At 36.3% G+C, this 144,179-nt stretch overlaps 1 protein-coding gene and 1 pseudogene across 1 annotated transcript; both read right to left on the bottom strand.

Annotated features, from left to right (window-relative positions):
* Positions 1–60,431: 60,431 nt before the first annotated feature.
* Cog6 (component of oligomeric golgi complex 6) lies at positions 60,432–142,533 on the bottom strand. Its single transcript, XM_047554159.1, has 19 exons — positions 142,330–142,533; positions 139,650–139,793; positions 134,561–134,632; positions 131,654–131,712; positions 123,135–123,246; positions 119,682–119,764; positions 119,244–119,314; positions 116,679–116,772; positions 111,278–111,406; positions 111,104–111,195; positions 109,522–109,586; positions 104,726–104,817; positions 100,380–100,497; positions 82,161–82,292; positions 81,688–81,855; positions 78,470–78,577; positions 77,593–77,646; positions 74,788–74,867; positions 60,432–61,868 (listed from the first exon to the last, which is right to left on the bottom strand). The coding sequence occupies exons 1-19, from the start codon at positions 142,480–142,482 to the stop codon at positions 61,721–61,723; spliced, it is 1,974 nt and encodes a 657-aa protein (XP_047410115.1). The 5' UTR covers positions 142,483–142,533; the 3' UTR covers positions 60,432–61,720.
* On the bottom strand, positions 125,912–127,618 carry LOC124985449 (40S ribosomal protein S23-like; annotated as a pseudogene).
* Positions 142,534–144,179: the final 1,646 nt, after the last annotated feature.

The following is a 144,179-nucleotide window of genomic DNA, read 5'->3' as shown; positions in this document are numbered from 1 at the left end:
GAACTTCTAGAACTATACAGTAATAAATGTGTATTATGCAAGCTGCTAAGTTTGTGGTAATTTATTAAAGCAGCCAAAGGAAATAGATACATTATGAAACCTTTTGGGATACTGACTTTTTCCCCTCAGGATAATTCCTTTGAGAGTCATCCAAGTTGTGTGAATCTATAAAGCATTTCTGGTTTTTGCTAAATGGTATTTCATGGTATGGATGCACCACAAAAGATTTTAACCATTTGCCTACTGAGAATGTGTGGGTTGTTCCCACATGTAGATTATTATGACTAAAGCTACTCTAAACATTCATATACAGATTTTGATGCAAACATAAATTTTCATTTCTCTGGGATAATGCCAAGGACTGCAATTACTGGGTCTTACAGAAATTGAATGTTTCATTTTATAAGAAATTGCCAAACTATTTTCCAGAACAGTTACATATTCTTTCCAAAAATATATGATTGATCCCATCATTTGATGCTGTCACTTATTTTTTTAGACTTTCTCATAGAAGTGCAGTGATATCTCATTTAAGTTTTAATTTTCATTTCCATAATAGCTAATGATACCATACATCTTTTTATACGTGTATTTGACTATAAATCCCCTCCGGTGAAATGTTTGTTTATATCTTTTACCTATTGTGTATTTGGATTATTTGGGGTCTTTACCTTTAAGTTTTGAGAGTATTTTGGACTTTCCACATACTATTCAGTTTTTCAAATTTGTGGTTTACAAAACTTTTTTCTTAGTTTGTAGTTTGCATGTTCATCCTATTAACAGGGTCTTTTGCAGAGCAAGATAGTTGGTGGTAGCATTACCATTTTATTTTAAGTTTTCCTTCTATGTATCACTCTTTTGGCACCAAGTCTAAAAACTCTGTCAACCCTCAATTCCTAATGCTTTTTTTCTAAAACTTTTATAATTTTACATTTTATTTTTAAGTCAGTTATCCATTCTGAGTTAATCTTTGCATAAGGTGTGAGATTCAAGTTGAGGTTCAATTTTTTACCTATTGGTGTCCAATTGTTCCAGTATCATTTGTTGAAAAAAGATATCCTCCATTGACCAGCTTTCTCACTTTTCTCAAAAATCAAAGGAGCCTATTTGTGTGGATCTGTTTCTAAACTTTTTGGTCTGTTATATTGATGTATGTCTATCCTTTGGTCGATACCACATTGTCTTGCTTACTGTAAGTTTTAATCAGCCTTTTCACTGCTGTGACCAAAAGACCTGATAAGAACAATTTTAGAAAGAAAAGTTTATTTTGAGACTCACAGTTTCATAGGTCTCAGTCCATAGATAGCCAGCTCCATCCCCCAGAGCTGAAAGGGAAGCAGATCATCACAGTGGAATAGTGTGGCAGAGGAAAGCAGGTCAGGACATGGTCACCAAGAAGCAGAGAGAGAGAGCTCCTCTCAACAAGGACCAAAGGCATGCTCCCTGGGGGACACCCCAAAGTCATGGCCCCTGGGACCCACCTCCTCCAATCACTCCCTACCTGCCTACGGTTCCCACCCAGTTAATCCTTTCAGTGAATTCGCACACTGATTAGGTTAAGACTCATAACTCAATCATTCTACCTCTAAGCTTTCTTGCAATTGCCTCACACATGAGTTTTTGGGGGACACCTCACATCTAACCCATAACACTGGACCTCTACAGTAAGCCTTAATTTGGAGTAGAATGATCCTTCTCTCTTCATTTTTTTTTTTTCCAGATCATTTTGGCTATTCTAGGGTTTATATCTCTTCATACAAAATTTAAAATTAGGTTGTCCATGTCGACGACAAAGCTTTGCTGGTATTTTGAAAGGAATTACATTAAGCTATAGATTAATTTAGGACAGATATCTTTACTATTTTAAAATTTCAAATCTATGAATACACTGTGTCTCTCCACTTACCTAGATCTTCTCTGATTTATTTCCTTTTGCAGGGACAGGAAGCAGTATTCTTTTATTTTTTTCACAGCATTTGGTGACTTTCAGCAGACTCATTCTGAACACATTTTATTTAATATTTACCTGAATATTTCAGTGCGGGGAGGATTCTCTCCACAGACAATCATGTCATCTGTAAGTAGGAGTGCCCATGATTCTTTGAGCCAATCTGAACATCCTAAAGAGAAGCACAGAGGAGTTTGGACTAAAGGGTGCCACCAACTCACAGGTCTAGAAGACAAGTGAGCCCTTTGTGGAAGCAGAAAGATGGAGAAAGTACAGCAGTTGTCTCCATCCAAAGGCCCAGACAAAACTGTCAGCCCCACCACTCCTTCTTCTGTGTTGTTTTCTCCTGTATTGAGCTGGTAACTACATCCCAGGATAAAACATAGGTGACCTTTGAAACAAGTCCTGTCAAGCCTGACTTCACACATTGATCTCGATTTTTTAGACAAAGAAGTACAGACCAACTCTGAAATTAGCCTTTCCTTCTATGTGAGCTTATGACTTCTCCACTTAAGAACATCTACCATCAGACAGAACCCAGGATTTAAGAAGCTATGTTCATCTGAATAGTTGTCTGATCTAGCCTCTTGAGCTTTAGGGGTGATAACAGAAAGCCAAAGACCAAGCGAGTCCCCAGAACTGGTGGCCATATCAAAAGGAGAAAAGAAGCTCCTGACATTTTTCAGTCTGCCACTCTAACCACCAGACCGCATTTCCTCTCTTTAATTTCCACTCTGTCCTCCACATGATTACATCAGTGCTTCACTGTGTTTATGACACATGGCATCAATTAAGGAGCTGAGGGTAAAATGCTGTGCCTGAGAAGGCCGTTGCTTTGAATAACTGTTTCAGTCGGACTGAAAGGTAATCTGAAGCACATTGATTCTGGGTTCAGGGCTGCATCCCAGAACCCAAGGGCAAGGATACCACGAGGACTCTGGAACTAGGATTAAGAAATCTGTAAGACAGCTGCTGGTTCTCTCTTCTCCCAAGACTCTACTTCAACTACTTCAGATACCTCACACATCTCTCTCTCTTTCTCTCTCTCTCTCCTTTCTTCTCTCCTTCCCTGTCCTCATTTCTCTCTCTCTCTCTCTCTCACAGAGTCTTCTGCTCTGGATTTCATGTGATAAGATCCATAGCCCTAGAAATGCATACATTACAGGACCAGTCCATGGAAAAGACTGAATCTGCCCTTTGTCCATGACACCCAGGGAAGACATTCTGACTGGTCACTGATGATTGATGAGGGGTCTACCATGGGACCAAATCTTGAGGCTAGAGGAGTAATAATATATTCTACAAAAAGTCTCTGAGGAACTACTAAAGAGTAACCTGGGGGAAAAAAATTCAGTAAGGTCTGTACAGACTAAACACTTAAATATTAATACTTCTTTCCATTATAAATTTGGAAATAGAAACTCCCTACCTATTGAGTCAGCTTGTTTATAAGGTAGCAATCCAACAGACTGGTCACGTCTTACTTCTACATTAAAATTTCAATACTTTTAAAACAGAATATTAAGATTCTCAGCAACCTGATTCAGGAAGTACAGACAAATTTACGGCTCTGATAAAAGTGGCACATAAGAGAAGTGAAAGACTTTTGAGAATTATCCTAAATGATGGCTCTTAAGTCCTCTTTCCACAATTGTGTGACCTAAAATAAATCATTTTGGTTCTTCATTACTTTAGTTATGAAATGGAAACATCTATCTGGTTTGTGTTTTAGCATTTTTGAAAATACTAAAAAAGTTAGTATAAAAATGTTAGTATAAAGCATATAAAAATGCTTCATAAACAGTACTATGTATGGCCGTCTTGGGGCTCATTACTGAAAATAAAAGTAAAAATCTTATTAAGTGTCTTACATTTATTTCATTTAACACAAGAAGAAAAATAATTTATATAAATGATTGTAGTTACATTTATAATACCCTTTTGAGATTATTTAGGGCAGAAAATATGGTCATCTCCTTACTGGAGGCAAAAATAAGGACCAAATAAAATAACTTGCCAAGTGTCACATAAAAAGTCATGGAATAAGACCTTCTGCAAAGAGGTGATGTTAAAGAAACAAGTTTCAAAACCATAGTCTGAGCTCCCATCCTATTTATGTTATAGGAGAGAGCTGTTTCTTCCTACATAAAATTCCCGGGAAATAACCCCCCTGCCAGCGCTTCCAGAAGGTGGAAGCATGGGCTTGAGCGTAGCCCTTGAGTTTCTTCACTGACCTTGTCCTGTTCCATGCTAACAAATGGAAAGCACCACTGTGCCAAGTCATCTGTGCCTAGTGAGCACTCCGCGTACTGATTCCAATATCCTTACTGCTCTCCACCCCTCTGGGAATTTAAATAGAAAACAACAACAACAACAACAACAAAAAAAAAAAACCCCTGCAACTCCTCGGATGTAATTAAGTGCTCCGAAGTCAAAATGCTCTCTTCAGTGCATTCCATTCCCCTCTCAATTGATTCAGATATTCCCAAGAGGCAGGAACCCACAATGTTCCTCCCTAATGCCTAAATGTTATGGAGTGAGGAATTTGATTTCTGAAAGCACAAAAAGTCATTAGGTAAGAAAATGTTTTTGCCCATATTCTTTGTAAAACGATGAGCAGACTCATACAACAATTTTACAAATATTCTCTCAAAGGGATCCAAACCTGCTTCTTTAATACTAGCTTCAACTCGCTGCTTCTGGCCGCATGGCTGAAACTGAAAGAGAATTTTCTGTAGATTGGTTCCATCATTTTTGTCCTCAATCATGGTAAGCAGCCCTTGTTTATTTTTCCTCTCCTAATAACTGAAATAGCTCTGAGAAGGTCTGAAACTGGAAAAACCAAGCCATTTTACAGAGATGTCATCATTAAAAGCATCTGTCCATTAGAATGCATCCTATAAAGAAAAGGCCCAAAGAATCAGTCTATGTCCATTTATTATCAACACAGATATCCCAGATTTATTCTGCTGTATTAGTGTAATTGGAACAATATTGCGAAATACAGGTTTCCAATGAAAAAGAATGAAAGTCTAGATAAATCACCCCAAATAACATATGGCCTTTTGCTATGAAGATCAGAGAAAATTTGTATGCTGTTTGTTTTCCAGGGACCAGGGTTTTTTGGTATTAAACTGAAATCTAAAGTAAGGTACATTGATTTACAGGAAATTGTTCCTTTATACACAAATTCATCATTTACAAATGCCGTTTTCAGGACCCTAGATTGAAGGAAGGCTTGTTTTTTTAAGTCAAGAATGCCATCGACTGTGTCCGTATCTGTATATAAACAGTTTTTCCCAATTCAAACATTCAAAATTCACAAAAAAAAAAAAAAAATTTAAATCATTTCAAATAAGCAACATAAAATTCAGTCTTAGGCTCACTTCCAGGGAAACCTGTATTCACATAAATTTCACAGAAAAAGAAGGCGGCAGGTCAGGGCAGAAGGGACATATAGGATGTAGCCAACTGGGAGGTTAGTGCCATTTTCCTAGAAAATGGTATTGGTTCTTTCTTTCTCAAGCAAATGAACAAACAAAAAAGTAGATTATCTGTTCCCATCCCCTTGAATGGAAGGGCTTTGAAAACCCCCCAGAATTTTCCACTTGCCAACCTGAGCTTACAAACAGTCCTTTGATTGCCTGGAGTATTTACTTGCAGATCTTAAAATATCCATATGTCATGGAAGAGATGAGCTTTGGGTGACAGGTAGTAAGATGTGTCCAAAAACCACTTTTCCAGGGCTCTCTGCCTGAGTTCTTGATGGAAGGGGGATGCCTCCCCTGCGGAGGACACGGGAGCACTGCCAGGCAAGACAGGGCTCCCTGCAGCCGCCTCCACCTACCCAGCTCCCCCCACTTCCTTTCCCTTTCAGCTGAGATGAGATTGCAAACGAGCAGGGACCGTTTTCCATTTCTGATTCTTCTAATCCAAGGCCTCTTTGCTAAGAAAGTTTTCTTCTTTCTGGAAAGGGCTCCAAGAACGAGAATGTGTCGAGCACACAAAGATGTGGGAGTATTTGTCCATCTGCACAGGATGTGCCTACCTGCTGTGCCGACTGAGGAACGCGGAATTATCAGTGAGGGAGAGGCAAGGTGGCAGGAAGTGGGGGCAGGGGCTATTTTACTTTCTGCTGTGTCTTTCCTCTCGGGTTTCAAATAAAAATATTCAATAAGCAATGTATGTGTGCTTCAGACAAGCCCCATGCCTTCCTCGAAGCCACAAGTTCCTCCTGGGTGGCTGAGTGAGAAGCACTAGTTTTGAAACTCCACATGAGACGGTGGTGGCAGGGATGGCATTTCCTGATAGATGGTGCTGGTGACTTGGGTTTCATTTGCCTTTGCCTTGACTCTCTAATCATATGCTGAAATACACAGAATGCCTGCATCCATCTTCGGCCTCGATTCTGAAGGCATATTTTTCATTCCTACTGCCCTAGAAATAAGGTTTGATCTTGCTTGGTTTCCAAATCGGTAATTTATTATGCTTTACTCCCCTGGGCCACCTTCAGCATTGGGGAATTAAGGTACTATCAGAGGCAGAGGAAGGCAGTATCAGTTCCTTTGCTTCATTTAGAATATGAAGAACACTGCCAACTCTACCAGACAGCGGCAGAACAGGGGAGGCATCTGCTCCCCCACCCACCCTGCTGACTTCCCAATATAACATCAGGCCTTATGCCAATGGCTTCGGCAGCCTGAGAGAGCACCTCCTTTGCAAGCGAGTTGGATGGTTCTGATCCATGACTCATTCTGTTTTACTTGGTCCTCCCCAGAATCTCAGCCTATGTATTCTAAGACCAAGTGAAAAACTGCTAATTAAGATAGTGTCTGCAAGAAGCCACCGGCTAACCATTTTAGCTTAACTATCTGTGTAATGCAAACAATCTATTGGGTTGGGGAGTTGGGGGTGAGAGGAGGCGTTCCTTTTTGTTTTAGTTTAGCTTTTATTGTTTTCACTCTCACAAGGCAGTTTTTTTAAAATAGAATTTGCGTATATTCTACATATTCTACTTCTTTACCCTTATTTTCACTTCTCCTTTCCCCTTCTGTTTGTATCATTTTCCTTTCCCAGGCAGAAAACACATTTCTTTTCTAGATGGTAACCTACTGCTACCCCTGAAGTCCTCAGTGCACACTGACCTTGATCTAGAGAGATTTTTTTCAGATTTCCGCTTTGACCATATCATAATTTCAAGGTATTTCCTACTCTTGGGCTCTTCTTCCAGTTTTCAGTTTATTTGCTTTCTTATATTTTCTTCCCTTCTTCCAGGGTGGAGCATTACAATTTAGGGATTTGCATTCTTTCATTTCAGGCCTCATATACTTTAATTCTCCACCTAACTGAGCTTAACTCTGGCCCAGAATGTCCTCAGATTGCTCCATTTGTCCCTTCCAAACCTTTTTATCCATTATGCTATAAAGACACCCTAGGAGGTAAATTAGTTTCTATTTCTTTCATTTCACAGATGGGGAGGTTGAAAGCAGAGAGAGATTAAGCGCAGAGTACCAAGCTAGAGGTAAGCAGTGATTCGAACTCTCAGTCATTTATTCTAGCTGTGTCTCAGCACAGGGAGTCTGCCCTGTGTTCCCTCTCCAAAATCACCACCGAGCACTGCTAGCAATGTCTGACTTTCATATTCCCAGAGGGATCCCTGCCTTTGTAGGCCAGGTGCTTCCACCTTGCTCACCTGAAGATGCTGTTTTCCAAAGCCCTGGGCATCCTTGGCCTCTCCTTCAATGCACACTAATATTCCAGGATCCCATTTGGCTCAAATAAAAACTGATCTTGAGTGGTTACAGCTTCATGATCCCTGATCTCCTGCCTCCCATCCCAGATTCCCAAGAGCCCCGAAAGAATATGATCACCTCACTTCTGTATGCTGTTTCTTCCTTTAACCTTCCTGCCAATCAAACACATATAATCCATTTCAAGTAATGACAGAAAATTCTAACTGTGGCGTTTAACCACAGCTCATCAACAGTTTCAGGAACCTGCTGGAATTTTCCTCAGAAATCAATGCACTCAACTGTGATGTGCTGATTGAGATAATGAGCTGCTAGATGAAAATTAAGGAATAATAGAATGGATATCCTTTCTTCTTCTTCCACTAAGAGAAAAAAAAAAAAAAAGCAAAAGGAAAAAGAGAAGGGGAAGTAGCTCAAAACTCAAGTTTATTGTCTTACACAATTCACCCTTCATTTTTCCTACCTAAATCTGATTAAATTTACTACTGTCCAGAACTTTTTGCAAATTTCCACCAGTTGTAGTTTTCAGGCCAAAGAATATCATCAGAATAATGGAACTTGAATTTGTCCCTGGTTTTTTGAGACTTAAATGCCACAGTGCCAACAGCTTTTTTCTGAATCCCTTTCCCTCTTACCCCTCCTCTTTCAAAGGATCAACTTTAATATTGACTTTCATTTGAAACTGGTACCCTGGATTGAGTGTCTGAGCTCTACTCTCTGGCATGCAGACACAAACCACAATGTCTACTTGCCATTGTTCCCCTGGAATTCCAGAGGCATCTGGCCACCTGGCCCTGCAGCCCCCCTGAGTAGCCACTCGTCTTTCTATGCATAGCATCCAGCATCTGGAAACCAGTTCCCACAGCCCCACATCCTCGCCCACGCCCCTCCCTTTTACTCCCAGGGTAGGATGGAGCTGTGATGAGAGACAAATGCTGACCTGGAGATTTGATTCTTTGAAATAACAGCCCATCTCTTAAGGAGAGCAACTTAAGTGCAAATCTTGATGTTTTTTGCTTTTTCAGTCACATAATGAACTTCAATTATGAGATTATAAGATTGAAAAGGAGGCTTTGGAAAAGGGTGTGTACACTTTGTGTGTGTGTGTGTGTGTGTGTGTGTGTGTGTGTGTGTGTTGGTGAGATGGATGTGAATGAGGAAGAAATAATTCTGGTGTATATCTGAGAACAGTTCTTTTGCAATCCAGATTGTTCACATTCAAGACACTTTAAAGGCAGACATGACAACACTCACCTAATCTAGTTAACCCTGCATCTTATTTCCTGAATTGCCTTTCATCTTAATGAGCAACTTTATGTATAGGTCTACATTAAACTTTTATGGTGTTTATTGCACAGAGATAACTATACCACTCAAATATAAAATGCCTGTGTATATTCATACATAATCAACAGCTTGAATTTATATATATGTCATATATATATATATATCCATCAACAGCTTGAAACTAATTAAAAAAGCAGGCATAACTTGATTAAATTTCACATGAAAAAATATTGCTTTCCAAATGTCATTTAAAAATTATATTTTCGATTACATATATATCAATATATTGAAAAACTGTAAAAGAAAACATTCACATTTTTAGGCACATTTCCCTTTTCTAATTTTTGGTCATTTTTTTCCTTTCTTTATGATTGATCCTCTTTCCCCAGACAAGACCCAGCTGAAGGGATAAGGCAGCCAGGTGTGGGGAATGGATTAGGTGCAATGCCCGGGCTCCTGGATTCAAATCCACCCCCATACACTCTACCCCAGTGAGGTGAATAATCTTAACACGTTTCTTTAACCTCTGGGCCTCATTTCAATTAACAAAATAGCCTTTATGAAATTATGTATTGTGAAGATAATGCTAGCTAGCTCATACCATTGTTAAGACCTCCCTATTAAGATCCACAATCCCATCAATACTAAGATCTTTAACAATTTGTCACATTTTAATGTCTCTGAATTTGCAGTTTATCTTGCAATGGATGATGTATCATCTTTAATTTTCTTTCTTAATGGTACATGAAACAAAGGTGTTTCTTACAATCGATGATATCTAAATTTGATGCAATACATTTTTTGTGTTAAAAGCATTTAGCTGGTTTATGGTAGCATTCAAAATTCATGTCTTCTTGTTAATACAAGATGAACCCTAGCCTGTTCTGACCAACTAAGACATTTGCAGAGTCAACAAGAACCAGGAGGGACTCAATAAGTAGGAAAAAATGCCTCTCTTATCCTTAAAGAGCCCTTCCTTGGTTTAATGATTTTCTGTCACTGTCCCAAAATTCTCAATAATTTTTGAACAAGGGGTTCTGCATGTTCATTTTACACAGGCCTGGGAAAATTGTGTACCACAGCCTGGTGGAAATGTACTTGGTAAAAAAAAAAAAAAAAAAAAAAAAAAAAAAAAAAAAAATTAAAGTCTGTTGATTCTTCTTACAATCACCTTCTGGTCCCAGTCATGGAAGACCTTGAATATCTCAAAAAGAGTTCTGAACTTTGTGAGCACTTGAATCACAATTTCAAACACATAGTGTTCTGTTTTCAGAGTTTGTATTGTCTCAATCCTGTGTCAGAGAGCAGTTAACACTAACCTTCAGATTTTGAAGGTTAAAAAGGGATAACATATTTCAAAATCTTTATCTTTTAAAATAAAGGTTCTTAAGGAAAGTCCTGTACTTTTTTTATAATTTAAGGGAGAAACTCCCTGAAACTTCAAGACATCTTTTCATATTCCATGTTCTATAAGACACCATGAGATTGGTTTTTTAAAATAATATTATTTAATATAGAGTTCTGGTAAGAATTGATTCTGTTTACATCTTTTATTTCCACTCTATATCTTCATTTGTTGTTTTCATTGGTGACTAATATGGTCCAAGCCTTTGGGTAATTTTCTGTGCTAAAACCAAAGTATACAAAAAACTAAAACCTCTTCTTTAAAATTTATCACCTACGGTCAGATTTGATCCAGTAATAAATTGTGAATGGGATTCTATAAAGTACATACCTTAGACCCACAATTTCTGGGTGACTCACATGAACATGTTGGTGGAGCGAAATAAACAGACTTACTTAAAACAACACATTGGATTGGTAAAGTCTTCATAGGTGTGGACAGACTGTCTCTTTTCAAGCCTGCTTCAAAATCTAACATTTCTAAAAGCTTCCCAGGTGTGATTGGCCTGTCTGAGGCCTTAAGGAAGCAAGAAGATGCATAAAGACTCTGGTAAAAGTCTCTTGCTAGTATCAGAACAAGGAAGATTGAATGAATAAACAAGACAAAAGTAGTAGTGTTTAAAAGGGAAATAGTAGGTGGAATTAAAAAGGGATCAATGCACAGGAGGTAAGAACACCCAAACCCGGACACTTCTTTTACCCATGGCCCTAGGGAAATGCATGCATGAAGGACAGTGGTCAAAGGGCACTTCAAACCATGATGTAAAAACTGAAATGAGTTAGGCTGGGGTATTCATTTTGAAGATTTCCAAAGTCAAATCTATCTTATCCCCCAAATCTAGCATAGTATATATGCTATCAAGTGTTTAAATTCAGTGCTCTTAATGAATCATAAAAACAATATAGAAGGCTAAGGAGGATGTTGTAAGATAAAGAGGAATTTAAAATCAGGGTTTTTGGATTCCAGTTATTCAGAAATTTCACATTGATTCTTTGGATGGCTCTTATTGCTCACAGGGTATCATCTACGGTTATGTATACTTGAGAAATTTCTCTCCCCCTCATCACATTTCTTATGGGGATCACTATAACTCCATGTATCTCTAAAATTGTGGGTGTCCACTTAAGCAGTGCAAAGTCCACCACGTGTTCTTTCTTCTCCAGGATAGGTATAAGAGGACGTGGTCAACTTTTCCAAAAATGTCTAATATCACTGTTTGGGATAGACCTCCAACTGTTTTTCTTCTTTCCAAGTTAGAATTCAGCCTAAACTCTCCTAAACGCAGTATCACGGCTTCAGTCCTACAGGGACAACAACCACCTACATCCCTTTTTCTGACTGTGGAGGTTCTGGAAAAATCGGGGTAAAGGGTAACAAGTTCAACAGAAAAATATTGAGAACAAGAATCCTACAAGAATTCATAAACAGATCCTTGAAAAAATAGTTGTCTTTAAAATGTGGCCACTATAGTTATATAAAAACACCTGGATAGTTTTAAAATGCAATAAATTTTAGAGAAATTTACCACTTTCACTTTTAAGGCAAGAGGAAAAATATGTTTGGGAGCCAATGATTTAGAAAAACTCTGATTAAATGGATCAAGCAACTTTTTGTTTCGATGGTTCTCCTCCAGGAGTAATATTGCCCCCCCATCCCACACCAGGTAACCTTTGGGTGTCTGGAGACATTTTTATCTGTCACAACTAGAGGTATTACTGACATCTACTGGGTAGAGGCCATGGATGCTAAACATCTATAAAACTCAGGAAAACAATGAAGTCTGACCCCGAATGTCAGTTGCACCATCTTTGAAAACCCCTGTTTTGTTTTATTCATGGAAAACAAAGAGGACAGACTGACTGCTTCAGGAATTACTTTCATAATTCCCTAAATGGGTCGCTTTGACTCCAGAGCAGTCACTTGTTCAGTGTCTCATCTCGCGAAGACCGACACCCAGGTCCTGCCTTCTCGATCCATCTCTTCACTCACTGTCTTTTAAACTGCGCCGACTCCTGTAGGCTCAGTCTCCTCTGGTAATTGGACCAATTCTGCCCCCTGCCTACGATTTAAACAGCTGGAAGCTTGACTTTGACACGCAGAAATCAGGAGTCTTGAAGCTCGAGGAAGCAAGATTCTGTGCAGATGCTTAAAAATAGCCTGACTCAGAGAGCGTCAAGAGGTAGACACTCTAATCATAAACATTAGGGAGTGTTCTAAAAATGTTCCAAGTATAATCTGAAAATCTGACAGCAAGTCCTCGGTCGGTTTGATTTTACATGGAAATCAGAGTTGGAGGCCTTCAAGGTTATACTATTAATTTGTGGGAACTCTCAAGAACACTATCTCACCTTCCCATTTGACTTTGAGCTGCCACCCCCAAGCTGTTTTGGTTCTTGTATCAATTTACTTTTATCATACTCTACTTCTGTTTTTTTTTTTTCTTCAATATAATGTGGGGAAATGACTTTAGTGGACATTCCTACTGTGAGTATTTGCATTTTTGAACATTATCTGAATGGCACCATGAATTCAAACGATTTGAAATCACAGAGTCTTGCAGGTAGCAATCAGAATAATTTCATATACAGACAGAAATTATTATGCTGAGCAGGAAACCATAGCAGTGCACTCTAAAACATAAAAGCAATCAGTCACAGAAGTGCAATAAGAAGGAAACATTTGCTTACAACACAAAAAGAGAAGGATTTACTTTAGAATTATATCATTCCTATGGAACCATCTGCATTTTTTGTATGCAAATGTGATTGTTTCTAAATGCATTATATAGATATATGTGTCTGCATACATCTACCCTCATATATATATATTCTTCTTGAAACATTTCAGAGTTTAGCTAATATTTATTTCTTATCAATAATTTTAAAATGTGCATTAGCGGCATTATAGAATAACTATCAAAGAAATAGTCTTATAATCACCACACAGCTGAAAAGGCTGAGTCCTTTTCAGAACACATTATATATTTCCACACTAAAATATTGTCTTTAAAAAATATTTTTTTCTGTCATCCAAAAGCCCAAAGAGGATAATATAAGGAATCAGTTCTTCAATTACTGCTAAATCTTCTATAATCAATGTTAATAATAAATGAGAGAACTCTGTCTGCTCAAAGCAGAAGAAAATAATAAGTTGAAAAGAAGTAGCTGTGACAAAGGAGCCATGTCTACCAGGACCCAAAACAAAAGACCACAATATCATAGGGTAAAATTTTTCAGTATAGATTTACCAATATCTGTATTCTCTATTGGCTCCATTTTGACTTGCCAGGTGGGCGGGGCAAGTTCCTTGGAGTCTCAAGTTCCTCACCTACAATATAGGATAAGAAAATACATGTGAAAAGGCCAAAAAGTTAATATTTGATATTACAGCAGATAAAAGGAAACTTTTTGGGGGCTGTGACATCTTCATGTTAAAAAGACAACAGAACAGACCTGTGTCAAAGTTCATCCTCTTGGACCCATGAGTCAAAACTGTGGTCGGTTTCCTGAGAATTCATGCCACAGGATGGATTCCTCCCTCCTCTCTCCCCTCAGGATTCCAAGGCCATCAGTCCATCAGCTAGAGACGAAGAAGGCCACCTAGACTGCTGAGCTCTGTCGACTCGCAGCTGCTGATGGTGCATACTGCTGGAGGCACGCGGTCCCTGAATCATGGGAAGGAGAGCTGTTGTCATTATAGCATATCAATGGCCAAAGCAAGAGATGAGGATGGCAATTAATACTAATTCTAACATACAAACGACAGCCAATATAATTGACCATTTACCAAATATCAGAACAAGGCTAGATTCTTTGCATTGACCTTCTCATTTAATGCTCACAATAGATTTATAAGAAAACTTTTATTATTACTCCCATTTTACATATGGAAAAACTGAGGTGCAGCAAAATTAAGGAACTTGGTCAAGTTCATAGAGTGAGCTAACCTCAGAGACAACATGAGAGAGGGGTTTTGTTTTGTTTTGTTTTGTTTTTTGCCAAGTGTGAAAATACCTACATCATGCCCTGAGATGGCATTCAGGGAGAGCAGAGAGACAGAAGAAACGAAACGAGAAGGGAGAGAAGTTTGCAGAGTACTGTTTTGAGCTTGGGGAACGTGTCAATGCTTGACTGATTGCTTGTCTGCCGACCGTGTTTTCTGGGAAGTTAAACTTTGCCCTGGTGGTGAATGCAGTGTTTACACCTCCAACCCCGCTTTCCTCTCACAGTGGATGCTTTTCGACCCCAGAACATGAGGGGTGTTTCGGCAGCCCCTGGAGAGGCGGGCGTGTCCTTGAGATAACAAAATTTAGTCTACGAGGTGGCAGAGTCTGGTGGAAAAGTTAGTGTGAATAATAAAAGGGAAGCGGGGGAGTCACCCTGCTGCTACAGCTGAGGACCGGCATCCCCGCTCTCAGGGTAGCCAGATTGAAACACATCTCCTGTCTCCTCCAGATGTGCACACGGGCGTCCCTGGGGCGCCTTTATCCCCCCACCCCCGCATTCCTTCTGTCCCCTCCGTGAGTCAGATGCTCAGTAGTTGTGTTTTCGTCCCCCGCTGAGCCCTCTATAGGACCGTCCACCGTTTCAGCCTTAATTCCCCCAGGCTGCTCAAGCTTCTCCTCTGCCTCGGGTACCCTCCCTGGACAGTTTCCCACCCTGTCTCCAGGGCCACTGCTGTCATCACCAGCACCCATCACTGTCTTTGCCAGGCCCTGCGGAGCCTCTTGCAACACCACCCCACCTGCTATGCAGAATGTGTGTCCCCCAGAATTCATGTGCTGAACCCTAACTTCCGTTGCATGGTACTCAGATGGCACATCCTACTCACGGAGGAGGCATCTCTCTCCTGGCAAGGTTGTATGTGCGCCCTTGATGACGACAACTGCAATTTATCTCCTCAAAGAATGAAAGGCACTTCCTTTTTGGTGGCTGTCTCTGGGCAGCAGAGCTGTGCTGAGTAAGAATGGAAAGCAAAGTTGGGGGGAATAGAGGACTCAGGGCTTCGGTTAGGAGCCAGAAACTGCTAACCTTGGAACTTTGTTAGACTCTGACTCAGGCCCGCCCGAGGGAGATGGTGCAGTGTAAAGAACCTGGGCTTTGAAACGAGCTGGAGAAAATTCTCTAACAACCAAGAGAAAAGAATGCTTTCCTGGAACAGTGATTGAGAAGGATGAAATGGGACAGTGGACATACAGGCCCTGTGGCCACCCTGTGGCTGGCTTGTGGGTCTTCACAAGCCTCCTTTGTACACTAAACTTGTCTTAAAAGGACCTGCCTTGAGGGCTCTCTCTGATAGGTGGATGCTAATCCACAGCAAGGGAGGGGAAGAGTAGAAGTTCATTGGACTAGAAAGGGGAATGTAGGGAAGGGAGGAGGAATGGGAACAGGAAAGACAGTAGAACGAATCGGACGTATCTTTCCCATCCACGAATCGGACGTATCTTTCCCATCCTTATATCTGAATACACGACCAATGTAACTCCACGGCATGTACAACCACAATAATGGGATCCTATCTGGAACAAGTTCTATGTTTGTATAATATGTCAAAATACACTCTACTGTCAAGTATATCTGGAAAGAACAACAACAAAAAAAAGGACCTGCCTTTGGGAGTAGCAAAAAACAGTGCTGAAATATTGAGCCCATTCACTGCTGAGGTATGAGGAGGGCAAGGAGAAGGTAGAAAATATCCTAAATGAGGAGAGTGGAGGGGACAACTCCACAAAGATGAAGACAGTCTGAGATGGCTGAGGAGGAGGAGCTGACTTGTGCTGGGAAGAGCCCTGGTCCCCAGGACTTGCCCTGGGCCTCCCCCTGGTTATCTGCTTTCTGGGGCCTGTGTTGTTTCCTGCTCCTTCCTCTGCCTTACCAAGTAGACTTCCTGTGCTGTCAAAGGATAGGTTAGAAACAGGAAAAAAAAAAAAAAAAAAGAAAAAAAAACACCTCGAGAATCTCAAACTGACCTACTGGTCTATTGGCTAACTGCTCTGCTAGGAGAGTTTACTAAATCAGGAAGATGGAGTGTTGGCCATTTTTGAAAAGCTATTTATAAACTTCTTTTATCAATGTTCTCCTCAACTCCATCTTTACATGAAAAAAAAAAAAAAAGAGTTCAGTTAATTTTATTCCTTTGCACACAAAGCAAGATTTTAAATGACAGATTCACACTGTGCAGGGGTGATAGGGGGTGGGGGACTCTCCAGAATGTGTAGCTTTTATGGATCAAACTTACTGAAGTTGAAGCATGTGAAATGTTAGAAACATAAAAATCGACAGCATTAAAAAAATAATAATAAGGCTAGGGCTCATGCTATCTGTGCTTATTTGTGGTGTGATATAATTTATTGTACTTTTTGCAAATGTGCTGGCCTTGTGGATTGTCTTGATTTCACTACAGAAGCTACACTGAGTCATTTGCTACCTTGGTGCAGGATTTTCTTTTCTGTTTTCATATTTATGAATTTGTCCTCCCGGAAAATATCAAGGTCAATTTCTGCCATTTGTGGCAAAATGCAGAAGGTTTAACTGAAGGTGATGTTGATTATGCATGCATCCAAATATAGATCTGGGTCTTCAATATTTATTTAAAAACCAGAAACACTTAGATGGGAACACATACAAAGGCATAAAGTAAGCAAAACAAAGCAAAATAAGAAAAAATGAAATGAAATCTGAAATATGTTTTCTTAACCCTCAGTGTCATACTGTATGAGAACACAGAACCTGGACTCTGTGACCACTAGTTCTGGGTTAATTATAAGAATCTAAAATGAAAATATGAAAGTTACAAGAAATAGCCAACATATTAAGTTTTCAATCAAACTGGGATTTTTATTTAATTGCGGTTTGGTCTTCTGGGGATGTATTTTTTTATTTAAAAGAAAACAGTGACTCCAACTCCATATCTATTTTGAAATGAAACCAAAAAATCAGAGAAAACTTAAGATTATAGATAATTTACTGAGCTCCTTTTTATGCAGTCAAGTTATAACTCTGGAGTATCAACAATTTTCTCAAACAGCAAGGAAAAAAGGATCAAGGACAGTAAGTAAAAATGGAGAGAAAATATCAGTGGATGGTATCCACCAATTGTCCTGTTAATTTTACAGAAGCATGTAGAGAGAGAATATTCATGTTAAAAATCAGATTTAGTAAAACCCAAAAGACAGTGGTCATCCACAGAGACTGAGGTATCCTAACACACATGTCACAGAACAACTGAAAAAAAGGAGAACTTTGAGAATTTAAAGGAGAACTGAACTGCAATTTCATGGTATGCAAAATAAAGACATTCGGAACATGCAGGAATTCAGAAGATTTAATACCCATGCATCCTTTCATAGAGAATATGATCCACCAAAACAAGGATACAAATCAAGAAATAGATTAAGGAAGCAGCAGCTCCAACAATAGAGCTGGGAAGGGAAATCCCTGGATGACCACACGGGTCCCTGGAGATCAACATATCCAGATTAGGAAAGGGGGAAGAGGATCCTGGGTGGGAAGCTTCCAGGAAAAAAGGAAACCGATAGGTCATCTGACCCAATAAAAGCATTTTTTAGATGTGATTTATATAATGTGTGTGTCATTCTTTTCTTTTTCCTTTGTATTATTTTTATTGTGACAAAATATACAGAGGATAAAATGTACAGTTCAGTGGCAATAAGTACATGGATACTGGTAGGTAACCGTCAATGCTATCCATCTCCAGAAACTTCTCATCTTCTGCAACTGAAACATTCTACTCATTGAACATGGACTCCCCATTTCCTACCCCAAACCCAAGGCAATCACTGTTCTGTTTTCTGTTTCAATTGTTATGAAAAATCTAGGTATGACATAAGAGTGAAATCATAAGTTTGTCTATTGTGACTGGCTTATTTCACTGAGCACAGCTGAGGATCACGAGATTCATAAATGTAGCAGCACACAGCAGTGTTTCCTTCCTTTTTAAGGCTGAATAATATTTTATTGTATGTGTATACCAAATTGTGTTTATTCATTCATCCATGAGTGAACATCTGGCTTGTTCAGTCACTGTGAATTATATTGCCATGAAACAGGTGTACAAATAACTGTCTGAGTCCCTGAATTCAATTCTTTGGGGTATACACCAGAAATGAAATTGCCAGATCATTTGATAATTCCATGTTTAATGTTTTGAGAAGATACTATTACTGTTTTCTACAACTTTCAACCATTCCACATTCCCATGAGCAAAGTATAAGGGTTCCCATTTGTTCACATAATTGCCAACACTTGTTATGTTCTGCTTTCTAGACAATAGCCAATCGAATGAATGTCAAGGGGTATTTCATTGTGCTTTTGATTTGCATTTCTTAATGATGGTGATGATCTTTTCATGTGCTTATTGGCCATTTGTATCTCTTCTTTGTACAAATGCCTTCTTTGTCCTGTGCCCATTTTTTTTTTTTTCATTGAGTCATCCTTTATTGTTGAGTTGTATAAGTTCTACTAAAGTTTTAGGAAACAACCCCTTATCAGATACACTAATTACAAGTATTTCCTCCCATTCTGTGGGCTACCTTTTCACTCTATTTGTAGTCTTTCGATGCACAAATATCTTTAATTTCAAATGAAATCCTGCTTATCTATTTTTTCCTTTATTGACTCTGCTTTTGGTTTGATATTCAAGAAATCATTACCATATCTGTTATGGTTTAGATGTGTTCCCCAAAACTCACGTATGATACAATGCAAGAAGGTTTGGAGGAGAAATGACTGGGCCATAGCCTTAACCTAATCAGTGAATTAATCCCTGATGGGATTAACTGAGTGGTGACTGGAAGCAGGTGGGGTGTGACTGGAGGAAGTGGTTCATTGCGGGCGTGGCTATGGGGTAAATATTTCCTGTCTGGGGAGTGAAGTCTTTCTCTCTGCTTCCTGTTCACCATGTGAGCTGCTTCCCTCTGCCACACTCTTCCACCATAATGCTCAGCCTCACCTCAAGCCCCAAGGAATGGAGCCCACCTTCTATGGACTAAGGCCTCTAAAATCATTAGCCCTCAAATAAACTTTTCCTCCTCTAAAATTGTTCTGGCTGGGTCCTTTTAGTCACAGCAGCAAAATAGCTGACTGAGACAATATTCAAAGTCATAAAACTTATCCTCTAAGACTTTTTTTTTCCCATAGAAAAATATGGTTTAGGTTTATGTTTGAGTTTTTAATCCATTTTGAGTTGGTTTCTATATATAAGGTAAGAGTCCAACTTTACTGTTTTGTCGGTAAATATTCAGTTGTCAAAAATAATTGGATCATATATGTGAAGGTTTACTCTTGTGCTTTCCACTGTATTACTCTGGTCTAAATGCCTGTCTTTATGTCAGTAACACTGTTTTGTTTTGTTTTGTTTTTGGTTACTGATATTCTTTTTATTTCTTTCTTATTAGTTCTTTTTAGATATACATGACTGTTGTATATTTTGACATTTTATACATACATACATGGAGTATGTATAAGATTATTCTAATTATGCTAATTAGGATCCCATTCTTTTTTTTAGCTTTTAATTATTTACAGGCTGCATTTTGATTCATTATATACAAATGGGGTACATAATTTCGTTTCTATGGTTGTGCACTGTGTAGATTCATAATACCATTCATGTAATGTGTAATCATACATGTACATAGGGCAATGATGTCTGTCTCATTCCACAATTTTCCATACCTCCCTCCCTCTCATTTCCTTCTACATATTCTAAAGTTCCCCATTATTCTCTCATTCCCCACCCCCACTCCCATTATATATCATTCTCCACTTATCACAGAAAACATGCAGCCTTTGTTTTTTTGGGCTTGGCTTCTTTCACTTAGCATGATATTCTCCAATTCCATCCATTTATTTGCAAATGCCATAATATTATTCTTCTTTATGGTTGAATAGTATTCCATTGTGTTTATATACCAGAGATTCTTTATCCATTCATCTGTTGAAGGACATTTAGGTTGGTTCCACAATCTAGCTCTTGTGAACTGAGCTGCTACAAACATTGATGTGGCGGTGTTACTGTAGTTTGCAGATTTTAGGTCCTTTGGGCATAAACCGAGGAGTGGGATAACTGGGTCAAAAGGTGGGTCCATTCCAAGTTTTCAGAGGATTCTCCACACTACTTTCCAGAGTGGCTGCACCAATTTGCAACTCCACCAGCAATGTAAAAGTGTGCCTTTTTCCCCACATCCACACCAACATCTATTAATGTTTGTGTTCTTGATAAAAGCCATTCTAATTGGAGTAAGATGAAATCTTAGAGTTGTTTTAATTTGCATTTCTCTAATTACTAGAGATGTTGAACACCTTTTCATATATTTATTAATTGCCTGTGTGTCTTCTTCTGTAAAGTGTCTGTCCAGTTCCGTGGCCCATTTATTGATTGGGTTCTTTGTATTTTTGTTGTAAAGTTTTGTAAGTTCTTTATAAATTTTGGAGATAAGTGCTCTATCTGAAGTGCGTGTGGAAAAGATTTTCTCCCACTCTGTAGGCTTTCTCTTCACATTCTTGATTGTATCCTTTGCTGAGAAAAAGCTTTTTAGTTTGAGTCCATCCCATTTATTGATTCTTGCTTTGATTTCTTGTGCTTTGGGAGTCTTATTGAGGAAGTCTTATCCTAAGCCAACATGATGAAGATTCAGGCCTACTTTGTCTTCTATTAGGTGCAGGGTCTCTGGTCTAAATCCTATATCTTTGATCCATTTTGAGTTAAGTTTTGTGCAGAGTGAGAGATAGAGGTTTAATTTCATTTTACTGCATATGGATTTCCAGTTTTGCCAGCACCATTTGTTGAACAGGCTATCTTTTCTCCATTGTATGTTTTTGGCTCCTTTGTCTAGTATGAGGTGACTGTATTTATGTGGTTTTGTCTCTGTGTCTTCTATTCTATACCATTGGTCTGCCTGTCTATTTTGGTGCCAATACCACGTTGTTTTTGTTACTATTGCTCTGTAGTATAGTTTAATGTCTGGTATTGTGATACCTCCTGTTTCACTTTTTCTCCTCAGGATTGTTTTGGCTATTTGAAGTCTCTTGTTCTTCCAGATGAAATTCATGATTGCTGTCTCTATTTCTATGAGGAATGTCATTGGGATTTTAATTGGAATTGCATTGAAGCTGTATAGTGCCTTTGGTAGAATGGCCATTTTGACAATGTTAATTCTGCCTATCCAAGAACGTGGGAGATCTTTCCATCTTCTAAGGTTTTCTTCAATTTCTTTCTTTAGTAGTTCTGTAGTTTTCATTGTAGAGGTCTTTCACCTCTTTTGTTAGATTAAGTCCCAAGTCTTTTTTTTTTTTTGAGTGGTTTTCCTAATTTCTCTTTCAGAGGATTCATCACTTATGAATAGAAATGCATTAGATTTACGTGTATTGATTTTATATCCTGCTACTTTGCTGAATTCATTTATTAGTTCTAAAAGTTTTCTAATGGAGTTTTTTTGGAAGTAACACTGTTTTGATGGCTATAGCTTTGTAGTAAATTTTGAAACAAGAAGTGTGAGACTTCCAACTTTGTTCTTCTTTTTGAGAATTTCTTTGACTCTTATGATTTCCTTCATATTCAATACAAATGTTAGGATATATTTTTCTATTTTTGCAAAAAAAAAATTAAAAACCTGCCAGGATTGATATGGATTGCATTGAATCTGTAGATTACTTTGTGCATTTTTTAATATTTTAACAATAGTAAGTCTTCCAACCTACGAACATGGATGTCTTTCCATTTATTCATGTCTTCTTTAATTTCTGTCAGCAATGTTTTGTAATTTTTGGTGTATAAGTCTTTTGTCTCCTTGGCTAAATTTATTTTAGTGTTTTGTTTTTGATATTATCATAAATGGAATTATTTTTAAAATTCCTATTTGGATTTTTTATTGTCAGGGCATAAAAATGAGACTAATTTTGTGTTGTCTTTGTATATTGCAACTTTGCTGAATTTATAAGGTTTTTGTGGGCTCTTTAGAGTTTTCAACATATAAGACCATATTAGCTATGAATAGAGATAATTTTACTTCTTATTTTTCAATTAGGAAAGGAATTCTTTTTTTTTTTTTTTTTTTCTTGCCTACCTTCTCTGGGCTAACTTCCAATATTATGTTGAATAGAAATGATGAAAGGACATGTTAGCCTTTTTCCTAAGCTTAGAAAACAAGGTTTCATCTATTTCACAATTGAATGTGTTGTTAGTTGTAGGGTTTTCATATTCTTTATTTTGATGCCATAGTTTCCTTCTATTTCTTGTTTGTTGAGCATTTTTATCATGAAAGAATATTGAATTTTTTCAAATGCATTTTCTGCTTTAACTGAGATGATTATATATTCTCTTCATTCTACTTGCATGGTGCTTAACATTGGTTGATTTTTTTTCTTTTCTTTTTTTTTTTTTTGGTACTGGGTATTGAACTCAGGGTCACTCAACCACTGAGCCACATTCCCAGACCTATTTTGTATTTTATGTAGAGACAGGGTCTCACTGAGTTGCTTAGTGCCTCATGTTGCTGAGGCTGACTTTGAATCGAGATCCTCCTGCCTCAGGCTCCTGAGCTGCTGGGATTACAGGTGTGTACCACTATGCAAGGTCACATTGGTTGGTTTTTGTATGTTGAACCACCCTTGTATTTTAAGAATAAATTACAATTGGCTATGACATATGATTCTTTTCACATGTTATTGAATTAAGTTTGCTAGTATTAAATATCCATTGGGGATGCTGTTCTATAGAATTTTTTTTTTTTTTGGTAGGATCTCTGCCTGGTTTTGGATTCGGGTCAATGCTAGATTCAGAATAAATTATGAAGTGTTCCCTTCTCTTCAATTTTTTTGGAAGAATCTGCAAAGGAATAGTACTAATTCTTCTTTATAAGTTTAGTGGAATTTGCCAGGGAACCCATCTCCCAGTTTGCATTGTCAGGAGGTTTTTGATTACTGATTTAACCTTCTTTACTAATTTAGGTCAATTACATTTCTTCATGATTTAGTTTTGGTGGGTTATGTGGTTCTTGAGATTTGTTCATTTCATTGATTTATCTAATTTTTTAACATACAATTATTAGTACTATTCTCTTATAATTCTTTTTGTTCTTATAAAGTCAGTGATAATGTCTCCTTTTACATTTTTTATTTCATTATTTGAGTCTTATCTCCTTTTTAGTAAATCTGGCTAAAGCTTTATCAATTTGGCTGATGTTTTCAAAGAGTCGACTCTTGTTTTCATTTATCTTCTCTTTTATTTTTCTATTGTTTACATTATTGCCCTCTGCTTTAATCATTATGACTTCTTTCCTTCTGCTAACTTGGGACTTCAGTTTCTTTTTCTATGCATTTGTTATGGACCGAATGTTCACGGCCCCTCAAATTCACACGTTGAAACCCTAAACACTAAAGTGATTGTATTTGGAGATAGGCCTTATGAAGAGAATTAGGTTTAGATAATATCATGAGGATAGGGGCCCAGGATGGGTTTAGTGCCCTTACAGGAAGAGACAATAGGTTCCCTATTGTCCCTTACCTGATGTGTAAGGACACAGAAGTCTACAAGCCGGGAAATAAGCCCTCACCAGAACTTAACCTGGCTGGCACTTTGAGCTGAGACTTCAAGCCTCCAGGACTGTGAGAAAATAAATCTCTGTTGTTGAAGCCACCTAGTACATGTTATTTTGTTATGACTGCCTGTGATGATTAAGACAGCATTTATAGAGCACTGTCTATGTGTTCAGCACTGGGGTAAATGCTGAGAATGAAGAAAAAAAATAAGACACAGTCCTTCATCTTAAGAATCACAGATTCTAGCTAGGGCAACTAATACATAAATCCATAATTTCAATTCAAAATGATCAGTGCTTCAGTGGACCAAATCATTGAACACCACGTGAGCACGGAGTCTTTAAATATACTATCATCAAGTGGATAGTTTCATGTTTGGAGATGTACTTAGGCCCATTATAATTTCAAATTTCTGGGTTCCATGTAAGAGTGAATTGTGGGTTTGGGACTGTATTCTGTCCTTCATTGGGAGATGAATCAGTTCGTGAATCAGCTGCTCTGTAATTTCTTACCAGTTTGCCATTGAACTATGGATCAGTCAAACTTTTTCAGCCTTTTATTTGTAAGTTTCTCCATCTATAAGTTGAGATGCTAACACTTTTTCATGAACTTTGCTACAAGTCTGGCTTAAACAATGGCATAATGCTCCAAATGAAATGAGAAAAAACAAGCAGAAAGATTTGTGTTTCATTAAAAAAAAATTACATGGGATCAATGACTAACATATAGGATCAAGAAGGCTACTTCTCTAACTCAGTGCTTCTCAAAATGTCAGGGATGTAGAATTCATGTGGCATCTTGTTGGAATGCAGGTCTAGATTCAGAAAGTTCTGAAGCCACCCCCAACGTGATCCTTTCTAACAAGCTCCCAGGCATACTGACACTCCTGTTTGTTGGACTATATGATGAGTAGCAAGACTTGTAGTGATTTGAAACCCTACTATAAGTTTAGATACAATTTTCTTTTTTTCTAAAAGTGTATTTACTCACAAGCTTTTTTTTTTTTTTTTTGGTGCTGCTGGGGATTTGAACCCAGGGCCTTGTGCTTACGAGGTAAAGCACTCTACCAACTGAGCTATATTCCCCTAAAAGTGTATTTACTTACCAAAGTCACCAAAGAGTCACTTAAGATGGTAGTTCTCACGTTGTTTTTTGTTTTGTTTTTTTTTGTTTTTTTTGGTCTCAGAACTCTTTTTATAATCTTTAAAAGTTATTTCAGAACCCAAAGAGCATATATTTAACTGTACTACTGCATTTGAAATTAAAACCAAGAAATTTGAAAATACAAGATATCAGACCTACATCTGATGATCTGTCAGAATGATTTAGCCTCAGGAAAACTGTGCTGTACAGTCAGAAGAGGCTAAGAAGAAAAAAGCTAGTAGTGTCTTTACTATGATAAAAATTATTTTGACCTCTGAGTCCTCCTAAATGAAACTGCTTGTTTAAGATATATTCTTTCAGGGCACACGACTATACCACAAATTCTACGTAAATCAGTTAACTACTCATTATTTAACTGACTTAAAAATGACTGTATTTGAAATCTAATATATACAAACCAGCATGTTAGGTCCCCAAGCCCTTACATTAAAAGTATATGGTTAAATCTGTTGCTCTCAACTCTGGGAACTTCTGAAAAATGCCAATTTGAACTTCATCCAAACCAATTAAATCAGTACATCTGGAAATTAATATTATTTTTAAAATGCAACTGGTGATTCCAGTGTGCAGCCAGGATCAAAAACCACTGGGTTAAGGAAGAAGGATATAAAGTAGAGAAGCCCAGAATAGAAGAAAGTGTGCATATAGGGTCAGCACTGCTTAGTGGCTTGATGAACCAGGTTAGAGTCTTGGTACAACACTAGTCCTAACTAGTACTAACACTACCATACAATACAGTAGTATCCTCATTCTCTCTCACCTTCAATTTCTTTAGCTATAAATTGTAGTAGTAATGGTCCATCTTAATAGAGTTGTTCTGAGGATTCAGGGAGGTCAGGCATGGAAATCACATGGTAAATATTCATCAAATATTAACATCATTAATAGAGACATTAAGCCCTACAGAATCTTACCAGGCAAGATATGAATTAAGGACATCTTCAGGGATGGGAGGTATGTGGAAATGTTTTATATGGACTTGAAGAAAGATAGAATTAATTTGAAGGCAATTGCAACTCTTAGTATCACCCCAGCAGTAATTGGCTTAACACAGTTCAGGGTGTGATTGAATAGGTTGTTTCTGTTTTTGTGTTTGTTTCTTTAATCCCTGATGGAGAAAAGGACCCAAACTGGTAGATTTGGCTGGACAGAAAGGATTTTTGGCTACTGTCGATGAGTTCTGAAAGGGTTTCTTGATCTCCAACACTAGAGCTTTCAGGTCTTGAGAAAAGAGCTTCCCTGAATCCATGACAGACCAGCCTGGCTATACTGCATAAACAGTCCCATTTACTGCTAGTACGCAAACATTATTTTGGCATTAACATAGAAAATGTGAATCAGAAGGTGCTATTCATAAATAAAATATTTGGGAAAGAAGAAAAGCCACCACAGAGTTAATCTGTCTGTAAAGTCAAAGAGGTATGAATAGAAAAGATGGTGTTGGCTTTAAGTAATAGCTTGAATATATGGAAATAACCTGGGTGATTTGACCCAGTATAGAAATATTCAAGCATTCTTCCAAATTGGTTATCCCCACTGACCAAAGTATTTAAATAATTAACAAATCTTTTAGCTTTGTGTTGAATAGATAATGCCCAAAATGTGTAACAAAAAGGTAAGGAATAACAGAAATGGTAAGGGGCAGAAATTAACAGAGTGCATACTTTGCTCTGTCAGATCCAGTGTCAGCAATAAACATGGTTCCTCTGGGTTCATATGTACACACTGGCCAACAGCTCTGGGGTAAGCATCATCTCTTCTCCCTTTTTTCTTACCACTCTTTTATGAAAATGAACTTTTCAAAATGTCTCACCTAAAATTTCAATGATCCCAATTTTTGTTGCAGAAATATCTGAGAGAAAAAGAAAAAAATTTTAAAGTTATTAATGTCAATGCTCTGGTGTTTTGAAATGATCATTTAGAATACTCCTGGCATGGTAGAAAGATAAGAGTAAAACAACAAGGAGAAGACGTAATAATGCAAGCTCCATCTAGGGCAAAAATAGGAGGTATATGGTTTTTGGTTTTGGATTTTCAGAAGACTTGAAAAGACCAATGAAGATCAAGGTATAAGGGAGAAGGCTCACAGCTTCAGATTTCAGAGAAACAGCAGAATATAGTTTTCCAACATTTGATAAAACCCACAATCTCTTGTGTGAAACAATAAGCATGGGTGCCCTTGGTAGATTCAGGAGTCATGGATTTAGGATTGAATAAGGAGTCAGTGTTGCGACACACACATGTAATCCCAGCAACTCAGGCACCTGAGGCAGGAGGATTGCAAGTTTGAGGCCAGTCTGGGTAACTAAGCAAGACCATGTCTAAAAATAGAATAAAATTTTAAAAATAAATAAAAAGGGCTTGGGATGTAGCTCAGTGGTAGACAGTAGTAGAGCACCCCTGGATTCAATTTCCAGTATCACAGGGGAAAAGAAAAGAATTGAGGAATCATAGAGACAAGTCACCTCTGCAAAGAAGAGTTTTTCAGGAGATAAAATACTGAGGTTAGCTAGAAAGAGAGATATAAGGTTTTGGTATCTCATCACATACACACAAGCTTAAATATTAAGAATATTTGCCATCCTGAAACATGGCACTCATACCTCATCCACACAGACCTCTTATAAATGACCGTTCCAGAAATAATTCATTTCCTTCAGAAATATCACAAGGAAGCAAGGAAGGATGGAAGCACTTGCATAGAAGGGAAAAAAATTTGCAATTAACGAATGGACATTTTAAACAAATATATATTTATATAATTAATTTCAATTATAAATTTTAAATCTTTAACTATCAACCACTTTCCTAAATTAAGAACATATAGCAGAAATGTAAGAGCTCAGAAAAATTATGATAGGATAATAAGGAGATGAAATATATATATAAACATATGTATAGAATTTCCTTGTGTTTCCTCTAATTTAAGAAGTTTTCAGTCATTATTTCTTCAAACAATATCTCTCCCCCCTCCTATTTCTAGTTCTGTAATTCTTATGTTATGAGTCTGCTAGATGGTGTTCCTTAAGTCCCATAGGTTCTGCTCACTTTTCTTTATTTTTTCCTTTTCCTCCTCAAAATAGATAATCTCAAGTGACTTGGTTTCACTGCCGATCCTCTTGCATCTTTTGAATATTTAACACATGTTACGACGTGTACATATTATTAGCTATGTATAAATAATGCATTTTCAAACCAACAACTAAAAGTGTGGACATTTTAATGATCCTCAGGGTAATGCCATCTCTGCCAAATTAAGTGAGCAACTTTTATGAAAACACAAAGGAGAATGGTAGAGTGTAAGAGAAATGGAAAGAGTGGCAGAAGAAAGAGTTGTTCCATAAAATGGATATTTAGTGCACAATTTCCTTTAAGTCATCTCATCCTTTAATAATCCACAAAACTTCAAGTCATTGAGAAACAAACAAGCATTTAAGACGAGAATATCAATAACAACAGTGACAGCTAACACTTAATGGGTGCTTATAATTTGCCAGACTCGGTTTTCAGTGTTTTATATACATTTATAGTTACTTAACCCTCACAGCGATTCTACATACCATATGTGTATATTAGAATTTGCAATATTCTGGAGTTTCCATTTGCTCATACCTCACAGCATTTCCATCAAACGAAGAGCTATAGACAGGGGCAGATGACAAAGCCATCTGGCCACATTTCTATAAGCCAGACCTCTGGGCAGATTTCCAAGACATCATCACCTCCCACCCCTGGAATGACTCCAGCAGCACAAGGTCCTGCACAGGTCACAAGATGATGATGATGGTCCATGGGGTAAGCCAACTGGAAGGAGCAAATACCAGCATTCAAAGACAATGTGCTGATGGTGCAATTTCCGGCTTGGAGTGTTTCACATTCCTGAGCATTCACAGTAAGGACTGAAGTGAAGATTTAGCCCTGACTGTAGACTGATTACCCTCTGGTAGGGGGTGTGCGGAGGGCAATTAGGCTATCAGTGGTTGTCACCAATTATTCTACAGTGGTGACAGTTGTGACATGGGGACACTTTAAGCATGGCACTTTGAGAAGATTCCACACCAAAAAATTCTTTATTCACACTTCTCTCCTAAGTGCCTGAAATTCCACAGAAAGCACTGTTATATATTATTATATATTATAAACATAATATTTATTATTCTACAGAAAGTCTGACTATATTTATATATACATATGCATATATACATATACATATATATGCCTCTTTTTTTCAAGTCTTGTGCATTAGTCCTAATAATAAATAGAGATCATATCTGTTCCATAGAAAAGTGAACATTTTAACCTTGCTGATGGTACACAATGTTAACTAACCATAGCAGTGTTTCTTTCCTTTTTTTTTAAAAAGTCTTCGTGTGGACATGTGCTTTTGATTTCATTTTTTTAAATTGTTTTAAATTTGTTCTATTTAGTTATACCTGACCACAGCAGAATGCATTTTGATTCATTGTACACAAATGGAGTACAGCTTTTCATTTCTCTGGTCGTACACGATGTAGAGTCACACCGTTCGTGTAATCTTACATGTACATCGGTGATGACGTCTGTCTCAGTCCACCACCATTCCCCCTCCCCGCCTCATGTCCCTCTACACAATCCAACGTTCCTCCATTCTTCCCTTACCACCACCCCCCATTATGTATCAGCATCTACTTATCAGAGAAAACATTTGGCCTTTGGTTTTTGGGATTGGCTTATTTCACTTAGCATATATATGCCTCTTAATAACTCTGTTCCCCCACGCAAGGTTACTTAATCTGAGGTTTCCCATTTGTAAAACTGGGCTACTAACTCTTCATTTCAGAAGCTTGTTGTGAGATATGAACATGTGTGTGCACATACACTCACACCCCCCACTGGATACAGAATCCAGTTAAGCACTGAAGCATTCAGTTAAATGTTGTTCCACTAACATCAGTTCCTCCCACACCTTCCTACCTAATTAACCCAGTCCTCTTGGCAAGCAATGCAAGAGTACTTTGCTGAGACCAAACTTGACCACCTTGCCTGGAAGTGGCCCTTTGTGCAGTGGCCACCCACACTCTTTTGTTCGCTTCACTCCCCTGACCCTTGACCCAGTTCACTCACTCCAGTTCACAATGTGGTGAGCCAATTTCACAGTGAAAAGGGACATTTCCTACCTTTGAAAAAAAATGGGCAGAGAACCAACAGACTTGTGGTGCCTTCCATTTCCCATCTGTAAATGTCTCAAAATACTTTCCAGTAAGCAATCACTTAGGGCTCATAATGTGATTAATAATATTAAGTGTCTCCGCCATCTTGAACATTCCAGATAGAATGGTTTCTTAAGAAAATGCGGTCACTGAATTATGAATGGGAGATGGTTCCATCAATCTTTTTGTCCACGTGTGCTAGAATCTCGAGGGGTTACAGGAACCAATCAATCAATCAACAATGAAAACTGTCACCTCCAGAACCTGGAGACCCCAAGTCAGCAAGGCTGACTACAACTGACGTCACAGAATGGCTCTTTCCTTTCCAGAGCACTTTAGAAAACAATTCTCACTTTCATGTTCCTCTCAAATGCCACTGTCATTGTATTTTACAAGTACAAGTTCGAGTGAACACTGTGCTCTCTCTCTGCAAAACTTGCTTCAATATCACATTACTGTGGTGGTCACTTTGTAGAAATGTCCAGTCTGACCACTGTGCCTGCCCCCTGCACTCCCCGCCCACTCACAGGGAGCGCTGCAGGATCCCACCATCACCCAGAGCCACACACCCACTGCTCTTCCATTCCATGTCACTAGCTGCGCCAGTGTTGCAGCCACCCTCTTTATCTGCCTCCGCATTCCTTCCTCTGCCTATTCATGCTGCTGTGAAGGTCTGGAGCAGCTTCCTGTAATCTCATGGGGGGTGGGATTTTCTCCCTTGGTGTGGCCTCTCAACCTCGTTGTTTTGGGCAACTCATTTCCTCCTCTCTTCTCACTTGAGTTCTATAGCTTCCTTTGCTCAGTCTGCTACCTCCCCTCCACCAGTGACAGGTCTCTTCTAAGCACTAGAATTTCAATGTGCTCCTAGGTTTCCTGCTGTCAGAGCGCAGGATTTCCTGAGACAGAGATGTATAGGTTGGGGCACTTCTGAGCTCTATCCTGACCACACCTTGGAGGTACCGTCCTGCTCTGTACAATACATCATATTTATATCCCAGGGCATTGAGTCTGTCTCTCTGTCCTTACTTTGATATATCATTTCCTTCATTCCCCAAAGCTGAGCAAAGCGGAAAATGCTTCCTCCTCCATGTACCCTAACCCCTGCTCTCACCCTGGCTCTGTTTTGGAAATGCTCTTTCTGCTTTAATCCATAACCTGAAGGGTTTAATTAAAATAAAGGTTAAATAAATAGCTAGAAAAGTAAAGTGTTGCATGAAATATGATCATTCACTGAAATTTCCTCTGAGTATCCGAACTCTTAACAACATTGAATAATTTAAAAATAAAGGATTGCTAGAAATATCCCAACTAGGGTAAATTCTCTGATCCTTTTCTGTTTCTTTTGGAGAAGTGTGAACAGACCTGTTAACAATTTTAAATGCATATGATATATAGGAGAGAACTCCTTAAGAGTCACTAGAAAATGACCACAGTGGTAAGTCTATTTTAAATCTGGGAGGGTTACATTTACCAGTGGAGACTCAAGGTAAAATAGTAAATTTCTCACAAGGTCTTGATACTGCCATTTACCGGTGACGAGTTCTGCACCCTCTAATGTTGAAGTTTGAACACTAGAGAAGCACGCCAATGTAAGCAAATTAAGCAGGTTTTATTTAAAGGTAATAATACAGACTTCTCCCTGGAGGGAGAAGGGGGCCATGGCTGATGTTCTAAAGTCCAAAGAAGTGAGCACGCCCTACATCTTTTATAGGTTAAGGTCTCTTTCGTTCAGTTCTCTCCCCTCTTATCTCTCCTTCCTGCCTCTGTGACTAGGCCCGGTTTTGCAGGTGAGATGGGCAGGGGGAGGGCCAAAGTGATTCAGCCAGGCAAGGGCCCAGGGAGCATTAATTAGCAGCTCCTTGCCTGCAGTCCTTGAGAAGGGCAGGTAAATTTGGTAATCAGTGGGCTCTGGAGATCCTTGACATTCCATTCTCCCAGGGGCAGTCTCCAACTTCCAGAGTCAGGTGGTTTTCATGGCCTCTATTTCCTTGATTTGACCCGATCCCCTATTTCTACACTAACTGCCTGTCCCCAATTCTGGCTTCAGTCAGATAGCAGGAAATTGGATCCCTTCGATTCCTTCCTTCCAATGTCCAGTTTTCCCATGTTGCCACTATATATCCTGTTACAACAGAATTCTGGGTTGTAATCTGAAGGCGGTTCCCAGTCTTCCAGCATTACTTCTGGAGCAGAGTCTCACAGGAACCCTTTGTAACAGCCTTCATTGCTGCTGCAAATGCAGCAACCCGGGGTGGAGCCAGTAGAATCAGACCATTCGGAGGTCCTCTGATGCCCATACCATCGCCACAAGGCTGGAGCATATTGCAGTTGGTCATGATCAGGACTAAGGGAGGGCCTGACACTGGGCCTTCTTGCCAGTTCCTGCTCACTCCATGGAGATTCAATTCCTCTTCCTTTTCTTAGGCACTTTCACAGGCCACTATGTTGTCCCCAAGTGGGTTCTTCTCCAGAACCCATAAACCGGAGGCTTCCAAACCCCCAACCAGTCTCCTTCAACAGCCACCTCAGGGTAGGCGCCAACCCAGAGGTTTCTCTCTATCCTCTTGGGGAATTCATTTGGAGAATTTCTTTTCCGTTGTCCCTGGGCCTTAGGAAAAGACACCATTTTCATTCAAATACGAAAAATTGAATAATCAAGTCTCAGAGAACAGGCGTTGGAAATCTTGCAGGCATCTGGACGCTTGCCATATGAATTATTTATTTCCTCATCATAAACTAAAACTTCTGATTATTTACAGTTCCAACTAATTCCACCTAGTGAACAGCCTACTGTATTATGAATTCCCTGTGAACATCTTGTGACTTCTGTGTCCTATGCTTATTGCCCCCAGTGAAGAATAAATGTTCAGAGCAAACCTAGTTGCGCAGGTGCTGGTACCCTGGGGCTATCTTTTCTTCCCAGTGATGATGGATTCCCTCAATTCTCTGTTGGAGTTTCCCAATGAATTCTAGTCTCCACTCTAACTTGTACCACTCACGCTCATAGCTTTTCCAGGCAGTGCCACTACTTTGTTACTTTCTGGCACTGTGACCAATACCTGAGATAAATAAACTTATAATGAAGAAGGGGTTATCTTGGCTCAAGTTTCAGAGGTTTCAGTCTATGGTCACTTGGTCCAGTTGCTTTGGGCTTCTGGAAACAGTGTGTACCATGGTGGAAGAATGAGGTCGAGAAGCTTCTTATCTCATGACAGTCAGGAAGCTAAGAGAGAGAAAAAGTTCAAGGTCCGAATATCTCCTTCGAGGGCACACCCCTAATGACTTAACTTCTTTCCACTAGGACCCACTGCTTAAAGGTCCCGCCATATCCCAATAGCGCCACAGGCTAGGGACTGAGCCTTCAACACATGGGCCTTTGGTGGTGGGGGGCTCTGAAGCGCCAATCATAGCATTCTGTCCCAGGCCCCCAAAGGTTCATGTCCATCCCACAAAACCAAATGCATTCAGTTCGTCTCCAGGGTCTCCAAATTCGTAACAGTTCTAGCATTGCTTAAAAGTCCAAATTCAAAGTCTCCTTTGAGACTCAAGACCAACTTTTAGCTGTAGACCTGTATGAAAACCAAAAGAACAGATTAAAACTCCCAAGATACAATGTCACAGGGAAAACATCCTCAGTCCAAAATGGAGAAATAGGGGCTTAGTGGGGAAGGATGAGATCAATGCAAGACCAGAACCCAGCAGGGTAAACGTTAATTCCCATGATGCATGTGCAGCATCCAGGCACACAGTGGCATAATATAAGCTCCAAAGGACTCGGGCGGTTCAAGCCTGTGACCTTGCTGACTGCAGCTCATGGTTTCAAATGTCTCAGTTCACGGTCAGTTTGCTTCCCTGCTCTCAGACTGTAGCAAGGCAGCATATCGTGGTGAGGAGTGTGTGATAGAGCAATCTGCTCCCCTACTGCAGCCGGGGAGTGAAGAAAAGAGGTACAGGAAGGGCCTGCACCCATTGGCCTACCTTTTTTTCGCAAGGCCCTGTGTCTTAAAGGTTCAACCACCTTCCAGTAGCGCCATCAGGAACAGGGGCCTGGTGACAACCAAGTCTTCAACACATGAACACTTGGGGGACATTCAAGATCCAAACTATTGCAGTTACTCTCAAGAGATGCTCCCCTGGAGATCTTGAACCGGAGTCACTCTGCAGGTGATGTCAGGTGGGCTGGGTTCAGACCTAGTCAGCCTGCTGCTTACACACATCTCCTGAGTTTCAAGAGCAGAAGCTCTTGGCTCGCTGCAAAGGTAATGGCAACTTCTTATGCCCTCTTAAATGTCTGATATTCTGCCTGGAGTGGACCCTAAAACAACCAGTGACCTGGTCCCATGTCAAGCCATGCTGCAGCCTGTCTGCTTTCCTGCTCATCACTTTCTTGTCCCAGAATCCAAACAGTTTGGAGCCACTTCCAATCCAGCTTCCACTTCTTCTAAGTGAGAATGAAAAATTATCTCACTTTGGTTGGGATTCCTTTTTTTTCTTTTCTTTCCCCAGAAGATCTTCAACAAAAGGGGAATGAAAAAAACCTCTCAGTAAACTCAGAAGTTAGACTTCCATATGAGAATTGTGTTAGAATTGTATATGGCCATTCCTAGACTAAGGACGGATGTTCTGGATTAAATTGAGACAGATTCTGGGTCATCTGCTGGTGTGGAGTCAGAGTCTGAATTGGAGACTATATTTCATGATATAGACTATTTGGTTCCTAAAGGTTAGTTTGGATAGGTATCTAGTCTCAGAAGACCTCAGGGAAGTACTGTCCTTTTCAATCTCAAAATCACATGAGTAACTCTGCCAACTATAACACCATTTTAAAATAGAAGACGCAGTTCCTGACTATGAAAATTTAACATGAAACAGAAGAGAGTAAGTCAATTTTAAATAAGGTATTGTGTTCACTTACAACATTAAGAACAGAAAAAAGAAAAAAATGAACAATCACATATTAGTTATTTAAAATTCCAGGCCTTTGTGTTGCTGAGCATCAGCAAATTTCTAAATAATAACCCACTAGCCCCATGACCGCTATGCTCTTGTCAAGGACAATAACTTATTTCTATCTGAGAAGTAAAGATTCCCTAACAAAGGGCTTAGAATTGAATGATACGGCTTTGTCTCCACCTGCAGGAATGAAAAGAATGAATTCTTATTTGTTAGCTGAAAATATGTACAGCTTCTAAGATCATCGCCATTAGACATATGAGGCCTGATCAGAGCTTAAGCTTCACTATTGTATTCTTCTATTCAAAGTAATAACTAGTTCAAAACAGGATCCATGAAAAAAAAAAAAAAAGACTAAGTCAATGCAAACCATCAGGCTTATTTTTATAGCTTTTTATTGAATTGTACTATAAACATAGAAAAGTTCAGAGTGAAATAGAAACTAGGCCAGTGGAGAGGAGGAGGGAAGCCAGGAAGAAGGAGGAGGGGAGGGAAAGGATAGATACTGGGGGAAAAGTTGGCCAAATTATGTTATATGCATGTTTGAATAAATAACAATGAATCTCACTATGTATAATTATAATGCATTAATTTTTAAAAAGTGCACAGTCATGAATGCACGGTTTGATGGATAATCTCAGGTGAATAGTTAGCATCCTGGAGGCCCTTTCCCAAATCACACTCACTTATAAATCCTGGATTCGAAATCTTAGGTTTGAACCTATCCATCAGGAGAAAGAGGCTCTGGGACGAGAAGCAAAAGACTGTCCCCGGAGCATCATGGCCCAGGAGCTGTTCCCAAGGGGAACATCACCAACCCCTGTTGTAATGGGGGAGGCAGCAGCCTCTGATGTCTGTGGGTCCTGTCTTCAACATGATTGGTTCTTGCTCATGGTCAAAGGCAGGTTTAGCCTACCTTTCTGTTTAGCTAAGTTTCTGTCATAAGACTCAGTCCCGCTGAAAATGAAACAGAGACCGGGGTTTATTTCCTCTCCCAAATCCACTTCTCATGGACTCCTTGCAGAACCACAGCACACAGTGTTTAGGGAGGACTTCAGTCTGACCCACATGGAATCCACAGGGCCCTATAACCAGCACCTGAACATCCACATCCTCACCAAAGAAGGATTAAACCCTGTTGCTGAGACCCCTAACTAATACTTCTAACTAAAATAATTCTGCATCTGTTTTAGGTTATCTATTGTCCAGTATCTTGAAACTATTATTTCGAATAGGTTTTTATTTTATTTTATTTTATTTTTTCAGATATTTGGTTGTTTCAGGCAGTCCTGTCACTCTGTGTGGGCTGGAGGCAGAATTCTGGAGATCGACTGACAGCCTGCCGCCTCTTGAGAAGAAAGAGGTTTTAGAAACACACAGCATCTTATTCTTACGCATTTCTATATATTGGGTAATGTGTTTTCCTTTACCCAATATGTGTGGTTGCTACTTTAGTGACCACAAAATCTGCAGACGCTTTCAGGCTTAGATTTAAAATCAGTTAAAAATCCATCTCCTACTGGTTCATGTGGGAAAGAACATGTTCATGCTAGGAACACATGGGGAAAGGGTATAAGCTGAGAGGGAGAGTAGAAAGACACAAAATGGGAGAGTCTTCATTTTCTTTCCACTCCTTAAAGTATTATTAAAACCATTTGTTAGGATATTTCAAATGCAGAAATGCATGTGTTAAAACTATCAGAAAAATAGATATATATTTGGATGTTTTGAATTAAACCAGTCTCCATGGGGGGACTCAGGAGGCTGGTGACCTCGACAGGTGCTTTTGGTAGCAAAACGTCTAGTACATACATATTGTGGGCGCACTTCAGCTATTCAAACCCAGACAGAGGAAATGGGGGAATGGACGGGGGGAGGGATGGGGCTTAGAAATGAATAAAAAGAGAAAATGGTCCAAAACCTTTAGCTGTGGCTCTTCATGGGATGAAAGCCTGCATTGTGTGAAGATGTGAGTCAAAATAAGAAGGTTATTCAGCTATCACAGACTGCATCGAAATATAAAATCATTCTTTTCTAGCCAGTTAGTTTCTGAAACTAAAAAAAAAAAAAAAAAAAAAAAAAATTAAAAAAAAACTCATTTCCTTATTAGTTTTTTTTTTTTTCTTTTCTGTGGCCCACAGTCATTTCATATTTGCAGGGGAAAAATTAATTTTTAAGAATCTAAAATCTCTCCTCTAACCTGTCAGCTGGTTTTGCATGTTCCTGTGAACTGGATGAATGCTCACATCAAATTTGATGTTTGCACAAAAAAAAAAAAAAATAGTTTTAAGTCCTGCAGCCCTCTTGTAAGTGTTTGTGGGAGCAACCCTCCCCTCCCCTTCTCTTTGCTGAAACAGCTCCCCTCCGCGTCCCTGTCCCCACCCTGGGGCCCTTCACCTCCCTCTATTTTCCTTGGATGAGAGCCTCACAGTGAATAGGAAACATTTTTAAGAGAGGGGAGGAGGGGTTGAGAAAGAGAATTTGAGGCCAAATGGGGTCCTTGGAGGAAAAAGAATTCAGAATTGCTGATATAACTCAATGGCATTCACTGTTGCAGAGTAATGAACTTTTTACTTAGTTAGCAGCAGTTCACCTACTGTCCTAGGCTCATTTGAGACCATTTTCCAAGAAGAAAAGAAAGCCATGTGGTTCACAGTCGTGCATCTGCACGCGGTGCTGAGAGCCATGTGCCTTTTCTTGTGCAGACTTTTGTGCAAGGGAAAGACAAGCTCTTATCTTTGTCTCTCTGCCTGGTTCCTTGTGTGGCATTCTTTCCAATGAACAAACACAAGGGGAAATTAGATGGCTTTTCATCCATTTTGAAAAGGTAAACTTTGCCTGAAAATTTATGGGTTATAACTTGATTATTATCTTCCATGTCCACTGTCCTCAGACCTCCCTAAATAATAGAGGGTCTAGAAAATATCCGAACATGAATCCTAAAGCTGTCTTCTGTTAGGTTGGCTGAGAGGGTGATGCATTAAGAAATCACAGAATCTCTTTTCTCATTTCTTCTATATTAATATGGGTCCCTGAACAAAAGTAGTAATTTTCATTTGTTGTATTAATATCTGTGAATTACTTCACCTCAGATAGAAGGGACATTTCTTTCAGAGCAGGGTCAACAATCATGCTGGAGAGTGACATTTATGCTTCCTCATGATCTTGGCTTTTATCACCTCGTTTTATATATTCAAAAGCAAGGGAAGGTACTGGGGAGTAAGATGGATCAAATTATGTGTGTGCATGCACAAATATGGCATACTGAATCCCTCTATCTTGTATAATTATAATGCGCCAATAAAAAATAAAATTAAGATTAAAAAAAGCAAAGTTCTGAACATTTAAATCTAACTTGATTAGATCAGGAGATGGGATATGCTGACACTCAAGTATTTCTTCTTCTTTTTGAAAGTAAGCCTGCTGGTGTGAGAGCTATACCAGGGAGGAGGTACAGCAACCTCATTTTAGTTTCCAATTAGAACTCATGGCATTTGCAGTTCAAATATTTGAAACTCTATTTGACTTAATGATACATATTCTTGGGTTATCACTGTGGATTTTGACTACAGCAGATAGTAGTAGTTAATCTAAGATCCTACATGAGTTATAAACTTACTGCTTGGTCAATAGAATGTTTCTTCCAAATTAGCAGATGCTGTGACTTGCTTATAATACTTTCTTTATAAATATTTGTTAATTTGATTAAGCTAGGATGATAGCTCTATGGATTACTTGTTAGCCAAATTTCTTGAACATTCTTTCAACATTTGTCCCTGATGATTCAGTTCTCAGAGGTGAAATGGAGGTGGAGGAAACTGAAGTGGTTTCCGGCTCTGGTCCCTTTCCTAAGATGTCACAGACATAGCTTTCTGAGGTGACTTCAGGTCAGAGCCCTGGAGAGGTCCTTGTTCAATGAAGTCACACAAAGAATCTGAAAGGCTCTCTTCAGGGCCCCCTGCATGACTCCTGAAGTCTGCAGCTGAGCTTTCTACTTCTGACTTCAGCAGGACCCCTGGGCGCCATTTTGTCCTCTTCTCCTCCATGCTCTTGAACATGAGAAATGAGGCAGTCTGGCTGGCACCTTTCCAGACCACTTCCTCTGGTAAGAAAAGAATAACAAGGCTTTGTAACATAGAAGAATGCATACTGCCTGTCCTGGATCCACAGCCCAGGCAAGACCAGGATCCAAGTTCACAGAAGTCCATCAGAAGGGCATGGAAACAGTGCTGCTCACAGGAATTTAAGGCCACCCTCCCACCCATGATGCCAGCTTCTATTATTTTTGCTTCCAAATTAGCTCTGTCATAGGCCAGAGGGGTTCAGAATAAAATTAGCAATTAGCATAATCACCATGGTACTTACTGAGTACTTAACCACATGCCCTGCATTGTTCTGAGGTCTTTATAGGACATCATTTTATTCTTATTCTATAGGGCAGAAACTCGTGTTATTTCCATCTTACTGATGAAGAAACTAGAGCACAGAGAAATCGCCCAAGGTCACAGTGTGATGATTCAAGTGTGTGTGAAATTCTTTGAAATTCCTTCAAAAGGTGGAGTAAAATTCTCCTCCTCCCTTGATGTGAACCAGATTGAGGGATGATTCTAATGAGTCCGACATGGTGGAAGTGATGGTACGTGCTGCCTGGGCTAGGATGTAGGACGTGATCTTCCAATAATTCTCATGTTTTTCAACTAAATAATATGGAACACCGTGTAGTTTCCTGAGCAACTATTCTTCCCAGCATCGCAGTCCCCTTTGGACCAAGTTAACTCTTACTATTTTAAGAATTCATCCTAGGCAGCATCTCGTCTGGGTTATATACCTCTCACTCCACCTGGCGTCTGCTCTTGCTCCCTAATCTGGAGAACCACACCCGACCCCATGCTCCAGTATGACTGAATGTAGCCTTGTGCAGAGTGTGCTGTGTTGACATTATCTGTTTAAATGCTTCTCTTCCTAGTACGTTGGAAGCTCCTAGACAACAATTGTAGAACACTGATCTTTGTACTTAGTGTCTGGCAAATAGTAGTTGCTTAAGAAATGAGATAATACATGCCAAGTACTTAGCCTAACACTTCCTATAGTAAGTAGGTGCTCAATTCATGCTGATGCTGCTATTCCTAATTTATCAATGCAACAATGGTTACTGTTCACTTACTCCTGGCAACAAGTAAAGAAAGGAAGGCTGAAGGAGAAGAAAGGACATGGAGGAAGCAATGAAGAATCTAAAGACACGGAAGATAAGCAATTAAATAAATTGAGACTAACGAGAAAATCCAACAAAGCAAGGGGAATTTGACAAACATTCCTAGAAGTGAGACCATCTCCACTAGAAAAGTGGCAAAGTCCCTGTAACTTAAGTCACTGAAAACCGGGCCAAACCACTTGAAAGTATGCCACGCTAGACATCAGAATATGGGCCGAGTGAGTGAACTTTTCTTATTTTCAATTTCTCAGACTCATTCATAAAATAATTATAAAAGGGACACAAAACCATTGTTATATCTTTTCCCATGTGCTGTCTTTATTTCTTCAAGGGAAAATGTACTGAGTTCACACTCCCTTAGTGAACATCTCCATGCAAGGGACTGAGCAGGACAAGTGGCTAATAGTTAACAATGGCACTGGGAAAGACAGAGACTCAGCCATTTTACTGGAAATTTTTTCAATACAACCTGAATATTTTGATTAGGCCTATAATGGGAATAAAGAAAAAACTTGGGCAGATTGTTTCTGGGTGTTTGTTGATTTATTCTGTGAACAAAATCGGTCAGAATAAATTTCCTTAAAATAACAACCACATGTAACATGCAAGTTGTATTTAATTTCTCTGGCTCCCCTTCTGCCTCTTCCTCCTCCCCTCCCCTCATCTGCTCCCCTTTTCATCTGATAGTTCCTAGAAACAAAGCCAAACACTAAAATAAAAGAGCTGATATTACTATTCTCTTACAGTGGTTTTCTTTAGCTTTTTAAATATAGTCATATTTTTTCCAACTCTGTCACTCAGAATTTTGACTAGAAAACTTCTTTCAGAAGTGTCCCTGAAAAGATGATTTTTTAGAATATTTCTAGCATTCACTCTAGTTGACTTCTGGATGCTTTGTCTTTGTCTTGTATTAAAATATAATACCATATTAAAAAATAACCAAGTTAGGGCTGGGCTTATAGCTCAGTGGTGAAGGGCTTGCCTAGCATGTGTGAGGCACTGGGTTTGATCCACAGCACCACATAAAAATAAATAAATAAAATAAAGGTGTTGTGTTCATCTATAACTAAAAAATGTTGTGGACTGGGGAGATAGCTTAGCTGGTAGAGTGCTTGCCTTGCAAGCACAAGGCCCTGAGTTCGATCCCCAGTACAGCAAAAAAAAAAAAAAAAAAAAAAAGTTTAAAAAAATAACTAAGTTATTAGGGTTTTGTCAAATACTTGGGTGAAGTCAAAGGATGTGAGAGGTGAATGGGAGAAGGGAGTCTCCTGAACAAACCCCTCATTGTAGTGACAAGGAAACCAAGTCCCAGGTGCACAGTAGGGTCACAGAGCTAGTGGGAGTCAGAGTTAGGACTGGATCCCATGCTTCCCTGGAACTCCTCCATTATACTCAGGACTAAGTGAGCAGAGAAAAGAGTTGTATTTTTTTCTTTTTAAAAATTTTTCTCCAACCTCATTCCAGCAACATAAACAGAATGAAAACATGAACGACTAACATCCAATAAATGCTTATTTTGGGAACCGCACTTTTCTACACTTTTGTGTTTCTCAGTTTGAGTCACATCATTCTCTCCACCTTTCCAATGAGGAACTAAGGCCCAATATGTTACTCTGCCAGAGCAACTTACCTGAGGTGACAGGTGACAGACATGGGATGGGACTCCAAGGTCTAGCTCCAAGCACCCCACAACCCCCCACCATTACAAGGGACAAAGCAGACCTTCCTCTGGGGCAGGGAAAATGATGGAGGAGCCCACTGACTTGCCTGAGTGTTGGTTTCACTGATACTTCAATGTTGTCGCTACAGCTCTGCTGTTCGATAGCCTCTCTCTCTTCTATGCAATCTCTCAGTGAGTTTGCAGTCTCACTCCTGTGGAATTTTCTGAATATAATCACAATGATTTTGCAATGATGTGAAAATGTGAACTTCACCACTTTTTTCCCACCTTTGTAAATACCCAGTTATAAGTATATTAAAAAGTCTGACCAAATAACTGATAAAAGGTAATTATAATCAAGAACACCTACCAAAAGAAAAGCATAAAAGTTTATGTCTATTTCTATGATTTCTCACTATTGATGTGTAGAAATGCTGTAAAGTATTGTACAGACCTAATGTTCAACATCTTTGATGAATCTTATTTATCAGTTATTAAGTGTTAAAAATACCATAAAAAATTAAAAAATAAAATTAAAAATAAAAGGGGAAAAAAAAGCATAAATCTACAGAAGTGAAATTTCCTAATATTGAAAACCACAGATCAAACAGAAGAGCTTTTGAGCATAAGTTGTATCAAATACTAAACATAGTTCTCAATTTTTTCAAAACCACATTTAATGCATATCTTATATTTACATACTTAATTCCAAAAACAATTGGCCTAACAATTTTAGAAAATGAATTTCCACTGGCAAAATGAAGCCCTCCAATATACATTCCATTTATAAATTTTGAAATTATATTCAAAACAGATAATGTGTAAGATTTCAAGAGTTGTGACTAAGGGTTCCTTTGGCAGATATGAACGTGGATCTGCTTATTGGTGAGCATTCTATAAATAGCAAGCTCTGATTTGCCCGCCCCCGAAATAGGCAGGGAAGCAGTAGAATTCTCTACAATTCCACAATTGTGCTCTAGAACAGCAAGGTGGCTTTGAGTCTGTGAGCTCAGCACACAACACAGTCATGTGCATTTCCAATCAAACTTCATGGTCTCTTGTGGGATTGATTTTTAGGTTCAGTCCAGTCAATATTTAAACATGGTAGGGTAAAAAATAAAAATGCAAATTAAAGAACAATGATAGATTTACAATTCCCATTTCCATCTATAACAATCAGAGTTCAGCATGATGGGTTTTCTGTAGGCTCACCACAGCTTTCCTTCTTCTAAGGAACTCGTGGACTGTAAGTAGTAAGGCGTCAACATCACAACGTGGAAGGACTGACGTCATATAAGAGAATTGACCTATATCCAAAAAACCACAGCCTTAACAGAATCCAAAAAGAAGTCAGGCTGGGGCTGAGTCATCCGAGGACAGGTGAGAGTTGGTTCAGCTTTTTTTTTTTACCAGAGGAGCACGGCCAATCTGAAACCATACAACCCAAAGCTCGGGACTCTTATTTTGTTTTTTCTTTTGTTCTAATAGAAGCAGAGGTAGAAGCACACAATAAACTAATAATTGAAAATTATTCACTAATAATTGAAAATTATGGTATCCTGGCCTCTTTGGTCATTAGTGAGAAAATGCACAAATAACATAAGATCTCATTCCCTGTGTTTGCCAGAAGTCACAGAAATAGACAATGCCCGTGTTTAAGACAGTCACTGTTAGGGAACTTCAAATCATAAGAAGACCTTTCTCTGCCAACTGCCAGGAAGTGAATTTGGAAAGTATTCCTTGTTGCTTCCATCCTGACTCAGGGCTCTTCACAAGAAACAAGTGTATGTAAATATCCCAAATGATCTGCACCCTGCTATTTTTCCCTTCCGGGCATTAGGAAGGAGGGCAAGCTTAGAGGTAGGAGAACATAAAATGGATAGAAATAGCTTTGGCCCCGCTGAGCCACTGCAGCAAGTCCCTCCACCTCTCAGACCTTCCTGGTTCTTCTCTGAAAAATAGCAAAACCCATTGTCTACCTTGCGGGGCTGATATTAGGATGAGCCAGAAAATATACAAATGCCTAGCCCCAAATTGTTGACCCAAATGGCAGGTGTACAGAAAGAAGAGAGTCTCTAGGGAGAGTGAAAGGGGTGCAGGCCATCAACAGCTAGTAACTGCACTGTCAGGGTCGCCAGGCACAGTTGGTTGCTTGGTAAGACCTACCAGTTCCTCAATGGGAGCAAGAAAGCCTGAGGACATTGGAAGAGGGGTGTCTTTCTTTTTCTAAAGAGACCACAAGGTGAATCAAGTACTCCGTTACTTGAGTTGAGAATGGAGCCCTGAGGTCAGAAAGGGGAGTCTGAGCAGAGCTCAGATAAGTGACACGTCACCATGGTGCCAGAGATAACTTGAGGAAAGTGTGTTTCAGCTGTTTTTTGAGAATTCCTCTGACTTTTGACAACTAAGCCAGTTCAACTACTATATAGCAGCTGGTGCCCCTGCAAAGGACACAAAGATGAGTAAGATCCAGCTCCAGATCTCAAACAGAAAGAATGGAGGAAATAAAGACGGCAAGCTACCAGAGGGCAGAAGCCACGTCTGTTTTGTTTAAAACTGAATGCTCGGCACAATACCAAATGCCTGCACATAAGAGGACTCAGGAAATGTGTGTCGAATCAAGTATGTAAATGATTATTATGCTGGGGTTGCCAGCACCCCGGGTAGGACAGATTCCTGCTCCGAGGTGCTAGAGGCCTGAGAAAATAAAAAGTCTGAAATAATCAGTAAGAAATAAAGACAAAGCCAGAAATTAGATTTAAAGGGGGTGGGGGAGCTGATGGGTGTTCCAGGCTTGATAGGAACTGGAAGTGAACAAATGAAAAAGGCCCCCCTCCTTTATTTAAGGGGAAGTATATCAAAGCTCTCAGTGTGGCAGGGATAAGGTTTTGGTGTGGCAGGGGTCTGGAAATAAACAGGTTATTCAGTGCTTGGCAGGTTACGTCCATCTCCAGGCAACTGTGTTAGATCCTAAGGCTCTGAGCTAAGGCAGGTCACCAGCGTGATCTGGGCTTTTCTCGAACCAGGGAATTTCACCCAAGAGTTCCCAGAAAAGCAGCTTCCCTGGCCTTAAAGGCTCAAGCGAACCCATAATTTATACACGGCTCTCAAGCAGGTAGAATATGTTCTGGAGGTTGAGGGGTGGGGGGCATACCAGCGGGTTATTAGAATACATCAAGAAAAGTCTGATGGAATATTGTAAGATTTTAAGTAAAAAAAGGCAAAGGGAGACGTTCCAGGAAACAGCAGGAGCAGGGGTGAATCATGGACGTGCTGAGAGCACATGTCTTCAGACACAGGCTCTGGGGTCTACTGAGATCGCTGCAGGAGCAGCACCCAAACTGGAGTGGCAGGACAGGGCCTTGCTGGGGACGCCTGGGGAGAAGGCCGGGGCTTGGTACTTAACTTCAGAGATGGTGTTACAGGGGAAGCTGGAAGCTTGGTTCCTCCTGGTGCCAGGCTTCAGCCGCCTTGCTTCTAGAGCCCTTATGGCTTTTCCCCAGCACTAAATAGATACTCAGGATGTAGGCATCAGAAATGTGTTGGATGGAAAAATGAGAGAGAAAACTTGGGAGGGAGGTGGATGGGATAAGGAGGACCCACATCCATTTTAATAACTTTTAAAAAATGCTTTTCAGTTACTATATAAAAATAAGGCTTTAGGACGTTGTTTTCAAAACAGCTTATTGAGGTGTGTAGACTGTCTGCATTATCTTCCCGGTCACGAAAGCAAAGGGCAGAGGGTGTTAAATGTACTCCACCAAATAATGAGGCAGTTAATCATCACTGTGTCCTGCCCAGGACCATGTCCTGGACCAAACCACTTCCTAGGGCGCAGGGCAAGATAACCAAGAGCACCACATGACAGGCCCGAGCAGCAGGGCAGGGGCTCCCTGGAGAATGCTGGGGACAAGTTGAGGTGCTGGTCACCCACTCTGCAACTCCTCTGGGACGCATACCTGGCTGATCTTGTCCCCAACATGAAGACGGTATACAACACAACGCTTGGAGATCTTGCAGTATGATTTGGTCCAAGTACTTTTCAGTACCTGGAAGAAAAAATCCAGCAGCCTGGGTGTGGAGGCACACACCTGTAATCCCAGTGACCTGGGAGGTTTGAGGCTAGCTTGAGCAACTTAGCAAGACCCTGTCTCAAAACAAAAAAATTCAAATTGCTCGGGATGTAGCTCAGTGGTAGAGTGTCCCTGGGCTTGATTCCCAGTATTAGGAAAAAAAGAAAAGAAAAGAAATGAGGCAGCAGGATGGTTGGGTGGATCTGTTACCTGCTGAGAGGACATACAGAGGAAGGGCCCCAAGTTTTGGGAATCCAGTGGTTCTGCCCATCAGCCTCCTCTGACACTGGGTGGTGGCAGGCTTCCTTCCTATTGGCGTGGTGGTACTCAGCATGCCACACCTGAATCTACAAGGGTTTGCTCTGTCCCTACTTATGACACCAGGGGCAGCTAATGAGGAACAGCTAATCCCTGATGCCAGAGAATAAGAACGCAGGGTTTGTTTTTAAAGAAAATGAACATGAAAAAGACAATTAACGGTCTATCGGGTGAGGGCTTGCAGAGAGGAGAAGGCAACCAAGCAGTGGAAGCTCTTTTGAAAAAAATCTCTCAGCAACGAAGAACGTGGTAGCTACACGCTTCAGTGGTTACTAAACTCTTCAGTAATTAAAACGTGATTGGGAGAAATGAAAGCCTGTGATCTTAAGCCTTTCTCATTATAAATAAGCCTTTCACAATTAATTCTTGAATGGTTCCTCTTATAGCAAATTTGACAGTGAACTTTGTTCAGTAATTCTGACTAATGGCTAGAGCCACCTCTAGAGACACAAATGGATTTCTTTTTCTTTTTAACATAATAAAATGGATTAAATTAAATAACATTGAAAGGAAAAACAAATAAACACCTACGAAGGCACACAATGCAGTAAGGCAGGGGGAGGCAGTGACAAAACAGAAAAAAAAAGTTGGATCCAGTGACAGAAGACCTGGGTTTCAGTCAAGCTCCTGTCACCCAAGACAAATCGATTCATTGTCTCTAACTCTGTTTTCTTTCTTTCTTTTTTTTTCAGTCTGTAAAAATGGGACTAGAAATAATAGTAACTTGGAGGATCTCAGTGGAAAGGCGAATGAGAGCCCACGTGTGTGAGCTCCCTGGAAGTCCCCGGCTGCTCCTGGCACCCCCGCTGGCTGCCTCTGAGGACGGTCCCGTCACCCCTATGGAGCCTGGGGGTAGCATGTGCTGCTTTATGGGGCTCCAAGGCCATGGCGTTCCACTGACAGCCCAGGAAACCCCAACTAATAATTCAAGACCGGGTGGAGGATGTTAATTAGGTAAGTTATCATAATTGCCTGTGATACAAACCAGAAAATATTTTTACCTGATGATATTGATCTCCAATTTTCTTTGCTGGACAGATAGGAATTGTGAATGACGCTAAGTCACAAACATCCTAAATAAGAGCACAGGAACTTGGGTCAATTATGTTTGGCAACGTTGAGGTGCTGGGTTATTGAGGGATGTTGAAATTTCATAAGGCAATTAGGTACTTGCTTTAATTAGTTCAAACTACTCTAACAAAATCTTTCAGACTGGGTAATTTACAAATCATGAAGTTTATTTAGTTCTGGAGGCTGGGAAGTCCAGGTCAAGGTGCCAGTAGATTCAGTGTCTGGTGAGGGCTGCTCTCTGCCTCAATTATGGCAGCTACTCACTGCCCTGCACATGGTAGAAGAAGCCCCCTCAGGCCTCTTTGATGAGGCATTATTCTCAAGCACAAAAAACCCACCCTTATGACCTAAGCATGTCCCAATCTACCTTCACAATACAATCAGCTTGAGGGTTGGGTTTCCACAGATGAATCTGGGGGGAACACAAACATCCAGACCATTATAGCACTGTACTGAAATATTTCCTTCCACCCTTAGCTCTTATTTTGACATAAAATACTGTTAATAATTGTTGGACACCATTTTGTATCTGGTACTGAGCTAGATTATTTGACTTTGTATGGCTTATTTTAATTCTCACAATAAACTTATACCTTATGACAACTGATAATCCCCACTTCAGAGCTGAGAAAGCTGAGGTTTAGAGAGAGCAACTAACTTTTTTTCCAAGGCCCCACAGCCAATAGCTGGAGTTCACATTAAAATAATGCTCTTGACCAGGATGTCACATTGTACGTAAAACACTGTGGAAATTTGGAAAATTGCAAAAGATACTGCTTGGGTGGAGGGAGTATGAGCTAATTCAATCACTCTGGAAAATAGTTTAGCACTGTCTTATAATCTTGAACATTCTCCTACTCTACAACCCAGAAATTCCACTCCAAAGTAGATTCTCACACATTTGCACTAGTATATGTATGCAGGACTGTTAAGAAGCATTGTTGAGAATGTAAGACAAACATAAAAATACTAGAAAGGTCCAAAATTCATGTCTCAGGAAGAGGAGCAAATAACTTGTCACACAGCAGAATATTATACAACAATGAAGAGAGATGAACTGCAGCTACTCTCTCTCTCTATTCTTGCGGAGATGAATCTTTAAGTGGAGAAAATAGTTACAGAAGACTACCTACAGGATGATAACACTTTAATAAGACAGAATGCAAGCAAAACTAACAAATAATAGCCAGGGGAACTTACATATGTGATGAAACTTTTTTAAAAAATCAAGAGAACACTAAGGACAAATTTTAACAATTGGATCCCCTCTCAGGCATGGGATAAAAGCACAAAGGTAGATGCTATTGTATTGGGAAGATGTTAGCCATTAAGCTGGGTGGTGAGGTCCACAGGTGACTGCTTTGTTATGTTTTGTGGTTAATATAAATTAAATATATTATTTCCAGTGAAGCGGCGCATAATTAGAACTTCTTTTTTCCAAGTTACAACTGAGACCTAGCTACAAAGACAGATGGGTATATGAGCTTTCTCCTCCCGTTTCCACCCTCAGGTACCGAACGCCTAGATGAAAATGAAAAATAAAATATAAATCTGACCAAGGTGCATGGTTATGATTATCCAACTTTATTTTTCTGGTCCCTCCAAGCTGGAGGACAGCTTGGGCCCTGGAGCCTGGACAAATAATCCTGCGAGCCAAGCCAATGAGAAAAGTCTAGGCCACCCGCACAGCAGTCCAGAGCTCCACAGGGTGGGCCAGGAAATTGCGATTGTCCCTGCCCTGTGGCAGCACTCAGCCACCTGTGGAGCCTGAGTAGGGGCAGTAGAAGTAACCGTGGGCAAAGCTGCCTGGCCAGCCTCGGGGGCCAGCCAGTGAGTGCCAGGGAGATACCCACACCAGGGCACTCCAGCCGAGGCAATGTGAGAAAGTGCATAATTGAGCACAACAGAGTTAAAACATAATTGCCTCATTAAAATGGGTTACTAAATCTCATTGTGTGCTAGTATGAAGAAGATAGACACGTACGTTAAATAGCAAGGAAAAAAAAGGCATCAGTGACTAGGTTGGTGGGATTTGAGGGTGCCCTGTAGTGCCACCTAGAGAGCAGGACAGCCTGGGGCCCTGGATTGTGGTTGTTCTTCTGCAAGGGAGGCTCAGAGTTGGGTGACCAGCTGTGATCCTGTCTCATCTCCTGGACCAGGAGGTCTCCAATTGGGAAGCCGAAGCTCTGGTGTAGGGAAACTGTTCTCTATCACTTTGCTGTCCCCAGAGTTTACAAGCTCAAGTCAGCTGTAAAATATGGAACTTTTCATGCCTGGGTACCTTCACAGCACAATTCAGAGCTGAGTCAGGGAAATATAAGAATCTGTTTTGTTGCTGGGCAAAATATCCCCCGAAGCAGAACAAGGCCTTGCCACCCTGTAAGAAAGCCCATACAAGTGACACCTTCCCAAGGAAGTCTACACAGTCACGCTTTAGTCAGATACAAGAAGTGCGCCCTCCACGAAGTCACCCAGAGACAATGCTGCTCTCTCCTCACACTACTTCACCACCTACAATGCTTCCTGGAGGCAATGCCAACTCCATTTCTGCCCTGGAATTTTCTGGAAGGGAGAAAAATCTGTTTCTCACCTCTTTTGGAACATTTTAAGACAAAAAAATAAACGCAGTTTCTGACAATACCCTACAACTCTTAGTACCTCAAGAGTCACGAGTGGCCACACTTCACTTTGTTCTCAATTCTCTAACAGAGCACAATCTGGCACTTAGAACAACTTAAGCTGGAAGGGGCAAAGTTAGCTTTTGTCTTAGAACTCTGATGCATTAAAATGTCAAGACTAATGAGTTATTTTCTTTTCTGTATCACAAAGCATATAAATGTTAACAATCTGGTGTCAGTAAGTGTTGCTGCTAAGAAGTCAAAACATGTGGAATGATTATTATAGGCATAGCTTAGGCAAGGAGATGGAGGAAGGAAATGTCCAAGGAAGGAAGAGGGTAGTATAGACCAGTCCTAACCCATGCCTAGGATCCAGACTGTGCCCAGCACTGGAAAAACAAGACACATCAAGATCGCAGGGGAGGGCCATGCTTCACTCTAACAGCCCCCATGACTCACTTCTGCTGGTAAGCCCCTGACTCCAAATACCCATTTTCCCTTATACGGGCAGATAGGTTTCCATGTGTGATTAAATACTCTGTGGATTCTTCAGATAAGTTCAGGAGTGCGAAAAAGGAGGAGGATAAGCTTTTTAATTACAAGCAATCTAGGCTGGCAAACAGAACTCTCAACCTGTCCAAGTCCTAGACTTCTGAACCTCGCCCAGATCCCCATCTGCTTCTTTTGTGGGAGCTTGGGGAGGGGATGCTGATTCAAGTTCCCACAGAAAGAATTAGAAAATCTTGGACCAAATGCTTTGCTTTAACAAACGAAGTCCCAGTTCTGGATAAAAGTCAAATTGTTAAGCTATTCCACTGCTCTGGTTTTGAGGTGGTGGGGAGAACAGGATGGGATGGGGAAAGCACAGAACCAGGTTTCAGTTCATTTTGATGAAACTTTGGAGTTACAAAGGATACTCTTGTTCTCCCCACCCCCAGGTTTTTCTGGGTGGAGGCCAGTGGAGATCTGCAATCCCCTCAGTGAATGTCCCCACCCCACTCTCAAACCCAGTCTCCCTGAGTGCCAGGATACTCCAGAAGCCTTTGAATGGAGCCCCTGAAATGTTATGAAACAGGAATTGGCAACCCTTTCCTTCCAAGCTGCCAAGCTAGAGAAGAGGTTGGTGGGGGGTGGAGGCACAGGAAAGGAGACTGCAATGTGTCAGCTGGGTGTCATGACTCAACTGGTAAGGTGCCCCCAACTGTGCACCCACTGCTCAAGTGGCAGGCAGATGGAGGGCAGATGGGCAAGGAGGGTGGAGTCAGAAGCGGCACTGGAGAGAGCGTGTCTAGAAGCCAGAAGTGGCCGGGTGGCAGCTGCTGAGTCTCAGCCAGGCTGGCACAGCTATCAGGAAACCTGTAGTGCCACCCTCTGGCAAGTGAGCCAAGGGTTGGTTGCTAAATCCTCTGACAGAACCCTCCCCGCAGGCGCTTGGCATCTGAGCATTAATGGTGTTGGCACTTGTCCTAATTGCTCAGAATATGTGCTCAGTACAGAGTAATTCCTCCATCACTCTCAGTAACTATCTGCACACAGCACAGAAGTCGTGATGTTTTTACACCGAGAATTCCTTTGCCGACCACCAACATTCTATGAAAATGGCTCAGAGGCTACTGGGTATAAACCAAACTCAGAGTTTTACATTAAGTTTAGGCTCCAAATTATGGATGGTTTTAAAGCCAGCAGGACGTCCACCAAGCAAGAAAACGGCTTCCTTATTCTCAAGATCATCTAGAAGGAAATTTGCAACACCCGGTTAGAAAAAGGATTCTATGTTTTATCTCATAAAAACTAGTTGGAAACCAATGGAACCTATCTCACTTATTTATACTGGTTAGTGTAATTAACTACCAAAACTCACTTTGAGACAAGTCTGTGCCAGTGAATGAAATCAGGTTATTTCTAGTGTAGAAGACACTGAGACCTTTCAGGGATTAAAGTCATATGCTAGTATTAAAGAAATAAGTCAGAGCCAAAAAAATCCAAGTCACTCAATGCAGGGAAAGAGGGATGAGCAGAATGAGTTGCACCTAAATATGCTGAGAGGATTTGGCTTGATTTAGCATGGAATCAAAGCAACTGGAGCAGCCAGTAGTTCATTTATCTGTGACTGGCTTAATTAGTAAGTCTACGGTGTATTTTTTTTATAAGTGTTGAACAGGAGACAGAGAGCAAGAGGGGCACCAGAGGGACAATGCCAAAGAAATCTACCCCCATGATTATTCTTTTTAAGAAACAAATTTTATTGCCTCACTCCCTTGCTAAAAAATTTACTAGCAAGAATGCAAATAACATACTTCTAAGTAACTCACAGTTCAAAGAAGAAATTATAATGAATAAAATTTAAATATCTAGAAATAGCCTAAAACATGTAGCCCAAACTTAAAAAACTAAAAAGAAACAGAGACCGATCCACCATTACAGTTGAAGTGTTTAACAATATGTCTCAGTAGGTTGCATACCACGCATATTAAAAACCAGAAGGGCAGCAGGATGCAGAGGCACATCCCTGTAATCCAGCGACTCAGGAGACTGAGATAGGAGGAAGTTTGAGGTCAGCCTCAGCAAAGTAAGGAGACCCTCAATAACTCAGCAAGATTGTCTCAAAATAAAAAAGGGCTGGGGATGTGGCTCAGGGGTAAAGCATGTTTTCCCCAGGGAGGGGAAAAACTCAGAAGGACTACAATTGATTTGAACAAGACTAAAAAAAAGTATCCTCTTAGTTCATGTATAGCACAGCGCCCAATATCCACAGAAAATTCTTCATTTCCCAGTCTAGAGAGGCTAATTTACTAAGATAGATCATATGCTGGATCACAAAGCATGTATAAACAAATTTAAAATATTGATACACCAAGCATATTTTCTGGTTCCAGTGGAACTAAACTTTAAATCAACCACAAAAAGAACTAAGAAATATTCATATGTTTGGAAATATATTTCTAAATATTAAGAAATAAGAGGTCAAATCACAATGATAACTAGAAAATACTTTGAACAGTAATGAAAACATGACTTACAAAACTTAAATAGCTAAATCTGGGCTTTCATGGAAATACGGATGAACATATTGCATGGACATTTAGATACATATATTGCCATAAAAGAATGTCCAAAAATCAATTATGTACAAGAAGGAGAAAAGACCAAGTAAATCACAGAGAAAGTAAAAGAAAAAATTAATAAAAAATATAGCAAAAATAAATTAAATAGAAAGCAAATATAAAGAAATCTATAGTAAAAAACAATTTTCTTGAAAAGACTAACAAAATCCATTATTATTTGCAAAACTAACCAAAAAAGAAAATTTAAATTCCTAATACCAAGTTCATACACATTAAAAGAAGATAGTAAGTAGAACATTATGATATAATTTTGATAAAATAAACATATACCTTGAAAAAATAAAATTTACCAAAACTGACATAAGAAGAAATAGAACAAATGAATAGTTCTGTATGTATTTTTAATTTGAAACCTTCCCATGAAGACATCATCACGCCTAGTTGGTTTCACTTGGAATTCTAAGCATTTAAGGAAGAAATATCAACAAGTTTTCACAATCTCTTCCAAACAACAGAAAGAGAGATTATGTTTCAGTTCATTTTCAGTACCTGTTACTAAAACCTGACAAGGATGTGAAAAGAAAAGGAAAAGTACAGGCCAAGTTTCCCTCATGAAAAAAGATGCAAAAAATATAAATATTACCAAATTAAACCAAGAGATATATTAAAAATATAGTATAGTATGACCATGGGGTTTATTCCAGGAATTCAAAGTTGTTTTGACATACAAAATTTTCCATAGTAAGAGGGCTGGGAAATGGTTATGTATTTTGGTAATGGTGATTGAACCCAGGGGTGCTTTACCACTGAGCTGTATCTCCAGTCCTTTTTATTATTTTGAGACAATGTATCACTAAATTGCTGAAGCTGGCCTTGAACCTACAATCCTTCTGCCTCAGCCTCCCAGATCCCAGGGTCCCAAATGATCACAGGACTGTGTCATCTTATGCCCAGCAGATATGATTATCTAAGAATATATAAAAAATTTTTCTGATAAAATTCAATGCTCACTTATGATTTAAATAATTACAAACTAGGAAGAGAAAGAAACTTTTTTAGCTTGATAAAGTTTATCCACAAAACATCTACCTGGTAAAATTGAAAGCTTCTTCCAGATATTTCAGAAAAAGACAAAGGTGACCACTATCACCTCTTTTGTTCAACTCTATAACACTGTTGTATTGGTTGAACACTGTACAGTGCCATAAAGCAAGAAAAGGATAAAAGGAATGAAAACTGTCACTAATCACAGATTATAACTATTTAGAAAATTCTAAAATATCTGTAGGTAAAGGTTAGAATTAATGAGTAAATTTAGCAAGATTACTAGTCAATATACACAACTAAATCCAGTGATTTTTACAGAAAGAGAAAATTATATGCTCAATTTAGATTAATCTCAGGAATGTGAGATGGGTTTATCATCAGAAAAATTACAAATGCCATTTACCACAAAGTCACACAATCATCCCAAAAGATTCTAAAAATCATTTAATAAAATTCAATATCCACTCATAATATAAAAACAGCATACAATAACAGAAAATAACTTTCTCTCCAATAACAATCACCTACTGAAAATCCTTAGCAAGCTATATCAAGCATATTTTTTTAAAATTTAATTTATTTTAATTGTAAACAAATGGGATACATGTTGTTTCTGTTTGTACATGGAGTAACAGCATACCATTTGCGTAATCACACATTTACATAGGGTAATGATGTTTGATTCATTCTGTTATTTTTTACATCCCCCCACCCCTCCCATCCCTCTTTTCCCTCTATACAGTCCCTCCTTCCTCCATTCTTGGGCCCCCCCTCCCACCCCCCATTATGTCATCATCCGCTTATCATCGAGATCATTCATCCTTTGGTTTTTTGAGATTGGCTTATCTCACTTAGCATGATATTCTCCAATTTCATCCATTTGCCTGCAAATGCCATAATTTTATTATTCTTTATAGCTGAGTAATATTCCATTGTATATATATATATATATATATATATACCACAGTTTCTTTATCCATTCATCAATTGAAGGACATCTAGGTTGGTTCCACAGTCTGTCTATTGTGAATTGAGCAGCTATGAACATTGATGTGGCTGTATCTCTGTAGTATGCTGACTTTAAGTCCTTTGGGTATAGGCCAAGGAGTGGGATAGCTGGGTCAAATGGTGGGTCCATTCCAAGTTTTCTAAGGAATCTCCACACTGCTTTCCAGAGTGGTTGTGCTAATTTGCATCCCCACCAGCAATGTATGAGTGTACCTTTTTCCCCACATCCTCTCCAACACCATTGTTGCTTGCATTCTTGATAATCGCCATTTTAATTGGGGTGAGATGGATCAAGTATAGTTTTTAATGGTAAGATATTAGAAACATTACCTTTAAAATCTGAATTAAGAGAAATGACCATTATCATTGCTATTTAGTTATCATTGTGCTGGAATTTCTGGATAGCATTAAAAAAAAAACAATGAAGGGTATGATATATAAATTGCAAAGAAAGAAACAATATCATTATTTAGCTTCAAATAATATAAATGTACATACAGAAAAACAAATGCAAAATTGCTGGAAATAATAAGTCATTTAGAAAGGTGCCTCGATGAAACATAATCAATGAACAAAAATCAACTCCATTTCTATGTACAAAAATAATTTAAAAGACAACTAAAAATATATACCATTTAAACTACTAAGAACTATACATTTCTTAGGCATAAACATATCAAAGTTTTCTTAGATCTGTATGGAATTATAAAATATTTTTGAAAGACACTAAAACTATCCTAATAAGGGAAATATAGTAAGCTATGATTTTGATTATTACTATAAAGAAATTAATTTTTCCCCAAATTGATCATAGGGTCAAAGCAACAAAGTAATCCAGCCCTGTTCTCTCTCACTCTCTCTTTTAGTTTTTGGAACTAAGTCTTGAACCCAGGGCACTTAACCACTGAGTCATATCCCCAGACCTTTTTTATATTTTATTTAAAGACAGGGTTTCACTGAGTTGCTGAGGACCTTGCTAAGTTGCTGGGACTAGTTTTGAACTTGTGATCCTTCTGCCTCAGCCTCCCGAGACACTGGGATTACAGGTATAGGCCACTGCAACAGCTTCTGACCACATGCTCAATAGCTGTTTCAGAAATCAGAGTTGATTCTCTTCTGTATGGACAAGTTGGTATTTGTGGAATAACATAAATCCTAGGATGGCTAAGCCACTCTAGAAGAAGAAAGTAAAATAGAACACCATATACTTAACTAAGACATTTGTTATTTGGGCAGGAATAAGTAAACCTACCAGAAGAATGCAGTAAAAATCCATAGATTTATCCACACACATGGAAATTTCAATTATGACAGATGGCATTCACCATTCATTTAAAAGGCAACTAAAAATATATACCATTTAAACTATTAAGAACTATACATTTCTTAGGCATAAACATATCAAAGTTTCCCACCATGATCACACCAAGGAAGCAATACAAATTCTGCATTATCCCCCAAAGGCTATAGGTTACCAGGAGCAATTCCAGGGCTAATGATTTACTACTTGAAAAGAGTCTTTCGGTAAATCCTAAGGGTGTGTTTGCACATTTTTTGGTTAATGCAAATTCTATTACAGCTTATTATTATATGAATCATTAATCTGTTACTACTCAGTGGAAAAGTAATTTTCTTTCTTGAAAGATTCAGAATAAAAGCAGGGTACCTTGACCTGATGTTTTTGTTTTCTTTTTTTAGCAACCTTTTAGGGCTGTTTTAACTCTTGCCTTGCTTATATCTTTGTTTATTAAAAGAAATGAATACAATTATAAGCAAGAATTCCTGGCCTGCAATTAAATATGTATTCCAAGTATGTGTTACACTAATCAAAACTTTGGTTTCCTTTTTAGGGCTTGGCCCCCATGGCAAATGCGTTTTTCTACCTCAGTTCAATCCTCATTACATTTTATATTCCTTCTGAGGCCTGGTTAGCAAAACAGCGGCCAGCTCTTGCCCAAGTCCTTCAAACAACTCATATTGATGGCACCCCTTGAAAGACTCGTGGCCTTTCAACACGGAGAACCAACTCTGGATGCTGGTTTGCCCTCCTCCTTCTTGTCATTTTGCTTTGAGTAAGCAAAAGCTATGCTTGCTGCAGTGGAATTTCAGATCTGACATTCATGGAAACAAAGAGAATATTTAAGTAAATTAGTTTCAGAGCTTTAAACTTTGAAAATTGTAGACTGGCTTAGAGTTTCACTGTTTTAAATACACAAAAACAAAACACTTTGCCAAAATGTTCTACATCTCCTCAAAGGACACAAATATTTCATATATTTTTGGCCCTATCAAAAATTTTCCCCATTTCAGCTCATTTTTATAAGCGTAGCACCAGTCATTTTTACTTATTAAATTATCAGTGCAAAGAGACTTTTATTTTTAACATTCACTGGCATTAATTTTAGTTGGATTTGATAGACTGGCATGCTGTTACTAATATGGTTATTATATTAATTTCTTAGCTAACTTGTAGTAATTTTGTTTAGACGTGTAAAAATACATAATTATAGTATCTATCTCCAAAAGCACTCTCTGGGGAGACATAAATATGTATTTTCAAGGTGACTGCTAATCATGCTTACATACAATTACAGCTCTAAAGTAACTATATGTGGGGCCATCCATCTTATCTAAACAACACATTTAAATAGGAAAAAAAACGGATCTGCTACAAGTATTAACTATTAATACATGACTTTGTATTTTACTTATGTACTTTTAAGTCCATAGTATATAAAAGATTCACAAACCGGGCAATTATATATCACTACCATTGCCAGTTTCAAGAATATACCTCACCTTCTGACTTTCAAAAAAAGGCTGAGAGATGGTTCCCCTAGATCTCAAAAATCATAAGATCACAAAATCTGAATTAAGGGCATGCAAACTGGCCTATTAATTTTTTAAAGTTTTTTTTTTTTCCAATTTAGTTTTATTGACAGAAAAGTCACACAAAATTTACCATTTCAAAAAAAAATAGATATATTCAGTGGTTTTTAGTATCCTATGTTGTGCAGTCACAGTGACTAATTCCAGAACATTTCTGTCACCACAAAAAGTACCTGTGAGCAGTCACTCATAATCCCATCCTTTCCCTATCCCTGGAAACTGCTAATCTAATTTAAATCTCCACACACTGGCCTACTCTGAATATTTCATACAAATGGGAGTCAGTGCAGCCTTTTGTTTGGCTTCTTCCAATTTCCATAATGCTTTCAAGATTTCATCCATGTATCAGTACTTCATTGCTTTTCATTGATGAATAAGATCTCATTTTATGGATTTATCACATTTTTTTCACCCTTTGATTAGCTGATGGATATTTGGGTTGTTTACACTTTTTGGCTATTATAAATGCTGCTATAAATGTTTGCGTATACCTAGGTTTCCAATTCTGTCAATATTGAACTGCCAACATTGTATGGTGACTCTTTGTAACTTTTTGAGGAAACGTCAATCTGTTTTCCACACCAACTACACCATTTTACATTCCCACCTGCCAATTTATAAGGGTTTCAATTTCTCTACATCCATACCAACTTGTTATAGTCCTTTTAAGATTATTAATATTGTAATCAGTCCAATACACAGTACCATTATCGTTTTGATTTGCATTTCCCTACTAATAATGTCAAACTTCTTTTAATTTTCTTATTAGCGATTTGTGTATCATATTTGTAGAAATATCTAGTCAAATCCTTTGCATATTTAAAAATTCAGTTGTCTTTTTATTGTTGAGTTGTAAAGTATATTTTGAAGATACTTATTTTGGATACTAGACCACTGTCTATATATGATTAGCAAATATTTTCTTCCATTGTGTGTGCTTTTTCATTTTCTCAACAGTACTCTCTAGAGAACATACTTTAAAACTTAACACTGTCCTCCCCTGCTCTTTGGATGTTTGTACTTTTGATGTCATTAATAAAAATCTTGCAAAATGTAAGGCCATAAAGATATACACCTACATTTTCTTCTGAAAATTTTAGTTTCAGTGCTTACATTTAGATCCACCATCCACTTTGACTTTGTTTTTTAATAACAGTGTGATATGGGGTAGATTTAAAGTTGTTCCAATTTCAATGAACGGTCCTTGTTAAAAAATAATAATAATAAATCAAGCATAGATGCTCAAGTTTATTTTTAAACTCTGGATCTTATTCTACGGAACTATAGATGGTCCCCAACTTTCAACAGCTAAACTTATGATTTTTCAACTTTAAGATGGTAGGAAAGTAATATGTGTTCATTTGAAACTGAACTTCAAATTTTGAATTTTGATCTTTTCCTCTTTGTCAGTGTTGGACAAGAGGAGCTCCCAGTCACATGATTCTGAGAATGAACAACCAACATTCTACAGCACACTGTATTGCTAACTAAGCTCTGATGTTCTGTAGGTGAGGTGTATTAAATGCATTTTTTACCTAATGATATTTTCACTTATATTAGGCCCATCAGGATGTAATCCTATGGTAAGTTAAGAGCATCTATATATGTCCATCCTTATGCTAGTACAACACTTTTAATTATCCTGGTATTGTAAAAAGTTTTAAAGTTTTAAGATTTTTTTTTTTTTTTGGCTATCCACAGTCCTCTGTTATTTCTATACAAATTTTAGGATCAGCTTGGCCATTTCTGAAGGAAAAAAAAGTAGATGGAATTTTCATAGGGATTATGTTGAATCAGTTTGGGGAGTACTGGCATCTTAAATCTTCTAATCCATATATATAGTATGCATTTCAATTTACTTAGGTCATCTTTGATTTAATAAGGTTATAGTCCCACCAAATCAAAATAGTCCAAAATGCAAGCTATGACCTATATAGCAAATCTAAGTGTTACCCTAGTGATCATAAGTGTTATCACTTATAATCTTTTATTTTGACTTTGTTCTCAAATCTTATGATATACCACATTCACCAGTTAGCCTTTCACTGGTTAGCTCAGATTTGCCATATATATATATATGTATATATATATATACACATATATGTATATATATATACACACACACACACACACACACATATATGTATATATATACAATATATATATTGTTTTTTAAACAGAAATTGAAGCCAGGTACTTAACCACTAAGTCACATTCTCAGTCCTTTTTTATTTTGAGACAGGATCTTTTAATTGCTGAGGCTGGCTTTGAACTTGTGATCCTCCTGCCTCTGCCTCCTAAGCTGCTGGGATTACAGGCATGTGTATTTTTATTAATACCTTTACCAAACACAAATTAACAAGATACACAAAAATACGGCAAAGAATGCTGCTCTAGAAACAATTCAATATTATACTTGAGAAAACCAGATAAAAAGAAAAATACATTTTCTCTTAGGAAAAAAAGGAATTCACTAGTGGTAAGGTATTAACTGTTTTTCACAGAACAAATAAAATATGTAAAAATGTAAGCTTTGAATTTGTATTATGCTTTATTTTCACACATATCACATATATTCATTGTAGAGAAAATAATACAATTATAATAGACTTTCACCAAAATGGATGATGCATAGTTACTTTTGCTCCAGAAGAATTCATATTGGTTTGAACACCAGATAAATTTGTCTTTGGTTAAAAGGGTCCACACTATATGACAAATGCTATTTTTAAACACTAGACGAACATGTAGCTCAGGTTACATACACATCTAAAATTCAGCACAGTGCTGAGCCCCATCTTAAGTTCCCTCCAAGGTATTCAGAGTAGACTCCAACCTATTTAAATTACTTTTCTTGTTCTCCCTTTTAGCTGAGTGTATATTTAAAATGACATTAAAAAGTATGTAACCATTTATGTACTATGTGTGAAAGTAAAGCAGAAATGAGACTATTGCTATATATACCAGCAGCAAATCCACTGTTATTTTTCTCTCTTCTAACACCCGTTTAGAACAGTTATTTTGGGAACAAAGGTTCAAAAAAACTATTTAGTCTACCTACTTACATTAACAATAAAAATGCAAAGAAATCTTCAGGTAAAGATGTATTTACTATAATTAATGCTAATATTTAAGTTTTGACAAAATTTTTATATGGTGTTAATTTAGAACTAGTCTTGTAAAAAAAAAAATCCTTAAACCTTTCGTATTACTTTTTGCCACATATTTTATGTTCCAGGATAAAGAAGAAATTGCAGAGATGGAGAGATAGCTAACAAAGAAGAGAACACCTTTACCCAGAAAGCAGATGCATACAATACTAAAGAAGGTCAATGTTTAGTTACTTCCATATCATTGAGAATGGAAGAAATTACTGGGACCTACAATTTCATGATACAAAGAAATTTGTAACTTGGAAATTTCAAAGATAAATAGACTGAAGAACAAAACAACTCTCAGTATTTTAGGGAAGTGATATTTTGCTAACACAACCAAGGAAGACAATCAGGAGAGCAGGGTCTGCACTTGCTGTGGTGATCGGTGCAGAATGCTCTCTGGATCTTTGTATTCGTTGGCTGGATCCATCACGGCTGCATACACTTCACCATAGGCTCTGCAGACCAATTCTGTAGACTGTTTTACAATCTGCTCTCTGTGGATAAGCAAACAAAATATGAACACATGATCACTAGGAACTGTAGGAACACTTCCTATTTGAATCAGTGCACTTCATTTCCATATTTACCACACCACCACTACTACTTAAAAATCATGGCACAACTACAAGCTACTTCCTTGATTTGGGGCTAAAAGATATTTTAATATAGTTATCATTCATTAAAGTCTCCCTTATTGCTATGTAGGATCCAGAGGGCAGGGACTGTGTTTTATTCAGTGCTTTACCTTTAGGGAAATAACAGTGCCTGACTATATTGATGCTTCTCCATTTATGACCAGGTTATACCCAATAAACCTACTGTAAGTTGAAAATATCATTAATCAAAAATACATTTAAAATAGGATGACCTATTGAACCTCCTACCTTAAATACCATATCTCCTAGACTCCTCCTGAGCTCTGTGTATCATCACTAGGCTAAACATGACACTTGCTAGAACAAACCACAGCATTCTCACGCAGCTCTACCAAAGCACCTAGAAGAACAACAGATGTAGCCTTGCAATGTTTGAAAAGTCATTATGCTAGAGAAGAGCACCAGGCTCACTAAATCTGCTGTCACCTCCCTCCACGTTGCCATGACACTTACTCTCTGTCTTCCCCAGTTGCTTGCACTATTCATGCATCACTACACCTAGTCCTGATCTTAATTTCCTGATATTTATAAAAAACTAAATAAAAAATATGCTTTTCAAGCTTTACTGCTACTTTTCTTATAATGTTCCCTATTTCTGTTAATGGCATCACTGTGTCCCATCATCTCTTGTCCGGAGGACTAAGAAAATTCTTACTTGGTCTCCCCCTTTCCAGTCTTTTGCACATTCAGTCCTCCTGTTAGAAACATCTTTCTGACGTAGACTCTTAATCACATCTCTCCTTTACCTGAAGTCTTTGAGGAGCTTCAGTGGCTTCCTTGGGCTTCAAGAAATCAACATTCCCCCCTCGAGTACTTCCTGGATCACTTCTCTCCCTTGCAGCCCAATGTACTCCTCACCACTCTCCTTGCCTTGGGCTTGGGGAGTTCAGTTCCTTGTACTCACTCCTCCATTTGCCTGAAGCACCACCAACTACTTTAAATGCCCTAATGTTTTGTGAAAATGCACCCTCCTCCATGAAGTCTCTGATCTTCAGAGTTAGAAATAATCATTTCCTTTTTGGAATGTCCACAGCACTTTCTTGATGTTCTTCTCTTATGGAATTTACCACTCCTTAAATTGAACTTATATTAAAGCATCTACATTTTCTTGATTCTCAGATCCTAATAGCTTTATGTTGTTGGAGGGGCTAGTTTCACATCAGATCTATATACCAACTGCAATAGAGCTCAATATTAAAATATCAAAACACACTCTTTTTAAAGGTAGACAAATTCTAAATACTCAATAATGCAGCACACATAATGTCCAATATCCAATGAAAACACTATCAGACATGCAAAAGAAGCAGTGAAGGGTGACCAAGTCAGGGGCAAAATCAATTAATAGAAACACACAAAGAAACCTCAGAGATGGTGGTATTCAGACAATGCACTTTTAATAGTTGCTATAAACATGCTCAATGATGTAAAGAAAACATGAATATGACATAAAAAATTGTAGGGCTTTAAAAAGAATCAGTAAAAAGCTAGAGTTGCAATATTGTTTATTTTTCAGAGAAAGTCTCTATTTCAGCTAAGTTGTTGATTTTTGCCATAAAGTTGTTCAAAATAGTTCTGTATTGCTCTTTTGCTCTTTATAGGATGTATAGTGCTACCCTTTCTTAATGCTAGAAATTTACATTTTCAAAATGTACTTTTAAAAACATCTGGAACTGTAGAAATATATGATATTCACATCTCGGCTATCATGCAAAACTTTAAGTAATTGGATATTGTTCGTGTTCTTATGTTCCTTAAAACCCAGTATACTTTGAATGCTCACTAAATGTCTGAAGGAGAAAAATAACTTTTCATGAATTCTTTTTCATAAATACTGGGTTAGTGGTTATTTCAGGCCAAGCTTTCTCTCCACATAGTTCAGTGTACTATATGACTGGTCAGACTAACACGACAATAATGGTAGTAATAATAGATTGTGTTATTTGTCATACAAGTCAATGCAATGAAATCACATCAACAAAACATATTCTTTAAGTTGTTTTTCTAGGAACTATGTTCTTTTTTGATAATAATAGCCCAAATAATACATTTGTAAGGCTATCTGTAGAAATACATGTCTATGATCTAGAAAGAATATAAATAGTTGGATGGAATGGGGAGGAAAGTTCACCTATGATTGTGGATCATCAGTACCTCATTCTGATGGGATCCTAAATCTTTAGCAACTAACATTTTATGCCATTTAATTAAAATTAAAGCAACTAACATTTTATTTAAAACTAAAGCAACTTGACATTTTCCAAAAATTGCTGAAGCTTCCAAAATTAGAACAGGTAGAAAGATGATGCACTAGTAAATTCTCTGAGAAGAGTAGAATGATAGGGTCTGTACCACCTTTCTGTTAGAAGGGATGAAGGCAGAAACCGGTTTGGAACTTTACTTAACCAGATGAGACTCCAAGATGTTTTCGATCTATTGGATTGGAGATCTTTCCTATAATTAACTGAACTTAACAATGAATGCACCAAAATGATGCAAACATTTCTAATAAATGAAGAACCGAAAAATACTATAAACTGATTTTGAAACAACTATCAGATATAATATACATTTGATAACCATTTTATAACAAGGCAGATACTGAATTTTAGAAATACTGTTTTTAGTTCTTTACTTAAAGCAATATGACAGATTTGGGGGGTGCACAGCGTTTATTACACTTCATGCTCAGAAAATCTATACTTAATTTGAACATAGGTGTGTCTGATAGAATATAGAAAAAAAATTTCTATTGGTGCGTATTAATTACACAGAACAGTGGCTTTCATTGTGGCATATCTGTACATGCTTATAACATCGTTTGGTCAGTTGGGCTCCCCACTACCTTTCCTTACTCTCTGTTCTCCCTTCTACATTGAAGATGAAGATACCCCCACTACCCCACCCAGCTTCCATATATGAGAGAACACATGTGACGCCTGTCTGGCTTATTGCATTTAGCATAATGATCTTCAGTTCTATCCATTTTTTTCTTGCAAATGTTCTAATTTCATTCTTCTTTATGGCTGAATAATGTTCATTGGTGTATATATCAATATATATATACATATATGTGTGTATATATATTCATACATACATAATAATGTTCATTGGTATATATATATATATATTCTTTATTCCTTTTTAATTGAAGTTTAAAATCAGAATAAGGTATAAATATTAAATTTTAAAAACAGATAAAATGATAAATTAGAATTATTAAAAATTTTGTCATAAAATTTTAAATTTTATTTACTAGTCCTAATGATGAAAAAATTTACATGGAATAAGATTCAACTGTGACTTAAGGCACATTTCTATTTTTAAGGTAAATTAGCTAAAAATGTCTAGAATTCACAATGTAGCTAAAAAACCGTAAGTCTGCAATAGAGAAAAACAGAGTGAAGCAATACTGCTAAAACACAGATAAATTAAATAAGACCACACCAATAAAACCAAGCAAGAGTTTGTAAGTCATTTTAAAATGTTGGTATTTGGTGGTAAAGGGCTTCTCCAGTCTGTAGGGAAGAGATTAAAAATGAACACGTGTATGCAGAGGAAGACAAAAAGTTAGCAAAGTTGGTGAAGAAGTCTTTCATGTAGTAGGAAGAAAAAAGGGAAGTAAAAGAAACTTCCCTCTGCCTAGTTGGTTTGCTAAAGCCGACCAGACAGAAACAAGAGGGAAAGAGATTCTCTGAAGTGAATCCAAATCAAATTCAAAGTGTAAAGAGCAAGGGCTCTGGCAGTGTTACTCCAGAGTTCTGAACAAATCTGAGAGTTCCTTCATCAGTACCAAAGCCAGCGAGAAGCCCATCGAACGGCTTCTATGCAGCACAGTGAAGGAACTGCTGTCAGAAGACTCAGCTGAAGTTCCACCACTATTGCTGCCTTTAACTTCCAGGATTAATTCCTTCACTGTGAAGTACAGAACTAGACAATATTATAAGACACTTTCAGTTTTTAAATTGTACTATTCAATTGAAAGACAAGAGTATTTTAATGAACTCCCGTTTAAAAAGAAATTCCTATGTTTCTATCTACCTACACATATACAGACTGCTTTGGGGAATTGGATTTGCTAAATAATGATTTAAAATAAGCATATAAGTTATTTATATATAAAAGTATGTTTCTGTAGTGCTAAAACAGTTTCGTTCTCTATTTTATTTTCTATTTTACTATCCCTTCCTTTTTATCTCTAGAAGTAATTAAAAAAGCGTATGTAAGTATCTCTTGGTCACTTGTTTACCTACCTACATATCATATTGTCTACCTTCCTTCCTGTTGTTTTGGACCAAATTATTTTTCTAATCACTAGCATCATATATGAAATACAGAGTTTCAAATAATGATGTCATTATAGTGACACATAATTAATTTTCAAAATGCAAAACTATTAGGTATTCTGTAACTAAATCTAAAACAACCAAATCATCAACAGTCCAGTCACATACTTCTGAAAACTTGGAATGTACTTATCTACTGATTACCATATGAAAGGCAATTTTCTTATCAGCAGAGGATGCTGAGCACTGGTTCTAACAGAGAAATCCACCAGCATTTTGAACAATCAGATCAAGCCCACAGCTAGTAGATGAAGAGTGTGTTTAGAATTGTTACATGCTAGAGTTGTAGTCCTGTTCTTTATAAGGCCAAAAGATATGCAAAGAGGTCCATCAAAAGGGGGAGATATTTTATTTTAAGGTAAGCTACGATCATCTATAAAGTTAGACCATTAGTCTTTGCTACCACAAAAACTTCTTAGGATTAATTTGTTAAATGGTGCTTTATTGGCCTCTGGATTCTTTTTTTTTTTTTTTTTTTTTTTAAGTTGTAGATGAACACAATACCTTTTTTTAAAATTTATTTTTATGTGATGCTAAGGATCAAATCCAGTGTGCCTCACACGTCCTAGGTAAGCACTCTACTGCTGAGTCACAACCCCAGTCCCTCTGGATGGTTTAATACTCTATCCAGTACAAGTATAATTTGGAAAATTTAAAACATAACTCTTATACAAATAAAGAATGAACAAAGTCAAAAATCTAATAACTTATTAATGAGGAAACTACTATCAAACTATTAAAATTATTAAGCTGGTTCACAGGCCATTTTGAGGAATTGATCATTTACAAGCACTTGAAAAGGAAGGTTAGAATATAATAGTTTAGATACTTTAGTTTAAAGTATCACAGCACATTAACCATACCTCTGGGGCTATCTTTTCTATAAGGTAGAATCTACAAATTAACATACCCATATAGTTTGAGACCTTTGATGAGTAGTGAACAGAATGAAACAAAGGCACATTCACTTAAACAAATAATTTCCTGAACTTTACCTTATTTCCAAATTTTGGAAACTTCCAATATTTGTTGCATTTAGGAAGTGGTTTGCTAAACCAGTGTAGCATATAACAAATATAATAATCATCTAGTTAATTTACTATTAGAGAAAAGAAAAAAGAATTGAAGGAGATCAGCTTTCTACACAAAATTACAGAAGGACAACATTTTTTAGTTACTTGTGAATTAGAATACTGACATTGAGAAATACTATTTGTCCAGGTACAAATGTCACAATGCTGTAAGAACTTAGTGCTATATATTTCAAAAAAAATTTAAAGACTGATCTAAAACCATATGGAGAAATCATTCTCATTTTAAAATAAGTTCACAGAAATTAAGTCTATTTTAAATAATTATTTAAAGCACTGAGCTAAGAAATGAAGTGCTTACTTCCAGAATCAGTGAGTTTGTCATTAATCAGTACTTCAGGGTTTTTGGTTGCCATAACAACATGATACAACTTTCATCATTACCACAAACCCCAGCAATTCTAAAAATAGTTTATTTCAACATTCAGGTTCTGTTATCACTAAAATTGAGCTTTATTACAGCACCACATTTAAGAGTGCAATCAAATGTGTCACAGAAAAAAAGGTGTCAACAGTGCAAGGCTGAAAATTCAAGAAGAAAAGATGACAATATACTTATGAATAATGGACTGGTTAAATGTTATCTTTTTATCACAATATAAACATTAAAAGTGTCACAACAGGTTGGGTCAGTTTTTCACCCCTGATCAGCTTTCTATCAGTCAAAATGAAATGCATGCATGTTTCACGTGAGTCTAAGGAACATATCTTACGTAAGTATTATCTACCGCACATGCCACACATCTTTCAGCATCCTTTAAAAATATAATAAAATGCTATCAACATTTTAGAAAGGGTTAACAAAAATACAGTATAGTCTAAATAGCCTGCAACTGTATCAGAAGACTTCCAGACCCGATAATAAATTCAACAAAGCCGCAAGATACAAAATCAATATATAAAAATTACAACAGTTTTTCTATATACCAATAATGAATCTGCTGAAAAAGAAATCAGGAAAACAATTCCATTCACAATAGCATAAAAAAAAAAAAAACCTAGGAATAAATCTAACCAATGAAAAATTACAGAATGCTGAAAAAAGAAACAGAAGACACTAGAAGATAGAAAGACCTCCCTCACGGACAGGCAGAATAAACACTGTAAAAATGGCCACACTAACAAAAAAGATGTGCACATTCAATGCAACCCTCATCAAAAGACCAATGAAATTCTTCAGAGAACTTCAGAAACATAGTCCTAAAGTTCATATGGAAGAATAAAAGACCCAGAACAGCCAAAGCAATTCTGAACAAAAAGAGTGAATAATATTCAGAATACATAAAAAATACAAAAAAATACCCAAAGAATCAAATTCATTAAATGAGCAACTAAACTAAACAGACATTTCTCAAAAGAAGTACAAATGGTCAACAAATACATGAAAAAGCCCTCTACATCTTTAACAATAAGAGAAATGCAAATTAAACCACACCAAAATGTCATCTCTCCCCAGTTAGAATGGCAATTATCAAGAATACAAATAATAATAAATGCTGATAAGGTAGTAGAGGAAAAGAAACATACACCATTGGTGGGACTCTAACTTAGTACATTTACAGATATCAGTATAGAGATTCCTTAAAAGACTAGGAATGGAACCACCTATAATCCAGCTATGCCACTCCTTGGTATTTATTCAAAAGAATTAAGTGAACACAGAGATACATGCATTCCAATGTTTACAGCAGTGAAACTCACAACAGTCAAATTAAAAACCAGCCAAGGAGCCCCTCAACAGATGAATGGATGATACAAATGCAATATATATACACAGTAGAGTTTATTCGTCTTAAGAATGAAATTATGTCATTTGCATAACAATAGATGGAACCGGAGAAATTAGACTCACAAAATCAAGGGTTATATGTTTTCTCTCTTGAAAACTAGAGAGGAAAAAGGAAAAAAACCAATCTCTCATGAAAACAGAAGGGAGACAAACAGCGTAGGGGAGGAAGATCAAGGACAGAAGAGGAAGAGGGGGAGGTATTAGGAAATAAAACTGACCAAATTGTTACGTGCATGTATGAGTATATCACAACGAATCCCACTATTATGTATAATTATTATGCATCAACAAAAATTTTAAAATATATAGAACAATACTGAAGTGACCAGAAATCAGAAATAATTGATTCAAATCTCAGCATTGCTTCTTACTAATTGTTGGATCTTGGTTCAATTGTCCAACCTTTCTAAGTAAGGTCCTCTTCCATAAAATGGGAAATCCTAATTTATAGAATTAATTGGGAGGATTAAATTAAGTAGTTCATCAAAGGATTACTGGCTAAGGTGTTTCAAATGACTGTAGAGGTTCGTTAGCTAATGGTGGACAAGGAAAGGGTGAAACTAGAAAATGGTTTGGAAACTTGAAGTGATCACTCAGGTACAGATGATGCTACGATGAATCAGTGTGAATTCAGTAATGTTAAAAAATGATCAAGACCCCTCTTACATACTTCTTTGAAGACAAATATTAAATAAAATATTCAATAACATAGTAAATTTAACATGGGAATTCTGATTGAAGTCATGCTGAATTTGTAGATTTACCTAGTCCACTAATAAATTTTCTGGTTTATGAATACAGTATGCCTATTATTCAGATCTTCTCTAAAAATTTTCAATGAAGTTTTCTGACTTCTTCATAAAATTTTCTGGCTATGTTTATGTGCTCATTTCTAGAAAGCAATACTATGGCTATTACGATAAGGGTTTTTATTTTTCATTACTTGTTCTAACTAAATATTTGTCAGTATATAGAAAATGTATTAATTTTTATATGTTAATTTTGAATCTGGTCACGTAACAACTTATTTTAGTTCTGTTAGTTTAACAATTATATGCCTCATTTTGCTTTTTGCTAAACAGCTAAAATAATTTTCATTCTTTTTAATAGTTAATGATTGACCTGATTATAATGACTACTTAAGGTAAACAGATGTGATAGTCTGACATATTGTGAAGTTTAGTGAAAATGTTTTCAAGGTTTCCTCATAAGTGTGATGTCTGTTGTATATTTTCAATGCTCCAACCTGGTCACATGGTATTCTTTTCCAACTGTGTTTGTGTAATTAAGTTAAATTAAGATTTTTTTTCTTTGTATCCTTTGGCCACGATATAGTTCCCTTTTAATACAGTGGCATGTTTCGTTTGCTATCTTTATTAAGAATTTTTTATATCTGAAAGACTTTATACTTAAGATTTTGTGTAATTTTTATTTTTTATTTTTATTTTATTTTATTTTTTTATTAATAAAAATTTTTTGGCCTTTTAATTATATTCACCTTGAATTCAATTTTGTCTGTTAATATTGCCTGCCACCATTGCTTTCTTTTTGGGTCACCTTGTTCTTAAATGGTTACTTACAGTGGTAAAGGTAAATCCTCTACCACTGAGTTTACATTTTTACCTTAAAGATACTTTTGGTGAACATGCAATCAAGGTTGACAGTAGATTTTTTTTTTCTTTTTTAAAGATAATATCAATTGTTTTCTAGTTTAACATTGTTTCCAACAAAAAGTCAGTAGTAATATTTACCATTGTTCCCTGTTCTCTTCCTCTGTTTGCTCTTCAGATTTTTCCTTTTATCATTGGTTTTCAATAATTTGATTATGCCATGCTTGGTAGTTTTCTCTGTTGGGATTTATTTTGCTTTTAGGCTATGTAGATTCATGCTTTCCATCACATTTGAAGAAAACTCATTTTTTCAAAATTTTTGTTTCAACCATAATATGATTTTCCAATTTTTATATACACATCTATATGTGAGATTAATATTCTTTCTAAAATTTTTTTATTTGTTCTTTTTAGTTACTCATGACAGTAGAATATATTTTGACATCACATATACATATGTGATTTCCCATTTTTATGGTTGTACATGATATGGAGTTACAATGGTCATATATTCATATGTGAACACAGGAAAGTTATGTCTGATTCTTTCTATTGTCTTTCCCATTACCTTCACCCCCTACTTAATATTATTTCACAATTTCACAATTTCTGAATTTAAATTTTCTAAACCATTCTGTGCTTGGATCTGTCTCTTGTCCTCTCTTCAAGTTAACTGATCTTTCCTTCAGGAGTGTCTGGCTGGTTCTCAAGCACATCCAGTGAATTTTTCATTTTAGATACTGTATTTTTCAAGTTTAAAAATCTCATTTTGTAAAATCCCTATTTAGTTTCTCAAAATAATGATTACCTTTAAAATCTTGATGATATTTTTAAAAATATCTTTACTTATTCATTTTTTTTTTTTTATGTGGTGCTGAGGATCAAACCCAGTGCCTCACACATTCGAGGCAAGTGCTCTACCACTGAGCTACAGACCCAGCCCAACCACATTTTTAATAGCTCCTTTAAACATCTGGTAATTCTATAGGCATCACTTGTGAGTTTATTTCTAGTAACTGATTTTTTTTTCCAGTTTTGGTTCATATTTCCTTGCTTATCCTCCGAAATAATTTTGATTGTATACTTAGCATTATGGAAACTACACTGCTGACTGTATGTTGTCAAAGGAATGCTTCTTTTTGATCTTGACACAGTTAACTTAGTTAAAATTATCTTGATCCTTTAGAGGCTTGTTTTAAGCTTTGTTAGTATAAAACTAAAATACCCTTCACTGTGGGACTAGATTAGCCCTACTTTAAGGCTTGGGTTTTCTTAGGTCTCAAAAGCATTGTCTAAGCTCTAGGTATTTTTCTGCCTACAGGTTTCCGGAAGTTGTTCTTTCTCGGGTACTTTTTTCCCCCCTTTCTTTATTTCCAAATTTTTTATATCTGTTTACATGAGTGCTCCTGATAGTGAATACAGGTAGTAGTTACAGAAAAAAGAAACTGTTTCTTTTATAACAAAAAGAAAATGGTTCCTTCATAGGTATATGCTTTATTTCTAACATATATAACAGGAAAATCTTGAATGAGAAAGTTCTTAAATCATACCTACTTTCTTATATATTCATTTTAGGTAGCGCTGCATTTTTTTAATTTCTTGTTTCTCATGGAAATCATTCTGATTAAATAAGTGAAGATTTATTGAGAACAGTTTATATATGCATAATTATGGTTTCTGCAATCCAAATTCTGTTTTCATACCACTACCAGGTGAATATAGGAGTTTGTCATTGAAAAGGAAGAGCATCTTTCTAATTCATCCAAATGAAGAAAGGAGAAATTCTTTAAAATGATTTTCTTTTCCTATTCTTTCCCTCATTTTCTATACAGTCTTGCCTCCTGGTTATTTAAATTTATTTATTAGTTTATTCTAAAGCTGAGGTGCTTAAACAAAATCTCCTTTGAAAATCAATCAAACTTTAACAGAAAAAGGGAAAGAGTAATAGGTGTTCCAAAGTACTGCAAAGATAGGGATAAGAGAAGTTCAGAACACGGCATTAACAGAACAGACAGGATTTTAAAAGAATGCTTTACATTTCAAAGAATCAACTGACATATTAAATACAAATAGAAAGACAGGAATTAGGAATATAAAGACATAAAATAAATTTTGCCTAAAAACAAATCGTCATTTTGGAAAGGCTCAAAATTCAATGGAGTAAAAGTTATGTCCTATTATTTCAAATACTTTATAACGAATATCAAATATGCACATGCAGTGCCTATTCAGTAGCAGAAATAAGAATACAAATTATTTGGGGAAATAAAAGGAAATGTCATCAATAGAGTGAAAAATGCACAATTAGAATATCTGTTTTAATGCTGAATGCATAAAAAATGCTATATATTTTCAAAGCATCCCTGAGTTAAAATAAGTGGTCAAAATGATATTGATTTCAATTATTCTGAATAAAAATACATTCACAGATTATATTTAATTTTAAGGTACTTTATAAATGACATTCTATTTATTTATTTTTTTTGTGGAAAACCACACAGTTTGAGTCATGGCATAATGAAGTTTCGTTTTGTAACCTTTTAGCTCTTTAAATAGGTATGTATAAAATCTTTTGGGATAATAAAATGTGAAAGTCACCAAAACATCATTAAATTCATTTACTCTTACCATTCACCTATTAAAGGAATTTCCTAATTCCCTATCTCAGGAAAACACAGTCCATCCCATTCCTTGCCAATTCTTCTGCCTCCTTGCTCTGCTAACTGTTGTAGCCCTACCCTCCAGAACAACAAAAGGTTAAGTGTACCACCTTTGTAAGCAACAACCTTTCAGATACATGTTCAATGGTTCTTTTCTTATTGAGTTTTTTAATATAAATATTTGCTAACGTGTTTAATTGACCCACCAGACTTAAGATCCACAAAGACAGAATAAAGCCTTTTACATCAACCTTACCCTAGAAAAGAACTTAATGCACTTAATGCACAGTTATTCAACAGAAAGAAAAAATGTATAGATAATTTTGCCTAATTCCTACTTGTAGACAATTTTGTTAATTTTCTTAAAATTAAGGAAGTTAGTAACTGATCTCTTGGTTACTTCTAACTGTAATATTCTGATACTTCAGAATATTAGGTGGTTCTAATATTTTAACAAATAGTTCTTTGTCCTGAACCCATTCGTGATAAATACACTAATGATGTCTGACTTTCAGTGATTTGACATTCTATTTTTCAATTTTATAATGGTGAGAAAGTAATACACATTCAGTAGAAACCATACTGCAGATTTTGAATTTTGGTCTTTTCCCAGGCTAACAATACTCTCTTTTGATGCTGGGCAGCAGCAATGGTCAGCAGCTCCCAGTCAGCCACAGGATCAAGAGGGGAAACAACTGGCACTCTACAGTGTGCCGTGCTGCTAAGCTGCCATGGTCAGTAGTGGATTAAATGAGTTTTGACTTTCAATATTTTCAATAAGATGGGTTTATCAGGACATAGCACTATCTTAAATGGAGAAGCATGTGTATGATATTGAACAATTTTATAATATATTTACAGAAAGCACTGTGGTTCAAAATGGTCTGTAAAATAATCATCTGTATTGTGCAATAAATATATTATTAATCTCCCATGACATATTCAACATTATTCTGACATGTTTGTAATATAAAGGAATTTGGTATTATGGTTATATAGCTTCAATTACAGTAAGAGTAATTCAAAATCATTAATTATAATTATTTACTAATTAGAGATTTTGGAAAGATACAAAGGCAAGGAATAAATACAGTCAGTATCAGGTCAGAACACTTAGGTACTGAGACCAGAAAAAAAAGTCAAAAACTATACACTTTCAAAGATAAATCTCCTAGTACTGAAAATAATTTTTTTAAGAAAAGCACTTGATGGTTAAAAATATGTGAATCCTTAGCAACTATTTAGACCCAAAACCACTTACTTCACTGTAGCACTTAGGAGAAAGTTCAACTGTGGCATTAACAGGTTGTCTGGGGCTGACAGATAACGATCAAACTGAACCTTAAAAGAGGAACACAACACATAAAGTTCACTGATCTGCTGACAAACATTTCATAAAGAACAACTGATTTTAAGGATTAAGTCTTAGGAAAAAAATTCCATATTTCAAATAGCTAGATCTTTTTCTTTGCATATTTCTTAAACATTCTGTCAACTTTGTAATAGAGTCAATACTAGCAACACCTCTTTTAAAACCCTGAACCTAAGTTATTCATTTTAATCACTCTCATCAAGTTTAACAAGAAGTAAAGTTACCAGAGTTCAAGTATATCTTCTGTGCATCTACTGTATTTGTTAATCTGCTCATTTGTTCATGAATCCATTCATTTGACCAGTATTTCTCAAGTACCCACCATTAGTAAGGTCCTATGCTAGCTAATGGGGATATAATAGTTAAGAGGATAATCCCTCGATTCACAGACCTTATTGCCTAGTAAGACAGATATTAAACAATAATGTAAACACTACATAAATACAAACTGTGTTAAAAGCTATGATGGAAAAACCAGGTATCATAAAGTAAAAGTCGGGGACCAAGGCTGTGGGTTTAGCAAAGTCTAAGGAGAGGACATGTGAAGTGAGAGTTTAAGGACCAGCACCAGCTAAGTAAGTGGGGAGGAGGGTTCACGGAGAGGGGACTGACTGCATGAGAGAAGGCGTGAGAGGGAAAGGAAAATAGCTAGATTAGCTAGGTAAGTAGAAATCAGCTCACGAAGAATAGCACACTTTATAAAGGGCTTAAACTCCTACATAAAAGCATTAGTAAGCCACCTAAGTTAAGTAAGGATGCAATGTGATGCAAGTTTTAAGAAACTAAATTAGGCATGGAGAGGAGAATGAATGGAGGACTGTGACAGCAGAAGCAAAGCACCCAGTAGGCAGCTGATGCAGCATTTTAGACTGCAGGGTCAGCAGGGATGGAGGCGTGCAGGCACTTGAGAGAGTCAGTGCAAAGTCACCAGGACTTGGTTACTGGCGACAGGAAGAGTGGCTTGACTCTCAGATTCTGGATCTCTTAAGTAATTCACATTATTATCATAATACATTAATGTATTCTTCATCCATCTGTTTAGCTGTGTAACAGCTGTACTGCTTACTAGACCATGTTCATATTCATGCCAATTCTTAACACAATGCCTAGAAAATAGCAGACACTTAGTCAATGACTGTTAAAATGATAAATGGATAGATGTTCTTATTACTCTCTAAGTTAAGAGCAGTTGGAGGAGAACCTGGGCCTTGCAAGACAGGGTTAGTTTTAGATTTCCTGAAACCTCTTAGCTGGAGGTAATGATCAGTAGATATAAAACCGTAGATCACATAAAAAACTCAACCAAGACTTTGCTTCTTCTGAGACACATGCAACTTGTTTCTAAGAGCAAGACCAGACAAATGAGAATTTTGAATGAGGTTTAAAAATATTTTGTAGATTATGTTATGGACTGAATATGTGTCAGAAAGAGAAACAGGGAGCAAACACAAGTTTATACGTAATATTACTAATCTTGTTTAAACATACATCTTCACTGTGTGAGGATAAATAGCTTGATGTGAAGTTACTGACTTATGTGTTGAGTTTACATACAATCTTCTCAGAAATTTATGTCTTTTGTAATGAATCTAAAATTCATTTTCTAAAATTCATCTGAGCTTTTGAATATCACATTTTCTTTGCAGTTTTATAGTTTTCACTGATCTAGTTTTATTTGATACATGAAGTTATAATTATTACCTCTCTATATAGTGTCTTTTATGATATTATGCTCCTTACCTTTCCTATTTAGTGCTCTTTATTCTCAAGTATTGTCATCTGTGTTCTTTGTACTTGTTAGGTATCTTGCAAGCCTATCCCTTTATTTTCAGTTATTTTTAGCTCTTTAGTTATTTTTAGGTTCAGTTATCTTAGTAGTGAGTATATGTGAGTATTTTAAGTACTTGGATAGGTGGTGTAGTACAGTAGCTAAGCCTACTGCAGGCCAGCTTGCTGGGCTGAATGGGGTTATCATGAGAATTAAGGAGTTAAAGCAGGAAAAAACCTATGTACGCTCAGTAAAGGATAATGATGGCTGTTGTTCATTGCTGCTATTATTACTATTAATAGTATTACTATTTAAAGTTTCCAAAAGGGATCCTTTGTATGAGGAATAGCGCTACATGACTTAAAAGCACGGATGGTTATACATAAATGCAAAATATATACTAAAACAGAGAAACATGCTACAAAGAGTGGTACTCATGCAGAAAGGAAGGAACAAGCTCTTCACCTGAAAAGAAGCTAATAAAGTGGAGGTTCAGTAAGTCCATGCTCAAGAGTAATATTCTGTTTTAAAACTGAAATCCCATTTCAGTTATCATCTGAGGGAAAAGTCAAGAACTATAAACCAGGAATCATAGCAGTAGCAACTCTGTGATATATAGCCCCACTTCTTTATGTCTGTCATTCTTGTTTCTTCATTAGATTAGCAGTAATACTCTGTAAATGAAGAAATCCTAAATAGTAATGATGAAGCTATTAAGGTATGGTGGAATGTTACTGTAAAGCAAACTCTCAGTTAATCTGATCAGTTAAAGGAATATACGCTCAACTGGTGTTATTGGACCCAATGTGAACACAATTTATCAAGAGACCAAAATAATCACTCAGGACCAAATTATCATATAGCAAAAACTGCAGAATAGTGTTTTTTAAGGAAATCGAAGCTGAAATGTTTTGTTATGCACTTACCATTGCAGCCTTCAGTGCAACAGAATCCAGATTGGGCATATTGGCTAAAGAGCCCTATTTAAAAAAAAAAGCAAAAAGAAGATGTAAAAATGTGCACATAAATTTTAGTTCATTTAGGGAATATGGTCCACTAGTGGACTGCCTAAATTTGGGAAGCAGTTTAGTTATTTCCAAAGAACTAAAGTATCATTTCTTCAGCCTCAGTAAGAACAGGGACTGATTTTAAGGGAGTAAGAAGCACATAAACTTATCAATAGTGGAAATATCATTTATTCATAAGAAAGAAAAAGCAGATGCAGCAAGACATAAAGGCTGAAGAGTTTCACTTTGATAATTTTAGAAAATAAAGAAAATCAGAAGAATTGGTTTGCACTTGTATATTTCTACTGGGACTGTATAACCTTGATGCTGGTTCCAGAAGCAAACTGCTTTCCTTTAATGATTTGTTAAATTAAAAAGAGTATAACTACTACTTATATAGCAATCTAGGCATTAAATTAACTGCTAACAACTTTGATTAACTGATAGGACTTTGATAAATGAATATTCTCTGTACATTTTATGATATTAATTTCTATATATTTTCATTACTTTTAACCAAAACTATTTGTAGTAGAAAGGATACTATTTGGGGCATCCCACTCAGGCAGTCATCTAAGAACAATACATGCATAATCTCAATTCACAACAGCCCTATGAAACAGATACTATTTTAACCCCTAATCTGCAGGTGAGGAAATAGACACAGAGAGAAAAGTCACCTCCCCAGCAAAACATAGCTAATCAGTGGTACAGCCAAGATTAAAATCCAGGGTTCATGTCCAGAAGACACACTCTAAACTGGCCTATTTCTTGAATTAAGAACACCAGTGCTTACCTGTTCAGGTTTGTGTTGCTGTACAGTGTTATAGATGTAACTCAAGCCTACTCTAGTTAAAACGTAAGACGCTTGCTCATTTATAAGTGTGTCCAAGTGTGCTTCAATCTAAAATAAAACACAGTATAAGGAAAACAATTTAAAAGAGGAGTAACACTGATGAGAACAGAAGCAGACTCCCCGGAGGCTGAGCTCATCATCAGGGACCTGCACCCTGGAATGGCACCAATCGTGAGGCTTGGGATAGCTTCTCTAAAAGGCCTTTCTTCCTCTAAAGAGGAAGTCCTCCTACAAAAGGATGAGAAAATCTGACTCAAACGGAGTGGACAACTAGATGGATTCCAAGACTACCCACTCACCAAAGAAAATGGGGTGCTTCTTAGCTCCTTTTAGCTGGTAATAAGCAGAATACAAACAAAAAAAAAAATACTACAACCGTGTAAACTAAAATTCTTACAAAGCATTCTGAGAAGATGAGGGCTTTGTATGTCTGGCCTCCTGACCTTTCATCTTGCTGGACTGACTCAACAAATCAAATCAACATCTGGAGAAGCCTGGAGGAAATCCTGAGGATCCAGCAGGTCTGTGACAAGCAAGGGTAGAGTTGAACCCGGGTCCAAGGTTTCAGGTTCAGAAACGGCCTAGCAGATATGAGTAGCACTAGCTCCCCAGCTCTGGGCTATCTCCCAGGAACCCTCCTAATGCTAGTGGGGGCAGAAGCCAATGACAGGGAAACTTGATTCACCAGTGGCAGCATTCCCTCACAGAAAGATGCCTGGAGCTCTTCCTTCTAGTCCTCACTGGGAAGTCCCCCAGTTGTACCGGTTTGTTTACTGATGGCACAGAACACTACCAACTGTGGTGTCTGCACTATCTGAGGGCCTTGTTCAAGCACTCCAGTAGCTGTACTCTTCCCCTATGAAACTTGCAACCTTCGTTTATTTAAAGTCAATGTCTAATGGTACTTATAGCCCTTACTTACTGGACTTACTGGAAATAAAAAACAAGATGTACATATGTAAACATTTAATGAAAGTCAAAAAGAGAGTATTTACTAACAAGAACCAAATCAGTAATCTGAAAGAAAAAGGGAAGAAACTAATTCGGAACAAATATGAAGGAACAGATTAAGGGGAAGACATTTAAAAGAAACTGGAGAACACATCCATAATATAAAATCAACTAAGGGCAGAAACTTCAAAATATAAAAAAAAAACATATGGAGAAGAAATGATTTAAGAAATAACAAAATTTTACTGAGCAAATGATTAGTTTAAATTTTCAAAATGAAATGGCTCTCTCAAGTTTAAGACGGAAAAAGAAACATTTCTAAAAATATGGATAGATTAAGTCTGGTCATTTTACTTGAAATACTGGAAGATGCTAGGTAAGAGCAGACGAATTACTAATAAACAATTAATAGAAAAGGTCTAAAAACCAAGAATTTTTAGCCCAACAAAAAACTTACATTGGAGGACCCCCAATAAGTCAGGTTTCCAGTATTCACACTTACACAGCCCTTTCCCACACTGAGCCTGGGCTGCTCTGTGTGACCAGCACTGGCACAGAACATTAAAAGCATGTCCCAAGCACAGGATTAATTGTCACGTTCACGTTGGGGTTTGTCCTCTTGGAACATCCCTTCAAGGAAACTGCTAGTGGATTCTGGAAGGGCAGTGAGGAAACGGCTCAGAGAGGCTGGAGAAAGGGGAATCTGAAATTTCTGCTGATAGAACAATTACTGAAAATGCCCCTTAGTAATAAAGATATGCCTGAGGGGATTTCTGGGGAGAAAACTGAAATGTATGTCAAAAGTCCAGATGACCCATTTAATGGGGGAAAAAATAACCAAGGATCTAGAGAACCTGAATAAATAAAGAAACTCAATAAATTAATAAGACAAAGAACTTTGCACCAGGCAAAAAATGAGTATGAAACACTTAAGCAGATACTGGTGATAAAGCAAACTGATGAATACCTGAAATATTTGAACATCTTAAGAAGAGATTTAGACAAATAGCAGAGGTTTATGTTTGAATCAGTGGCAAATACAGAAAAAAAAATGTGAAAAATTTTAAAGAAAATGTTAGTAATTCCACCAAAAGCCAAAAATTATTCAAAAAAGAAAAAAATTCATTCTTTATTACATGGCTCAGCCATGTTTGCAGTTGTAATAATTCAATGCACTATGTCTAAACAAAAATTGTAACTACATTGGAAGGATGGGCAAGTTCTTAGTGTATCCAATTACTGTATGTGTGTATGTGTAAACAGAGAAATTTTTATCATCCAGAGTATACATTCAACACATTAAATCTAAACTTAAAAAAAAAAAACAGCAAGTAGCAATACACAAAATATTTAGTTACAAATATAAATACCAAAAGAAGTAAATATAAGAACTGAAAGAGATCATCCTTTAGGAGAATAGAAGAGAGACATAGGGGCGGAGAGGATGGTACACTGTTTTTTTGTAACAAACTCTAGAATTACTTAACGTTGAACCATTAATATAGATAATTTTGAAATATTTCTTTTAAAAGAAAGGAATTAGAAATTAGAAAATATCACAAATTTAGATGTATTGAAACTCATTCCTCAGAAAACTCAAAGTTTAACGAATAAATTTTTACTATAGCTACTACCTAATCCTTCTCATACTTGTGATAATTGTTTTTTTTTAACATTGTATCTATCAATATCACTTTAAAACTGTAACTCAAGTATTTAGAAAATTTTACAAATAACTTTATTTCAGTCATCATACAGAATCCTAAGTAATACCATTTGGCTTATAGGAGGGGGGACTGGCATAACAAATTATAATGTTTTGCCTAACACTGGTTTACACACAGATAAAAATATATCTGTCCTCTGTAACACATTCTGCACTAGCTACAGAGCTTGAAAAATATAGCATATTATTCACAGCTCAAAGTCTGAGACTGCATATAGCAGTGAATAACTATTCAAATTAATCATGCTATCATGCTATACTATGGCTGAATCAAGTATCTTAACCTTTCATACTCTGGCTTCTCCAAAGTTGAAAACCAAAACAGTGAACATGTGGTGTGTCTGTGTATCCATCCTTCTACCACACTATATCAAGGGATTTATAGGAATTAGGTCAAACTGCCAAAGCTAGTAGCTTAAAGCTATCACAGGAAGAAAAAAGATTCCATCACAAGGAATAGTCAATTTACAGCAAAATTTACCTGAAACTGTAGCATTTCCAGACGTCTATCAGTGAATTCAAATAGGGCTAATGTTGTCTTCATCATATACAGTGAATTAACCATGAAAGTGGCCATATCAGCTGTGCCCAGATTACTGGCTGACACAGTACACATCTGGAGCAGAGGATCCAATACACAAGACAAAACCTGCACACAAAAAAATAAAATCAGTTCTTTATTTCCAAATTTGTGATATGGTCCTGGATTAATGGCACTTCAGAATTAATACCAAACTAATTGGAAAAGTGCCAACTTATAGAAAAACATAAGAAAAAGAGTAAATGATAATAACTGTGTAATTTTAAAAATGGGTATGAGTGAATCAATACTTTAAAAAGAGAATCAACAAGAAGGAAGGGGTTATCTAAATATGAGTTACAAATACCAGCATTCAAACAGAATGTACAACAGAGGAGCAAAAAGCAATCACTGAAAATGAATTCACAAACTACCTGCACAAAATCAGCTTGACGAGCATCCAATGGTATGACTGAGGAATCATGTGATGCCAAAACTTCACGCAGTAACATGAGTGTCTGATTGAGTGCAGCACTTGGTCCAAGATCAGGTGGTGGGAGCTCAACCTAAAATAAAGAATGTTTTATGCACTCCTTAATCTTTCCACTAAATTTTTAGGTATACATACAAGTTCATGATAAAACAATACATGTGCATAATAAAAAAAACACTGGCTAACACATTAGAAATCTATAATTTATCAGTAGCTTATTTTGAACTATACTCATCAACACAGAAAGTAACGTGATTTTTTTGTCAGGTTGTCTTAGAATTAATATAACTTTGGATTCTAAAACTCAAAATTTTATGGGAAAAATTAGTGTTCACTTGAATAGAAGAATTATATTTAATGTTATCTGAAAAGTCCTTGTTTTTGTTTATATGTTTTTAGCCCACTTCATAAGAAAAAACAGACCAGTGCTATCCCAACTATAGTTGAGAAACTTTATTTTCTCAGGCCTAAATCACAGGGATCTGTCCAGTATGCCCAGGTATCAATCCTTCATCACGTGCTCCAACAGTGTCAGGAGGCTAGTCCATGGGCCATACACTTTGCAAATCACTTCACAAAAATAGTGCAACAATAACATTAAAATCTGGGGCTCTGGAAATCAATGAAACTGAGAATAAAAAATACAACACACAGAATCAATGAAACGAAGAGTTGGTTCTTTGAGAAGATAAATAAGATAGACAAGCCCTTAGTCAAACTAACCAAAGAAAAAGAGAGAAGATCCAAATTAATACTAAGATGTGAAAAAGACATCACAGACATCCAGCAGATCATTAGGGACTATTCTGGAAACTTATACTCCAATAAATTAGAAATCCTATAAGAAATGGATACATTTCTAGACAAACGTGATCTGCCAAAACTGAACAAAAGAACATAAAAAACAATCAAACCAATAACTAGCAATGACCAGAAACAGTAACAAAAAGCCAATTAAAAAAAGCCCAGGACCAGATGGATTCTCAGCTGAATTTTACCAAACCTTCAAAGAACTAATGCAAACACTCCTCAAATTGCTCTATGAAATAGGAAAAGGTAGATTACACTTCCCATTCTATGAAGCCAGTATCACATTCATACCAAAACCAGATAAGGACATGTCAAGGAAAGAAAATTACAGACTCATACCCCTGATAAACTTAAATGCAAAAATTCTTAATAAATTATTAAATTGTGTTTAACAACAGTATTAAGAAGATTGTACACTACAGGCAAGAGGGTTTTATCCCAGAGATGGAAGAATGGTTTAATACATGCAAATCAATGAATGTAATTCATCACATAAAAAGAATTAAGGACAAAAATCACATAGACATCAACAGATGCAGAGAAGGCCTTCAGCAAAACTTAGTGCCCATTCATGATAAAAACACTGAAGAAACTAGGGATAGAAGGAACTGACCTCAATATCAAAAAGGATACGTAAGAAAAACCCAAAGCTAAAAACCAAAGCAAACCTCATAGTAAATGGGGAAAAACTGAAAGTACTTCCTTTAAAATGTGGGATAAGACAAGGATGTCCACTTTCACCACTCCCATTTAATATTGTGCCAGAAAATCTAGCCAGAGCAATTAGGCAAGGGAAGGAAATAAAAGGAATAAAAACGAAAAAGGAAGAAGTCAAATTATCACTGTTTGCAGAAGATATGATCCTTTACCTAGAAGATTCAAAAAATTTCCACCAAAAGACTGCTAGAACTAACTAATAAATTTGGCAAAACAGGTTATAAAATCAACATACAAAAAAATAATTAATAGCTTTCCTATATACCAGTTTTGAGAAAGAAATCAGGAAGACAATTCCATTCATGATAGTCTAAAAAAACAAAACAGCAATAACAAAAAGAACACCAAACCCTTGGAATAAATCTAAGCAAGGACATGAAAGAAGACTTCAGAAGATGCAAAGACCTCCATGTTCATGGATAGGCAAAACTAATATTGTTAAAATGACTCTACTACCAAAAGCAATATACAGATTCAATGCAATCTCCATCAAGATACCAGTGACATTCTTCACAAAACTAGAAAAAATAGTTCTAAAATTCATTTGGAAGAATAAAAGATCCAGAATAGCCAAAGCAATTCTAAGCCAAAAGAGTAATTTTGGAGACATCACAATACCTGACTTCAAATATACCACAGAGCTTTAGTAACAAAAACTGGCCTAAAAAGAGACACATAGATCAATGGTACAGAATATAAGACAAAGAGATAAACACACACATCTACTATAGTCATCCGATCCTTGACAAAGGTACCGAACCATACATTGGAGAAAAGACAGCCTTTTTAACAAATGGTGTTGAAAAAACTTGTTATCCATATGTAGAAGAATGAGACTAGACTCCTATCTCTCACCCTGAACAAAAATCAACTCAAAGGGGATGAAAGATTTAAGAAGCAGATTATGCAACTTCTGGAAGAAACTATACAACTCTTAGAAGAAAATGTAGGTAGGGTCACTCCTCCTGTACAAGCAACAATTTTCTCAATAGGACCATTAAAGACCAGGAAATAATGCCAAGAGTCAATAAATGGGATGGCATCAAATTAAAAAGCTTCTATACAACAAAGAAAATGTGAAGAGACAACCTGCACAATGGGAGAAAATCTTTGCTAACTACTCTTCTGACAGAGAATTAATATCTAGAATATATAAAGAACTCAAAAAACTTTACACCAAAAGATCATATAACCCAATTAATAAAAATGGTGGAATGAGTCAGACATCATTACCCAATGTACATATATGATTACATGAATGGTATGAATCTACATGGTGTACAACCATAGAAACGAAAAGATGTACCCCATTTGTGTACAATGAATCAAAATGCAGTCTGTAAAAATAAAAAAATTATTAAAAAAATAAATGGGCAAATGAATAAAATAGACATTTCTCAAAGAAGAGATACAAATGGCCAACAAATACATGAAAAAATATTCAACATCATTAGCAATTACGGAAAATGCAAATCAAAACTAACAGATTTCATCGTACACCAGTCAGAATGGCAGTCATCAAGAATATAAATAATAAAAGCTGGAGAGAATGTGGAGAAAAAGAAACACTTTTACACTGTTGGTGGGATTATAAATTAGTACAACCACTATGGAAATCAATATAAAGGTTCCTCAAAAGACAAGGCATGGAACCACCATATGACCCAGCTATACCACTCCTCAGCATCTATCCTAAAGAATTAGTCATCATACTATAGCAATACATGCATACCCATGGTTATAGCAGCACAATTAACAGTAGCCACACTATGGAACCAGCCTAGGTGTCCATCAATGGAAGAATGGATAAAGAAAGTGTGGTAAATATATACACAATGGAGTTTTACTCATCCATGAAGAAAAATGAAGTTTTGTTATTTGCAGGACATACATGGAACTGGAGACTATTATGTTAAGAGAATTAAGTCAAATTCAGAAGGTCAAGGGTCCTAATTTTCCCTCAAATGGGGAAGCTAAAGAAAAAGGAAAAGAAAGGTGGGAATGGATCTCAGGGAAATCAGTAGAGGACAGGGACCAAGAGGTGGGAGGTGGGGAGGGAGGCTGTAAGTGCTAGGGAGTGATATTGGCCAAATTATATTGTTATATTGTATGCATGTATGCATATATAACAAATCCCATCATTATGTACAACTATAATACACCTATAAATAAAAATAAAAAAATCTGGGGTTCTGGAGCTAAAGTAAGTTCAAATTCTGGATCTACCACTTGCTAGTTGTATGACCTTGGGAAAGTTACTTAACATCCCAGAACTTCAGAATGATTCTACAAGGATTAAATAGAATTCTTGCATGTGAACTGCTGAGAAGAGCACTTAGGACTTAATAAGTGGAAGGTATACCAAGTGCATGACCTCCAATGGGGATACCATGATTCCGGGGAGGAAGCCCTGGGGAATTTTTCATTCATTCATTTTCATTCTCCTCAACAGGATCTATATAAGGAGCAGTTAACAGCTCTTTCTGAAGATCATCCCTGTACTGAGTCCTTTGAGCACTAATGGCCCCAACATCTTACCACTAAGATGAGGCATTCTCCAAGTTCACACAAAACATCTTTCCTTCCTAAATGTTTCACTATGTTGAAATTTTGCTAGCTAATTTTATATCCTTGTGACTCAAAAGCTTTAACTTTTACTTTAAGTTAGTATTATTAAATATAAAAAGGGTAGGAATAAAAGTTATTTAACATTTTTGCTTTATGAATATTAAATGAATCAGAGTACTTGCTAAGCTTTACCTTAATAGACATTTAACATTAATATTTTCCTATTCATCAGACCAATGACCCAAAAGTATTTACTGATTTTTCTTTTCCTCACTTCCCTGATCTCATTTACCAAGAAGCCCTGTATCACTAAGATATATTCAAATGTAATGCTCCAAACTGTCCCCATGCTACCACCCAACAGCAAGGCAGTCTCATCTTTTGCCTGGTCTATTCCAAGAGTCTCCTGAGAGGTCTCATCTCCCATACCTACCTTCCATTCTCCATACATCAGTCAAAATAATCTTTTCAAATTGCTTTAAATGCTTTAAAAGTAAATAAAAAAGGTCAGTCCTCTAAACCCATTAGTCTTCAATGGCTCATGCTTGCACTTAAAATCCAGTTGTCTTAAAGGTGTGTAACACCTAAAACAAACTCTAGTCTCTATACTCATAGCAGATGTGTGGAAAATATGATTAAAAAGCAACAAAACAAAACAAAACAAAACTTACAACAGCATCAAGAAACCATCCAATATCTAAGAATAAGCCTAATAAAAGATGTGTAAGGCTAGAAAATTATATTACTGTAAGAAATTAATGAACACCTCAATAAAGGGATGGCTATACCACATTTACAAACTAAAAACTTCATTATTAAGATGTTAAATTCTCCCAAATTAATTTATAGATTCAATCAAAATCCCAAAAAGCTTTTTACTTTGAAAATTGACAAGATTATTCTAAATTCACACAAAATTGCATAGAACTTAAAATCGCATTGCCTAAAATAGTCAATACACTACTATGAAAAAGAAACCGAAGGATTTTAAGGTAATAGATCAAAGCTGTAGAGTGATTAAAGAATGTGGCACTGGTGCAACGGATAGAAAAATAAACCAATGAAATAAACATAATAAAAGAAAATGAAAAAAACAAAATAAACCCACTCATATGGTCATGTGATTTATGAAACAGTTTCCACAGTGGGAAAATGTCTTTACAATGGTACTGGATCAAGTGTACTATATATCCATATGGAAAAAAATCTTTACCCTACCTTACCTCATATTCAAAAATTAATCTGAGAAGGATCAAAGACCTAAATGTGGAAGATAAAATAATCAAGCTTCTTGGAAGAAAACTTGGATGAACACCCTCAGGAAAGGTTTCTTAAATAGAACACAAAATGAATTAATCTCAAAAGATTAGTATATAGGACTGGATTAAAAATTAAGTGCTTCTATTCATCAAAATACATCATTAGGAGAGTGATAAAACAATTAAAAAACTGAAAATTATTACACAACAGTAGGAAAAAAGACAACCCAATGGAAAACTGGGCAACAAAATTCATAAGAGTACATTCAACAGTCAATAAACATGAAAACCTGTTCAACGCCATTAGTCTTCAGAAAAATGCAAACTACACACATTAAATACTATCACATACTTTCCACAATGGATAAAATTAAAAAGACCAACAACATCAAGGACTGGAGAGGATGTGGAGCAACTAACACTTCCACACATTCCTGGAAGAGTAATGGGAAAACATTTTCAGGGCAAACACCTACTAGAACTCATCAGTTCTATCATCCAGATTTATTCCATGTCTGTGATACAAACAACAGAAATGAAAACTTATAATCAGCAAAAGATGTACAGGAATACTCACGGCAGCTTATTTACAATACCCAAGAGCTAGAAATAACCCAAACATCCATCATAATAGAATAGGCAAATAAATTGCAGTGTATTTATATAATTATCTATACAATAGAACTTCACAATGATTAAAAAATGAACCACTAGGACTCTGGACATCCTCCCCACCACTGCAGACAGACACTTCACACTGCACCCGATCCCACCCTCCCACGGGCTGACTTGGCGTGCCCTCGATGGGGCTCCCCAGCTTCTTTGGAGGCTGGTGTAGACATTTTGAATTATTTCTGAGGGTGTGGCCACCATTATTGAAAGGGTGGCTCCCTTCCTGAGACCTACAGGAGACTGGAGGCCCTTTGACAGGTACCTCCATTTATGCACTTACATCCTACACCCTTCCCTATCCTCTTCGTTCACCACTAGAAATACTGTAAATCATAATTGAACTCATCCTGTTCATTACAATAATGTTAAAGTCTTTATAGGGGCTATCTGGTTCAGGGTTGTATTTCCTCTGTATTGGGTGCTGTTAATATTGATCTCCCCTTCAAAGGAGAGGTTCTGGAAAACTGAAGGGTCACAATAAGCCTGCAGGGGGTGGAAACTTCAGTACCTCAGATCTTCACTGCTAGGAGGGGAATATACAGAAACAACATTTAAAAAATGGGAAGAAAGTGTCCCTAACAAACCAAAATGCTATTTTGATAGAATCCAATGATAGCATGGCAGTAGAAATGACAAAGAAAATTTAGAATCTGCTTAATTAAAATGATTTGTGAGGCAAAGATGAGATAAGAGAGCAAATGCAGGCAATGCATGACCATTCCAGTAAACAGTTAAAAGAGCAAATGCAGGATGCAAAAGAATACTTCAATAAAGAGATACTCTGAAAAAAACAAAAAAACAAAAAAACAAATACTTGAAATGAAAGAAATAATAAACCATATTAAAAACTCAACAGAAAGCATCACCAAAGAATAGATCTTGTGGAAAACAGAATCTCAGACAATGAAGACAAAATATTTAATCTTGAAAATAAAGTTGAACAAACTGAGACAATGTTAAAAAATCATGAATGGAACCTCTAAGAATTATAGGATATCATGCAAAGACCAAATTTAAGAATTATTGGGACTGAGGAAGGCACAGAGATACAAATCAATGGAATGAACAACCTGTTCAATGAAATAATATCAGAAAATTTCCCAAACCTGAAAAATGAAATGGAAAATCAAATATAAGAGGCTTACAGAACACCAGGTGCACAAAATTACAACAGATTCACACCAAGGCACATTATAATGAAAATACCTCACATACAAGATAAAGATAGGATTTTAAAGGCTGCAAGAGAAAAGCATCAGGTTACTTATAAGGGGAAACCAATATAGATATCAGCAGATTTCTCAGCCCAGACCCTAAAGGCAAGAAGGGCCTGGAACAATATATTTCAAGCTCTGAAAGAACATGGATGCCAACCAAGAATCCCATGCCCAGCAAAACTAGCCTTCAGATTTGATGATGAAATAAAATCTTTCCATGATAAACAAAAGTTAAAAGAATTTACAAATAGAAAGCCTGCACTACAGAACATTCTCAGCAAAATATTTTGTGAGGAAGAAGAGAAAAACAACAATACAAGTCAGCAAAGGGAGGAACTGCCCTAAAGGAAAAGGTCAATCAAAGGAGAAACCAAGTCAACTTAAAAACCTAAATAAGCCAAAATGACCAGGAATATAAATCATATCACAATAATAACCCTGAATGTTAATGGCCTAAACTCAATAATCAAAAGACAAAGACTGGCAGATTGGATTAAAAAGAAAGAACCAACAATATACTGCCTTCAAGAGACTCATGTCACAGAAAAAGCCATCCACAGACCAAAGGTGAAAGGATGGGGAAAAACATACCATGCACATGGACTCAGAAAAAAAGCAGGGGTCTCCATCCTCATATCAGATAAAGTGTACTTCAAACCTATGTTAATCAGAAGGACTAAAAAAGGACATTTAATACTGCTTAAGGGAAGCATAAATCAACAAGACATAATGATTTTAAATATTTATGCCCCAAACAATGGAGCATCTATGTACATCAAACAAGCCCTTATCAATTTTAAGAATCAAACAGACCAAAGCACAATAATAGTGGGGGACTTTAAAACACTGCTCTCACCACTGGATAGATCCTCCAAACAAAAACTGAACAAAGAAACTACAATCAATGATATAGACTTAATGGACATTTACATAGTATTTTCATCCATCATCGAGCAAATATACTTTCTTCTCAGCAGATCATGAATCCATCTCCAAAACAGACCATATGCTATGCCAAAAAGAAGCCATTAGTAAATACAAAAATATAGAGATTCTACCCTGTATCCTATCAGACCATATGGAATGCAATCAGAAGTCAATGATAAAATAACAAACAATAACTACTTCTACATCTGGAGACTAAATAATATGCTATTGAATGATGCAATGATAACAGAAGACATCAGGGAAGAAATAAAAAAAATTCTTAGAGGTAAATGAGAACAATGACACAACATATCAAAATCTCTGGGACACTGAAAGCAGTACTAAGAGGAAGTTCATTGCATTGAATTCATACATTAAGAAAATAAAAAGTCAACAACTAAATGACCTAACATTACATCTCAAAGCCCTAGAAAATGAAGAACAGATCAACATCAAAAATAGCAGATGACAGGAAATAATTAAAATCAGAGCTGAAATCAATGAAATTGAAACAAGAGAAACAATTCAAAAAATTGACAAAACAAAAAGTTGGTTCTTTGAAAAAGTAAACAAAATTGAAAAACCCTTAGCCATACTAATGAAGAGGAGAGCGAAAACTCAAAATACTAGAATTCATGATGAAAAAGGAGAGATCATGACAGATACCATTGAAATACATAACATAATTAGAAGCTACTTTGAAAATCTATACTCCAAAAATATCGAAGACATTGACAAATTTTTAGAGACATATGATCCTCCCAAACTGAACCAGGAAGCCATACACAATTTAAACAGATCAATATCAAGCACCGAAATAGAAGATGTCATCAAAAGCCTACCAACCAAGAAAAGCCCAGGACCAGATGGGTTCTCAGTCAAATTCTACAAGATCTTTACAGAAGAACTAATACCAATACTCCTCAAAGTATTACAGGAAATAGAAAAGGAGGGAACGCTTCCAAACTTATTCTATGAGGCTAGTATCACTCTGATACCAAAACCAGACAAAGACACATCAAGGAAAGAAAACTTTAGTCCAATATCCCTGATGAACATAGATGCAAAAATCCTTAACAAAATACTGGCAAATCACATACAAAAATATATTAAAAAGATAGTGCACCATGATCAAGTGGGGTTTATCCCAGGGATGCAAGTTTGTTCAACATCCAGAAACCAATAAATGTAATTCATCAGATCAATAGACTTAAAGTTAAGAATCATATGATTATTTCAACAGATGCTGAGAAAGCATTTCATAAAATACAGCACCCCTTCATGCTTAAAACACTAAAAAAAAATAGGAATAGTGGGAACATACCTCAACATTGTAAAGGCTATCTATGCTAAGCCCATAGCCAACATCATTCTTAATGGAGAAAAACTGAAAGCATTCCCTCTAAAAACTGGAACAAGGCAGGGATGCCCTCTTTCACCACTTCTATTCAACATCATTCTTGAAACACTAGCCAGAGCAACTGGACAGACCAAAGAAATTAAAGGGATATAAACAGGAAAAGAAGAACTCAAGCTGTCACTATTTGCTGATGACATGATCCTATATTTAGAAGATCCAAAAAACACCACTAGAAAACTTCTACAGCTAATAAATGAATTCAGCAAAGTAGCAGGATATAAAATCAATACGCATAAATCTAATGCATTTCTATTCATAAGTGATGAATCCTCTGAAAGAGAAATTAGGAAAACCATTCCATTCACAATAGTCTCAAAATAAAACACTTGGGAATCAATCTAACAAAAGAGGTGAAAGACCTCTACAGTGAAAACTATAGAACGCTAAAGAAAGAAATTGAAGAAAACCTTAGAAGATGGAAAGATCTCCCATGTTCTTGGATAGGATCAATATTGTCAAAATGACCATTCTACCAAAGGCGCTGTACAGATGCAATGCAATTCCAGTGAAAATTCCATGACATTCCTCATAGATATAGAGAAAGCAATCATGAACTTCATCTGGAACAATAAGAGACCTCAAATAGCCAAAACAATCCTGAGGAGAAAAAGTGAAGTGGGAGGTATCACAATACCAGACCTTAAGCTATACTAAAGAGCAATAGTAACAAAAACGGCATGGTATTGGCACCAAAATACACAGGCAGACCAATGGTACAGAATAGAAGACACAGAGACAAACCCACATAAACACTGTGACCTAATACTAGACAAATGAGCCAAAACATACAATGGAGAAAACATAGCCTGTTCAACAAATGGTGCTGGCAAAACAGGAAATTCATATGCAGTAAAATGAAATTAAACCTCTATCTCTCACCCTGCACAAAACTCAACTCAAAATGGATCAAGGACTTAGGAATTAGACCAGAGACCCTGCACCTAATAGAAGACAAAGTAGGCCTGAATCTTCATCATGTTGGTTTAGGATCAGACTTCCTCAACAAGACTCCCAAAGCACAAGAAATCAAAGCAAGACTCAATAAGTAGGATGGACTCAAACTAAAGAGCTTTTACTCAGCAAAGGATACAATCAATAATGTGAAGAGAGCCTACAGAGTGGGAGAAAATCTTTTCCACATGCACTTCAGATAGGGCACTTATCTCCAAAATTTTTAAAGAACTTATGAAACTTTACACCAAAAATATGAGGAACCCAGTCAATAAATGGGCCAATGAACTGGACAGACACTTTACAGAAGAAGACATATAGGCAATTAAGAAATATATGAAAAAGTATTCAGTATCTCTAGTAATTAGAGAAATGCAAATTAAAACAACTCTAAGATTTCATCTTACTCCAATTAGAATGGCTTTTATCAAGAACACAAACAATAATTGATGTTGGCGTGGATGTGGGGAAAAAGGCACACTTTTACATTGCTGGTGGAGTTGCAAATTGGTGCAGCCGATCTGGAAAGCGTTTGGAGAATCCTCAGATAACTTGGAATGGACCTACCTTTTGACCCAGTTATCCCACTCCTCAGTTTATACCCAAAGGACTTAAAACTTAGCATACTACAGTAACACAGCCACAACAAAGATTAAAGCAGCTCAATTCACAATTGCTAGATTGTGGAACCAACCTAGATGCCCTTCAACAGAAGAATGGATAAAGAAATTGTGGTATATATACACAATGGAATACTCTTTAGCCATAAAAAATAACAATATTATGGCATTTGCAAATAAATGGATGGAACTGGAGAATATCATGCTAAGTGAAATAAGCCAATCCCAAAAACCAAAGGCTGAATGTTTTCCCTGATAAGTGGAGGATGATATATAATGCAGGTGGGAGGGTGGGGAGTGAGAGAAGAATGGAGGAACTTTACATTATGTTGAAGGAAATGAGAGGGCGGGAGGTATGAAAAATCATGGAATGAGACAGACGTCACTGCCTTATGTACATGTATGATTACATATTACTTGAATAGTATGAATCCACATAGTGTACAATCATAGAAACAAAATGATGTACAATGAATCAAAATGCAGTCTGTAAGAAATAAAAAAATAAATATTTTTTTTAAAAATGAACTACTAAACATGCCAATGGATGAATTTGAGAGATATAATATTAAATGAACCATAAGAGCCAAAAATGTGTGAATTTATTTACATGACATTAAAAAGCAGGAAAAAAGGGAGAGAAACAGATGGTGGTACATGCTGGGGAAGGTACTGACTGGGCAGGGCAAGAGGAAGCCTTCTCTGGTGCTAGTTAGGTTTTATATCTTGATATGGATGATGGTTAATGAGTACACACACATACAAAGATTCAGTGGAGTATACGCTGTGACTTGAAAGAGAAATTAGGAAAACCGTTCCATTCACAATAGTCTCAAAATAAAAACACTTGGGAATCAATCTAACAAAAGAGGTGAAAGACCTCTACAATGAAAACTATAGAACGCTAAAGAAAGAAATTGAAGAAAACCTTAGAAGATGGAAAGATCTCCCATGTTCTTGGATAGGATCAATATTGTCAAAATGATATAATGTACTGGACATTATATCTCCATGTAATATTCAAAATTAATAAACAAAGTGATCGCTAATAGTTGTTGATTAGTGCCCATGAGTTTTGAGAAACACATATTCATAATTTTATGTACATTTTCCCAAATGACAAAGTTGAGTAGAAAGAAAAATTACACATTTTAAAACCATTCTTCAGTCAATTGAAAACCTCATATTCAGTATATTACCTTTCTTTCATGTATGATTACACGAATGGTATGAATCTACATTGTGTACAACCATAGAAACGAAATGTACATTTGTGTACAATGAATCAAAATGCAGTCTGTAAAAAAGTAAAATAAAATAAAATAAAATAAATGAAAAAAATATGTAGAGCTTTAGCATGAAAAATGGCTGTCATTTTTCCTGTGACTAGTTGCTTTTTATCCCTTTTGGAGTATAATGGCTTTGACTTTTCTAGAGAAAAATGAAAAGTCTACATCATAAATAAATGCAAAAGCTCTTTCTAGACTCCATTCCTCTGCAACTTTATTTTATGCTTTCAAATATCTTCTATTTAATGTCCTCCAATTTTCTGTTCTGTAACTTCAAAGGTTCTTTAGGCCTTTGCTTTCAAAAAATAAAAACAAATACAAATCAGAAAAATCTGTATATTTTAAACTAATGTCCTTATTCTATACATGCACTCTTTTTGCTCACAGTAAGTGACATACATTACTTGGACAATAAGTAGAATTAAAGTTTTTTTGTTTGTTTGTTTTTGGTACTGGGGACTGAACCCAGAGGTGATTTACCACAAGTCAGATTCCCAGCCCTTTTTATTTTTTATTTTGAGACAGGGTTGATGTCGCTTAGAGCCTCGATAAGCTGCTGAGAGTGGCTTTGAATTGCAATCCTTCTGCCTCAGTCTCCCAAGTTGCTGAGATTACAGGCATATACTGCCACACCTGGCTGGAATTAAAGTTTTTAAGTCAATAAAATTATCCAAGATAAAGAGTACAAAGAAATGTCTGTTTGAAATAATATTAAAAGCATTTCAACTGAAAAATATTATTTTTATTTGTTTATTATTCTTGGCAGACCAATCTGTAAGGAATAATCTAAAATTCAAGCTATTCATTTAGAATGAGCACATGAATATACTGGGAATCTTGTTAAAATGCATATTTGACTCAATAGGGCTAGAGTGGGGCCTGAGATATTTGCATGTACAATAAGATCCCAGGTGATGCCCAAACTGCAGGACTAAATGCTGTGTGTCGAGTAGTAAAAAGGGACTCTAAATAGTAAGCAGAGCCTGGAATTTAATTACAACTTATTTTAAAAGGTCATTTAGGATTTTTCAGAGGACTGGGGAAATCAATTTTATTATTAATTTAGTGTGGGTTTCATTTATAACAGGCTATATCCTTTATAAATTAGGATTGTACTTATTACAGCAAGAGTTTCAGAAAATATTTGTGTGGCTTGAATTGATATAGCACCGTCCTTTGCTCTCCTAGATGTGCAGTCAAGAACGCTCCAGGAAACTCTGGTAGGGAAGGGAGTAGATGCAAATGTTCAAGTGCTTCAAATGCTTTGTGAGAGAAAAGGTACATCTTTTAATAATGAAGTCCTTGAATTTTCTTTTCTTCATACCAGATAAAGAACATGTCTTTTTAAAAGCATTAAAAGCAATCATATAAAAAAGTTTCTTTCTGGTTGTACCTTTATTATATATTTTTTAAAGATATTCTTCCTAATAATTTTACTATCCACTTAAACTATTAACAAAAATTTCCACTTGGGAGCTCTCCTAATGAAAAACATTCTGCAATATGTGTTGTTCTCTTTATAAGGTTAGAATCATTTTAGAGGAAGTGAAATGGTTGACAAGAAGCAGAATGAGAAAAGATATGATTAATATAGTATCATTCAAATTGAATGAATGAAATTATTCTTGAAAGAAATTTGAAATGGTTTTATACATATATATATATATAGTGTGTATATGTATACATAAGGGCAACATAGATATTGTAAAGAGTATCATAATTCAATCCTAATTTAATGTTAAAATATTCTTTAATCGGCCCAATTCATATCTAAGAAAAACATTTCAGGGTACAATTATTAACAGTAATGACAACAAAAACAAAATAATCATCAGAATCCATTCACTGCTGTAAATTCACATAAGCTGCAATTGGTAATTAATATATTCAAATTATAATCTTTTTCTTCCAATTTTTACACTATTCAAGGTTCTCATTGGAAGATGCCATCCTTACAAGTCGCCTTTTGTTATCCATTGTATTTTCCTATTTTCTTGCAACTTTCATTTTAACTTTTATATGAGTAATAAAATATAGAGGAATTTAGCATTTGATGAGGGGATAAGACAAACAGGCACCCACTTGGGAAAGGTAAACAGATCCCTAATATGGACAAAAGTAAACTTCAGGAAGAACAAAAATATGATGCAAAAATGAAACCACAGAGACACCTAAGAACATATATCTAAATGAATTTGATAAACAACCTATAATTTTCTTACCAATAAAAGCTAACTTCATCACGTATTAAATACTAAATGTATTTTTCTGTGGGGAACTTTCAAGCATGACACGTTTTCAAGGGAAAACTATAAGCAGAAAAAAAACTTTAGATTTTTCCATGTCCAAAAATAAAAGTTGATGTGTCGGAAAAGACTACAGGCAAATTTAAAAGGAAAATAACTTATAGAAAATGTTTAGAATATAAATGTTAATATTCTTAAGGTATAAAGAATATCAGGAATTAACAAGAATAAGACACAACCCAATAGGAAAATGGCAAAGGAATCAACAATTCACACACAGGCAATAAAGATAAATAAAATGTTAATTCTTAATAGAATCACAGAAGTCCAAGTGAGAAAAACAATGAGATGTCACTCTATGCTCATCATATTGGCAAAGGTCTTTTAAAACGCCCACTGACCAGTTTCAGCAAGGCTTGGCACATCTGACGGGAGCCTATAGGGTAGACTTGTCCACATGGGTGAAAGGAGGTAAATATGAGTGGCTGCCTTCAATCACACAGCATTTAATGGACATCACAGAGGGCTTTGCTCATCTTGTAGACAGTGAATTTTTTGGACTCCAGTCTACAAGGTTTTATAATTTCCTTTAGCAATGCTTAGTGGTGACAACATATACAAAGCAAAAATTGAAAAATTAATTCACAATGGTTTTGCAAAGTGAATACAGTAAACTGACAAAGGTACAAAAGAAAAGGCAAGATAATGATGGAACATGCACTAGCAAAAAATGAACAGAACTAATCATTCAGGTATGCAGTATCAAGCTCTTTATGAGCTGATATTTTGCTAGTTTTATAGCTTTCCAGCTAATTCTCCTGTTTTTACAGTGGACAATCAAAACATTCATCAATAATCTAATGTCTCCTCATCTGAAGTATTTAAATCTCATTCCCCACCCCCAGCTTCTTTCTGAAGTAGTAGGTAGTGAACTCTGGGCCTGGCCCATGCTAAGTGCTAGGTAAGCACTCTACCACTGAGCCACACCCCCAACCCTTTATCTGGTCTGAATACCATGGCTATTATCCAAAAGTACTGGCAAGCATTCTTGATTTATTTAGATAGGAATATGCCTCTAGTGCTTCTGTGTTAATTATGTTGGTTATTAGTTCTATTTATTTTCTTATGATTAAAGAAGTATTCTTCCATTATTTTTCTCCCCAATTTGATTAAACATCATGACAATATAGAATTTAACATATTTTACATATTCAATAAGTATATTTCTTAATCACCATTAAATTTTAATGTGTAAACATTGAACACACACATATACATACATACAGTATCTCTGATCACCTAAAACATTTATTTTCTAACTCTGATATATCCTTATATTTGTGGAATAATCATACCTGGCTTTAATATAAAGCTGGATCTGACCTGATGATACATTTTTTGGAAAGTTAAAAAGTGAATGACGTGGTCATCACCCAGCACTATTTTTAACAGGCTTTAATGTCAGTGTTATACTATCAAAGAACTGGAATGCTCCTTCTATTTCTCTGTGTTGTACAAAACTGTTCACTCCCTGCAGATGTGAATGAAACATCTCAGCAACCTGAGGTCAGTCTTGCAGAAAGTTCCTTAGTTGCCTTTCCTCCGTCCCTATACCAAACAAGTAAGTAATACACTTTTTAAAATGTTTTGGAGGGCTGGGGATATAGCTCAGTTGGTAGAGTGCTTGCCTCGCATGCACAAGGCCCTGGATTCAATCCCTAGTTCCACCAAAAACTAAAAAAATAAAGATAAAAGATTCCTAGTAACCTCATCTAAATATGTGGGTTCAAATATACCTTTCATGAAAAACTCTAAATCCAAATGAACAGTTCCAATTCCAGAGAAATATTCTATAGGTAGGACCTCAAACTCAACTTTCCTACTTAGACGGTATCATCCTCTTTATCTCCCAAATTTTACCCCCTTTGTGTGTTCCAGAGACTTGTGATCCAAAGAGAAATTATTCCAGACCCATTCCTCTCTCCTGTCCATAGTCAATCAGTCACCAATTTGAAGATTTTACCTCTACCCCTCAAGTATCTGTACATCGTAGGTGTTCTCAAATCTCTCTTAGGTCCTGTATTTCCACAAAAATGACTTCAGTACTCCTTCTGATTCCCTGTCTCCAATCTGGCTTCCCTCCTACCCATAAGACAAACCAATTTCCAAGTGATTTTCTTAATAAACCAAAAACGTGTTTATTGGTGACTCGTAGCTTGTGTTCTGGCATATACTATTAATTTCTTCTACTTAGAAAAACCTGTTTACCTCCTTCTTTGACATCGGAATCATTCAAAGCTCCCCAGTAGCACCTCCCTCCCTGTAAAGGCACATGTGCAGATTGCCACACACTCTTTCTTCTGTGCTAACACAGCACTGAAGATGAGTACAGCAATCACTGATTCCACTGATCATTCTCCCATGAAGGAGATGCAACCTGAGGCCAACAGAGGTGGCTGCACTCTCATCAGCTAGTGCTTGTCTCTTCATGTTCAATGTCTGTATCATGCACGAATGATTGTAGAAGAATTTTGTTTACATAAGAACACATATAAACAAACATAACCAGAATTGACTATTAATAAGTTTCTGGTGCAAACATGTATGCAGAGCAAAAAAATATAAGATACTTTGTTTCATATACTATTGTTGCTTTCCAAAAGAACTTGTGTCATGCGCAGGGGACCCTGAGCTTAAGAAAACAAAAGATTGACCAAGTTCTCTGGACCAAATTGCTACTAACTATTTGATACTATATAATACTATTCTTCAGGATAAAACCTGTGCCTAACATGACTAGAGAAAGTTGTACAATCAAAAAGCCAGCATGGTGATTGGGACACACCTCTGAAAAAAACGGAGTACTTAATAACAAAAAAAGAAGAATTTGACCATTATAAACCCATTCCACAGGCCCTGCCACAATACCCTGCTCAAATTAAAATATTAGATCTTATAGGACTCTTCCAGGTTTTTGTCAATATTTATCCTTTGTGGGGTATTTTTCTAATATATGTTTTTATAAATAATTACAGTTTTAAAAACCAGAGGAACATAAATTTCATAAGAACAATATTGTAACATTAGAGGGTAAAAATGAGAGCTGTTTGAAAAAAAGTTTCTTAAGAGTTCCAGTTTTTTAATCTGTGTGGCATGTTAGCTCCCACCAAAATATAGTAAGTTTGCTTTAGGTACACATTTTTGGTTATAGAAAAATGGTAGTGAAACTAGGAATTGACATTCTATCTCCACTTATGACTCAATGTTATGCTGTTCCAGGAAGACAGATTATAAACTTGGAACTGGTAAGCCACTCAACATGAAGTTTGTTGTTCAAAGTAAGAACTCAAAAGAACATTGTATAAGATGGGGGAAAAAAATCATTAACCAATGTAAAGACATTAAAACATCTCTGTGAAAGATTCACAGTCACATAGTTTAAGAACTGCATTTTTCAAACATACCTTGTCCATTAATTTACTTGCATGAAGACTCAAACTATTGAAGAATATTTTTTTGCTTAGCAAATGCATTTCTTCAATGGTAGTCAATAAAGTAGTTGCACTATTTCCAACAATGCCACTAAAAGCAAACAATATTTCAGGTTGAAAAATAGAAGCTAAAACAATTCAGGTTTTTTAGTATAGCACTTTAAAAAGACCTATATTAAAATGAAAGTTTTTATTTAGAATACAATCTATGAATCAAAAAAAAAATTACTCCAGCTTCATATAAAATTACCAGTTTTTTTTTTTTGAGTTAATGATAAAAAAGGAAAACTGAAAACAAATCATATATTGAGCATAATTATTTTGAAAATCCAAAATCCAAAATGCTCCAAAACCTGAAACTTTTTGAGTGTCATGTCATGTTCAAAGTTTGATTTAGAACACTCTGGATTTAGGATATTCAGATTAGTGATGCTCAACTGGTAAAGTCTATGTAAATAATTCAAAATCTGAAAAACTTAAGTCTAAAATTCCTCTGGCCTTAAGTATTTTGGATACAGGATACTCAACCTATGCTATTTTTAGTATTTTACAATCTCTTTTAGCACAACTGTGGGTTAGAACCTACCTCTGCAATGTGTAAAACTGTACCTCTATTTTTCCTCTATTACAGTAAATGAGTCTTGATAATTCAAGGCCTATTCTAAATTTTAAGAAAGGCATTCCATCAATAGCTCTACCAATAAAACAATTAAATTGTATAAATACTGAGTTCTTTTAATTAAAACTGCTACATTAGTAACACCTAAAATTATAGCTTCTCAATTTTAGTATTATTGCTTAAACAACAGGACACTTGGAATAATTATGAAAAATCTGATATTTTGTAATAATCAATTACATTAGTACATTCCATAATCCTCAATTTACTACTATAAAATATTTCTTCCATCCATCCAAAAGGTTTTCCATTTTTGCCAGAATCTAAGATAAATATGTATATAAAACAAAACCTAATTTTATTTTCTTAATTCATATACTAAAAGCAATTTTAAAATGTTTTTAGGGATAATTTTTGTTGATGAGAAAATATACTATAATCTGGTAGCAAGTTATAATTCATAAAGGCACAATAAAATCATATAATGCCTAAACTAGATTGCTCAAGATAAATATGATGACATCTATAAATAATGATAAACAGTAAGCTAAAAACACAGCAAATTTACTGATAAATTACACATTACATGTGACTTACTATAAAAGCAAATATTTATACTATATATTTCAATACATTCTGCAACTGACCTAAATTGAATAGATTCTTACACAGTTCATTCAAAGAAAGCAAAATGTATAAAGCAAAAAGTAAAATACAAGTCAATTAATTACTAAACAGATATCTGTCATAATACCTGCAGTTTTAAAAGAAATAAATATTTCAGTTAAAATTATTTTAAATCAAACACTAAAATAGATGATAAAGAATTCCCACATTGGCCTATGCATGCAATAAAAACAATTATTCCTCTGAATAAATGTATACATATAAGCACATTAATACTATTCAATCGGGGCCAGTCAACAGGGAAGGTGCAGATTGGTGAAGAAGACAAATTCCATCTGACAGGCATAAAGTAGGCTTGGAGAGCAACCACCTAGACTGGAGAAGAGTGCTCCAAGAGGGAGATGAGGACAAAGGGAAGGGGACTGCTTGATGCGTTAGGAAGCGTACAGCCCACTTAATAGGTTGTAGCTAAAATAGTGATAAGGGCAAGGCAAAGTAAACAAGTACAAAAACAGAGCACTTACAGACTTGAGGGAGGAAAGTTCTAAGAAGGGATACGGAATCTAAGTGTGCTGGATTCCTTGTTTCCTGGATTCCACATCCAGGAGGTACATTTGTTAGATCATCCATGTTTCCTGTTTTTCCCCTAACTTCACTAGCTATCCCTCTCCAGTTTTCTTTATGAGTTTCTCTTCTTCTTGACCTCTACACTTTGGTAAACCTGAGGATTCACTGCAGGCCTTATTCCTCTTTATGAAAACTTACTCTTTCACTCCTTAAGTAATCTTACCTAAGCCTACTGTTTCAGACATTACCTATATGCTAAAGACTAACAAATTTGTAGTTTGAGCCCTGATTTCTGGTATGTTACTCACTCAAATCTCCTACTATGATCTGTTTACAGGTATATCATATCTGATTTGGCCCAGAGTAAACTGGACTCTTTACCACCACCTCCTTCCCCATCAACCTGTTCCTCTTCAGCAGTTCCCATCACAACAAGCAACAATATCATCTACCTAGTTATTCAAACCAAATGCCAAGAACTCATCCTTGACTCCTCCCATCTCACTTTATAACTGGTCAATTTATATCCTACTGGCTATAACATAAAATGACTCCAGAATCAACTACTTTCACCATCTCTAAGACTATCACTCTCATCTAATACATTGTCTGTGCTAAGAACCACAAACTGCTTCCTAAATACCTCCTTTGCTTCCCCTTAACGTCACTACATTACATTATCCACAAAGTTTCCAGAGTAACTCTAATCATTAATCAGTTCTGGCCAGATAAAACCCTCTCAAATCTTCCTTAACTACTCAATGTCAAATCTAAATCTTCAGCCTGGTCTACAAGTCCTATATGACCTCTCTACCTTTCTGATTCCCCTACTCCTTCCAATTCATTACAGTCCCACCACTGGTCTCCCTTCTGATTCTTCAAAGTGCAACCTTTTCTCTGCCTAGGAGATCCCTCTTTCCATGCTCAACTTCTCCTTGTTATTCAGGTCTCTCAACTATCACATCTACTGAAAGAGCTTCAGATATTGTCACACACATACATGTGTATGATATTGTGACCTACTCATACATGGTCACTTCTTATACTTTCTATTTCCTTTCTTCTGCTTTATTTTTCTTCAGGCTCTTATCACACTCATACTTGTTTCCCTTGTTAAAATACAAGTGTAAGAATTGCTTTGTTCATTGCTATTTCTTAGCAACCAGAAGAGCGACAAGTTTACAGTTAACTTTTTAAATGACTAAATGAGGGAATGTGTGACCCAGTGGAAAAGGAACATAAAAAAAAAAACTGTATCAAAAGATTTTGACTGTCATCCTCAAAACCATGTTCAAATATAGAACAATTATAATTCTCAAGCCCCCAAAAAACCTATTATCATCTTTAGAATCCAACTGATTTTATTTATAGCATTTTCTATATTAGAAAATGAGTTGTCAATACCTTCAAATAAGTTTTATACAGCACCATCATGGGTATTACTAAACCATTTTTTAAAATTATTTTATAACTTTTTTATTACATAGCATTTGCTATGTCTAGTTGCTTTTAGTTGCTCTATGTTTTCTATGTATTTATCATACTCTTAAGAACTCTAACTCATTATAATTGGAGCTAATTTATTGCTAAAGTATGTGGAATGATGATAATTAGTTTGTAGCTAAAATGTTATATTAACCCAAATCCTCTCTCTGATCAGTATTGTAGCCTATGGTATAGTTTTGTTTGAAAATCTACAATGGAATGTGAAGTCTATTTCTTAGATTGACATTTGGGTGGCTATTCTCAAGTCCCTCAGAGTTAGATAGCATTATCACTGTAGTCTTTTTGGTCCTCTGTGAACTAGTGATTCCTGAACCTCTCCTGGATCAGTCAGTTACAACCCTCTTGGTTTTTACCAGTTAGAATTCTGGGCTTGATACTAGCATACTGGATTTTAAATAATTTTTAATGAAAATATATGGAGACTATCAAAAATATAGCTTAGAAGGACAAAGTTTTAACATAATTCCACATCTATTACTGGTTTCCAGTGACATTTATAATAATGTTCAAGTGTGTACTATCAACAGACACATGCAAAGCAAAAAAGAGTGAAAATTTTAGAATCAGACAAAGTTACCTTTCTGTAGAGAAGATAAAAATATAATTCTATTTTATCACTGACAGAGAACTAAATGCTAAAGAACAATGTAGGTTACTGACATCCAGAATAGGATATTTCACTCATTATGTCCTATAAAGCTGCTTCAGTTGTCATGGGCCTTATTTACTAATGTAGGAAGGCTCAATAAATACTTTGTAGATCTATATTGTCGTACAGGTTGTGTTTGTTTGTGTGTGTGGTTATGCTTAAAGAAGGGAAAGGGAAATGACCTCAAGGTAAATACAGCAGGTATAGCATGACATAAGGATTCAGACTATGTGGAGGTTCTATCAGTTATACTTAGTGATACACACAATGAAAACAAAAATCTTATACTGTCCTTTAACTGAAAGAAATGTCCCAAGGGATTTAACAAGCATATTTCATTATTCCACTTACCTGATTGTGTGATGGTAGAATTTGAGGAGATTAGAAATTTTATATAATAAAACTGCCCCAGGTTCAGCAAGTATCACTTGTTCAATTCGAACCTATTATAATATGTAACAAAAAATAAAACATTTTTAAAAAAAGCCTTTTCTTCATTAATGATGTGGTATGAATAGCATCAAAATTAAAATTACAATTTCAGTAATGTAGAGATCACAAAATACCTTCTAAATAATGAATTTCTTAGAGGTAAGTCATAGGGATAAAAAAACACACCTTAAACACAGATATACTGTACAAAACTGGTCTATTATCTGCAGAATTTGGTTTACAGCAATTATCATCAGAAATATCACATAAAATGGGGTCATTCTAAGGTTTATCACCAGTATAAAAATGAATTTAGTTCAATGCTAAATCACAGAAGCAGTTGCTAAATATTTAAAACACACATCATCAGTGGAAATAAATGCTGTCACAAAATATTCCTTCCAAAATCAAATAATTCTTTAAACTATTATACAAAGTTTGTTCCTATTAATCAGAGTACAGGAAAGGAGATAAACTATAAATTAGTATCAGCATATTTGCCTAACTATAAAACTACCGGGGCAATAATTAGATCTGGCTCAAGTTTAGTTACTAGGACTCTCCTCCAATTAAAATTCTGCCTCTCAGTGATTTCTCTCTTTCTTTGCATTCCATCACTAATGAACAAACTCTCAACCACACTGATAAGTGCCTACTTACATGTTGCATCTGCCCTTAAGCTACTACTTATATTGTAGCTTCTTGCTTTCCTAATTCTAAACATGAACACAGACACTGTGTTTTCTACTTCCTTTACATCTTTGCAGCATCTGGTGGAACAGTACATACACAACAGATGTTTAATAAATCCTTTTGAAATTTGAAGTTTCTCTGTAATTGGATTTCAGCATATGTCACAATGCCAACAAATGGAACTTGATAAAATGAGATTTATAAATGTAGGTGTAACAGCATACAAAAACCTCTCGAATTACAGAAATTAATTTATCTTTACACTGATGTGTTTATGAAACTGATTCACCTTTTGGAATAAGGTAATAGACAAGCAAACTACACTATACTGCAAATCATGAATGGCATTTGAATTTAAAAATCATAATTTCTACTTGGTAATTTTTTTTTAGATCCAGGCCTCACAGAAACTTAAATTATATCTACATCAATAAAAATGATATTTTCTAAATCTTAAATATAATTATGAGAGCAGAATATAAAGGTTGTTAACAACAGACTGGGTTTTTCCCTAGCAGATTTATAATACCATCTCAGATTATCTGGCAACCTGCCTTCTAGAATTTAGAGGCATCATTCATTCTAATTCTCTTAAGAAACAGAGAAAGGAGTGATGGGCAGGAAAGGAGGAAAGAAAATGCAGCAGGAATAAAGGGAGAAAGGAAGAAGAGAAAAGAAAAGCAAAACAATGCCCACCTGAAGTGTCATGTGGCAAAGGTCTAGAGGGAAAGCAGGCTGTCAGGGAAGGCAGACGCTGTAAGAGATGGGCTGCAACATCAGGAGATTCACAAATGACACACCAAGACTGATTTGTGTGCCACACAGAAAGGAGCAACCTGTCTTATGAGAGCTATATAAGAGACTGACCATTAAGCAGAAGCCAACAGCATCAAGGAAGACAAAATAAGAGAAGCAAAATAAGAAACATAAAAAGAGACTGAAGAAGTGGTGGCAGCAGGGACTGATAGGAAATTAAAATAGCAACAACAGTGAAGGATCAAAGTCATTAACAGAACTTTAAAGTAGATATAAAGTTTGTGTAACAGTTCTGGCACATAATAACCACTCAGTAAACTATAATTGTACAATTAGAAGGACAGGGATGAGACAGGAGGGTTTTTAAATAGCAAAATGGGCAGTCCAACAGCAGAAAAGCTAGGAAAGAGATATGTATGGTGGTTCTCCTCTCCAAGGCCAGCAGGAGTGAGGAGGCATGAGAAAGAGGTGGTTCAGGGGAAGAGGGGAGAAGGGAGCTGGAAAGGGATACCAACAGGCCTCCCTCGCCTCAGTCTCAAAGGTAAGGCACACGGTAGGAATGTAGGAATGTGTCCCCAGGTCCCCAGCAGTCCCTGAGGGCACCATGAGCATATCATGCAATACAGTATTCAGCTCTATTTCCCATACCATTTACCTTTATAAACACACCTGTTTTCATAGAATTCAATGTAATTTATGGAAATCATAAGCATACAATACGTTAAATTTTTATTGAAAGAGAGAATCCAAATAATGCTGCATCTCTCAGTAATCTAGAACATTTACTTTAAAGGACTATTTTACCCATGGGCTTGAAGAACAAAGGTTGTATGTATTGACTCTGATGAATCTTGCTATAAGTTCAGAGTGAATATACGTTCAAAAGTAATAGGTTTGATGTTGATGAACCACATAATCCTACCACAATACATTTAATTTTAAGTTTAGGGCACAGATTTTTTAAAACTGGAAATAAGTATAAAGATCATGTCTTAATGTATACACTTGCAAATATTTAGTTTACTACCTATGAAGTTTTACTTTATTAGGACAAAGAAAAGGCTAAACAGGATGAGCAAATAAAAAATGCAGATTCTCAAATGACCACTGAGACCATTTCTTTATGCTTCAAAAAATCAAAATTCCATGGGCTGCGGGTATAGCTCAGTGGTAAAGTGCTTGCCTAGCAGACATGAGGTCCTATTGGTCTCAGAACCAACAAAAGAAAACAAAGTAAAACAATGTCGAAAAACTCAAAATGTCCCCTGCCCTAAAAAAGAATTCATTCCTACAAAGAAAAAAGACTTAGCTGACAGAAATGCAGTCAAAACATCTTATATCATATGCCATTGTGAAAAGTTTAGTTGCTTATCTAGGAGGAAGAAATTTTGTATTAATGAAATGTAAAAAAGAAAAAAGTCAGAATTATACTTGCAAAAGAAAATATTAAAGTAAGATTTTTTTCCTTAGTTAACAACTACATCATTGAAAATATCAGATACTCAAATGAAGTCACATAGGAGGAAAATTCTTAAACAGTGTAACATTTTTTGTGATTGCATAAAGTAAGGAAAGATACAAGAGTTGTTGGATCATATAATACATCATTACCAAGCTCATTTGACTGTAACAACTGGGAAGACCTCTAAAGCATTCTCTGCAGTATGCAGTAAACATTACTATCATGTGGAAAGATTTAAGATTTCTGTCACTTCAGAAACTGAAGGGATTCTTTCTACACTTTACAATAAAAAGATATGTTAACTGGATTTCTTCTTTACCTCTGTTATCTTACATCACAAAATGCCAGAAGTCACAACAATGTCCTATAATTGTTAATGCCATTCTGTTTATATATACATTTAAGGAAAACGAAATAAGAATTTCTAAGTACATTTTAAAACAAAGGCAGATTTGGGTATAATTTTTTTTTTTTTTTATGTAGGTAATGAGTGTTAAACACTTTTAACATAGAACATCTCTTATTCAGACCAAGACAGGAAAGTATAAGGTCCATTCAAACCTCAAAGAATTACATCTTTTATGTAATTATTTTTTAAAAAAGAAAAGTTGTAATAAGAAATAATATTGAAGTTAGGAGCCGGGGAAACAGGCAAGGCAGATAAAGTACAATTTACCTATCAAAGTGACTTGGAGTTTCATTTAACCATATGTGACTATAAAAAGATATGAAAAGTATAGAAAAAAATCCTATTTTTTCCTTTTTTTTTTTTTTTTCAATAACTGCTAGTATACAAAATCAGTAACATTTATATAAGCTATATATGTCCGAAACTCAAACTATGGTAAATAATAGTTCATTTGGGAAGGTATATAAAATACTTTGGTATTTTTTTATAGTTCTTTTTACACAACTGGACCCAAAAATGATAAAATTATAGTAATAATTAAATTTGGGTGTGTCATCTGAGATTTTCTTGTCTGAGATAAAATATAAATAAAAATCTCAGAAATAAAAGAAAATTAGTTTAAACTTTAATTCTTGCTGCAAATAAGCCATAAAACTTACGAATTTCAATTTCTATATGCTAAATTGAAGTCAGTCAACAAGGAAAACACAATAATTACCAAGTATTCCATAAATACTAATAAAGGAAAAGAAAATCTGCTACAGACTTTAGCACTAAGAAGTATACACTTCATCTGCAGTTATTTAATCCTCACAGCAATCCCTGACAGCAGATATTTTCACATACAGGTTCAGAGTGAGAAAATAACGGTGCAGAAGAGTTAAGCAACATATGATTAAGTGGTAAAATGGAAAAATTTGGCCAAATTTGATTCCAAATTTGGTTCCTCTAATGTAAATAATATTGATGATAACAATAATACACAAAATCATTTTAACCTTGGATTAATAACTATTTATTGCTATAATAAAAAAATTACTGTGTGTGAAGCAATAAAGCAAAGTAATATTTTTATAGGAAATCTTTGTTAATTAAAACATAAGTTTAATTTTAATTTAATATACTTTGCTCAACTGATTAATATAAATTACTGTAGGAAATAATCTGTAAAAAATAAGTCAATATATGCAAACTAAGATATTTCTAATTTTCTTTCTTAGAGCAAAAACTGGCAATGATTATTTTTAAATGTACTTTATTTTAGCTTGATAAAAGTGTTAACAAAATAACAGCTTTAGCTCAAGCTATTATCAGTTTCTTTAAACTCATATGCATAAGAATAAAGCATGTTGTACAACCAAATACTTTGTAACATATAAAAACAAAATATTTTACCTTTAGAGGTCTGCACACACCCTCAGTGATATGTCCAACAACTTCTTGAATATTTTCTTCAACACCTAAAATTAAGTACTACAAAATTAAAATTTTTACCACATAACTTTTTTACATTATTCCAAAAATTAACAATAATACCAAGATTAATGGCATTAGTAACATTTAAAATAACCATAACAATGTTGTATTAAGTTTGATATCCTCTGGGACATTACTAGTTGTGTGGATGACTAATGTGTGTCCACAAAAGCCTTCTTAATTCCTTTGACTGTCGAATAAATAAAATGAACATTCATCACAAAAAAGAGTAAATGTATGAGACAGGGAAAAAAAGACCATGAAATATGTCAACTGAAGGAAGCTATGTGAAGATGTACTAGTACTTGTTCTATAAAAACCTTACTCAAGGTGCAGTACAGAGCACAAAAACTGAAAAGTTTTAAGATGAAACACACACACAGCTATCTAACAGAAAACACGGACATTTTAAAAATACCAATTACTGACATTTACTGCTTGTAACTACCTTCATCTTTACATACAGAGAAACAGGCTCAGAAGACTTAAGTCATTGCTGTAGAATAACCTATTTCATCTAATTTATATATACTATTATATTATATATTTTCTCCTGCCTCTTAATATTGCCCCTTACATATACTTTTCTTTTTAAAGTAATACATTGTTTTAAACTGGATAATAAGGACAACAACAAATTTTTAAAAAAAAACTTAAAAATGAAGAATATGCCAATCTAAGATATATGTAGAGTCTAATCTCAATATTGCAGAGCTGAAATTTATGAAGTATTATCACCAATTTGTACATGATCTCTTATAGATCATATGATAAACTACAGAGGTGTATGGCTGAGCCACACAGAAGAGTCAAGTGATACCAGATAAAATATTTCCTTCACTTTCTATCAAAGACAGCATCTCTTAATTATACACCAAACCCTCAGACTCTAAAACAGGCCTCCTAAAGCAGTCACAACGAAGAAGATCTGAAATTCTATAGACATCAGCAGCTCTTAAATGTAGTCATTGTTCTCCCTTAAAACCAAGACAAAAATTTTAAGTACATTTAGTACACATGGTAAGTAACAAAACTTCTTTACAACAGTTTCATGAGAATGAAAAAAGATGCTTGGTAATCAAAATAAAAGAATTAGCAACTTAATGACAGTAAGCAAGTCACAGTCTGTTTACTCACAGGTACAAAGAAATCAGTACCAATTTTTACCTTTTAAAGTGTCAGGGTGAGGATCTGAAATAATACACCAGACACTCCAGAAATGTATTACAAGCAAAAGAGAGGAGCATAGGCTTGATGCAGAAGGTAAGAGGGTCTGCTACAAAACTGAACTGTGTACCACAGGACGACAGCAAGGAGGGGAGGTCTATTAGTAGCATGGGTGCGGGGGTGGTCTCGAAAAGACGATGAATTAGGATGTTTACCAGACCATCTAGGTGTGAAGTGTTTGTCTTGGTGAGGAAGACAGCAGCAAGAACAGAAACAGAGAGCCTTGTGCCATTTTCTGTCTGGAGTTACCAGTATGGTTCAATCCTACACCCACCTTGTGCTGTCACATGCTTTAGGAGGGCTTCCAGGTGTTCCTTCTCAGAAGCAGTAGCTTGATGAAGCCACGCCAACATATCTCCCACATACCTAAAGGCAACTACATGTTAGTAAAAATGTCCCAGGAATAAAAATATCAACTGATATCTCTACTGATGTCTGGTTACTGTACCTTAAAGGGTCGTGGGAGTGCATTTCAATGGGCCTGGGGGTACCTCCTGGGCCTCCTCTTGTAAGAGCATCAATAAACCCACGAACAACTGTACTTCGTCTGGCTGTTCCAAATTCATCTAAGGTATACCTAGAAGAAAAGGTTAAATGAGACAGGTGGGTTTTTTCCTAATGGTTATATCAAGCTATTCGTGTAATTTCTAAGATAAGCAAGACAGCTAAAGCATCTTTGGGTATTCTCTCAAGCTACTGATTTTAAGTTAAAAAATAAATGTTTAGCATGTTGAAAATTCAGTCTAAAGGTACAAACTTGCTTCTCCTAAGAAACAATGCTGGGACTGGGATTAAAACAGTCTCAACAGAACAAGGAATAGAGCCCTGGACTAGCAAAAGTAAGAAAATCCAGCCAACGTGGAATCCTGAATTCTTCAGGTTTCAGTTTCTCTGCCATTTATGTGAAAATATGATGCTCTACAATTTATGTGAAATCATAAACTTAGTCCTCAGAAGCTGTTATAATTAGAACTGTGTAATCCAAAAATTAAGACTTCTTCTACATTAAAAAAATTCTCCTTGTACTATTAAAACTTACCACCAAAATTGGCCTCCAAAATTACTGTCCATTTTTCAAAGCTTATTTTAACTCCAATAATAGAGATTAGATGTTCCTTCAGTTTATTAACCAACTATGCAAACATGACAAATACCTCTTCTTTTAACAGACATTTAGAAGTTACCTATTATAATTGAAAAGGGGGAAAAAGTTTCCTATGGGGATGGAAGGGAGACAGGACAATTTGGGGAGCAATTTATGAGGATGGCCTGGAGTTGCTAGGAGCACCCATTTCACTGACTGGACTCTGCTCTATTACTCATTATCATTGCCATTCCTAACACTCATTCCCCAGTTAAAAGTTTTATTTTAAAGTACACAAGAAAAATATTTTTTATCAATCTAAAGTTGGCAAATTTCACACGTACTAACTTTTAAATCCTTAAATGATTTTCTCCCAGATTAAATATTAAGAATTATTTTATTAACCAATAATACCTAAACAAAAGTCACTAACATTTCCGAAAGATTTCCAGTAGAATTCATTTCTTAGGTCACTCTGCTGTCTTTGGTATGTTGCTAACTTAATGAAAACGCTGCATTTTGTTCATATGAGAAAGCTGCGAGATGTATTATTTCCAACTAAAAGGAAAAGTGTAGTGAAGTGGCAAATAACTAGAATTTTTAGGAATCCAAACCTTTTTGAGGACTGTTCACTATTAACTAGCCTGTGGTTCTTTGTGTGTGTTTTGCTTTCAATTAAAAGGAAATAGTTTTGAAAATTCTCTGCAGCGAAATGCCAGCATGCAAAAGGGAGAGTGCCCTGCAAGCAAGGCCTGCTACACTGCATGACCGCCTTGCATTCACCTTGCATTTTTTTAAACATATGAGAACCAAAATGCACACTTCTATTTTTATCTCATGCTCTGCAGGTTAAACATTTGATCTATGCACATAAGGTATCTGAACCCATGAAATAATGAACTTATCAGATAACAACTCACCACAGCAAAAAATTCATACATTTTTAGCTTTTTAAATACATAAAACTAATCTTCGTTCCCAGGATGCTACCATAGTAAAGAAAAACAACATCATTTCTGTTCTAAGATTATTCGGGGGCGGGGGGTAGTTATACCAGAAGCGCAAATTCACTGGTTGTTTTAAATGGGTAAGGATTAACAAGCCAGGTAAACACTGCAATTTAATAGATACAATGTGAGATATTAATAAACATTGTAATCCTCCTGCAGAACAAATATGATTTAAGCAAAACAGCCTGAACCATGAAGAGTCTGCAACAATATCTGTGGTCATGAAACATCTTTCTCAAAAGACAGAGAAAAACTGACAAAAATCAGACACTCTCTCAACAAAGGTCAAAATTTCAAAATATCACTTTATAAAGGTTATAAACATTCAAATTGCCTAAACATTCTAAATTTCCTCTAATTTAAATTTTTAAAAATTATGTTCATCTACATTAAATAAAAAATTCTGGTAAAAAGGCAAATTAAAAGAAAAATTTTGATCAAAAATCAAATGATGAAAGAATAGTATAGATGCTTTTCTTTGGAATACAACAAAAATACATAAAAATGAAGAAAAATATGCTTTGTAAAAACTACATTCTCGAGTAACTTATGTTCTGAGGGTTTAGAAAGAAAAGATATCTAATTTTTCATTTCCGTTTATAATAAATTTCTTTTTAAAGGAATTTCTGTACCTGATTTATTAAAATAATACATTAGCATTACAGTTATATATTACCTAAGAAACACTGAGTTAGGCTACTTTCCCCAAGGACTTCAATAATTTACATTTTTCTTATACATGATAACAACACGTTTGAGACAATGTACAAAAAAACTTTTACACGTTACTTAAATGAAGTTCAAATACTGCCATCTGGTGGTTAACATGAAACATTTGAAGTTTTTCCTAAATTTAATGAAACTACCCCTTGGAAGACAGATGAGTACTTAAGAAAAGGCAAATTTTCTGTTTTTAAGCATTCATCATATTCCAATGTTCTTGAAAAACCTACTTTCTCACTCCACTCCCTAATGTCTTTTAAAGTCTTTTAAATTTGCCATCATTGCCCATTTCCTGGCATATGTCTTTCAGAAATAAACCTTTATTGCTCTATTTGCCTCTCCATTCCATCTTTCAAGTTTTTCCCCTGCTTGTCATGGAGGTCTTAAATACATTCCTACTTAACTGACAGATTCCTAGTCATCTCCTCTCCAAATAAAAATAATTTCTAAAACTTAATGATATACCAAGCAATATTCTAGAGGACCTCATGTGAATAAACTAATTTAATCTTCACAACAGCCCTGCAAGTTATGCATTATTGGTATCTTCATTTTACAGCTAAGGAAAATGAAGCTTTCAAGCACTTGTTTAAGAAATCTGGCACAGGAGGCTGTGGCAGGAGAATCACAGTTGGAGGCCAGCCTCAGGAACTTAGCGAGGCCCTAAGCCACTCAGTGAGATCCTGTCTTAAAATGAAATATAAAAAGGGCTGGGGATGTGGCTCAGTGTGAAGTGTCCTTGGGTTCAATCTCTAGTACGTCCCTCCAAAAGAAATCTGACTCAAAAATTCACCTTATAAATTCAAAATTTGCTTTTCTTCAAGTGTTGATCAAGAATGAAAATTTACGAGTATCATCTCACCCATTAGAATAGCTATTGGTCAAAGAAAAAAAGTAACAAGTCCTTGTGAGAATGTGTGGACAAAGGAACTCCTACACACTGTTGGTGGGAATATGTAAATTATAACAGCCATTATGGAAAACAGTAGGGAGGTTCCTCAAAAAACTAAAAGTAGAACTAACTCATGATGCAACTATCCCACTCCTGGATCTTCAAAAGAAATAAAGTCAGAATGCAAGAGATACCTGTATGCCCATGTTTACTGCTTTACTATTCACAAGAGCTAATAGATGGACTCAGGCTGGGTGCCCATCAACAGATGAACAGAAAAAGAAAACAAGGTGTATAGATATGTGGAGCATTGTTCAGTCACAGAGAATAAAATGCTGTCATCTGCAGCAAAATGGATGAAACTGGAGGACATCATAAGTAAGATAAGCCAGACATCAACAGACAAATATTGTATATTCTTTCTCACATATGAAAACAAACAAGAAGTCAGGCTGAAAACAGAACAGGGATTACTAGAGGCTGGGAAGCGGGATGCAGGGTGGAGACTGGAGGAAGGAAGGAAGGATGGGATGACCCATGCATGCTGTATGCATGCAGGGAAAGATCACAGAAAATCCCATTAATATGTACAGAATGTGTTGAAAATAGAAGTTACTATTTAGTAAAGGTGTGTCTGCACTGCAGAAGTCAGTTGTCCTTTTTATGTGTCCAAACATAAAAAGGCACAAAAGCATCTTTTAAAACAAAATCTTGGGAACAAATATTAATCTGTAGACAATGTAACACTTGCTTAAAATTAAATACCAAATATTTTATGTTCTAAAAGACTTATAATTAACGCCAATATCTTAAAGTGAAAATACTGGAAAGAAACTTCAAAGTAGAAATAAACTGCTAAGCTGCTGATCAACAGTGACCATGCACAACATTCAGGGTGCCTATGATCTGGCCCTCAATGTTAAATCAAGGACAAGCTTTTGCAATAAATTTCCCAAAAGTGCATGTTCCTTGTTAGTCCACATCTTTGCACCTGCTACTTAAGCTGGAATGTTCTATTCAACAACTTCTTCCAAGAAAAATGCTTATTCAACCACAGAACTTACTTTACACCTCTTTTCCTTAGGAAATGTTCCCTGATGATCCTCTCCTTCCCCTATCCCAGAGTATCTGAACCACCCAACACTTGAGACACTCACTCTAAACCAGCAATAGTATATTTTGTTAAAATGCATTTTCTAATGTCTGTTTCCATAAAATAAAGCAGTTTGATGGGAGTGTTTTCTTGATGTTGTATTTCCAGCATTTAGAACAGTGCTTAACACACTAAAATGTTGCTATTTTACACAGAAGTCCCAACCTTTATGTTTTGTAACTTTTCCCCCCAGTACTAGGAACTGAAGTCAGGGTATTGCATATGCTGGTCCAGCACTCTGAGCTATTCTTAAGCCCTGTGTTCTCTAAGTTTATGATATGATAAGTAATGCTCCAATCAGAAAGTAAAGAGATATCCTCTAAAAGAGATGATTCAGAGCAGGATCCAATCAATGGCTCTGTAAGAGTCCCTTGGTTGTTTACTGAATTACCAACAACTCATTGGGCTCCTACAAGTTTATTTTCATACTACTCCAGGCATTTAAAAAAAATATTTACTTTTTATTTTATGAGAAAGAATAAAATTAAAATGCAGAATGATTAAAAAAAAAAAAAAAGGTTAAAATACACAGCATTTAAAGCATTAGCATGGAGTTCTTGACTGGTATAATTTACAAGGTCAAAGACCAGGACCCTCTCTTTTCTTAAATCCTACAGATGGAACCTGGATTTTAAATATTATTTTTTCTTCTCTAGGTGATTATATCTCACAGAACCTATATGACTGCCTTCTCAAAGGAAGGGTTGATACAGGAGTTATAGTGACTTACAAGTCTAAGGGAGTTAATGGGAGGATAGGCTAGTTAAGCCACTCGACCTCCACATATCCAGGAGGACAACTAGATACAGGACACCTTGATCTTCCCATCCATACTGGGATGGGAAATAAGCTGATGGATCAATGATATACATAAACATGGAGGTGAAACTATCACTGAAAATCATAATTACTTAAACTATTGTAAATGAATTTGCTAATATTAATAAAAATCAATAAAAATTATCAAAGCAAAGTGGGCTTTCTTACTTATATAAGACAGGTCTATCCTGTAGGGCTTCCATTGCCTGAGTTAATACTGGAGATATGTCACACGACTCTTGTGTTAATGTTCTGCATTCACCTGAAAAACAATATTATAACCTTTGTTAAATTAAAATTAGGTTTTTATTATGTATACCAGGAATCTAAATTCTATAGCAAAAATGCTTAACAAATGTAGAGACTATGTCAATAAAAACCTACTTTAGCCAGGTGCGGTGGCACACACCTATAATCCCAGTGGCTTGGGAGGCTGAAGACTGGAGGATTGTGAGTTCAAAGCCAGGTACAGCAAAAGCAAGGTGCTAAGCAACTCAGTGAGACCCTGTTCTAAAATAAAATACAAAATAGGACTGGGGATGTGGCTCAGTGGTTGAGTGCCCCTGGGTTCAATCTCTGGTACCCGAGGGGGGAAAAAAACCTACTTTATACCGCCAACCAAACTAGAAAATTAAACTTAAGTATTTATATAAACTTATATAATCACAAATGCTGTCAACTATACTCCAAATCAATATTTTTTAATTAAAGAAAAACTACAGTTCTGAAAAAAAATAATCAATGAATAAACATTTACTAAATTACTGTCATATACATGGTAGTATAAGGGAGGAGAAAGGAATACTAAAAATATATTACCAGTTCATTTCCTCAGGAGCAATCTTTAAAGGTGTGCTAAAAATGTTTATGTGCATAACTGATATATGGTAATAAATTATAATTTCAAAATAGTTTGGATTCTATGCAACTTTATGTACACATGTATGATTCTGGGGATCAATCCTAGGGTCTTGTCCATCTGAGGCAAGAACTCTACCACACCACTGGGTTACACCCCAGTCCCCAATAATTTGTATTTTAAACTGAAAAATCTCTACATCAACGTTTTCCTTATTTTACTATTCAATTTTATCCATAAAGTGCTTACAAGATCTACTATGTTCAAAGAACTTATGGCTTGTTCAGAAATTCCCATTTGGTACATGAGGAACTCACACCAGCAGTTTATTTCCTAGCATTCACTGACTGAGAAAAGCCTAAGCATCTCAATGTGGCTCCAGAGAATACAGTAGTCAAGGTCCAATGGTAAATGTTGAAAACCACTATGTCAGCTATAGAGGTCACAGAAAGAAATGTGAGGCAATGCCCTTGCTGTTGAGAAAATAGAAATCCAACTAGAGAGAGAAGGTGTGTGAAAAGTGACATCATAATAGTGTAGCATACTTCTGGATGCTAACTAAATATTTCCAGAGGTTAATGTTCAGAGAGGGGAAGTCACTGTGCTTTACTATAGTTATGGACAATTCTAGAAGACAGAGAACCCAAGCGCTGACCTGAAGGTTGAGCCAGTATTTGGGTACTAAGAGAGAAAGTCAGACAACTCCCGATGGGAGCAGACAAAGTAAACAAGAAGAAAGGGAAAAAAGAAAACTAAAAGATAAAATCAGCCAGACCAGAGCACTGGGTTTTCACAGTACAGAGTAGTACAGGAGTAATTGGTTAACTAGATTTAATTCCAGGTTCTTCCAACAGTCTACTGGTAACACCCGGTAAAATATCATGCGTTCCTATTCCACTCTTGCTCATTTTAACTATCTTCTCTGATTTTAACAGGCTATTTTGCAAAGAGTTTATTGAAACATATTAAAACAAAGGTAAATAGCACATTGTGGTAAGCAAAATTATAGCCCTCCAAAGTTACCCACAAACAAATCCCTGGAACCCGTGAATATATATGGTACCTTACGTGGCAAACAGGACTTTAAAAATGAATTGAAGTGATAGGCCTCAAAGTAGGATTATTTTCTGATTACCCACCTGAGTGCAAGGCTATCACACAGCCTTAAAATGGAAGAGGCTAGCCAAAGAGTTAGTCAGAGATGTGAGGTGGGAAAAGAGGCAGAGGAGATTCAAAGTGAGACAGTGAGTTGACCCACTACAGCTGACTTTGAAGATGGAGAAAGGGGTCATAAGCCTAAGAATGCAGGCGGCTTCAGAAACTGGGAAAACCCCTCAGTGAGAGCCAGCAAGGAAACTCGGATTTCGACCCCACTATTCAAGAACTGGATTCTGCCAACACACTGAACAAGTAAGGAAACAACAGACTGTCCATTAAAGCAGCCCTGCCAATGCCTGGGTTTTAACATGGTGAGAACCATGTCTGATTTCTGACTCACAGAACTTCAAGATAATAAATTTGAATTGCTTTAAGCCATTAAGTTTGTGGTAGCTTGTTACAGTGGAAAGAGAAAATGAATACACCATTTGTAACTTTATACTAAGGTAAATAACAGGAGATTCCCAATCAGCTTCAAGATGATCGAAGCAGAAACACTGCCTTCATTTCCTTATCATCACCCTTCAGCAGGCATCCTGCTGGCTGACAGCAGATGCTCACGATACAAACACGAAGACGATACGTTCAAACGTAAAGTCTGCTTTTCTCTTCAATTAATTACTAAAATCTAAATATAGCAAATAAAGGCCGAGTGAAATTTAAAGAATCAAATACTGACATTCATGAAGCTACACAATATGAAGGAAATCACTCACTTTGAGCCCACCGGTAAAGCCTTTCATAAGCCGTTTCTTGAAGCAAGGCCATCTGTTCCATAATTTCTAAACTAAGAAAAAAAATTGAAGATTTATTAAATTTAAACTTTCAGTCCAAAGCTGTATCTAAGTTCCTAATTATTTTTTGTTTAATTATATAATGATTTGGCTATACTATATTAATTTCATTTTATAGAACAAGTTTCCAATAATTTTTCTAATTAAATAAATGTCAAATTTTAATATCATCACTTACTTATCAACTCTGCGAGGATATAACTGATATTAGAGTATAATTTCCCCCTTTCCCAAAGATAAATAATAACAGACTAAACCCTTATTTCATAAAATATCATGCAGTTTTAAATGGAATCTAAAGTGTCTTTGATTTTGGAAACATAAGTAGCAATACAACTAGTACAGGGAACAGCTACTCACCCTGCCGTTTGCTGGTTTGTCCGCAAGAGAACTTTGACATCATTATGAATCTGTTTAACTCGGCCCAACACCTTGAAAAAATCCTTTAAAATTAAGAAGATGGTTTTAAAATGTCCATGCTGTCAAGTCAAATTACATTATTCTAACTTAAAAAAATCACTACAAAGACAAGACAAATTTTCTATATTCTAACCAAGTCTCTCTATACCAATCTCAACTTTCCTCCAATTTTTATACAACATATAACAGGTATCACTTCATATTTTAAGACACATGTTAATTTGATGTCTTTTATGTACCAAATAGTGTGCTAAACTGCCAGGAAAATAAAATTTATACAGACAAAAGTCCCTGTCCTCAAAAGGTGTACAATCTAGTGAGAGACAAACACAAACCTGAAGATTAACACAAAAAGAAAAACACGCCCGCTGTTACACATCTTATGACTCAAGCACGTCACCATCGCTCTTACTGCTGAAGATGCTGCTCTATTTATTTATTTATTTTATTTGTTCTAATTAGTTCTACATGACAGAATGCATTTAGACACACTGTACACAGAGCACAACTTCTCCTTCCTCTGACTGAACACGGTGTACAGTTATGCAGTGTAATCTTACATGTATATAGGGTAATAATGTCCATCTCATTCCATCACCCTTCCAATCCCCACCCCTCTCAGTCCTCTCTATACAATTCAAAGTTCCTTCCTTCTTCCCCAACCACTCCCACTCCCTCATTAAGGATTAGCATTCACTTATCACAGAAAACATTCAGCCTTTGTTTTTTTGGGTTTGGCTTAGTTTGCTTAGCACAATATTATCCAATTCCATCCATTTACCTGCAAATGCCATAATTTCATTCTTCTTTAAGGCTGAGTAATATTCCATTGTGTATATGTACCATGTTTTCTTTATCCATTCATCTGTTGAAGGGCACCTAGGTTGGTTCCACAGCTTAGCTATTGTGAATTTAGCTGCTATAAACATTGATGTGGCTGTGTCACTGTAGTATGCTGATTTTAAGTCCTTTGGTTATAAACTGAGGCATGGGATAGCTGAGTCAAATGGTGGTTCCATTCTAAGTTTTCTGAGAACTCTCCATATTGCTTTCCATAGTGGCTGCACCAATTTACAGTCCCATCAGCAATGTATGAGTGTAACTCTTCCCTCACATGCTTGCCAACACTTATTGTTGCTTGTACTCTTGATAATTGCCACTCTGGTGTGAGATGAAATGAGTAGTTTTAATTTGCATTTCTCTAATCATTAGAGGAGATGAACATTTTTTCATGTTTGTTGATTGATTGTATTTCTTCTTCTGTGAAGTGGCTGTTCAATTCCTTAGCCCATATACTGACTGGGTTATTTATTTTGTTGGTATTAAGTTTTTTTGAATTCTTTATATATCCTGGAGATTATTGCTATATCTGAGGTGAGTGTGGTACAGATTTTTTCTCCCATTCCGTAGGCTCTCTCTTCATATTACTGATTGTTTCCTTTGCTGGGAAGAAGCTTTTTAGTTTGCATCCATCCCGTTTATTGATTTTTTATTTTACTTCTTGTGCTTTAGGAGTCTGGTTAAGAAAGTCAGTTCCTAAGCTGATGGGGTAATTTGGTCCTACATTTTCTTCTATTAAGGTACAGGGTCTCTGTTCTAGTGCCTAGGTCTTTGATCTACTTTGAGTGATTTTTGTGCAGGGTGAGAGGTACAGGTTTATTTTTATTTTGCTACATATGGATTTCCAGTTTTCCCAGCACCATTTGTTGAAGAGTTTATCTTTTCTCCAATATACGTTTTTGATGCCTTTGTCTAGTATGGGGATTTGTCTCTGGGTCTTCTACTCTATAAAATTTGTTCTATATATCTATTTTGGTGCTAATGCCATGCTATTTTTGTTATTATTGCTCTGTAGTATAGTGTAAGATCTGGTATTGTGATGCTTCAAGCTTCACTCTTCTTGCTAAGGATTGCTTTGACTATTTTGAGTCTCTTGTCTTCCAAAAGAATTTTATGATTGCTTTTTCTAGTTCTATGAAGAATGTCATTGGGTTTTTAATAGGAATTACATTAAATCTGTATAACAGTTTTGGCAGTATGGCCATTTTAACAATATTAACCCTGCCTATCCAAGAGCATGGAAGATCTTTCTATCTTCTAAGGTCTTCTTCAATATCTTTCTTTTTTTTTTTTTTTTAATATATTTTTTAGTTGTTGATGACCTTCATTTTATTCATTTATTTATATGCGATGCTGAGACTCGAACCCGGTGCTTCACACATGCTAGGCAAGTGCTCTACCACTGACCCACAACCCCAGCCCTTCAATTTCTTTCTTTAGTGTTCTGTAGTTTTCATTGTAGAGGTCTTTCACCTCTTCTGTTAGGTTGATTCCCAAGTATTTTAATTTTTTTTTTTCCTGAGGCTACTGTGAATGGGTAGATTTCCTAATTTCTCTTGCAGTGCATTTATCACTGATGTATAGAAATGCATTTGATTTATGGGTATTGATTTTATATTCTGCTACTTTGCTGAATTCATTTATCTTAGAAGTTTTCTGGTCGAGTTTTTTGGATTGAAGATGCTGTTCTGTACGTCAGTTATGCAGCCATTCTATCTTCCCCCTCACCCAAGAGCAGAATGCAAAGCTCGACACATAAAAGATGCTCATTACATACCAGGAATTGAATGATGCTGACTGATCACTTATTTTTTTTTTTTCCTTTAGAAAAACATATTGGAGTCTTAGTTTCCAGACACACAGGGAGACCCCATCACCACTTCGAGAACCATTCTTGCCCTTTGATCCCAGAAAGACAACTCCACGACTAAAAAGTTTACAGAGATCCTCCCAATCACGTGACTAAAAGATTCCTTTGACACAAACTGCACTGTCTTCAAGGCAAAAGAAAAAAAAAAAAAAGAAAACTAAAACTTCTCTTTTTTATTTAACATTTTGAGAGGTTTTATAATTCTGTTGGTCAGTTTGCAAAGAATGGCATAGCTTAAAAAGTTAATTACATGAAAAGATAAGCAATTTCCAACTCCGGGAAAGACAGGAGTTATAAAAGAAGGAACACCTACTCAATGTGACCTCACTGTAACAAAAATGAAAAACTTGATGAGACAACTGTGCACTGTGAAGGGGACAGGGGACACAGGTGTGCACTGCTTTGGTTGGGGAGGGAAGAGGAAGAAAGAGGCTAAATCTTATTTCATGATAGAAAATCAACTGAAAAAAGCCAACACAGATAAGCAAAATATATTCTGAACCCAAAATCTAGAACAGAATTTGCAAAAGTAGCAATTAAGAAGCATGAGACTGAAGAGGTGGGAGAAATGGAACAGAGAGGCAGTGAGGCATCTTAATTTCTCAATTAAGAAATATTTTCAGATTCTCTATAACATCTGTAACTACTACACTCTAAGTTATTCTAACAGGAAGCAAGGATACCTCAGTAACAGGCCCTTCTCTTGTACCTCGGAGAAGACTCATTTCATCAGAAGTCAGCTGGAACTTAGACAAGAAGGCATCTGCAACTTGTGCTCGAATTTCTAATCTTTGACTACAATGGAAAAAAAAAAGGAATAAAAATCAAGAATGTAATGCATTTGCATATCTGTAAAACAAATTGTACCTCTGACATAATAATTTTGTATAACAAAGGTGTGAAAGATTCTAAGTATCTTTTAAAACCTTGTTTCTACCTCAAATGTTAAAAACTCATCAGTCAAATTATTAGAAGTGCATCAAGCATGTAGGCGATAAAATAACTGGAAGCTCATCAGGCATATACATGATAAAATTAGCTGATATGGTTCAACCTGATACTTGCACACAGCAGAAGGACTCAATCATTACGTAAAAGAAGAAATAAGTTCATAAATGGTCTCTGCATTACAAACTTTCAGTCACTTATGAGTACTTGAATTATTTAGATTTATAATTTGACAAGGCTATTTTGAAAGACAAAATTATACTCCTGTTTTCAACCACTTTCTTCCCAGTCACTAAAATATTCTAACCTTTGAAGTTTTCACATGAAGTAAACAACAACCAAAATTCAAGTCCATTCGTTCTTTAAATTTTAGGTTAGAAAGAGAAGTCAAGAACCCTACTAAGTCTTCCTTATCTCCAAAGTCACTTTTCTATTTTGGTTTCCCCATAGTTTCTACATGATAATTAAAACAATGTTTTAAATTATATTATTCAAGTGCAACCTAATAGCCTAGTTGACAATTAGAAGAAAGCACACTCTAGTTTGAAAAGCAACCTATATGGATATAAGGGACTAGACAGGATCACCAACCACCTAAATGACACTTAGGACATGAACTCCCTGAACAGAAACTCCACATTCCTGGTTTCTGTATCCTAGAACTGGAGGTACTTAAATAAGATTATAAAAGTATGTCACTACAGTGTTCACAGGGTAGTAGCATTCCACGAATGAACAACATTCAAGTGAGAATCAACAAAGATAAACAGGTATAGGTAGTACAACATGTCAGCCCTTTTTGTTTCATTTGTGCCTTTGGATACGGAGGTTTTGAATTTACAAAACTAAATCCTCCAGCTGAAAAACACAGAAATCTACAAAGGAAAAGTCAGTTGTCCAGATATTTACCTCAAACAATAAAGTAAATTACTTAACATTTTGCCGAGTTGAAGAGTGTAGGTTCATAACTGACCTATTACTACTATCTAAAAGTCAACTTCACAGGATCTGTTTATACTCTTAAAGTTCTAATCATTATCACACAGGATTTAAAATGATTATAAAACTTCATAAAATTCCTTGAGATGATACAAATTGACTATTTCAACTAAAATCTCTTTTGGAGCTTTTTAAGATCAATATTTAGAATTATTTATTAGGGGTCAAGGAAAGTCAGTCTCTATATTTGCACTTATTTTAACTAAAACTAGTGCTACCTATCTCGATCATACTCCTTAATCACTAAAATCTAAAAATCAATCCATGAGATAAAGACTGAACCACGGGCTTTATATCTACACAAAAGATGGCCCAAAAACATGTTCAAGAATGACTACCCTGCTAAAACACGGGTTATGTATCAAAAGATAGCAACTTTTAAAGTAGTGACCAAATAAATTCTAATATATTTTAAAAGTCATATAACTCTTTAGTTTTATAATATATACTCTTTCTAGGTAAATTTTCCCACAACCATTCTGACATACCTCTAGATGGCTCAATGGTTTGGTCTGCAGCATTTGGACACTGAAATGGGATTACTGGGAACTTACAGAGCCTGGTGTGACAGAAGGCACGTAAGATGCAGATCCTGCCCTCGTGCCACATTACCATTGACAAATAGAACTTTTGGAGGTGTTTCAGTATATAAAATTTATATAAAATAAATGTTAACATAAAAGTATAAACAATTATAAATTACAATTTCTCCAGTACTTGAGATATGTTCACACAATCACCACATATAAGTCACATTAATATACATATGGAAAATACATAGTATTGAATAATATGCAGCATATAAAATATGATGCAGATGTATATGTGAGTATAAAGTGATCTAAGACAAACTATAGACATATATGCATAGGAACTTTCATTTATTTTTAAAAAAGTAACTACACGTACACATGAATTTCCAATACATGCACGTACATATTGCCTAAGTATTTAAGATTACTCAGCCTTCATGATTCCTTCAAATATGACCAGAACGAGACTTATAAATTGTATAATACTTTTTTATTTTCCTGAAAATACAATTCTGTCATATAGTCTAGGCTCACCTCAGTGAAATAATTTCAAAATAATAAGAAAACATAGGCACAGGGTATAAGACAAAATGAAAAAAATTAAGAAATAAAAATGGCAAAACAAAATGAAAAACATGTCAATTTGCCACTATTCAATGACATGCAAATTAAAAGTGTGATAATACTTTTCATGTATAAAATTAGCCAAGTTTTTAATGACAATGCCCACTAAGGACAATAGTATAATAAAAGAGATATTCTCATGTATATGGAAGTATAAATTGGTATAATATTTTGGACTGAAATTCAGGCAATACACATCATTAAAAAGTTTATATCATTGATTTATTACACTGATAGGAATTTATCCTAAGCAAGTAACCTGAAATATACATTGTAATTTAAAAACATTTTCTGGACCATTATTTTTTTTTTTTTGGAATATGAAAATTTATTACTATAGTTTTCATCAGCAAAATTTATGATCTTGGTCTTTCCTTCTTGACTTTGTATAGGGCCAAAAGAGAGACACTGGCTACTTTAACAACCTTAAAGTGGACTCCAGGAATGTCACCAACAGCCAAATCCAGCAACCAGAACTTCATCGTTTTCCTCAATAAACTTCAGGCAACCATCACTGGGAACAAAAGCTGTGATTTTCTTGCCATTTTTGATCAGCTGGACCCTGACACACTTCCTGATGGCAGAATTTACTTTTTCCAGCACAATTCCCTTTGCATGGGAAGCACCACCAAAAGGGCTGGCCTTCAGGACTGTGCCCAAATGGGCTTTCTTGCACTCTTTATCATGCCACTTCTGGTCCTGTCGGGGACTACGGAGCTTCCCGGCAGTATGAAGACTGCGACACTTGCCCATCCTGTCGGTGCCACGGGGCCCAGTGAAAGAGAGAAGGAACCACAGAAAGAACCCACAAACCACCCCCGACCCATTATTTTAAGTAATGGAAATAACATGAATATTGAGTAATTTAAGAAAGGTTAAATATGCGGATTCATTAAAAAGAGAAAATATAACGCCATTTCCAACTCATGCCATGGTTTAAAAATCCAACTAATAAAATAAATTTGTACATCTTTTATCTTGTCATTTTAGAAACTAGGATATAAAATAATTTGGCACAAAATCATTTTAAATATAGAAAATACAATTAACAAAAATGCATGAATTGATCTATATCAGAACTAAAAATTGTACAGCTTCTTTGGAAAACAGTCTGTAGTTCCTCAAACAGTTAAACATAGAATTATCATTTTTTGTCTAGCAACTCTTAGGTACATGCCTAAGAGATAAAAACATGTCTACACAAAAATTTGTACATAAATATTCATAGCATCATTATAGTTAAACAGTAGAAATAATTATAATATCTATCAACTGATGAACAAGTCCCCAAAATATGATGTATTTGTAAAATGGAATACTACTCTGCCATAAAAAGCAATAATGTAACAGAGATGACCCTTGAAAATATTTATGCTGAGCTAAAGAACCTAGACACATACAATTCCATTTACATGAAAAGTCCAGAATAGGCAAAGCTACATGGGAAAAAGTAGATTAATAGTTGACTAAGGCTAGGTAACTGTTAATGGTCACAAGGTTTCTTTTGGAGGTAATGAAAATTTTCTAAATTTGATGGTTGCACAATTCTGAGTTTACCAAAAAACACTGAATTATACACTTTGAGTGAGTGAATTTTATGGTTGTGAATTATATCTCAATAAAGATGTTTTTAAAATAAACCAAAAAATGTGACTCTGGTTTTTGACATACAATCCCACTTAGCATCGCTGTACAAAATACAGCCTTAAAAAGCATCTAATATTTTCTTATAGTTTGATACTTTTCATTCTTAGTAACTTTTATTTAAGTTGAGCACAATCAGTATTATTCCTACAAAGACTCAAGACATAAGAAATATCACAAGCGATATCAGCAAAAAGTACTTAAAATTTAAAAGTAATCAAGCAATACAGTCATACGTAGAAAGCAATCGATACAAAGAGCAGTAATACACTGCCCTTGCTATCCAGCTAGAATACAGTTAAAGACCACAACACCCAGCAAGTGCTCGGGAATTAGAGAGCAGAAGATGAACAACATGGTGTGGGAGTGAAAGAGGACATTGCTCACTCCTGTTCTTGTGCTGAGTAAAATACGGAAAATAGCTAGTAGGAGAATTGTGAAGTACAAAGGTGGACTAAACTTCCTACGAAATGAACTAGTTCTGAAAGTAATAAGGAAACGTATGAAACAGATGTGCAGACAGACACATAATTCTCAAGGAACATACATAAGCACATGCACCCACATACACATAAACACAGTTGCCTAAAATTCTTAAACTTTGAAAAATATTTTAAATGTATGATAGGCACACTTAACATACATATGCTAGGTCCTTAAAGGAAAATGAGTTTTCAACAAATATATTGGGAAATAGAATTCCGGGTAGAGCCAGGCGCAGTGGCGCACACCTGTAATCCCAGCAGCTCAGAAGGTTGAGTCAGGAGGATCCCAAGTTCAAAGCCAGCCTCAACAAAAGTGAGGTGCTAAGCAACTCAGTGAGATCCTGTCTCTAAATAAAATACAAAATAGGGTTGGGGGCCCCAGTACCCAAAAAAAAAAAAAAAGAATTCCAAGTAGAATGAATAAGAACATAGAAAAATGCCTGCCTGTGAATAAAGTTAAAATCAGGAAATACACAACATTACCCACTTTAAATAATGTGTCCACAAAAAGCAAGCTCCTACGTATTGAAGGGGATAAAATGTGGTAAGATCAAAAATTATTTTAAAAAATTAATTAAATCTCTAAATCCAATATTAAAGAATGTTTGAACCCATCTTTACTGTTTAGTATACTTTGCTGTTAATTGTTGGCTTCTTTTTTCTTTCTAAACTGTGAGATCCTTGGGAACAGTGACAGTTTCTTAAGGACCTAGCATATGTTATTTACGTATTTTTCTTTATACTTTTCCTTTACAGCATGGTCACTGTAATTATACAAAAGGGATAAACCATTTTGTGCCTTATCCCCCCAAATTTCGTTTCCAGTGAAAACAGAGACTTTATAATCTGTCTGGGCTGGACCTCTGCACGTCACTGACAGGATCTTCTTTAGGACAGGCAGATGTTGCTACCAGGTACAAATGAGGAAGTCTGAAGATGGAAGGAGTGAGGCTCCCTGGATTCCCCTGATTCACTAAGCAATGAGAAAATACTTCACATAAGCTTTTGCAATACATTTTTACATGTATATTTGTGTAAAATAAATTAGCTGAATAAGACAATTGGATAATCATGTTATCCATATAAGGTCATAGCATTTCTAATTTCTATAGCTAACTGTTCAGTTTTTAAAAGTTTCCCATTAAAAAGAAAAGGCAGTATTTTAAAAAGTTGTAATATGAAAAACATAATTTTGTGCTATAAGTACAGGCTCACTTCTGTCTACGGAGCCTGTTTCATAATTTCTGCTATGTAATTTTTCTAAAACACACACACAAATGTTCACTTGGCACATCAAATCTATGGCTCTGAAGACACTACAATGTCACCAAATTTTCACTTCCAAAAGAAAACCAGATCAAACTCTTTCATAGGCTTACTAAAACAACAAAGCAAAACAACCTTGCTTAGTTTTGAGAAAAGGTGAAGAAGCACAGTGTTCTAAAATCGCCTCCCACAGACACTAATCAGTCTCATTTTCATACATGTTACAAGCTAATACAATGCTTATTTTTGTTTTCATTTTATGTTCCTTTCTTGACACTGGAGTAGTTGCTTTCTATATTCATTCACTCAGAAATTATTTATCAAGTCTAATGTATTAGCACTGGAGATATAAAAAGAGAATAAGAAACTGTCATTGTTCCCAAGGATCTCACAGTTTAGAAAGAAAAAAGAAGCCAACAATTAATAGCAAAGTATACTAAACAGTAAAGACGGCAATAACAAGAGTGAACTTGGGACAGAAAAAGTTTAAATTAGCCTTGCATATAAGATTGATGATCTGTTATCTTCTTGGTTTTATTCACATTTTTTCAACTAAATCAATCCTGGTTTATCAGCCAACAAAAAAGAGAAAAATTCATGTTCTCGATCTATAACTGGGAAGTTAATTTTCTAGGAAACTTCTTTCAAAAGAGTGGTTGTAATATGAAACACATAATTTTGTGCTATCACTTCTGCCTATGGAAACTCAGTAACTGCCTTTCCTGTAGAGGTGGCACCTTGGGGCATCAATCCTCTTTTCACAGTGGCTCAGGTGCAACTTTCCTCACCACCATCCACCCATAACAAGAAGCACCTTTGTGATGATGGAACTACTTGGTCTCTTGACTGTGGTGGTGCACACGTGGACCTACATAGTTGGTAAAAATTATACATTAACTACATATGTACACATAAATGAGCACAAGCAAAACTGGGAAATCTGAGTAAGACCAGTGGATTTTATCAAGTTCATTATCTTAGCAGTGATATTACACAGTTTTGCAAGGTAACCACAAGAGAAATTTGGGTAAAGGCTACAAGGGATCTTTGTATTCTTACAACTGCTTGTGAATCTACGATTATCTCAAATTAAAAGTTTAATTAAAAATATTAAAATGTGTTTTCAAGCTTAACAGTTACTAGATAGGAGAATTAAGGGACAGGGCATACCCCAATAAAGATGAAAGATATGAATACCATTTGAGCTAAGGCAAAGCTTTTCAAATTGCCACCTCTGGGTCAACTGCATACAAATACCAGGGATAGTGTTAAAAGGGCAGGATCCTGAGCCCAATCCAAGACTGACTGAATCGCTAATCAGAAAATACAGTTGTTTACTTCTATACAATGAGAATTTTTGAGGAAAAGGCCAAAATGTGCCATCCTATCAAGCTCCCAAATGGTTCTACATTTGCTATGATAAGGTGTAAGGAACATGAATGCCAGCATTGGAGCAAAAAAAAAAAAAAAGGAAAATTGGGGTACAATTACAATGGTTCCAATGATATCTAACATCAGACTAAGTTATTCCCAAAGAAGTAAATTGTTCAAACTGTAATGGATGGAAAATTCTTGCTTATACTGAGCCAAAATGTACCACCTGTAAATTTCCACATTGAGATTTCATTCCAACCTCAGCAGAATCACAGAATAAACCTAGCTTTTTAAAAACTAGACAGATCATCAAATATTTGAAGAGAACCATCACATCCTTCTTAGATCTATACTTCTAACACATTATTTTTTCAACTCTATACCATTTGATGAGATCCTTATCATCCTATTAACCCTGCTGTAGGTATTCTTAGTTTTTTCTTAATTATTTAAGGCTTTGTAGGCCATGTGTGGTCTCAGTCAACTCTGTTATAAGAGGATAGAAGCAGCCACAGACAATCTATGAACACTTGAGCATGGGTGTGTTCCAACAAAACATTATTTACAAAAGCAGGTGCTAGTTAGATTTGACTGGTGATCATAATTTGACAACCTCTGATATATGTTCCAGTACACTGAGCTATTCTATAATAAGCAGTTACTATAGTAATACCTCCACATTATTGATGAAACATGCAGAATACTTAGATGTAAGAGATGTACCAAGCTACTGAGTGAAGAAAGGTATACTATATCACAATATAACACTTCTCCCTCTTTATAAACTCCAGACATGAGAATGCAGTTACTGAGTTTTACCTTAATTATTAATAAGTTTTAGCAGCATTCAATACAACATATTATAATAATCCATAGTGCACTTAACTTCATTCACTTGTTCAATCAACAGTATACTTATTTTTGCAAACTACAAGGAGTATTTGTAGTTAATTATACCACAAAGGACTAAGTAAAACCTAAGTGACAATAATTGTGAAAAAAAGTATAAGAAAATTATTTAAAATATAATTTAAAATTTAAAACACTTGTATTTTAAAACACAATCATTTCTGAACTTCTCAGTAAATAACAACATCTCATCACCTCTATTCCAAAAAAGAATCTCTCAAGCCCAGGAACATGTTCAATGCTCATGAACTACTGGTTTTTATGCTTAAATTACTACTGAACAATAACTTAGGTCTTAGGTGATGTAGCAATTTTGAACTAAATTTTTATTATTTTCATTTTGATTTGTAGTTATGTATAATTTTCCTTCCACTTAACCTCCAAATTAATAAAGAGGTGACTATAAAAATAAAAACTTACCTTTCAGCTTGAAGCTTAGTGGTTTTTACTATTAAATCTTGAGTCTGTTCCTTTGCTGCCTAAAATTATAAACATATGAAACATCAATACATTCCAATTGCTTTACATTTTAGAAAATGAACACCAACACCTATGGAGTTTAGACTTATAACAATGAGATCAGTCCCTGGAATTTGAAAGTTTGAAGACCCAAATAACTGAAATAGATGTTTCAAGGCTCATAAACTACTTTTAATAAAAGGAACTCCCTCAGAGGTCTCAATACACACATAATGCTAAAATTTACAAAAAAGCAAAGGTATCTGTTACTGACTAAAGAACATAACAGTTCTTAACTATTTGGTGAAACAGAAGCACTGGAAGAGCAAGTTAAGGATGAGAACATGACTTTAGTTATGGATGTGCCAGGTTGAGAAACCAAGAGACTTCTAAATGGGGTTGTAAATTAAGTCACTAAAATGTAGGTATGGAGCTCAACAGAAATGCATGAGGTGGAGATAAAAATTTGGGAGTTGGAACATATAAGATACCTACCAAGTAGGGTGTTGGTGAGGATCAGAGATACCCCATCTAAAAGACATAGGGCTATTCCTGACCAAGTTTCATACCAAGCAATGCTCCCTCACCCAAGCCAGAGCTGAAAATATCATAAAATTTGATGAAAAGGACTTCTATCCAAAGAGCAGTCAAACTTTTAATAAGTAGATCAAATAAAACACTTGTAGCCAATAATATTCTAAGTCTCAAACTGGAGAATACTACAAAAATAAGGCAGAAAGCCCTGAGAGGAGACACAAGAAAAACATGAGGCTGTTAGAAACAGTGTCCACGCCTTGGAAGGGACACTAAGTCAGAATTATGCAGAGTGGAACTACACAGAATGAGTCAATCTGCTAAAGGGTGCATACCAGAGGAAATACCTAAAGATACTGGGTCATTTCCATGCTAGAACACTACAGTGAAGAGTCAAGCCTGTGCTGCTAAGATTTCTATAGCTGCCTCAAATCCAGACACTCTCCGCTCTGAACTGCTAAGGCCACATCCTCCTCCTGCAAACTCTGTTCTCAGACTGCCTGCTATCTTATTGTTTCCCATGCATCCTGTCAATAACAGAGTCCACACCTCAACCTCTAGGGAAGAAATTTTGAGTCTGTGTTCCTTGAAACCAAATCATATTACTATCAAATAATGGATATATAAGAAAACATTTAAACTTTGATAATTCAGCATAACACTGATTTTTAAAGAATGAAGGTGAATATGACGGCTCCCTAGATACTCTTAGAATTGTGAATCTTCAAATCCAATAACTTCTTCAAAGGCTTACATTTTTGTCATTTTGCTTTAAAGTTTACCTTCCACCATTACACATTTTTGCCTTGTATACTTTTTTTTCAAATAAATGCACTTAATTCTCAGCAATGTTCACATTTTAACATTTCTGAAAAAAGAATGCTTCACAAAATCAATATCAAAATTGCTTACTAGCTTCATTTTAGTCCTAGTTATTAAATTGAGAGCATATATTATAATTCAGACTATCTAATTAATGAAATAGAACATTTTAGTACAGTGCAATGTAATAATATTTTCCCTTTTTTTCCATATTTCCTGAATCTTCATTTATAAATTGTGGGAATAATTCCAAAATAACATTTAATACTACTAGTGAAGATTACCACCCTAAAACAATTTCTAGTTAATTTACCTTAAATGTTAAGGATTATGATTTTTCATTAAATAATTAACATGATCTAAATGTAATATATGAAAGAAAAAACATACCCAAAGGGGTAAAACATAGCACATATAAAATTACTGATAAAATTATTTATTTTTTAATTTACTTTTTTGGTACCAGGGATAGAACCCAAGGGCACTTAACCACTGAGCTACATCTCTAGCCCTGAGCGAGACAGGGTCTTGCTAAGTTGCTTAGAGTCTCACTGAATTGCTAAGGTTGGCCTCAAACTTGTGATCCTCCTGCCTCAGCCACCCAAGCCACTGGGATTACAGGCATGTGCCACTGTGCCCAGCTTACTGATTAAATTTTTAAATATTATCTCATAATAATAGTTATTTTTAAAATATTTCATGTTTAAAGTATTTTAGCAAATACTAATTAAATTTAATCCTTATAATACTATGAAAAAGAAGTAGGACATTCTAAGAAATACTTTTCTTTATATAAATGAATAAATTAAAAAATTACAATTGATGAAAGGGTATTATTAAGATTTCAATAACATTACAACCAAATAAAAGCTTTATGAAAAATTGGGGAGAAAGAACGAAACTCAAAATCATGGCTCTAACGGTCTGCTGATCTGAGAAATGACGAATGCATCAAAACTGAATGTAAACAATAGTGGTGATCAAATATTTAAAAAACTAAATTAAAAAGCTATGAGGAGGCGCTGGAGTTGTGGCTCAGTGGCAGAGCACTTGCCTAGCATATGTGAAGCACTGAGTTTGATTCTCAGCACTGCATATAAATAAATGAATAAAAATAAAGGTCTATCAACATCTAAAAAATTTTTTTTTAAAAATGCTATGAGGAAATCTTCTGCAAGTAATAAAAATGTTTTACATCTTGATTAGAGTGGCTGTTTCCTAGAGGTAGAAAACAATCTGAGCACTTCAAGTGCGTATAGTTAGCTCTGTACTGACCAGACCAAATATAAAGGTTTCTAGAGTTAACCATCACCTAAAGAAACACAAACACTTGTATTTTTTTAAATACTTGTATTTAAGTATTTATATTCTCCATGTTTAAAGTATTTTATATACAAACTTCCTATAGGGCATGGTGCATCAAATATTCTTACATACTGTGGACCTACTTAACAATTTTGAAAGCTTACTTTGTACCAAGAACTATGCTAAAATCTAGTCACTCTACAGCACCTGTAAGCGGCTTGTCATATCTTGACAACAGCTGCTCATTGCTTGAATGTCCTCACTTATGCTTTCAAGTTCCTGAAAAGGAGAAAAATTGTATCAAACATTGTATATACTGTTAAAGAAATTTCTCCTCCCTTGGCCAAATCTTTATTTTAGTCATTCATACACATACACACATTTTGTTAAGGCCTAACAAGAGATCCCATATTTAAACTAGAAATGTTTATAAAGAATAATACCTAGTGTTAAAAAGGTATAAAGAAGTTAGTCTATTCCTTTTAAAGAATACAGAGAAAACACAAAAGTTTTTAAAATATGTATAATTTTTGTTGGTTCATGAACTTTTTTGTTTTAGTTTGTGGTACTGGGAAATTAAACCCAGAGGTGTTCTACCACTGAGTTACCTCCCCAGGACAGAGTCTCACTAAGTTACCAAAGCTGGCTTCAAATTTGCAATCCTTCCCCCTCCCAAGTAGCTGCGATTAAAGACATGCACCACCACACCTGGCATGTGCAGCTCTTTATATGGGAATTCTACTAATAATAATTGGTCCTTGGGTTCGAACCCCAGCACCCAAAAAAAAAAAAAAAAAAAAAAAAAAAATAATTGGTCTTGTCACACAAATGATAATTATATAAAGTAACAAATACATTAAGTAGCTAGATTTAACCATTCCACAATTTACATGTACTTTAAAACATTATGTTATACATGATAAATACATATAATTGTACCTGTTACATTTTTTAAATAAATGAAATTTAACCTAAAGGATTAATCAGATAATTGTACAATATACAGTAATATATGTGAGGATGATCTATACAGAATTGTCTTAAAACAATGGAAATGTGAACATTTCCAACCACAGAATGGAATAGTGTGCCTCCATTAACAATAATGATATATATATATAGTGTTCATGAAAATGTCTACATAAGGCAAGAAAGGTCATAAAACAGTACATATACTGTCTCCCCATTTTTCAGAAAAAAATACTTATTATGTACAGAACAACAAAGTTAAGGCCATACAATACAATATTTCTGGGTGACTAGATCATAAGTAATTATTCTATTTCTGACATTTAACTTTTCTATAACAAATTATCTGTAAATTTAATTAATAAAAACTAGGAAATTTGAAAACCAAATAAATTAACAAAAATGCTTTTTCCTATCTTGCTGAAAACCATCACATACTAGATCACGTCAAGAATCTGATCATTTTCCAATAACATTCTCTCTCTACATACTTCGATCTCCAGCTTCCTCACAGATATGTGAATTTAAATTAATTGGTCTCTAAATCCCATCACTTATATTTCCTTAATGGATATATTTTATCAACTTCTTTTTTACCCCTCACCACTCAAACAGTCACTATGTACTTTAATTCAGGATAACTGTTACCTCTGATTGATTAAAAACCAGGTCTTCCCACAGGTCTCCCAGGCTCCATGCTCAGCGCCTCTAAACCATCCTCTACTCTTTATTAAAACAATGACTTAATATGAAAATACAATCATATCACAAAATTACATTTAGCTTCATATTGCACAATTATCTTCTACTCGATTCAATTCAGTGTCACACAAAAGAAAAACATGCAAGGAGGGTAGCAAAATTTTGATGGCAGACAGGTTCTTACTGCAATTCCTGTCAACATGAAGCCCAGATCAACAAATAGAAACATGGCAGTTTTATAAAGGGATAGGTCAGTTAGGGCAAGACATATGAAAGCAGTCAAGTAGCGCTAAAAACAGGATGAACTACAGTTAGAAAATCACTTACAAGAATATGAGCATAAATTTTTGCTCTAGAATTAGAAATTTTTCCCTTTTCTCTAAAAAAATACTTTGAATGACAAAAAATATATAGCATCAGATATTTTTAAATGTTACTCTATATTTTACTATATAGGATATAAGTCAAATTATTAAACTAAACTGCTTTGGGGTCAAAAGTAGAATGGTTTATATCAAATAATGCTGGGCGTGGTGACACACACCTATAATCACAGTGACTGGGGAAGCTGAGGCAGGAGGGTGAGAAGTTCAAAGTCAAGCTTAGCAACTCAGCAAGGCCCTAAATAACTTGGCAAGATTCTGTCTCAAAAAATAAAAAGGGTTGTGAATGTGTCTCAGGGATTAAGTGCCCCTGGGTTCAATCCCTGATAGCATAGGGGAAAAAAAAAGTGGAACTACACCTAATATTAACTTCAGCTATCATAATACACTGAAGGAATTTAAGTTGTAAGATAATAGAAATTAGGACTCTTAATACAGAACTTACAGACAGAGTTTTGATAAGTTGTAATTTAAGGACTCTGTGATTGATTTGCAAAGTTTTTAATTGATTTTCTACTGAATTTTTTCACCCTCCCCCAAAATAAACAAAACTATAGGTTATAGAATACAACCAATATATAAAACTTTTTAAAAATACTTTTTATTATAGAAATCTTTTCAAGTATCAAAAAGTTGTGATAATATGATGCCTATACACCTATGAACCTATCTCCCAGCTTCCAACAATTATTCACTCATGAGCTGGTGGTGTAGACCTAGCATGTGTGAGGCACTGGGTTTGATTTGCAGACCGCATAAAAATAAATAAGTAAAATGAAGGTAATGTGTCTGTCTACAACTTAAAAAAAAAATGTTTTTGAAAATTTTGGCCACTCTTGATTCATCTGTCTATCCACTTTCTACTTCTCTCCCCATTCATTATCTTTCTCCCCGACAAAATAAATTATTTTGAAGTAATTCTAATTATCATTTCATCCAAAAACATCTTTATCAATTTCCAAGATGACACTAAAAAACCAAAATATGATACCATTTTACATTAAACATTAACAATAACCTATTAATATCAAATACCTACTCAGCATTCAAATTTCCCCAACAGAGTCAATCTTTAAAAATGACTTGTTCAAATCAGGAACCAAATGATATTTACAAATAGCAATCAGTTGATATTTCCCATTTCTTTTATTAATCTACAGACTCTCACCCCTATTTCTCTTTTTCTTTTCCTCACAATTTATTTGTGAGGAAGTCAGTTCATTTGCTTGTAGAGTTCCAAACATTCCAGATTTTGCTGGCTTCATGATATCACTTTTTGGTCCCCTGTATTTTCTAAAAACTGGCAGTTAGACCCAGAAGCTTGATTATATTCCAATTAAGTTTTCTGGCAAGAATTCTTTTTGAGTGATGTTGTATACCTTTAACAGGAGTCACCTATCTGGTTGTTTCAGGTTAGCAGCTAGTGCTAACCAATGGCTAGATGAGAGGTTCAAACCCCAGTTATTTCTTCTAGGGGCACTGGTAATGTCTGGAGATATTCTTTGTTGGATCAGCTAAGGGTAAGATGGTGTTATTGGTATGGGGTGGGGGATAGGGGGGACAGGGGATGCTACTACAGTTCAGACAACAGTCCCCAAAGTACATATCTGGCCCATAATGTGAATAGTGTCAAAGCAGAAAACTCCTAAAGCTAGATTCATAAATTCAAGAAACTACAAAATTGTCTTCTAATTTCCTTCCTTCCAATTTCTCTCCTTCCTTCCTTTCCTTGCTTCCTTTCTTCCTTTTCTTCCTCCCTTCCTCCCTTCCCTATCCTTCCCCTTCCTTTCTTCCTTTCCTTCCTCCCTTCCTCCCTTCCCTATCCTTCCCCTTCCTTCCTTCCTTCCTTCCTTCCTTCCTTCCTTCCTTCCTTCCTTCCTTCCTCCCTCCCTCCCTCCCTCTCTCTCCCCTCCCTTACTTCCTCTTTCTTTCTTCTGGTACCAGGGATTAAACCCAGGGGTGCTTAACCCCCAAGTCACATCCCCAGCCCATTTATTTTCTTAGAGACAGGGTCTCACTGAGTTCCTTAGGGCCTCACTAAGTTGCTGAGGCTGGGTTTGAACTTGAAATCCTCCTGCCTCAGCCTCCCAAGTCACTGGGATTACAGGTATGTGCTACCGTACCTGGCTTCCTTCTTCATTTATAAGCTACACTACTTCTATAAAAAGAAAGTTCCCCTCAAAAACTGCATGCAGTTTGTGAAAAAGATAAAATAAATGCTTGACCTTTTCAAATTTTCAAAATAATACACTAGTTTTCTTAGGATTTCAAAATAATACACTAGTTTCCAATGAGGATTGTTTGATTTTTAATATCATTATGAACCCATGAATTTAATGTTTGATGTGTTTCAGTTCAAAGCAGATATACTTATTGATGCTCAAATTGACCTATCTTTGGCCAATTGAAGCCTCTTCAAGAAGTTTAGTTCCAGAGTCTTTTTGATACTTATCCATTCGTTTTATTATACAGTTTCCTTACTTTCTGGCAATGATAAGATTGAGTTTAGAGACCACAATTTGAATGTATTTACCACTACTATCTCTTCTTTTTTTTATGAATTCTACCAAGCTTTACTTTTGCCCTTCCAGGTTATTAGCCTTCAGTCAATAAAATCCTATGAAACTGCTAAAAGTAATATTTTTATTAAATGCTATTGAAACCACGTAGAACACTTCCATGTCATTCACACAGAAATGTCAATATCACAATAACAATAGTGTATCAACATATAATAAAATATTATATAATAAATAAAATAAACTAACACAGTAAGTAAAATTTATTTTCATGGGGAGTAAACAGCACTCAAGTAATGATGAAATCTTACTTATGCATTAAGGTAATTCATCTCTGAAATCTGCATAATTTAGGATGAAGTAAAAGTAATTCAATACTAATTACTCTCCCATGGAAAAGTGGTTATCCATGGGAAAGTTACTCAATGAGGGGATATTTCTATTGGAAAACTATTTAGAGAAATGTTATTTTTTGTTAATACACTAAAATTCCTAAGAGAATTTCCTAGAACAAATGTTACACTTTCTAAGAACCAGTATTAATGGAGTTCAGATTCAGAATTCACCCTATTTCAAATAAAGACTTAGATACAGGAGTATAGCAAGTCATTTTCTATTTGACATGGTACATTAACAGCAAATGTTTCAACCTAATTCAAAAAAACACTCGGCTCAGCACACAGTAAATTCTCAAGAAGTGCTAAACAAAAAGAATTTACATACCTCCTTCACTTCTTTGAAAATGCTTACAAATTCTTCATTGATGGCTAAACTTCTGCGCTCAATATCGCCACGTAAATTTCTTCGAGTCCGCAAACTATTTTCAACAAAAAACGTTGAAAGTGCCTTGAGAGCTTCCAACATCTCCTATACAATTGGTAACACAAGAACATTGAGAATAATTTTTAAGTGGTTTCCTAATCTCAAGCCAAAATGTACTGAAATCACTTTTGAATAATTTGTTTCCTTTCAACAATCCAAAAACTATTAGATGACCTTCAAATTACTGAACAGTAAACTTATTTCTGGAAAACAATAGGTATATACTTAGTTTACACATAATGGCCTAATACAAGGTTTGGAACTACAGAAACTGGAAATAACTGAAATGTCTACCTAAAAGGAATTGGCTAAATAAGTTATGACATGAATTTTTTAAAAGGAAAAAAACTTTTTATGCAGTTGGTAGGAGCTGAGATATGGTAAATGAAACTACAAGGTATAGAAAGTTGCAATACCAACTGCTATGAAATAAAAACGAATATATACACACATCCTTCCTTGCATACATATATACTATCACTGGAAGCATCTGTACCAGAAATCAGAGCCACTGGTCACCTCCAGGCTAGGAACTGAGAAGCAGGACTGAGAGGAAGACCTCTCTGAGGTGACTTTTCAACAGGCAGCAAGTGCAAAGATCCTAAAGCAGAAGGAAGAAACCAGTGTGACTGAAGCTACCGAAAACTATTACAGGTTTCAAGAAGGAGAGTAACACAGTATGTTACATACAGTTAAAAGTTTTTTCCAACTTTTTAATAAAGGATGGGACAAGGAGGCAAGAACGGAAGCAAATACAGCTAAAAAAAATCCAAGCAAGACTTGATGATGTCTTTCACCAAGATGATAGCAGTGCAGAGAAAAAGAAAATTCCCAAAAAACTTTAAAAAGATACAGTCTATAGGATTGTTTTGTTTATGGGCTGGATAGCACAAGTGAAAAAAAAAATGATTGCAACCAAAGATTATTTATATGTCTCTTGCTTGGATGGGTAAATGGTAATGTTCTTTTTAGCAGTGGGAGCAGAGTCAGTTTGGGGAAAATCAAGAATTTTGTCCATTTCAAGTTTTTATAATGTCAATCAGGTGCATAATACTGACAACTAATTCTACAAATCTGAAGCTGGATAGAGATGTCAGTAACAGCGTTAGGAATCTGAGAGTCATTGTACTTATTGCTATTTATATCAGAAAAGTAAAGGAGTTTGCCTACAGAGAGAATATGATTGGAGGAGACAGCTGAGTTCTGTCCAGGATATTCTTAAAGAACCTGACATTCTACAGATAAAAATTTCTACACCTAAACTAATGTATATTCTAACAGGCTTATCCTTCCCGCTTTCAGTTATGTAATTTTAAAAATATTGGCTGGATTGACAAAAATAAAGTATTTAAATGCAATTTAATATTTGAGAGTGTAAAAATATGTTTACAACTACAAATGCTTATTGTATACAAACACAAACACACACACACACACACACATACACAATGACAGCCTTAAAACATCCGATGGCCTGGCTGAATGGACAGAATCACAAAGTTATTAGTTACATGACTTAACCTAGCTGCACTCTCTTCATGCCTTATTTTTCTCCTGGGCAAAAAGAAGAAAAATGTTATCTACATTAGAGTAGCTGTATTAAGTGAGATAATAAATATCACTATCAGACACATTAAGCACTGCCAATTTTATGGTAAAATCGGCATTTGTTAAGAAACAGCAAGTGCTGAGCACTGTGCTCAGAACTTCACCCATATTTTCTGAGTCTTCACAACAATCCTGAGAAAGTTACCAGCACATTCCCAATTCCCAAAGAGAGGCTAAGAAAAGTTAAGAAACTTGCTCAAATCACAATGCACAAATGTGGTTGGCGCTAACGATAATTGGTGGCCCTTCTTACTAACTTATGGCACTGTTATGTCACAAATTCCTACTGACAATTTGTTTTCCAATTACCTTACATATTTACCTATAAAGTTCTCGCTTTTACTAGTTTCTTTTTTCCTCTGTGTCTCCTTGGCATGACCAATTCTCCAGGCGAATGAGTGATAGAGAAATGATAGCTAGCTATGATAGGAGCTGGAAAGTCCAGTTTCAGGAGCACCCTGGGCACGCCTGTGGACAGTTTACCTTGTAAAGAAACGGATACTGGTTAAGTCCACAAGTCACAGGCAGCACTTGGCTTACAAGAAAAATTAGTAGATGAGTTCACGCACGACTTGGGCAGAGAGCAGACCTTTCGCGCTGCAAACTGTTGCTGTTCTCACCCGGCGATGGAAATGCTCCTTGCTTGCACTGTTCTGCCCCTCCTAGCGCCCCTTCGCGACCCCCGCCAAGTAGTCCGCTCTGGAGCACGGGTTTCTCATCCAGCCCAGACACCTTAACACCTGGGGGTGAGGAGAAGCCCCTTCCTCTTCCGGGGTCGTCTCGGGCTTGCCTTCTCAGGTGTTAAGCCCGGAGCTGACAGAGCCGCGCGCTGGGGGTCTGGAGTCACTCGCGGTCCCCTGCGCAGCCGGCACCGCGTAGAGGCCAGAGTGTGCGGACCGACAACGCCCCCGGCCTGGCTCCAAGCCCCGGAGATGGGGGTCCTAAGACCCGCGGCCCTGCTCGCCCGGCTTACCTTGTCGTTGTCCAGCCGCGTCTCCAGGATCTTATGCAGTTTGCGCGACAGAGGGTTGCTGGTCTGCGCCGACGCCCCACTGGCCCCATTACTGAGGCCGTTGGCGACCCCGGAGGCCGGCACAGCGATCACTTCCCCGCCTCCGTCCGCCATAGCGACCTGCGGCCCGCGGCCCGCCCCCAGCGGCGGTGCTGCCAGCTCAGCCCTGAGCGGGTTAGGAGCTGGCAGCGCGAGAACTGCGCATGTGCAGGTCGTTCTGCGCCTGCGCTCGGGTGAGGGACGGCTTTTCCAGGCTGACCTGCTCGGGCTCCTGGAAACCCTGGGTAGGGCAATGGGCGACTGGGCAGGGTCGGTCGCTCCAGTGAGGGGAAGAAATTCATCGGACTAAAAGGGGCTTCGGAATTCCAGCGCCTAAGAAGTTCTGACCCAGTTATATGCAAAACGCACTGAATCCTGTGCCTGGCATACATGTCCAATGAAACTAAGTTCACTGTATCCGAATTCATCTTTCTGAAGAGTGTTTGTTGAAGACATAGCCTATGCCAGTTACTCTGGCAGACTCTGGAAAGTCTATATTAGGTGTGTGAGACACATCGATCATCCTGCTAAGTTTTCCCTAGCTTTGCGTCTAAAGTTGTTCTCCAGTTCTCAGCAGCAGGATATAATCTCTCATGGAGAATTTGGGTATGCTGCTGGGGAAGGAGCAAATTGTCAACGTCACGGACCATAGTCTATTTGTCTCCACCTTTGGGTTTATAACTGTTCTGGCTCCGGCCACTGGCTCCTCAGTTTGTCCCAGTCCTCTGTAGTCCCTGCTTGAGGTAAAGGCGCTTCATGCTCCAAGTTTAATTCCTCCTGCAACTGCTTAACACAGACTTGGGCTCGCGGCTCTGCCTTCATTGCTGCTTCTGTAGGGAGCTGCTGCTCATCCACCAGCTGCTGCTATCTTCTGTAGTCTTTTTCTGTAGGCCATACCGCTTGCTCACTAGCAGCAGTATTTCCTCAAACAGTCTTTGGGGTATTAATCACCATATGCAAAAGGTGACCTCCAGGCATCCATAATAACTGCCATCGCCCCCCCACTCACCCCCCCCCCCACACACACATTTCCCCTTTCCAACTGCCATATTCTCTGTGCTGAGTTTTCTTTGACTTCCTGCAGAGCTCACCAAATGCCACATTTATAACCCAGTTGTGTCAGGGCAGTGGAGTGAGTAGGTTGTGGCTAGGCCCAAAAAGCTGCCTGGAGACAGCATGTGAGACCTCTGACTTATTGAGGAAGGCTTACAAGAGATTAGTGACATATACTGTTCATCATAGAATATTTAGCAGCATTCCAGACCCCTACCCACTACATGCCAGTAGCACCATCCCCAGTTAGAACTGTCAAAGATGTTCCCATAAATTGCTCAATGTCCCCGAAGGTCAAAATTGCCCTGGCTTGAGAATCACTGTTCTAAGCCTTAAAAATATTTGTTCTCTAAAGCTGTTTAACAAATTTCCCAAACTGAATGCTGTGGCACACACCTGTAATCCCTGCTCCTCCAGAGATTGAGGCAGGAGCATCACAAGTTCTAGACCAGCCTCAGCAATTTAGGAAGACCCTGTTGCAAAATAAAAAATAAAAAGGACTTGAAATATGGCTCAGAGTAAAGCAGTCCTGAGTTAATACTCAATATTGGAAAAAAAAAAAAAAAAGGAAAACAATAATTACCCCCAAACTTGTGTTTTAAAAGAATAATCATTGAAATTTCTGTTGATCAGGAACTACAGTGTGGGTTGACAAGGTGGTTAGGTGGTTTAGGCTCAGGTTACCTCATGAAGTTGCAGTCCAATATCAGCTAGGACTG

This window comes from Sciurus carolinensis, chromosome 5 (assembly GCF_902686445.1).
Source record: "Sciurus carolinensis chromosome 5, mSciCar1.2, whole genome shotgun sequence".
NCBI classification, from domain to species: domain Eukaryota; kingdom Metazoa; phylum Chordata; class Mammalia; order Rodentia; family Sciuridae; genus Sciurus; species Sciurus carolinensis.
Note: the sequence above shows the minus strand (reverse complement) of the source record. Positions and strands in the feature narration are given on the sequence as shown.

Bases quoted from the DNA above. Each gene is read 5' to 3' on its own strand.
- Cog6 (XM_047554159.1), bottom strand. From the start codon at position 142,482: ATGGCGGACGGAGGCGGGGAAGTGATCGCTGTGCCGGCCTCCGGGGTC. The intron at 100,498-104,725 runs GTAAGTGGAATA...GTTTGCTTTTAG, and splicing joins TTCTACCATCACACAATCAG to TGGCATTGTTGGAAATAGTG. The intron at 82,293-100,379 runs GTATGTTTGAAA...TCTTTATTTTAG, and splicing joins CAAGTAAATTAATGGACAAG to GTTGAGCTCCCACCACCTGA.